At 44.0% G+C, this 144,179-nt stretch overlaps 3 protein-coding genes across 10 annotated transcripts in view; 2 read left to right on the top strand and 1 right to left on the bottom strand.

Moving 5' to 3' along the window:
- The window catches only part of IRAK1 (interleukin 1 receptor associated kinase 1), a 169,444-nt gene extending 143,321 nt beyond the window's left edge, over positions 1-26,123 (top strand). Inside the window, exons 11-13 of the mRNA XM_077479075.1 lie at positions 12,001-12,559; positions 22,042-22,167; positions 25,611-26,123. Coding sequence (XP_077335201.1) covers positions 12,001-12,559; positions 22,042-22,167; positions 25,611-25,666 — 741 coding nt within the window. The 3' untranslated portion in view covers positions 25,667-26,123. The remainder of the gene's footprint in view (positions 1-12,000; positions 12,560-22,041; positions 22,168-25,610) is intronic.
- A 20,180-nt stretch (positions 26,124-46,303) lies between these two features.
- TMEM187 (transmembrane protein 187) lies at positions 46,304-47,874 on the bottom strand. Its single transcript, XM_077479070.1, has one exon. It carries the CDS (start codon positions 47,249-47,251, stop codon positions 46,454-46,456), a length of 798 nt encoding a protein of 265 aa, XP_077335196.1. The 5' UTR covers positions 47,252-47,874; the 3' UTR covers positions 46,304-46,453.
- A 31,941-nt stretch (positions 47,875-79,815) lies between these two features.
- HCFC1 (host cell factor C1) lies at positions 79,816-140,391 on the top strand. 8 transcript variants are annotated; one of them, XM_077479069.1, is made up of 26 exons: positions 79,816-80,791; positions 100,287-100,435; positions 100,523-100,683; positions 100,932-101,140; positions 103,264-103,348; positions 103,483-103,589; positions 103,677-103,856; positions 104,614-104,961; positions 105,121-105,281; positions 105,413-105,610; positions 105,802-106,023; positions 106,111-106,215; positions 106,599-106,818; positions 107,839-107,978; positions 108,187-108,325; positions 116,263-116,480; positions 118,470-120,096; positions 122,665-122,882; positions 123,701-124,148; positions 129,608-129,976; positions 130,060-130,169; positions 130,955-131,089; positions 132,833-133,018; positions 134,339-134,636; positions 136,787-136,850; positions 137,498-140,391. In XM_077479069.1, exons 1-26 carry the CDS (start codon positions 80,602-80,604, stop codon positions 137,535-137,537), a joined length of 6,327 nt encoding a protein of 2,108 aa, XP_077335195.1. In that variant the 5' UTR covers positions 79,816-80,601; the 3' UTR covers positions 137,538-140,391. The 8 variants fall into 8 exon arrangements, with proteins under 8 accessions (XP_077335195.1, XP_077335190.1, XP_077335189.1 ...); XM_077479064.1 differs by having other exon boundaries at positions 129,605-129,976; XM_077479063.1 differs by having other exon boundaries at positions 107,836-107,978.
- Positions 140,392-144,179: the final 3,788 nt, after the last annotated feature.

Below are 144,179 nucleotides of genomic sequence, written 5' to 3'. Positions count from 1 at the left end.
GACAGTACCTCACCTATTGACATCATCCCCACAAAACTACTGAAAGAATGCTCCGACATCGTTGCTCCAACCATAACCCACCTCATAAACCAATCATTCCACGAAGGGTTTGTTCCCAGCATCCTCAAACAAGGCATCGTCAAACCTCTACTCAAGAAACCAAACCTGGGGGGCGTGTCCGGATGTAAGTAAGAGCGGACGTGTGTTTGGGGAGCTCCGGCCGTCCGATTCATAATCCTGTGCCATCCTGCTAATCTATCGGCCCAAACGGAGAAATTTCTCGGCCAGAGGGACTACTGCCCTGCTGCACTGTATCCTGAGGGGAAATTGTGGAGTGGGGGACCGTGGAGCCCAGGATACGGCCGCTCATCCTCCCCGTGCCGGACGCCATCTTCCCGGCTTGTGCGGGGCAATCGGGGCTGATCCGGGGCCTGTGGGAGAGGTAAGAGGCTCCTCTCCATCCATCCACTGCCCCCTTGCACCCCTGGGCTGTCCCGTTGTTCCGCGGACCGCCGGCGCTGAATTTCGGGCCTGAGGCCTAGCGCGGCCTAGTGAAGCCTGCCGCTGACCGGACTTTCCTGGCCGGCCGGCGGGGGAGCGCCGCGATCGGCCAGCGGAGCGGCGGAGGCGGCTGTCGGCCGGTGGGGGCCTGTCTCCTACATAACCATCCTGGCGGGAGCTGGTGGGGGGGCTGTGGAGCCATCATAATTGCCCCGGCCTAGTCCGGCCTAACGCAGCCTGGGAGTCACTTGCAGCCTTTACCCAGTGGCTGGGGGGGATGTGATGTGGTCGGCCTGACCCCTGTAATTTTGTAACTGCTCCTTTCATCTATTGCTGGACACTGCTACCCCTTTTAGGGGGGGCTGTTCTGGTGCACTGACTGAGGGCCCTGGCAATCCTCCCTTTCTGACGGACATTGCATCCATCCATCCAGCTCCCTGGGCCCTGCCATATAGAGTCACTGCCTGAGCCTTGCTGCCAAAGGATTGCAACTGTGAGGAGCGGAGGCTCCCGGACGCCTACAGCCCACATCCCTTCATGGGCCCTAAACACCGGCCTAAGAGCTCTTCTGCACTGAGCTGTCCTGCTCCTGATCCGCCCGCTCAACCAGATCCCTCTCTTATTGGGAGGGTGCAGTCGCTGCTTGCGGAATTAGCCAAAGAGTCCGGTTCTCCCTCCGGGGTGGCTTTGCCTACCCCTCCCTCCCAGGACAGTACTGCGGTGATACTAGCTGCTATTGAACAAAGTAAAACCTCTATGCTGGTACGAATAGACCGCCTTGCAGAAGAATGTAATCTTATTAGGAATGACCTGGACAAGATCAGGGGCAGGCTGACTGAATCAGAATCACGAATCTCTGCAGCTGAGGACCTCACCGCTACCCACACCAACAACATAGCGGACCTGCAACGCACGGTGCAACTGCTCGTCGCTAAGGCTGATGATGCGGAGAATAGAGCAAGACGCAACAATATCCGTGTCTTAGGTCTGCCGGAGGGAGAGGAGGGTGACCGACCAGCGGAGTTTGCTGAGGACTTTTTCAAGAAGCTGTTGAGCCTCCCTGAAGTCTCCCCGACATATGTTGTTGAGCGTGCTCATCGTGTTCCTACAGGACGTTACATCCCAGGGGCAAATCCCCGACCCTTCCTGGTCCGCTTTTTGAATTTCAGGGACCGGGATAGGATCCTTTCCGCGGCTCGTAAGCTCCCTTCTCTACCATATGGCAACTCCTCAATCCTACTGTTCCCGGACTTCTCGGCAGACTTGCAGCGCAAGAGAAGGTCCTTTAATGATGTCCGCAGGCGCCTACGGGACAAGGATATTAAATACAGCATGTTATACCCCAGCCGCCTTCGGGTGCCTTATAACGGATCGGTGAAATTCTTTGACACCCCTGAGGAAGCAAATGACTGGCTGATCACTCTACGTTAATCTTCTACAGCTATCCCTCCGTTGATGGGGGGTACTACTTGCCTGAATTATTATCCTGTTATGGGCTCCCGGCCTTTTTGTTTTTGATTTTTGTTTTTGCTGGCGGGTTGTTGATACGGCTGCTGCGGAACTCACGGGATACTACTTACCCGCTGGATGGGTGGGCGCTTTTTCATCCTTCCTGCCAGCGGATGGCGTACTGACCTCCACCTCTCCTAGGACATCTGCGGTGCTTTGCCATTGCTCAAGTTGATCCTTCCTGACTCCGCTTTGTTTTTTTGTTATAGGTCTTGTCCTTTTAGCTACTTCCTTTTAGCTCGGAGCTCCCCGGACGCGGGACACTTAAGGACTTATCAGTTCTTCCCCCTCACTACAGGGTTTTTTGACCTGACAAGGAGTAAGCGGCTTAGAGCGGCCGCTGCTTCGGAACTTTTTTTGTTTAAAAGTCTGGAGGTTTAAGTTTTGGTTAGGTTTTGGGTATCAAACTGGCCATGATTTTTAGTGCCCAATTGTTTTTTGTTTTTCCCCAATTGGGGCACTCTTGGCCGGTAGGGAGTTGTGGGTTTTCTTTTTTTCTTCTCTTTTGTTATTTTAATTCCCTTTTTTTTCTCTTTTTTTCAATGTGCACTCTGAATCCACTGTTTATCGCATCTGTTCTGTATGCTATACTTCCATGTGTCATTCTCACTGGCGGGATAAGGGGTTATTGTGTAGGTATTGCTATGTTATAACATGTTACCAGCTGTTTCAATGGATTTGAGACTGGTGTCTTGGAATGTTCGGGGTCTTAATGGTTAAGACCCCGAAGGTTAAGAGGGCCTTGATGTTTAAATACCTGAATAGTCATAGACCCCATGTCCTTTTTCTCCAGGAGACTCACCTTCTGGGGAATAAAATACTAGCACTGCGCAGGCCCTGGGTGAGACAAGCGTTCCATGCTACGTATTCTAGCTATGCGAGGGGTGTGGCCATCTTGCTAAGTAAGTCTTTGGCTTATAAAGTTGTTCACCTGCACACTGATCAAGGAGGCAGATTCCTTATCCTGTTATTAGAGATTGGCCAGGTGGTTTATGCCTTCGTTAATGTATACCTGCCCCCCCCTTCCATCCGCAGATCTTGTATAAGATTAGTGAACTGCTGGCTCCCCTCCAATTCTCCAGGTTGTATATAGCAGGGGATTTTAATTCCATCTTGGATCCTTCCCTGGATTCGTCCAACCCAAATAGGGTATTTTCGCCAGAGCTACTGCAATGGGCTCAAACTTTTAACTATACTGAGATCTGGAGATGGAAGCATGCGGGTGCTAGGGCCTACTCTTTCCACTCTTTCACACATAAATCGGGCTCCAGGATAGACATGGCCTTCGGCAACTCTGGGGCCCTGACGTCGGTGAGGGGGGCACTGTATTTGCCTGCAGGTCTCTCTGATCATGTGCCTTTGGAGGTTACCTTACAGTTGTCGAACACCAGAGGTAATGCTTGTTGGCGCCTGGCGCCCAAATGGTTGCAGGATTTGCGGGTGGGGGAGGAGGTCACTCCTAAACTGAAACAATACTGGGAGTTGAACGAAGGTTCTACCTCGGCACAGATGGTTTGGGATGCCTTTAAGGCCAACACCAGAGGAGAATATATTTAGTCTATTAAGGCGATCCGCTCTGAGCTGTCGTCCCAGCTGCGGACGCTCGAGGGGGGCGAGGCCGAGGCGGCTGAGGCGTTTTCCGACTCGCCGACCTTGGAGCGCTTTACTCGATTGGCTGAGTCACGGCGGGCCTTGTCCCTTCACCTTGCTGAGGCTACTCACTTAGATTTGAAGTCCCTGGCGGGGAAAATCTTTGAATCTGGGGACAAAAACAGTAAGCTTCTTGCGAATTTAGTGGCTGACTCTAAATTTCAGACAGTGGTTTCGGAGATCCGAGGGTCTGATGGTCAGTTAGTGTCCGCACCTGATCAGATACTTACTGAATTTAGAACCTTTTATGAAAAACTGTATGCTGAAGTCCCAGGGGGATCGGTGGAAGAGCAGAGGGAGTTTCTCTCCTCTCTGGATTTGCCCACTCTATCACAAGAGGATTGTGCATTTCTAGACCAGGATTTTACTTTGGAGGAAATAGAAGAGGCAATTTGCTCGTTCCCTGGCGGGAAGACACCTGGACCCGATGGCCTACCTGGCGAGTGGTACAGGTTGTACGCCCCGCTGGTCGCTCCCAAATTGTTGAAAGTGTTCTCTGACAGTAAAACTCAGATGGCACTCCCTCCGTCCATGTATCAAGCACACATAGTGCTTATCCCCAAGCCTGGCAAGGACATCTCCCTCTGTGCTTCCTATAGACCGATTTCCCTGCTAAATTTTGACCTGAAGATTTTGACGAAAATGCTGGCCACCAGGTTACGAACGGTCCTGCCATCCCTGATTGATATAGACCAGACCGGATTTATGCCAGGGAAGTCCACAGATATAAATTTGCGAAGAGTTTTTACTCATTTGCAGTTGCCAACCACTGAGTCTTCCACGAGGGTAATAGTGTCATTGGATATCGAAAAAGCTTTCGATTCTGTGGCATGGCAGTTTATGTCCCTGGTGCTGGAGGTTATGGGTTTTGGAGAGGAATTTCGTAAATGGATTCACGTTTTATATAAGGAGCCCTTGGCACAGATTAAGATAGGTGGCGCCTTGTCAGCGCCTTTCGCTGTCCGGAGGGGAACGTGGCAGGGTTGCCCATTGTCACCGGCTCTTTTTGCCCTGGCGGTGGAGCCGCTTGCGTTGGCCCTCAGGAGGGCGGAGGGGGTTCGTGGGATACGGGTGGGTTCCATACAAGAAAAGGTAGCTTTATATGCAGACGATCTCATACTTTTTTTAAGTGACCCTGCCCAGTCTCTCCGGGAGACACTACTCATTCTTTCCCACTTCACTGAGTGTTCGGGGTTGAAGGTAAATTGGGACAAGTCTCAAATCATGCCCATAGACAGGGGGGCTAAAGCGGCAGCGGATCCTGACCTACCATTAGTGTGGACGGACACAATCAAATACTTGGGGATTTATATCTCCTCCTCTACCTCTGATTTTTGTGCCCTTAATCTGGATCCATTGGTGCAGAAGATGAGGACTAGACTGAAGGCGTTGGTCACATCTCCCTCTCACCTTGATTGGGAGGATTAATTTATTCAAGATGAAGCTTTTGCCTGCTTTCCTCTATGTTCTCAGACATGCCCCAATCTGGATTCCTAAAAATATATTCCGCATGATCAACTCTCTCCTGGTGTCGTTTCTCTGGGGCGCTGGTCAGCCGAGGTTTCGGCTGACGGTGTTGCAGAGGCCTTGGGGGGAGGGTGGTTTGGCGTGCCCGGACCTACACTCCTATTATGTGGCGGCCCTTCTGTCCCATGCCCACAATTGGCTGTTTCGGATGAGTCCAATGCGGCGGTGGTTCTGGAGGCGGCGTGGTTGGGGTCATATGAAGCACTGAGAAACTTAATGTATCGCGGTCTTCGGGCCCCGTTCCCTCTTACTGCCGCAATGCGGGCGGTTGTGAGGGCATGGAACATAGCTAGCTCGATGCGCCCCGTACCTTCGGGGCACATCTCTCCGCATAGTCCTCTTTGGTTTAACCCAAATTTACTGGAATTTGGTTCTATTCCTGATCCTAGTGTGTGGGCCAACAGGGGTATCAAATATATCGAGCAACTTTGTTTTGAGGGTAAAATACAGACCTTTGACAGGCTGAAGCAACAGTATGCTTTGCCTAACTCACATTTATTCAGATTCTTGCAACTTAACCATGCCTTTCGAACACAGTTTGGAAATGCCCCAGTGGCGTTCTACACTTCGAGGCTAGAGACTCTGCTCAGGGACGATGATCTGTCTAAACCTCTGTCGGCCATATACAAGGTTTTGCTCCCGAATGTTCATACCGGTCTCGAAATCCTGAGGGCAAAGTGGGAGGCGGATTCCTCCTCTTTGGACACAGAGGACTGGGAGGACATCTGGGAGTATCCTTTCTTACAGTTAGTGTCAGCCAGGGATAGATTAGTGCAATTTAAAATAGTGCATAGGGTATATTATACTCCGCAACGTCTCCATAGAATCTACCCATCTGTCCCTACCTCCTGTTGGAGATGCAACTCACTCTCAGCGGATTTTATACATGTATTCTGGGGCTGTCCTCAAATAGCTATTTTTTGGGTGGAGGTGACTAACTTTATTCGGTCGGTTACCACCGTAACGGTACCGTTGTCTGTTGAAATATGTCTTTTGGGTTTGGTCGGATCGCTGGCCCCACGCCGAGCGATCAGAACACTCCTGGGATTATTGTTATACTATGCCCGTAAGTCTATTGTTCTTAAGTGGAAGGCTCCGTTGGCCCCCTCTATTAATTTTTGGAAGAGTTTAGTGAACACGGCTCTTCCACTATACAAGGCCACCTATCTTTCGCGTGGCTGCGGAGCTAAATTTCATAAAGTATGGGACATTTGGACGGAGTCACGAGACACCAATGCTGACTCGAGTGCTGACTGACAATGTTTCATTAGGTCTTAGTGGTGGCGTTCTAGGGTATTAACACATCTGTAGCCCTGGGTCCTCCTTACAGGGGCAGTGGGGGGTTGGTTGGGGGGGGCGAAGGCTTGCATGCTTCATCCTGGGATGGCCTACAGCCTGCAGTAGAGCATGAGCGAACTTAAAGATTGTCCTGAGCAGTGAGCAGTGGTGCTAGAGTGTACGGTGGGTTTTTTCTTTGGTTGTACACGCCGGTGGCGGTATCTTGGGGGGGGGGGGGGGGGGGGTTTTGTTGTTATTGTTGACTCAGGGGGTTGTAGTAGTAATCAGCCTGGGTATGCCAAATAGGCTGTAAGTTGTTTTATGTTTTATTTGCAAACTCAATAAAAAGAATAAAAAAAAAAAAGAAACCAAACCTGGACCCTCAGGATCCAAACAACCGTAGGCCAATTACAAGCCTCAACACCATTTCTAAGATCATGGAAAAAGCTGTAGTACATCAGCTACAACTCCACCTGGATACTCACAAACTCCTGGACCCGCTGCAATCAGGCTTCCGCCCGGGTCATGGAGCAGAAACAGCTCTCCTCAAGATTTGGGATGACGCCCTCGAAGCAGCAGATGATGGAGAGCCATGTCTCCTCGTACTGCTAGACTTAAAGTGGTTGTATGCTCACTTTTTTAACTTTTACCTACAGGAAAGCCTATAATAAGGCTTACCTGTAGGTAAAAAAATATCTCCTAAACCTGTACGGTTTAGGAGATATTCCCCTCGGTATGCGCCGCTGACTGCAGCGGCGCATGCGCACAAGGGGGTTCTCTCCGTGAAAATCCGGCAGCAGCCGACCGGCCGGACTGAAATCTCCCGCGCGCATGCGCGGGAGTGACGATATCGCGGCTCCGGCCACTCACAGCGCCGGAGCCGCGATACCCGGAAGAAACGCCGAGGGAGCATGTCAGCTCCCTCGGCGTGGATCGGGCCAGATGTCGGGGCCTCGTTCTAAGGTAAGTATTTCATAATGAGCTAGTATGCGGTGCATACTAGCTCATTATGCCTTTTGCTTTGCAGGTTTAAAAAAAAGAAAAAAAAATTTGCGGGTTTACTACCGCTTTAAGTGCAGCGTTTGATACAGTAGATCACAATACTCTACTCGTCCGCCTCACAGAAGTAGCCGGAGTCCAAGACATAGATCTCCAATGGTTCGCGTCCTTCCTAGGAAATCGGTCACAGACAGTGAAACTAGGAAAATTCCTCTCTGAATCTCGGGAAGTCACCTGCGGAGTCCCTCAAGGCTCTCCTTTGTCACCCGTTCTCGTCAACATTTACATTTGCTCACTCCTTCAAATCATCAGATGCTCAGATCTCTGCTTCCACTCTTACGTTGACCACACGCAACTTTATTTCCGGATCAATGGAAAAAAAGATCACCAACAACAACTTGAAAACTGCCTCAAATCAATAGCGGACTGGATGACCACTAACTCCCTCCAGCTGAACGAATCAAAGACAGAGCTTCTTATCTTACACCCAAATCATAAGCCCGCAACCAAAACCTCCTGGTCTCCACCAACCGTCTTTAGGCAGACTATCTCCCCAAAGACCAAAGCCAAGAGTCTCTGAGTTATTTTAGACGCACAAATGTCAATGGATGCGCAAATAGGGGCAGTAGTCAGTGGATCTCACCATCTGCTGCGCATGCTTCTCAGACTCATCCCTTTTATCCCAAAGAATGACAAAGCAGTGGTAGTTGGAACAATCATTAATTCACGACTGGACTACGCAAATTCGCTTTACATAGGATTACCACAATATCAACTTGCTGATAACAGGAAACAAAAAACCTGGGAATCCATCTCTCCTTCGCTGAGGAGCTTACATTGGCTAACCGTAAAAAATCGGATCACGTTCAAGACCCTTTGCCTCACCCACAAATGTGTGCATAGAGAAGCTCCGCAATACCTAATGGAGAAAATAAATCATTACACACCAAACCGCAGTCTTCGATCAGCCAACTAAAACCTTCTCCTCATGCCCAAAGCTCGGTATAAATCCAAGGGGGATCGGAGATTCGCTGTCCAAGGGCCTCGGCTATGGAATGCTCTACCAATCAACATCCGCTTGGAAGACAATCACCTGGCTTTTAGGAAAAACTCAAGACCTTCCTCTTTTAGCAGATGATCAAAGCTCGCCACAGCGCCTAGAGGCGATTCAGTTCGCATTGTGCGCTATACAAGTATTTCATTCATTCATTTATTCATTCATAATGGAAAATAAAGTCCAATAAGATCCAAGAATTTTGAATGGAAACTGTAGTTAAACAGACACCACCAACACGTGATCCACCACCAACACGTGCTCCACCACCACATGAATTGCACGCTTACCAGAGGCAAGCTTAATTGAAAGCCTGTATGTATCCAAACATCAACTTCATACTAGTGCTTCCACAGACCACCTGGATAATATTCGTGCAGTGGGAGAGGCTTTCAGATTCACATCGCTGTCATCACCCTTCCTTGTACGAATGTAAATGATAGACAAAAGAAGGCAACAACCGATCGGAGCTCACCTCCGTCACAAATTCTTGGATATGAAAGACTGGCCATAGTGTGAATCCGAAAAACTATTTGTTTAATAAAGAATAAAAGTTACACTTACATAAGTACCATAAAATAAAGCAGATAAAAAAAACTGTTTGCCGGCCGGCAGCATACACCCGTTCGGATATGGTCGCGATGACGTCAGCGCGTCAACCTCCCTACTGTTTATATTTGTACATATCTCACAATTTAGAGCTGCTGCTGTGGGTGGTGCTTGGGTATTGGTTTATTTGATTTTTAATTTTTTGTATTATTTATTTTTTAGCACAGTATTTTCTTGTTTTTTTCTTTTTTTTCTTTTTCCCATTGAAAATATCCTTGATTTTCATTATTTGAGTAAAGGAGCTACAGTACCAGATTTCACCACAAGGTGGAGCCATAGTCCTATAAAATCTGTCACTCCAGTGAGTATACAATTATATTACTTGATTTGCTAGAATACTTGGATGTACATTGGTTTGATCTCAGGAGAATTGATTTACTAAACCTAGAGTGTAAATCTGGTGCAGCTCTGCATGGTAGCCAGCTTCTAACTGCTTGTTCAATTAAGCTTTGACAAATAAAAACCTGGATGCTAATTGATTTTTGGCTGCACCAGAATTTGCACTCTCCAGTATGGCACTGGCCATATATTATACTATTTTCTTGTACAATTTACCAAAACCATATAATATGAGGTCAAACCTAAACACTTTCAATTTGTATGCAATCAGGCAGGCTCATAGTTGAAGGGAAGTCTAAGGCCGCGTACACACGGGCGGACTGTTCGCCCAACTTTGTCCGCTGAACAGTGTTTCAGCGGACAATCCGCTCGTGTGTGGGCTTCAGCGGACAGTCTGACGAACAAAGTTTTTCGGAATTCCCGTAAGACAGTCCGCTGAAACTTGGTTTCGGCGGACAGTCCGCTCGTGTGTAGGCTTGTTCGACAAACTAAGTTTCGCGCATGCTCAGAAAGGATTTACACGGCGAAGGTTGCATTGCAGTGTATTGGACGTCGAATTTCTCGTCCCGTCGTACGTGCCGTTCACGTCATCGCGCACGCTTTCAGCGGACTGTTCGTTCATCGTGTGTGGTCAAGTCCGTCCATGCAAATTTTGAGCGGACTGTTTGTCGTATTGTTTGACGAACAAAGTTGGGCGAACAGTCCGCCCGTGTGTACGCGGCCTAAGACCCCTTTCACACCAGGGTGTTTTGCAGGTGCTATAACTTTAGAAATAGCGCCTTCAATCCGCCCTAAAGAAGCTGCACCGTTGTATGTAGTGTGAAAGCCCAGAGGGCTTTCACACTACAGCAGTGCGCTGGCAGGACATCAGGGAAAAGTCCTGCCAGCAGCTTCTTTGGAGCGGTGAAGGAGAGGTGTGTTTACCGCTCCTCCACCGCTGCTCCCCATTGAAATCAATGGGGCAGCGCTGTAATACTGTCGCCAAAACGCCGCTATTGCGGCGTATTGCCGGCGGTTTTAACCCTTTCTCGGCCAATAGCGGGGGGTAAAAGTGCCCTGCTAGCGGCCCAAATGCACCGCAAATCCGGCGGTAAAGCACTGCTAAAAATAGCGGCGTTTTACCGCCCACGCTATGGGTGGTGTGGTGTGAAAGGGGTCTAAAGGAAATTGAATATAAATTAAATATGGTATAGTGTACAGTGCCTTGAAAAAGTATTCATACCTCTTGAAATTTTCCACATTTTGTGATGTTACAACCAAAAACATAAATGTATTTTATTGAGATTTTATGTGATGGACCAACACAAAGTGGCACATAGCTGGGAAGTGGAAGGAAAATTATAAATGGTTTTCAAAATGTCTTACAAATAAATATGTGAAAAGTATGGGGTGCATTTGTATTCAGCCCCCTTTACTCTGATACCCCTAACTAAAATCTAGTGGAACCAATTGCCTTCAGAAGTCGCCTAATTAGTAAATAGAATCCACCTGTGTGTAATTTAATCTCAGTATAAATGCAGCTGTTCTGTGAAGCCCTCGGAGGTTTGTTAGAGAAGCTTAGTGAACAAACCGCATCATGGAGGCCAGGGAACACATCAGACATGTCAGGGATAAAGTTGTGGAGAGGTTTAAAGCAGGGTTAGGTTATAAAAAATATCTCAAGCTTTGAACGCAGCAGGTGACGGTGGCTGCAGCACTGGGAACATATTACAAGCCATTGGCTATGATTAAGGCTACAAGCCAAAACATGTAAGGCTTGGTATCTGCTGTACTCGATCTGCATTAATAAATTAACCATTTCTGGATGAACAAGCTACCGGCTTTCCACCACCTACTACTTCTGTGAAATGGATGTAAAGAGAATATTACGTAGGTAAGGGATAGAATTGGTATCAGCACCGATACCAGTATCGGTGCAACCCTGAGTATTTGCACAAGTATCAGTACTAGTGCAAATGCACCGATAACCTGAAACCAATACTTTCAGGCTTTAATTCTTTGAGCTGTCAGTGGGGATGAACAAATGTTCCTCTGTTTAACCCCTTATTAACCCTTAATTTACTCTAGTCAGTATTAATTAACTCCCTAGTCTCCTCCATTTAATTATTTTCCTCCTTTTATTTTTTTATTTTTTCACATCTATTTTATAAGCGATAAACAATTAAAACTTTTTTTTTTTTTTTTGCTTTGTTAGTGAATATTTTCGCACAAATATATTAACATATATTTACACAATTTGCATTAAAGTGCAAAATTAAAAAACAAAATCAATTTATTTAATTTGTAAATAATGTGTCGTACTAGTGCTGACAGCTGAAAAGTAAACAAAACCATTGCGGTAGGTATCGGTAATTGGTATCGGCGAGTACTAAAAAAAAAAAAGTATGGGTACTCGTAAAAAAAAAAAAAATGTTGTTGGTGCATCCCTAGATAGAATGTTGTCTGTATTGCAAAAATCAATAAAAAATAAATTTTCCTTTTAAGAAGTAACCATAATAGTACATCTAAAAGCTGTTCATGCTCTTTGTTTGCAGGTGTTTAATGAAATTAAAAGGCTTCAGGAGCTCTTGTCCTCAATAGAGCTTGTTGGACGTGACGACAGCGATCTCTGTGCTGGTGCTTTTGCAAGATCGGGCTCCTTTCCGCCAATGTTGGACCTCCTTTCCAGTTTGCAGGACTCAATCCTCAGCCCCCAGGAAAACACAGACAAATTTACCGCTTGTGGCTTTCATGTGAATAACCCGGTGTTGGGCAGTGTGCGGCCTTACAGCTCCAGTGTCTCCCAGAGCGAGGTGGACAAGCCAAGCAGTCTCTGTAGTTTACCTTCTTGTGAAAGTCACAGGACTTTTCAGAGGACTCCGAATGAGCCTGTGGAGAGTGATGAGAGTATTCCTGAGTGTTGTCAGTCCGCTTTCTCTGAGGAACATATATGTGAACTGAGGAGACCGCAGTGTAATCCGGTGCACCGGGGATTACAGTGCCGGAGCACAACAGGTGCAGCACCAAACCAATCTCAAGGCCTTAACCCTGTGACTGGACAATGCCATGGCTCTGTGCAAGAGGGGAGCAGCTTGTCGTCATCTGGCTCACAGGGTAGGTTCAGCTGTGTGGAAGATGTACAATGGTATTTATACATAGCGTTCGTGAAATCACAAGTTGTTCAAATAGTGTACCTATTTTGTATTTTCATACAAGGCAAAGCAACAGGCTCACTTGGTACAGTGTCGCATGACTGCGCAATTGTAAGTTAAAGTGCCGTATCGCAAAAAATGCCTGGCCATGAAGGGGGTATATCTTCCAGAGGACATGTGGTTAACTGGTAATTGCGCCGTCATTCAACACTGTAGCATATTTATATCATTTAAAAAATGTTCACGCAAATGGATCTTTCTTTTGGTGGTATTTGATCACCACTGTGTTATTTTTTAGTTTTGTTTTTTGTGTTTTTTTTTGTTGTTGTTTTTTTGTGCTATAACAAAAGAGAATGAAAATTTGTGTTTTTGCTTGCGATTTTAGCACCATTTTACTTTGTTTATAGCGTGTTTTTCTTAGGTCATGTGACTCAAAAACATAACGCGGGTACGTTATTGGTGTGTTGTTGCTGCAATTTCAATGGGGAGGTGCGTTTATTGGTGCATTTTTTTTTTTTTTAACTGACCAGATTTACAGCAAGCTGGATTTTTTAACACTGTAACGGACCAGTGTGAAGACATACATAGAATTTTTTTTTTTAATATTTATCCTTTATCAAAAATAGTAGGAGAGAATATTTGTCACATGCATAGAATTTAAAGGGATGCACTTTTCTAGAGTTTTTCCTGTGCTAACGGTGCTAATAATGGTCAACAATAAATTCATATTCATCTAAATTGATGATAATTAACCACTTCACCCAATCGCCGTACTTGTACAACAATAAATACCGTTCTTATGGTAGCAGCTAGCTGCCATAACCCTGGTATTTTCAGGAATGGCGTGTTTCTCTTTCAGATAAAAGTGGCAGGAGAGGCCCCCCCCCCACCGCTTACCAGAGCCGCCGGAAGTGGCGGACACAATTGCGTCCGCTGCCCACTCTGCCTGGATGCTGGCTGAGGCAAAGATGGCCCCGACTCGGCTCCATAGCATTTTTTCTTATTGCATTTTAGTGTAAATATGAGAGCTGAGGTCTTTTTGACCCCAGATCTCACATTTAAGAGGTCATGCCATGCTTTTTTTCTGTTATAAGGGATGTTTACATTCCTTCTAATAGGAATTAAAAGTGACCCAATTATTTTTTTTAAAAGGACAGTGTAAGTAAATTTAATAATAAGTTAAAATAAGAAAAAAACATTTTTTTTTAAAGCGCCCCGTCCTGCCGAGCTCATGCTCAGGAGCGAGTAGCGCCCGCATATGAAAACTGTGTTCAAACCACACATGTGAGATATCACCGCGATCGGTAGAGCGAGAGCAATAATTCTAGCACTAGACATTCTGTCATTTAAAAATAGTAACCTGTAGAAATAGTTAAACGTCGCCAATGGAGTTTTGTCATCATTCCACAAGCGGTCACAATTTTAAAGTGTGACATGTTGGTTATGAGTTTACTCAGTGTAGCATTATCTTTCACAATATAGAAAAAAATCGTGCTAACTTTTACTTTTGTCTTATTTTTTAAGTCAAAGTGTTTTTTTTTTAAATAAAATTGTGTTTGAAAGACTGCTGCACAAATACTGTGTGACATAAAGTATTGCAGCGACCCCCGCTTTATTCTCTGGAGAAAAAAAAACATATACAATGTTTGGGGGTTCTAAATAATTTTCTAGCAAAAAAACCCTGATTTTAACTTGTAAACAACAAATCTCAAAACGAGGCTCGGGCTGAAGTGGTTAAAAAGTTGAATATAATACAATACAATTATTTATATAGATAGAGAGAGAGAGAGAGAAAAATTTTAACCGCTTCAGCCCGGGAAGATTTTACCCCGTTCCTGAACAGAGCACATTTTGTGATTTGGTACTGCGTCGCTTTAACTGACAATTGCGCGGTCGTGCGATGTGGCTCCCAAACAAAATTGATGTCCTTTTTTTTTTTTTTTTTTCACCACAAATGTGAGGTCAGGCACTGATGTGGATGAGAAGGTCTGGGTCAAGTCTCCGCTCCAATTCATCCCTAAGGTGTTCATGTGCGTGCAATGGCAGACATTATTATTATACAGGATTTATATAGCACCAACAGTTTGCGCAGCTCTTTACAACATGAGGGCAGACTTACAATACAAATCAATACTCTTGACAATATAGTTTATATATTCTACTCCACTTTAACCACTTCAGCCCCGGAAGAATTTACCCCCTTCCTGACCAGAGCACTTTTTTGCCATTCGGCACTGCGTCATTTTAACTGACAATTGCGCGGACGTGTGACGTGGCTCCCAAACAAAATTGGCGTCCTTTTTTTTCCCACAAATAGAGCGTTCTTTTGGCGGTATTTCATCACCGCTGCAGTTTTTATTTTTTGCGCTATGAACAAAAAAAACGAGCAACAATTTGGAAAAAAAACGCATTCTTTTTTTGCATTTTGCTATAATAAATATCCCCCAAAAAAAAAAAAAAAAAAAATATATATATATATATATATATATATATATATATATATATATATAAAACATTTTTTTTCCACAGTTTAGGCCGATACGTATTCTTCTGCATATTTTTGTTTTAAAAAAACAAAAAAACGCAATAAGCGTTTATTGATTGGTTTGTGCAAAAGTTATAGCGTTTACAATATAGGGGATAGTTTTATGGAATTTCTATTCATATTGTTTTTGTTTTTTTTACTAGTAATGGTGATCAGCGATTTTTATCGTGACTGCGACATTATGGTGGACACATCGGACATTTTTGACACATTTTGGGACCATTGTCATTTATACAGGGATCAGTGCTATACAAATGCACTGATTCCTGTGTAACTGACACTGGCAGAGAAGGGGTTAAACACTAGAGGACAGGGTAAGGGTTAAGTTTTAACTGGAGGGGCGTGGCTACATGTGACACGTCACTGATCTCTGCTCCCAATCACAAGGAGCAGAGATCAGTGACACTGTCACTAGGCAGAACGGGGAGATGCTTGTTTACATTACCTTACCTGGTCACCGCCTCATTTAAAGTCCCAACGTTTTCTTTTTTCTTCTACATTAGCATCTCCCTGTTCTTCTTCCCCATGAGACAATCGCGGGTATCCCCCCAGCGATAGAGTCCGTGGGACCCGCGACCCGACTCATGAAGGTCCCGGCTGGCGCTCGCACACGATGGCACAGCGGCAAATTTAAAGGGACGTACAGGTACGCCCATTTGCTCAGCTGTGCCATTCTGCTGACGTACATCAGCATGCGCCAGTCAGGAACCGGTTAAACTGTCATTTTCGATTTTTGACCAAGTCCATCCTGCTTTTTCGGTTTTGGCACCACAATTTCCATTCGGTGTACCTCTCTTAATTGGTTTGTGTGAAAGTTATAGCGTCTACAAACTCTGGTGTATATATACTGGATTTTTTTTTATACTCTGTCAGCGACTTATAATGGGACTGCAATAGTACGTCAGGCAATTTGACACTGAATGAGAACGAATTGTCACTGACCTCACCAGTAACACCAACACGGTGATTATATTATACACTGTCACTGTACTAATGACATTGGTTGTGAAGAGGTTAACATCTCAAGTGATCAGGGGGGTTAAATGTGTGCCTAACAATGTGTAATATGTGCTGCTTTTTACTAAATATCCGTTTCCTATCCCTGCAAAACGGAGAGATTGTTCCCTGTGTACAGAGCTCTGTGTTGATTATGAAAAAAGGGCTCTTAACTTTTATTGGACACAGCCGATCAGCAGGTCCCGGCCATGAATCATTGGCCATGGCGTGCTAAGTCTCGCTGTGTTCAGTCACAGCAGAGCTGGTAAGGGAGGTTTAAACCCCTTCCCGACCTTTTAAAAAGTTCTGAACCCTGGGGGGGGGGGGGGGGGGGAGAATCAGCAATCATGTGATCTTTGTAATTGGCTGTCAGTTTTCACATGATCAGGTGTCCTGTCTTTGAGAACTCCTCCTTTATGTCTTGGGAACATGCAGTGAGCGCACTTTCAGCAAAGAAACATTGGCCGCCCATTGACACATATTTGACGTCAAATCAACGCTCAACCGCAGTAATGAGAACATTTGATGGAGCGGGAAGGAAACAATCCACTTCTAACAGTGAATGTTTGTTTTGTTTTGTTTTGGGGATATTTAGACCCCTTTCACACTGGGGCGTTTTTCAGGCGCTTTAAACAAAGCGCATGTAAAACACCTGAAAGAAGCCTCATCTGCAATCCCAATGTGAAAGCCCAAGTGCTTTCACACTGAGACCCCTTTCACACTGGCTTTTTTCAGGCGCTTTAGCGTTAAAATAAGCGCTTGTAAATCACCTGAAAGAAGCCTCAACTGCAATCTCAATGTAAAAGCCCGAGTGCTTTCACACTGAGGCGCTGCGCTGGCAGGGCGTCAAAAAAAAAGTCCTGCAAGCAGCTTCTTTGCATCACTTTTGGAGCAGTGAATACACCGCTCCTAACGCGCCCCCTTCCCATTGAAATCAGCGCCTGCAAAATGCCTGAAAAGCGCTTTTGGCAGCAGCGCTTTGTGGGTGCTTTTAACACTTTATTTGTCCACTAGCAGGGGTTAAAAGCGCTCCAATATCGTTTGAAAAACGCTGGTAAAGCGCTGCTAGTTTAAGCGTTTAGGAGCGTTTTTTCAGGCGCTGACATTGTGAAAGGGCTCTTAAAGCACTTGGGCTTTCACATTGGGACTGCAGATGAGGCTTCTTTCAAGCGCTTTACAGGCGTTTTTTTTTTTAAACGCTTGAAAAACGTCCCAGTGTGAAAGGGGTCTTAGTCATTCTAAAATTAAATGTTCAAAGCAAACTGTTTTATTAAGTCATTTTAAACTACATTTTTATGTAATCATTGAATTTTTTGTCATTATTTAGTCATTGAATGTACTGGTGAGAATTTTCCTACAAACGTTCTTTCAGATATCTACTAGTGTAATGTCAGCTTTAGTATATAGGAGAGTTCTAAATCATTAGAACCACAGCTGTTGTGATATCAGTGCTATCGTAAGGATTCTCATGATTTAAAGGAGAAGTATGGCCAAAACAATTCTGAACTGCACTCATTGTGGATCACAGGAGTGCATTTCATTCTGCAGTCGTGTGACTCGTTTTCAGCTGACAGCGGGATGAGGCTCTGAAAAGATTTCCAACCATATGGTTGGGATCCACCCACATGCCTGCACTGGTGGCTGGTTCAGCCTCTCACCCCCTTCTGCCATCTCCACAGCCTGGCGCTCCAGTAGGCGCTGGAGGGGAAGAGTAGAGAGCTCTCTACAAGCTGAAGACTGAGAGCTGAGTGATCAGCGGTGTTTGATTGCTTAGTTCTCAGTCTTAGTGGCGACTGGGGACCGCTGCAGCTCAGATCGGTGCTGCAGCCATCTAGGTAAGTATGATTGTTGTTTTCTAATCCCATTCTTCTCTTTTAAGCACTGAGGCAGGGTGCTATGATGTCTTTAGGAAGCCACGTTCAGCATCCTAATCCCTCCCACCAGCCACGATCTGCCTGCATTGCATAGAGAAGCATGACCCAGCGATGTTGTAACTGGGTCTAAAGTCTGCTGATCAGTATATTCTGACAGCTCTGGGTTCAGCTGTCAGAATACAATGTCCCAGCGGTGATGATTCTTTCATCCACATCATTTGTGTGGATGGAGGAAGCTCTTTGTTACTCATCTATGGCCAGCTTTAAGGGGTTTAGTTCATCTTTACATAAAAAGTTTCAATGTAAAAGTGACCTAACATTGGACACCCTCCCCACCACCCCAGTCCTCGCTGTACTTAACTCTGGGGTTGCTGAGCTGTTGGTACTACCGTAGCCACTCCAGAGGTCCGGGGTTTTAAAATCCCCACTCTTCTCTGTCGGAATCCATCTGGTCCATCCTGGAAGCATTGACAGAGAAGAGTGGAGATCTCAAATTACTGGATCGCTGGAGGGGTGTTAACAGCTCGAAAACCCGGAAGGTAAGTACAGCAGGGGTTGGGGGGGGGGTTTGTCCGGTGTATGCTCACCCCTTTTTTCTGTAAAGGTGAACTAACACTTTAACCACTTCCCGCCCGGCCTATAGCAGAATGACGGCCAGGCGGTGGTTAAGTTATCCTGACTAGGAGTTAAATTACGTCCTGCAGGATAACAGCCACCGCAGTGCAGTTTGTCACCAATCACCGATGGAGGCTCTTTACCATGTGATCAGCCGTGTCCAATCACAGCTGATCACGATGTAAACAGGAAGAGCCGTTGATCTGCTTTTCCCCACTCGCGACAGACTCGAGTAGATGAGAGCCGCTCGGCGGCTCTCCTGACGGGGGGGGGGGGGGGGGGGGAGTCTGTGCTGATTGTTTAACAGCACAGCCCCCCCTCGAATGCCCACCCAGGACCATAAAGGAAGCTGCCAGGACCACCAGGGAAGTGCATAACATGTGGATGGCCAGGTATGTACCTCATGGACATCCACATGTTCAAATTAATGCCCAATCTATGCCAATTGGTGCCCACAAATGGGCACTGACTGGCACCATTATGGAACAAATTAATTCAGTGATGCCCAGCAATACCACCCATAAGTGCCACCTATCAGTGCCCATCTGTGCCACCCATAAGTACCCATCAATGCTGCCTATCAGTGCCACTTATGAGTGCCCATCAGTGCCACATACCAGTGCCGCCTTATCAGTGCAGCCATATCAGTGCCTGTCTTTGCAGAAGAAAACATTCTTATTTACAATTTTTTTTTTTAACAGAAACAAAGAAAATCTTTTTTTTCTTTTTTCAAAATTTCTGGTCTTTTTTTATTTGTTGCGCAAAAAATAAAAATCGCAGAGGTGATCAAATACCACCAAAAGAAAGCTCTGTCTGTGGGAACAAAATGATAAAAATGTAGTTTGGGTACAATGTAGCATGACCGCGCAATTGTCATTCAAATTGTGGCAGCGCTGAAAATTGGCTTGGGCAGGAAGGTGTATAAGGGCCTGGTATTGAACTGGTTAAAGATGCCCTGAACAAATGCAGAATGCTGCAAAGTTCTCACAGATTTTCTTAGTTTGGTTAATTAAAAATAAAATAGTGTGTTTTTTTTATATATATAAAATAGAAATATATATATATATATATACACACACAAACGCTGTGTACTGTGCAAAACTCTTAGGCAAGTGTCAGAAAATAGAATTGTTAATAGATCATTTTTATCAAACAACAAAACGTAAATGAACAGAAGAGAAATCCAAATCAAATCAGTATTTGGTGTGACCACCGTTTGTCTTCAAGGCAGCATCAGTTCTCCTAGGTACACTTGCACACCGTTTTTAAAGAAACTCTGCGGGTAGGTTGTTCCGAACATCTTGGAGAACTAACCACAGATCTTCTGTGGATGTAGGCTATCTCAGAATCTTTTGTCTCTTCATGTAATCCAATATTGAGATCAGGACTCTGTGGGGACCAAACCATCACTTACAGGACTCCGTGTTCTTCTTTACACTGAAGATAGTTCCTAAAGTGGAACTTTAGTCAGAAAATTAAGTCCTGATAGATCACGTCAGACTGGCTCCTTTTGGAGGTATATCTATGTAAAACAATAAAAATAAGTGTCTATACTGTTTAAAATCCAGTAATACATTGCCTCACCCAATAATTATGCTACCAAAATTACTGTGTGCTGTAAACTGCCTCCGGCGTTGCTCCTGTTTCTTCTCGTGGGAGGCTGCCATTTTGTTGAAGCCCCGAGCCCCCAAACAGCAGTTAAACTTTAGGCTGTCAGCAGATCAGCCTCTGAAAATGGCACTGTCTATAAAATGGACAACAGAGCATGTGCAGAACAGGGTGAGATAATGTCTTAGGATACTTCCACACTGAGGCGCTTTACAGGCGTTTTAAAGCTAAAAATAGTGCATGTAGAGCGCCACTCCAGTGTGAGAGCCCGAGTGCTTTCACACTGGAGTGGTGCGCTTGTAGCAGCAGCTTTGAGGCAGTTTAGGAGCGGTGTATACACCACTTCCAAAACGCCCCTGCCTTTGAAATCAATGGCCAGTGCTGTCAAAGCACCTACGAAGACCTTTGGCTGCGGCGCTTTTAACCCCTTTTCACCCACTAGTGGGGGTTAAAAGAAACACGCTCGCGGCCGAAAAGTGCTGCTAAAACGACAGTTAGAGCACCGCTAAAACTAGCTAACGCGGCCACCACTTCAGTGTGAAAGTGGCCTTACTGGATTTTAAGGCTGGACATCTTCCAATGTGGAAGGGAAGTGAGCATAATGTGACTTTCATCTGCTGCATTAAAGTGGTTGTAAACCCTTACAAACCACTTTGACCTACAGGTAAGCCTAGATTAAGGTTTACTTGTAGGTCCCAGAAACACGGTTTAGGAGATATTTAGTAAAAGACAGTGACAGCTGTCTACGGCACATGCGCCGTAGACAGCGGCATGCAGGCGCACTATCGCCGTTAGCAGCATGCCGCTGCTAACGGCGATATGCCGTTAGTGGCGGCTCCCATGCGAGTGAGTGGCTGGAGCAGCGCCACCCGGAAGAAGATGGATGCTCCGGACTACAAGGGACAGTGGTGACTTCGCTGGCTCCTGTGTCAGGTAAGTGACACATAACGGGCTACTATGCAATGCATAGTAGCCCATTTTGCTTTACCTTTGCAAGTAGACAAAGAGGAAGTAAACCCATCAGGGTTTACTTCCTCTTTAAGGCCCCTTTGACACTGGGGCAGGAGTGGCGTCTGCGGAAAAATGGTGCTATTTTTATCTCCCCTTTACCGCTGTTTTAGCGGCGGTATTCGGCCGCTAGCGGGCAGTTTTACCCCCCTGCTAGCGGCCGAGAAAGGGTTAAAACCACTGCAAAGTGCTGCTGCTGCTGCTGCTGCAGCAACGCTTTCCTGGCGGTATAGCCGCACTGCCCCATTGATTTCAATGGGCAGGAGCGGTGTATACACCGCTCCAAAGATGCTGCTAGCAGGACTTTTGTTACCGACCTGCCAGCGAACCCCCCAGTGTGAAAAACCCTTGGGGCTTTCACACTGGAGACACAGCAGCGGCTGTTTCAGGTCGGTTTGCAGGTACTATTTTTAGCACCTGCAAAACAACCCAGTGTGAAAGCGGTCTTACGCTGGCCATACACCTATAGATTATCTGCAGATTTTCTATGGTTAGATGGAATTGTCATTCAAAGTGTGAGAGCACCGAAACCTGAAAATTGGTCTGGGCAGAAGGGGGGTTTAAGTGCCCAGTAGGCAAATGGTTACATCACAGCATTTCTTCACATCTGCCTAAAACTTTTGCACAGTAGTATAAATGTTTGTTTGTTTTTTTCCTACTAGACAGTACATAGCTACTCTGACATTGAAGATCCCCGTGTGTGAAGTCTTCATAAATTGCTTAGTTCAGGAGTGTATTTTTACTGTAAAGTAGAATGTCAGTGCTGTATGATTGTAAATGGCATCATTCTCCTTCCAGCTATCTCAATGCCACATCACCAGATCGTCATGAATCCAGCCAAACAGAGATTTGTGGAGCAGCTGGCGCTATATGACCAGGGGAAAATAAACAGCCTAGAACTGTTGTACTCTGGAAACAGTCCAGGTAACCAGCTTTGCAGAGGTCTTCTGGCACACACAGCTCTTCTCAGATGTTACTCTGATCAAATCTTTTCTTGCTGCACAGTATTACTTGATATAACATTGACATATGATACCCACTATATTATCTAGGTCATTTAAATGCAATCTGTCTAGCTATAACCAGTATTCTTAAAATATTAGTGTGTAGAATATCTCTTTTTTTTTTTTTAGGGAATTTTTGACATTTTATTTATATTTCTTATGCAGTGTATGTTCCTTTTTATAATAAATTTACAGTGCTTTCACACTGAGGCACTGGGGGGCGTCGGCAGGAGAGCGCTGCTATTTTTAGCGGCACTTAACCATCATTTTAGTGCTGCTATTTGTACACTTTTAACACCCACTAGCGGCCGGAAAAAAGGGTTAAAACTGATGGCAAAGCGCCGCTGCAGTGGTGCTTTGCCAGCGGTTCCACAGCGATGCCCACTGATTTCAATGTGCAGGGGCACTTTAGGAGCGGTGTATACACCGCTCCTACAGCGCTGAAAAGATACTGCTTGCAGGACTTTTTTTTTGCTGTCCTGCAAGCGCACCGCTCCCGTATGAAAGCACACGGGCTCTCACACTGAAGTGAGAGGAGAGGCTCTTTACAGGCGCTTTGCAGGTGCTATTTTTAGCACTATATCGCCTGTAAAGCGCCTCAGTGTGAAATCAGCCTTAGACCCCTTTCACACCACACCGGCCTTTGCGTTGGCGGTAAAACGTTGCTATTTTTAGCAGCGTTTTACGGCTGGATTTGCGGCGCATTTCGGCCGCTAGCGGGGTGCTTTTACCCCTGCTAGCGGCCGCGAAACGGTTAAAACCACCGGCAATACGCCGCAATAGCAGCGTTTTGCCAGCGGCATTACAGCGCTGCCCCATTGATTTCAATGGGGAGCAGCGGTGGAGGAGCGGTAAACACAGCGCTCCTTCACCGCTCCAAAGAAGCTGCTGGCAGGACTTTTTTCTGCCAGTGCACCGCTGTAGTGTGAAAGCCCTCTGGGCTTTCACACTACAAACAATGGTGCAGCTTCTTTAGGGCAGATTGCAGGCGCTATTTCTAACGCTATAGCGCCTGCAAAACGCCCTGGTGTGAAAGGGGTGTTAGAGGCAATGTTTCCTGAGATCACTTATAGCTGATGAGCAGTACAGTGCATCCGGAAATTGTTCACAGCGCTTCACTTTTTCCACATTTTGTTATGTTACAGCCTTATTCCAAAATAGATTAAATTCATTCTTTTCCTCAAAATTCTACAAACAATATCCCATAATGACAATGTGAAAAAGTTTTGTTTAAAATCTTTGCTAACGTATTAAAAATAAAAATCCCATGTACATAAGTATTCACAGCCTTTGCCATGACACTCAAATTTGAGCTCAGGTGCATCCTGTTTCCACTGATCATCATTGAGATGTTTCTACAGATTGGAGGCCACCTGTGGTAAATTCAGTTGATTGGACATGATATGGAAAGGCAAACATCTGTCTATAAAGGTCCCATAGTTAAAATGGGTTATAATGCTCCATGCACACTGAAGCTCAAAAAAGCTTTTTCTGGATGCCAGATTGCTGGCAGAAAAACCTGGTTGAAAAACTTGCTTTTAACAGCGTTTTGTACTAGCGTTTATGAGCGTTTATTAGCGTTAGCATTTATGGGCGTTTTCAATAAAAACACACAGAGGACAGTCCAAAAATCCCACAGTGCATTGAAAAAATAAAATGCCAAACACTAATTAAGGCGTGTTTATGAGCGTTTATTGGCGTTTGTCGTTTTTTTTGGCCGTGAAAAACGGCACTTTGAGTGCGACTTTCTGGCGTTCAGAAAAAAGCCCATAAACTCCACTGCTCATTAAAGCTAAAAAACGTCCATGTGTGCATGGACACATAGGCTAACATAGAGTGGAGTTTATGGGCTTTTAAAAAAAACGCCCAAACTCCAATAAACTGCAGTTTGAGCTCCAGTGTGCATGGAGCCTAAAGGTCCCGTTTAAAAAAAACAAACCTATCATACTTGCCTCCTCTGTGCAGTTGGTTATGCACAGAATGGCCCCGCTCCTCCTCTTCTGGGGTCCCTCCGTGGCGCTCCTGGCTCCTCCTCTTCCTGAGTGTCCCGTTGGAGAAGTGCTCTCCTTTGGGCGTCTATTTGGCCCGTGCGTCTAGTTGGTAAACATTGCAACAGATTCACAAAAATAATTTAAAGTGGTTATAAAGTCAGAAATGTTAGTTTTTTTTAATCTTAATGCATTCTATGCATTAAGATAAAAAAAAACCTTCTGTGTGCAGCCCCCCTAATATTTACCTGAGCAAGATCTTGTAAGATTGTCTTGGCTGCCCAGGACTCTTCCTCCTCATTGACTGAGACGGCAGTGCGGCGCCATTGGCTCCCGCTGCTGTCAGTCAAAGTCAGTGATCCAATGAGAAGAGGGAGGGGGCACACAGAGCTGCAGTTTGACTCGGGTGCCTCCATAGCAAGTTGCTGGCTGTGGGTGCATTATACGGGAGACAAAAGCGCCAGCAAGGGACCCGAAAGGAGGGGGATCTGGGTTGCTCTGTGCAAAACCACCGCACAGAGGAGGTAAGTATGACATGTTTGTTACTTTTAAAGAAAAAAAAAACTGAGACTAGTATTACTTTAGGAGAACACTATAGAATAAAGCATGATACTTAAAGCGGGAGTTCCTCTCTTTTTTTTTTTTTTTTTTTTTTTAAAGTCAGCAGCTACAAATACTGCAGCTGCTGACTTTTAAAATATGGACACCTACTTGTCCATCGCACCCGCGATGTCAGCACCCGAAGCCGATCTGTCGATCGGCTCTTGGATGCTGCCGCCGCCACCTTCGGTATGGGAATCAGGAAGTGAAGCCTTCCGGCTTCACTTCCCAGTTCCCTACTGCACATGCGCGAGTCATGCTGCGCAATACAGATGGTCCCTGCTGTCTCTGAGATCCGTGTGTTTCCCAGCAGACAGCGGGGGGTTGACAGGAAGTGGCGTAGCTAGCCGCAGAATCTGCAGATATCTATGCCCGGAAGTGGGTGCAGATACCTGTACACCCCCCTCCCCCCTGAAAGGTGCCAATTGTGGCACCGGAGGGGTGGGTTTCTGATGAGCCCTCCACTTTAAGGTGGAGCTCCGCTTTAAGGTAATCAAAATAGATTTTGGGTTTACATGCACAGATCTTCTCCTTGAAGGCTTCAGTAGATTTATTTTGCCAGCAAAGTGCACAAGCCTTGTGCATTGGGTCTTTGTGGGTTTACCTTTTCATTGGAAATTTTCAGCCTTTATCTCCTGGAGATTCCTAATCGTCTGCATTATTATGTTCACCAGCATACACACACATTGTAGGCTCAGGTTACTCTTTTTTTTCTCTAACAAACAAGTTAGGAGTCAGTATTGTATTAATGATACAACTTTTTGTCTTTCTCTAGGAAACTGTTTGGAGCCCCGAGGGCATCCGGAAGAAAGTGATGACTTTCCAAGTTAGCTTCTTGGCAAGCCTGCTATAGGGGAAAGATATACTACTTGGCACAAAGTTCTCGTTCTACATGCAGAACCTTCAGCTTGCTGTTGGTGTTTATCTACAGGAAACCAGAATGGACATGGAAGATCAAATGAAAAGGAATGACGTTTACTCACCAGTAAAAACGTTCTGTTGTGTGGTTGGACCAGTAAAAAAACAGTATTCTATGCCCAGGCGAAGCAGGAAGGGCTTTCTGTGTGTGTGTTATGTAAAGCTATGTTCCTAATGACATTTCCTGTACACAAGACGGGGTGAGCTTACCGCTACGTATCGCTGGCTTGTGTGTTTAATAATGGGAGAGCATTTGTTAATATTTATTATATCTGTTTTTAATAGATTATTGTGCTTTAATATAGTCTGCTTTTGATATTTTTTATTGGTTATTAGCTCATAATAAAAGACAACTGTACTTTTGGTGCAATTGTCCTTTTGAAATATGTCCCCACCCAGTAGCATCTAACACTCTAACAGTCCTAACACTCCCGGCCAAGCGATCTCAGGAGCCGCCTCCCAATTGACCAAGAGGAGAAGCAGGAAGACATTAGCCAATATTAATTTGCTAATGTTACACAAGTGGGTGGGCTCTAATTGGCTTCAAAAGGGGTGGGCTCGGGGGTCAGAGCACTGCGCCTCAAGCCCACCCTTTTTTAAGTCAATTAGAGCCTCAGACTCTAATCTCTTGCTTCAAAAAAACCCACATTGAAATCCTTGCGTCCACTGCCTCTAATAGGCGGGCCGCCACTGTCCCCACTCCCTGAGTGAACCACCACCTGGAAAAATACCTCCTCAGTCCCGTCCCTTTTTTCACCAATCTTTACTATGGGGCCCTGCCTGGAGCCGCACAGCTTTTCTCTACTGAAAGTGTTCTTGTCAGTTCCTCTTCATTCTGTGCTACTGCTCTTATTAATTCCTATGGGCAGAGGCCTACTCTGCAGAAGCACAGGAGGCCACCAGAAGTACAGCTCCCCTAAGGAATGAATGGAGAAGGCATGGCACACTTGTGCAAGATGAAGAGGAAAGAGCAGGGTTGCTTTCAGAAGAAAGGTGCTGTGGAAGAATAAAGGTAAGTATTGGACCAGATTAGATATGGGAATAAACTGATTGGCCATAACTTTGACCACAGACAGGTTACATTAATAATGTTGATTATCTCATTACAATGGCATCTGAAAGTGGGTAAGATATATTAGGCAGCGAGTAAACATGTCGTCCCTGAAGTTTGATCTGTTGAAATCAGAATAAATGGGCTTCACAGTTTATGTATAGAGCTGCATAGCCACAGAAAAGTCAGAGTGCTCATGCTAACCCATGTCCAAAAGCCAAAAGTGCCTACAATGGACACGTGAGCATCTGAACTGGACCACAGAGCAATGGAAAAAGGTGGTCTGGTCTGATGAATCACATTTTCTTTTACATCATGTGGATGACTGGATGTGTGTGTGCGTCTCTTAACTGGGGAGGAGATGGCACCAGGATGCAGTATGGGAAGAAGACAAGCCGGGGAGGCGGTGTGATGTTTTGGACAATGTTCTCCTGGGAAATCTTGTGTACCTGCCATTCATATGGATGTTACTTGCTACATATCACCTACTTAAGCATTGTTGCTGACCAAGTACACCCCTTCATGGAAAAAGTATTCCCTAATGGCAGTGGCCTCTTTCAGCAGGATAATGTGCCCTGCCACACTGCAAAAATGGCTCAAGAATGGTTTGAGGAACATGACGAGTATGAGGTGTTGGCTTAAAATTTCTTCAGCTCTCAATCCAATCTGTGGGATGTAACATGCTGCAAAAACAAGTCCGATCTGTGGGGGCCCCACTTTTCAACTTTTAGGACTTAAAGGGTCTGCTTCTGACAGCTTGGTGCCAGATACCACAGAATACCTTCAGAGGTCTAGTGGAGTCCATACCTAGTTGGGTCGGGCTATTTTGGTGGCAAAAGGGGCACCTACTCAATATTAGGTGGGTGATCATAAAGTTACGACTGATCGGTGTATAAAGAAAATACATAAATATCACAACCAGAGTTTTTTGCTACCATTTTCTTACCTACAATGACACTGACAGCTGGAATATAGGTTCTTTGTAAATGGATAATTTCAGGTTTTTGCTGAACCATGTTATGCTTTGACTCTGACCAGCACACAGGAACAAAGCTGAGGCTGTCAACCAGTCTGTGATGAAGCTCCCTCCTCCGTCACCTTTTTAGCTTTTAGTGTCATTGAAAACTGGAACGAGGCAGCAGAGACAAATGACACTTAGGCCTCATGTACACTGAGCTGCTAAACGGACATTTAGGAACAGTTGGAGGTTTTTACCAGTACATGTACACATGGATGTTTATAGCTGTCTCTAGGCAGTTGAGTTTAGGCATTTTTTGGAACGCAAATGCATTAAAAAGCTGTGTTTACAGCCATTTCAAGCACTAAACGCAGTAACTCGTATCTAGCCGCGTTTCGTCTACAGGCGTTTTTTTTTTTGGGCTATTTGGGGAAAAAAAATTAAATACATTTTTAAAAAGCAAACACGGAAAAATGCCACTATATGCGGCATGTAAACGCGGCAAAACTAACATTTTAAACATGGGTTACTATCTGTCAAGTTAAATTGTTCAGGAGAGGTTGTAAAAACGTCCCGTGTACATAAAGCTTAGTGCTCGGGATTGAAACAAGCACACACTATAGAGGGATATTTTAAGTAAAACTTTTATAACCACTTTAATTAAAAGATAACTGTTCTAAAGGTGCTGTTGTCTTTCAAAGGAAAGCTTTCACGACTGTTCTGAAAATGCCAGTTGCATGCCTGTCCTGCCTCTAAGTGTTTGAGCTGCCAACTTCAAAATTGTGCAGATAAGAACATCTGGTATTTTTCTAATCTGTGTACATGTTCTGGATTAGTGACTTAGGCTGGCTATAGACGGGTCTAATCATGTATGGGCAGACTGAATGTACCCAAGTGGATTGATCAATCGACTATTGTACAACCAGCCTGTCAGATTTTAAATGCAATTATCACAAGTGGCTGTTATAACACTAGTAATAATCACTGTGTTCTCACAGGGAGGACGGTTCTCTGAGGGAGGGATTCCCCTGTCAACACTGACTGTGTTGATGGGGAAATCAGACCTATGGTTGCAGGAAAGAAATTCGCTCCATCTATGGCCGGCCTTGGAACATATTGAAGCCACTGGGTTAGGATAACGGCCAGTCGGAGTTTTGGACGTCAGCCCTGGCAACCCCTATATTTTTACATCTTACAGGATCAGCCACTTCATGTTCGCCACTCTGATCTAGGTGCTGCTGCCCAAAAATATGGTTCCTTTTTTAGTAAGCATTCACTGCACACCTGTCACTTCTGTACCTTGACATTAACTAGGTTTATCATTTATTGGATACTAGAGAAAAGAATGTAAATGCTTCTAGACTGCCGAAGTTTTATAAAGAGGCCATTTATCCATGTTGTAAAGCGCTGCGCAAACTGTTGGCGCAATATAAATCCTGTATAATAATAATAATTTAGGAAATGATCATTTTATGGTAATGTTGGGGGCCTGTATAATACCAATTCTGACCACTAAAGTAAAGAGGGAGATCCACTACTAAGGCTCCAAACTTCAAGGCTGATACTCCAAATATGATCCTAATTGCATATTTACATTGGTCTAACTTGAATGTAAGTATGCATCATACTTGAGAAGAGCAGAACTCCATCTCTTCCACGGCCTCACAAATCTTTACAGGACTTCAACTCCCACCAGCCCTTGAAGCTTGTCATACTGCATAGGTGGAGGACGAAGGATCACGAACATCACCACCCACCCTCGTGGTCTGCTGAGGTGCCGCTGAGGACAATCCGACAACACTTATGCCGCGTACACACGAACGGACTTTCCGTCAGAAAAGGTCTGACGGTCATCCCGACGGAGTTACAACAGACTTCCAAACAAATGGACTTGCCCACACACGAACGGACTAAAGTCTGCCCGTTTTGAACTTGATGACATACGACGGGACTAGAAAAGGAAGTTCAATAGCCAGTAGCCAATAGCTGCCCTTGCTTTGTATTTGGTCCGTCGGACCAGCATACAGACAAACAGTTTTCCCGATAGGAATTGAGTCTGTCGGACAGATTTGAAACGTTCTATTTCTAGGTCCGTCAGGTCGGATTTTTTTAAAAGAAAAACTATCGGACTATACCACACAAGATCCGACTATCCGACAGACTGATTCCTTCGGACCTAGTCTGCCGGAAAGTCCGGTCATGTGTACGTGACATTAGTGAGATTCAAAAGGCCCATTACAGCATTGTCACCCTATATCAAAAAGAAGCCTAAAGAATGAAACTGGCAGGATGAAAAGGTATGTTGGGCATCAAAAAAAAAAAAGGAGAAAGTGGAAAGCCCTTCACTTGAATAAAGGTAAACCACTTTGTACTTTAAATAGTGAAGTTTTATATATGTTATATGTTGTTTTACATACCCTTTAACCACTTGAGATCCGCGCTATTGCCAAATGACGGCATTAGCGCGGATCTACTTTTCCGGGACTACGTCTATTGACGTCGTCCCGGTTACGAGCGGCCTGCGCGCCCCCTGAGGGGCGCGCGCGGCGCGCTCTGTGATCGGCGAGTCCACGAGACTCGCCTGATCACCGATCCGTGCAAGGGGTCGATCCCGACCCCTTATCACGTGATCAGCTGTCAGCCAATGACAGCTGATCATGTGACAGAACGGAGCCGGTAATCGGCTATTATTCCTCCTCGCGCTGACAGCGCGAGGAGAGAAAAAAAAAGCCGATCACCGGCGGCCGTGATCGGGACATCAGTCCCGATCACGGCCAGCAATACAGCTGCCTCCTGCCAGTGCCCACCTGCCCACCGCAGTGCCATCCTGAATGAAAGTAAGTGCCCCCCATCAGTGCCACCCAGCAGTGCCCATAGTGCCCACAGCGCCACCCACAGTGCCACCCACAGTGCCATCCAGCAGTGCAACCAACAGTGCCACCCACAGCGCCCACAATCTTCCTTAAAGGTGCTGCACCCCAGTGCCGCCCATTAGTGCCCAGCAGTGCCGCCCATCAGTGCCCAGCAGTGCCACCTATCAGAGCCACCTATCAGTGCCAACTATCAGTGCCCATCAGTCCCATCTATCAGTGGTACCTATCAGTGCCCATCCGTGCCACCCATCCGTGCCACTTATCCGTGCCACCCATCCATGCCATCTTATCTGTGCCCATCAGTGCCGCCTTATCTGTGCCGATCGGTGCCGCCTTATCTGTGCCTATTAGTGCCGCCTTAACTATGCCTATCAGTGCCCACCAGTGCAGCCTATCAGTGCCCACCAATGCAGCCCATCAGTGCCCACCAATGCAGCCCATCAGTGCCCACCAATGCAGCCATCAGTGCCGCCTAATCAGCGCACTTCAATGAAGGAGAAAAATGACCCGTTTGCAAAATTGTATAACAAACTATTAAAACATGATTTTTTTTTTTTTTGCATCTTTTTTTGTTTGTTTAGCAAAAAATAAAACTCCGAGCTGTAACTAAATACCACCAAAAGAAAGCTCTATTTGTGGGAAAAAAATGATAAAAATTTCATTTGGGTACAGTGTTGTATGACCGCGCAATTGTCATTCAAAGTGCATCAGCGCTGAAAGCTGAAAATTGGTCTGGGACTGAGGGGGGTTTAAGTGCCCAGTAAGCAAGTGGTTAAGGATCCCTCTGTTTTTTTTTTTTTTTTTTTTTTTTTTTTTTTTTTTTTTTTTTTTTTTTTTTTCTTACCTGCAAAGTAAAGTCATAATGTGCTAGTATGCATCGCAATCTAGCACATTATGTGAAACTTACATGCAAATGAAGCCATCGTTGTCTTCGCTTGAGGCCACATCCATCTTCGCCCCTTTTCTTCTGGGTCTGTGGACTCTGACTGGCCAGAGCCACAGGAGGTCACTCCCGGTCATGGCACGGGTGGCCGTTCCTTCAAAGGGCATGCAGCAGTGACGTAATCGGCAGTGTATACAGTAAATATCTCCTAAACGGTGCAAGTATGGGAGATATTTACATATCTAAAAGTAAGCCTTGTTATAAGCTTACCTGTAGGTACAAACAAACCAGGGGAAGATTACTTCCTCTTTAAGGTCCTTTGTTTATTAGGTTGCTCATCCAATTAGGGAGTAGTATTGTTTCATGTTTAGTACTGAAAAGCTGGCTACTGATTTGGGGTGTTTCATTATTGTGCAATGGCAGTATAATATATTAATAATAAATCTGTGTCTGCATAACACCAGTAATTTTCTAGTCATATGAACAATGCAGAACTGTTAATGACCTGTCATTTCATTCTCAGCACCACTATGACAAATATCAATGGAAGAACAAATCTTTTTTTGTAAGTTTATTCTGATCTGTCTCCTCCTTTCTGAGAAGGGGAAGAACTTATACAATCCATCCAGAACTACCGTAATTAGTCCTAGGTTAACAGGTATTCATAACACATATTCATTGTTCCATCAAGCTAGAGTTTGGTAGTTTTAGGCCCCATTCACATCTGAGCATCTTGTGTTTCAAAACTCCAAAAAAAATCTATTTTCCCTATGAAGGTGGTTCACCTCTCCACTCCAAAATGCCCAAAGCCAAATGCCTGAAACTCCAAAAAGTTTTACCGTTACTTTGGGCAGATTGATTTAGCTGTAGCTTGATTTGGGCAGATTGATGTGTTTTTGAAGCACCTGAAAGCAGAAGCATGTAGCAGCAACTGATGTAACAGGTGATAGTTTTCTCTATTGGCGAATCCAAAAACGCCTGGGCTCCAAAACGCTGTACAAAAACTTGAATTAAGACGCTCCAAAAAAATTTGATACTTAGATGTGAATGCCGCCTTAATGCTAGATTTGCAAACGCTGCCCTTTTGGATAAGCAGCGCTTGGCTGTGGCAACACTTCACTCCATCCCATTTGGTTTTTGTAATTACTGTGAAAAGTCTCTCCAAATAATGAGAGGAATTTTAAGTAATGTCTTATATCTAGGCCTGGTTCGCAGTCTCTGCTCTAATCTCTAATTCATAAAAAAAAGGTGTTCTTTCGGGTTGAGGTCAGGATTCTGTGCAGGCCGGTCAAGTTCCTCCACCCCAAACTTGCTCATCCATGTCTTTTATGGACCTTGCTTTGTGTACTGGCCCAAATCTTTTGTCGGAAGGGGGATTATGGCGTGAGGTTGTTTGTCAGGTTTCCCTTCAATGGAACTAAGGGGCCAGGCCTGACCCCTGAAAAACATCCCCCCCCCCCCCCCACCACCAAATGATTTGGACCAGTGCACAAAGCAAGGTTTTCTTAACAAGAGCCTGGAAGGGCTGAAGTTACCGAAAGAATCCAATCTTGTGGATATCGCCAAGCAGGCTGAGAGATCCAGGTATCCAGTATCAAGTGTTCTACAGCTTAGTTTCCCTATATGTTCTGCAACAACGTCTGTGACAAAGACTTTTTTCCCTAGTAAGCACCTTGTTGGCTTCTAGGCCTTGTGACAGAGGGACTGTCCAACCTGAGTGTTCATCCAGCTGTGAATGGCTATTCTCTGGATGCAGTCAAAGTAAGCAAGCTCTTCAACGTTTATAGACTTTGATATTGAGAGTACTTGAACCTCCTTCCCAACGCTCTGATCCCAAGTTGAAAGACTGTTCAATGGTTCGAGTTTTTGCAAATAAAATCCATTCAAGTTGATCTATTGTCAGTCTCAAGTTACTGTGCCATCTACCACAGGACATCCCCTAGACGTGAAACAAGGAGAACGGAAGGTAATGGTAAGCCCAAAAATAACCAGCAGCTCCTTCGGGGGTTAGTGCTACACTCCTTATAGACCATAAAGCGGAGTTCCACCCAGGAAGTGACTCCCTGACATGCCACATTTGGCATGTCTTTTTTTGGGGGGGGGCGGGTACCCTCTTTTTAAAGGGTTCCAGCTCCCACTTCCTCCTGGCGCACCCGGGGCACCGGGGGGTCACCTCTCCACCCTCCCTCTCGTCAATCATCTGGGACACGTCACAGGTCCCAGATGATTGCCCGACCAGTCGCAGCCCAGCCCGAGCATGCGCCGAGCGTGTCCGGCTGTGAAGTCACAGCCGGGCGCCCAGAGTGACAATGCCAGCATCGCAGAGAGGAGGGGGGGACGAGCGGGGCTTTGTTCCCCCGCATCGCAAGGACCCTGGGATGGGTAAGTTTCTGGTTATTAAAAGTCAGCAGCTGCAGCATTTGTAGCTGCTGACGTTTTACTTTTTTTTTTTTATTGGAACTCCGGTTTAAATACTAAATTTTATATATATTTTTTATTTAACAGCAGTGCGTGCATCACATCATTTGTACTGCTGGAGTTGTGTTTGGTGAATCACTCCTGATTGCAGACCTCCATGTTTTCATAAACCTCCCACCAAAAACAGCAGGTTTCAGAGTGGCAGTCAGCACCCCTTTCTCATTGTTTCAGAGTATATATATATATATATATATATATGTGTGTGTATAGATTTCTCTGTATGTCACTGACTTTTCTACACCAGCTTCTGATTTGCTGCAAGCCCTGACCAGTAAGAAGTCAACATCAAGTAGCCATACCCTGCAGAAAAATATGTACAGTGCACACAACTCTGAAGCTGGAAAGATCAAAAAATTGTCCACTGAATCAGAATCTGCCATGCATAAGGGGACAGCTTCTAAAAAGTAAGCGTAGCTAAGACGATCTGTGTTTTTTATTCTTATTTAGCTATTTGGGGGGTAAAGAGAAAATGGGCCATACTGGGAGTGCTGTGCTTTACAATAAGTATATTCTTATAGGAGGTTCAGGGATTGACATGCCATCTCTAGTATGTATGCAAATATTAATTTAGCCATATCCAACTCTTTGGGCCAGTACCCCTGGCCTGTCTGAGGTGCATGAAAACCAATTCCATAGCATTTTTTGGCAATCTGGTTTTTACATGGTAGGTCATCAGGTCTTTCCTTAACCCTCACCACATGCACTGGCTTAGGATTGGCATGTTGAATGTTTTAGCACAAGTGCTTAGTCAATTTGGACACGCATACTAGGGCTAATTTAAACAGGAGCCAATTACCCACCAACCTGTAAAAAAAGACATCACAATCTCACATTTGGAAAATCCCGTAGAGCATATGTCATATTTGCATTTATTTTCTGGACAGCATTAACAATTCACTGATTCGTGTTGTTTATAGCCTGAAACTACTTTTAGTAGGGCAATAGAGATAGAAATAGTTGTCACTCTAAATCAGCCTTTACCAACAAGTGTTCTGCCATAGGACTCCTCAAGAAGTTGGTGGGGGTTCCATAAGCAGTGAGTTATATCGGCCTCTCAAATAAGTTGCCACCAATACTAATGCCTTTTTTTGGCAGTGGACATTCTCCTCACAATGCAAAAAAAGGAGAAAAGCTGGTGGTGTGGAAGTCGGCTAAAACTTTGTTTTATTATTGTGAACATCAGTCAAATAAAAATCCATCGCATTTCGGCCGTCGGGCCTTAACCACTTTCAGACCGGACCAATTTGCTGGTCAAAGACCAGACCACTTTTTGCGATTCGGCACTGCGTCGCTTTAACTGACAATTGCGCGGTCGTGCGACGTGGCTCCCAAACAAAATTGACGTCCTTTTTTTCCCACAAATAGAGCTTTCTTTTGGTGGTATTTGATCACCCCTGCGGTTTTTATTTTTTGTGCTATAAACAAAAATAGAGCGACAATTTTGAAAAAAACGCATTATTTTTTACTTTTTGTTATAATAAATATCCCCCAAAAATATATAAAAAAACATTTTTTTCCCTCAATTTAGGCCGATACGTATTCTTCTACATATTTTTGGTAAAAAAAATCGCAATAAGCGATTATTGATTGGTTTGCGCAAAAGTTATAGCGTTTACAAAATAGGGATAGTTTTATAGCATTTTTATTAATAATTTTTTACTATTTTTTTTTTTTTTACTAGTAATGGCGGCGATCTGCGATTTTTATTGTGACTGCGACATTGTCGGGGACCCATCGGACATTTTTGACACATTTTTGGGACCATTGTCATTTATACAGTAATCACTGCTATATAAATGCAGTGATTCCTGTGTAAATGACACTGGCAGTGAAAGGGTTAACCAGTGGGTGGCAGTGTAGGGGTTAAGTGTTCCTAGGGGTGTGTTACTAACTGTGGGGGGGTTGGGCTTTCATTTAGTGTACACTGATCTCTGCTCCAATCACATGGAGCAGAGATCAGCGTCACTAGTTGCTAGGCAGAATGGAAAAATGTTGTTTATACAGCATTTTCTCCATTCGGCCGCTCCGTGAGACGATCGCGGGGATGCCCGCGGCGATCGAGTCCGCGGGGTCCCGCGACCGGACTCACGGGGGTCCCGACCAGCGCGGGAGCGCGCCGCCGGCGGCGCGCTCCCGATGGCAGGGCGGCATCGAATATTGGACGTACATGTACGCCAATATGCCTGCCCGTGCCATTCTGTCGACGTACATCGTCGTGCGCTGGTCGGGAAGTGGTTAATCATGGCTTATCATGAGCCATGATTATGGCTTGATGGCTGAAATGCATTGGTTTCTTTTTGACTGTTGTTCACATAGTAAAACAATGTTGTAGCTGACTTCCATGGCACCAGCCTTTCTCCTTTTTTGCATGGACTATATGGAGGTTTACAGAGACTTCCTAGGCTGAGTGCTGTGTTCTTGAGGCTCACCAGGCATTGCACAGGAGGTAGAAGCTCGGATGCACCTGTTTCAATTCTCCTCATAATGATCATCTGTGTAATAGGGCCTTTCACCCAATGACCACTAATGTAACGTGGTCCTTCTCCCATTGACCACCAATCTACGGAGGCACTGCTCCCACTGACCACCAATGTAAAGGGGTAACCTTTATACAGACCATTTGTGTAAGGGGACATTTTTCCACTGACCACCAGTTGAGCAGTACAGTTTTTACTGACCGCATTCCTTTTCTGGCCACCATTAGGCCAGGTTCACACTATACTACACAACAGTAGTACAACTTTCATCCTACTTTGCTCTGCGACATCAGTCTTACATTGGTCCTACATCCATCCAACTTTCATGAACAGGATACTACTTTGATCCGACTTTTCACATAGTATGACTTGTTCTTTGACCAATCACAGCTAACGCACAATGGGAGGGGCTACAGCAGGGGGCAGGAAATAAAACAATGATGGATCAAAGTCTGATGGTTAGGACAAGGATCCAACTTTGATCCTACTTCAATGATAGTCAATGGGCTGAAGTAGGATCAAAGTTGGACCAAAGTAGTACAGGGAGCATTTTCAAAGTCGGACCGACTTGTGTTGGACCAGTTAAGACGGCTCCCATAGGGAAACATTGATTTTCATATGTCATGCAACATGAGCTCCCAAAGTCAGAGAGGTTGTTGTACCAGTGTGAACCCCGCCTTACTGCATATTTAATGTCAATGTTATTACTAAAAAGATTTTTGTCATATATGGGTTGATTTGCTAAAACTGGAGAGTGCAAAATCTGGTGCAGCTGTGCATGGTAGCCAATCGGCTTCTAACTTCAGATTGTTCAATTAAGGTTTGACAAAAACAACCTGGAAGCTGATTGGTTTCTATGCAGAGCTGCACCAAATTTTGCATTCTCCAGTTTTAGTAAATCAATCCCATAGAGTGGTTGGCAAATACTAAGAATGCGACATTCCTTATCCTTTTATTTATTCTTATATCTCAGCTTATAGTTCACGCTAATGTACCATGAGCTGTAGATATTGTAAATATAAGAAGGGGTTCCCCGAGACCGGAAAGTTATTTCAATGATTCTTCTGGGTTAAAAATTTTTGAGAAAGGCTACTCTAAATAATGGTACAAGTTATTTCAAAAGATGAGAATCTGGGACACTGACCAGTATATGTGCTTTATAGGACTTTCAAAATCTATTAATGACGAGAGAACATGACATCATAAACCACACAGCATGTTTTTTTTTTTTTTTTTGTTTTGTTCTTGTTTTTTAGGATACAGCAATTTATTATTGCCACATGTGAATATATTTTACATTACTTAATTCAGTTTCATTAAATCTTGATAAACTATAAAATTAAAGGAGCAAGAACCTACTACCTATCAAAGCTGACAGAGATGAGACTGTCACCTTAAAAGAAACATATACTGGAAAAAGGGAAAGCAGTATGTCCCATATTAAAAACATGGCAGTTGTTTATGATGTAAAGTTTATTAAACCAAATGTCATCTAGTTAGCGTATAAATCTACTTAACTGGAAATAAAAGGAAGTCCACTGACCAGTGTTTAAAGAACACTGAGCATTCAGTGAGAGAAATGTTCTACAAAAGTCATTATACTCCAAACAGGTACAATTTGTGGACCCCTTCCTGGTCTTCAGAATATTTTTGATGACTGTTGAACTATAGAAAGTTTCTCATTTTGCTTTAACAGAATCCTCCCTAATTAAATATTTCATGCACAGTTGGGCTAAAAGGGGAAGGTCCAGAAATCCATGCACATCATTTCTGGAAAGTAGGGATGCGCCAATAACAAGCATTTTCACGAATATGTGTACTTGTGTGAATGCCCCCGATACTGAAACCGATAATTTGCAATGAGATTTGCGTCAATGTAAAAAAAATGGGGGCAAAACACACTGCAAAGAAACAAATGCTATTTGAACAGGTATGCGGTGTGATTCCTGTCCAAACTGCAAACTATTTCCCCCACCACTCCTGTGTGTGTGTATGGAAAGGGAAATGTCATCTAGTGGGTAGTTTATTAAAAATGTTTTAATTCACATTAATTACATATCTGGTCAAATGCAAGATCTGCATAGTGTCCTGGTCCTGCAGATGATAGCAAATCATGGGCGCTGGAGATGTGTAGGCGATCCGACCCCAAGCTGACACCCTATACCCACAGGGGTCCTGGAACTTCTCCAGCGGCCAGGCTTTTCTATCATCGGCAGGACCGGGACACTATGCAGATTTTGCATTTGATCCGATATGTACTTATAGCGGAGTTCCACCCATTTAAAAGTCAGCAGCTAAAAAAAGTGTAGTTGCTGACTTTTAACAGATACTCGCCCGTCTCACGATCCAGCGATGTGGCCACCCCAAGCCTCGCTCCTCTCTCCCTCCTCTCCACGGCGCCAGCATTGCAAGTGTGGGCGACCAGCTGTGACAGCTTGCGGCCTCACAGCTGGGCATGCACGTGTTGTGCTGCATTATCTTGAATGGCCGGGCAATCCCTGTGGACTTGTGACGTGTCCCAGAAAATTGCAGTGAGGGAAGGGGAGAGGTGAACTTCCACTCGGCGGCACCAGGAGAGGAAGTGGGAGCAAGGTAACTGTCAAAACCAGGTACCCGCTCCAACCCCCCCAAAAAAAAAGTCATGCCAAATCTGTCAGGGGGTCATGAGTACTTAAAGTGGAAGTTCCATTTTTGCGGGGAACTCCGCTTTAATGTGAGTTATAACATTTTTAATAAACTTGCCACTAGATGGTGCTTTCCTTTCTATTTACACACACACACACACACACACACACACACACACACACACACACACACACACGAGCGGTGGGTGAAATCGCAGCGCATTCCTGTTCAAATCACATTTGATTCTTTGCAGTGCCATTTGTGGGAATTTATTTTGTATTGACGCAAATCGTACTATAAAGTATCGGTGAGTACTTGACCGGAAAAAAAAATTGTATTGGTGCAACCCTACTGGAAACAAATCCCAATAGAACCCTAATTGTTGTTCCTTGAGCCTATGTGGTTTGTCAAATGCCACACAACTTGAAGTTTGACCACAGATAATGATTGTTTGAGAACATTCATTGTGGTCTAGGAAGTGTTGACTGTCTGCCAAGAGATTCTAGAATCCAGAACATAGACTGAAACTTTTTCCATGTGTGTCTTGAAAAGATCTCTGTTGCATCCTGCTGGGAAAGGTTTTACACTGGATGTGGCTCTGAAGGAGATGGCTTCATTGTGCTGTTTGTTCTGATGTTGGAAGGCGAATAGGATTTTTTTCCGACGGATTTTGTCCCAAACTTGTCTTGCATACACACGGTCGCACAAAGTTGTCGGAAAATCCGATCGTTCAGAACGAGGTGACGTATATCACGTACGATGGGACTATAAATGGGCCAGTAGCCAATAGCTTTTGTCTCATAATTTATTCTGAGCATGTGTGGCACTTTGACCATTTTTGTTGTCGGAAAATTTAAGATCCAGCTCTCAAACTTTGTGTGTCGGAAATTCTGATGGAAAAAGTCAGATGGAGCCTACACAAAATCGCAATTTTCGACAACACAATCCGATCGCACATTTTCCGTCTGAAAGTCGGACCGTGTGTATAGGGCATTAGTCTGAGTATATGCTGAATGACTTGGTTGACTGGAGAGGACTACCTCCCCTGTTCTTGCTGATCACTCCAGACAAACTGGTATTTAAACTTGAACATTCTCCTGACTTCATATACCCGACTTTGTGGATCTAATGAATTCATTGGCTTTCTCCAAAGGGAACTCTGTCTAAATGCAGTAAACCCAGTGAAAGCTGATTCATTTTGATACATTTCTTTAGAGTCAGCCACACAAACGCTTTCTTTAGATTTGACTGTAATCTTTAATAATATTAGTGTTTTGTTAGAATCTGACAGCCACAATTATTTTTTTCTTTATGTAATTCAGTCTAAAGTATTACAGTAAAACCTTGGTTTGAGAGCGATTTGCAAAACAAGCAAAATTTTATAATCAATACTAGGGATGAGCCGAACACCCCCCGGTTCGGTTCGCACCAGAACTTGCGAACGACCCCCGCGTTCGGTACGAACGTTAGAACCCTATTGAAGTCTATGGGACTCGAACGTTCGAATTGAAAAGTGCTAATTTTAACGGCTAATATGCAAGATAGTGTCCTAAAAAGGGTTTGTGGACCTGCCTCCTGCCTCAGGGGACATGGGTCACTGCAAAAAAAAGTTTTAAAAACTGCCGTTTTGGCGGGAGCACTGATTTTAATGACGATTAAAGTGAAAAAAAAAAAGTGAAATATTCCTTTAAATATGGTGCCTGGGGGGTGTCTGTAGTATGCCTGTGAAGTGCCACGTGTTTCCCGTGTTTAGAACAGTCCCTGCACAAAATGACATTAAACGGAAATAACACCATTTAAAACTGCTTGCGGTTTTAATGTTATATCTGGTTCCTGCAATATGGTTGAAAATCATTGAGAAACATGGCATGGGTAGCCCTCCCTGCCCATTACCAGCCTATTTGGGTCTTGTACGCATATTAAGGGGAACCCCGTACCCATATTAAAAAAAGGAAATGCGTGTGGCCCCCAGGCCCTATATACTCAGAACAGCAGTATACAGGCGGTGCAAACAAGACAGGGACTGTGTAGGTTTGTTGTGTTAAGTTGAATCTGTTTGTCATTTTCAACCGGTACATTTTTAAAGTGTAGCTCCAGTCAAAAAAACTATCTTTAAGCTTTTTGGAAAACATAGGGAAGGGTTATCACCCCTGTATAATTTGTTTTGTCGTCCATCTTTTTTCATCTCACTTGCTGCTGTCTCCTTGCGTTTGCAAGTAGGAGATGTTTGTAAGTTGGATGTTTGAAAGTAGGGGCCTGCCCTATATTATAGCGGTATGTACTGGGTACAGAGCACGCAGACAGCACGCACTATCTCCTAACACTACTGACTGCAAGCTCTATTATTAACCACTTGTTAGCCCAATGTTTGCATAAAGTGAAAGATGAAGTTATGCTGAGTAAATAGATATCAAACATGTCACTCTTCAAAATTGCACATGCCCGTGGAATGGCGCCAAACGTTGCTACTTAAAAAATCCCCATAGGCGACGCTTTAATTTTTTTTTTACTGGTTACATGTTTTGAGTTGCAGAGGAGGTCTAGGACTAGAATTATTGCTCTCGCTCTAACATTCTCGGCGATACCTCACATGTGTGGCACATGCGAGCACATGGGGACATGGGCGCTTTAATTTTTATTTTATTTTTTTATTGTTCATTTTACTTTATTTATGTTAGTTTGACATTTTTTTCCCCAAAAATATATTTTTGATCACTTTTATTCCTATTACAAGAAATGTAAACATCCCTTGTAATAGGAATATGGGGTGACAGGTCCTCTTTACAGTGAAATCTGGGGGGTCAATATGACCCCACATCTCACCTCTAGGCTGGGAAGCCTGAAATAAAAAATAAAAAAAAGATTCTGGCTTTGATCGTACTGGCGAGTTGGTAGAAGCACCGGAGGGCGGTGAGGGGTGGGGGGCGTCTATGGCTGGGTATTTCAGGGTATCACCGAGTATGGCTGGGTATCTCTGAGTATGGCTGGGTATGGCAATTTATGGCAGGGTATTACAGAGTATTGGCGGGGTACTACAGAGTAATAGCAGGGTACTGCAGAGTAATGGCAGGGTACTGCAGAGTAATGGCGGGTACTGCAGAGTAATGGGGGGTACTGCAGAGTAATGGGGGGTACTGCAGAGTAATGGCAGGGTACTGCACTGCAGAGTAATGGCAGGGTACTGCACTGCAGAGTAATGGCAGGGTACTGCACTGCAGAGTAATGGCAGGGTACTGCACTGCAGAGTAATGGCGGGGCACTGCAGAGTAATGGCAGGGTACTGCAGAGTATGCACTGGTATTGCAGAGTATTGGCAGGGAATTGAGGGGTTAAATTCGGTGAGCAGCGATGTGGGCACTGCAGATGCAGCCCACATCGCTGCTGACACCGATCTCTTTCCCCTCCGCTGTACCGATCGGTACAGAGAGGGGAGGGAGGAACAGGCGTCATAACATGACGCCGGTTTGTTTCCAAGTGATCACTCCGTCATTTGACGGAGCAATCACGTGGTAAACGGCCGCTATGAGCGGCCGTTTACCGTGATCCGTGATGCGACCCGGCGGTCACGGATGCTCTCGAGTGCGCACACTTCGGGGCACGCGAGAGCAGAATTCTGGGAGGCCGTTAATTAACGGCCTCTCAGAGTTAAACAACCCCCCTGAAGCCGTTAATCGGCAATGGGCAGTTGTTAAGTGGTTAAAGCTAGATCACTAGCTATATAGGTGAGGTGAATATAGTGGTGTATACTGCAGTCAGGGCACAGACAACAACCACTACACAGCAGCAAGATAGGAAATCAGCCAAAAACGATTGGTGTGTACTGTGTTGAAGGTACACAGAACACCCACTGCTTCAGATGCTAAGTAACACACTACACGAAGCCGCCTCAAAGGCGGCCTTATATAGTGTGGGGCGTGCACTACACAGCCTGAGCTATGATTGGCCACAGGCAGGATGCCTGTGGCCAATCATGGCTCTCCTCGCTGCCGGCGCTGCGATTGGCCAAGCATGCGGGGTCACAGTGCATGCTTGGCCAATCATGGGGCAGCAATGCACTGCGCCACCGCAGTGCATTGTGGTCCGCGCGCGCGTCACTCGAATTTTGACGCGAACGGCCCAAACGTTCGGAATTCGCCGAACGGCCGAACAGCCAATGTTCGAGTCGAACGTACGTTCGACTCGAACACGAAGCTCATCCCTAATCAATACATGTCTTGATATAAAAGAGAAGAGAGTCGCCTCTAAGTGTAGCAGTAAGTTTACATTTAATGAAGGTACAACATTTAGCAACTCACATAGTTGATGATTACAACAGGCACATCTAATTATGCAGGCATCCGGGGTAAAGCTGTCCATATAGACCATCCTCTGTACCACCATCAACGTCGTCCCTTCAACGCTGTGCTCCACGAGTGGTTCAATCGCTCTACTGAAGGGTAATCTTCCCCGACACGATTGCAGACTGTCAGCGGCGAGAGCCAGAGGTGCGGGGGATTGTCTATATGGACAGCTTTACCCCAGATGCCTGCATACTTAGATGTGACCGTTTTAATCATCAACCATGTGAGTTGCTAAATGTTGTACCTTCATTAAAATGTAACCATATTGCTATACTTAGAGGCGCCTCGCTTCTCTTTTATACTCTGTAGCGCCTGCTGGATTTTGCTTCTAATGCCCTTGTGGAGGCTTCCATTTGTGGATAGGCATTGTATGGTTACACAACCTGGTCACATTGCTATAATCTTTTTATATGGACTATAAACTGAAGGACTTATGAATAAATGGTTGTGGAAGGAATCATTCGAGTTTCCATTATTTCTTATGGGGACATTTGCTTTGATATACAAGTGCTTTGGATTACAAGCATGTTTCTGGAACAAATTATGCTCGCAATCTAAGGTTTTACTGTATTATGTTTATGACCACCATGATTTATTTTTTATCTTTGTGTGGATAAGCTGTATTTAATGATCGGTCTTGTGCAACAGTGTATCTTTTCCTTTACTCTCATCACTCAACATTGGCGAGCACTGTTCCTAATCAGTTCACTGCTTTAATTTATCTATTTTTTTTTTAGGGGTGCCATGTGCAAAGAACATAGCAGCTGCCTAGTTAAGATTGTTACAGTATTTTATTTTCTTACACTCTGAACGCCACATTTTTTAATAATTTCAATCTTTCTTTAGGGCCCGTTCTTTCTTTAGATCATTACAGAGGAGAAGGGGGCACTCTTTTTATGTCTGGAGGAAAAGAGATTTAACCTTCACATACGGAAAGGCATCTTCACAGTAAGAGCTTTGAAAATGTGGATTAGCTTCCCTTCAGCACTAGTTTTGGATATCTCAGTAGATTGTTTTAAAAAAGAGCTGGATGCATTCCTAAAGGCAAAAAATATAACTGGACGCTAGTTTATAGAGTTATTGATGCCAGTGGTAGTTGATCAAGGGAATATCCGATTTGCCTCCTGGGGGATCAGGGAGGTTTTTTTTCGCTTTCCTCTGGATCAACTATGGATATAGGACAGTATATGTGAAGGTTTTCTGTTTGTGTGTTTGTGTGTGTGTGTGTGTTTTTTTTTTTTTAATTAGTTGAACTAGATGGACTTGTGTTTTTTATTATTTTTTTTTCAACCATCTTATGTAACTATTTTCAGAACATTCCATGTACGTTTCCCACACCGTGTTTAAAACACACTGAGGTTGCAATCTGCAGTGTGTGTCAACGTTGAGCTAACTACACCCCCGAAATGCAGGTCGCCAATGCAGTGTGTCTGCCTGCACCGGATCTCATGGTACAGAATAGAAATCACAACTATAAAGCCCCATACGCATCAGTTTTTCCTTCAGATTTACCAAAACCATATAATATGAGGTGAAACCTTAGGAGTTTCAATTTGCATGCAATCAGGCAGGCCCTTGCACTATGTGGTTTTGGAAAAACTCAGCAGAAAAACTGATAGTGTGTATGGGGCTTTACTGACCATCTGTAAATGGCTAGATAAACGTAAGTGGTGTGTTGGCATAAGTTAACATTCAGCATGTGTTAAACATCATAGGTAACATACATTTCAGGCAGACAGAGGTCCCCTTTACTGCAGAATTTGAACAGAAAAATTTCCCTGGGCATTTGGATACCCAGATCTTTCACTGATCTATGGAAAAGGATGCTAGATTAGATTAGATTGTTTGATGATGGTTTTACAATTGTTAAAACATAGCCTAAAGAGATCTGCAATTTGGTTACTACAGTGTATTTAAAAACACAGCCTTTTTTTCCCGTTTTGTATAGTGTAGGAAAAGATTAGAACCAGGCCAGTGCCACCAATTAGACAAACCGGGAATCACACACAGATGCCCTGGGGTTTATTTACTCTAGCTACCGAGTGCCAAATCAGACTCACTTCTGAAAAGAAACCAAATGGCTTCTAACCCTAGCTTGTTCAATTGAGCTTTGGCAATAAAACCTGGAAGCTAATTGGTTTCTATGCAGAAGTGAGCCTGATTTTGCATTCTCCACCTTTAGTAAAACACTGTCCTTCGTGCATGTTCATCCCCTTGTATGTTTAACCCCCTGGGCCAAATGGCCTCATCAGTCGTTATGGTGCAGACAGCTGCCTGCTCCATAACAACCAATGACACTGTGTGCACCAGCAAGCTTCATCCTACCAACCAATGACACTGTCACCCGGGTGCTAACATACTACCAATGAATGATGCTGCCACAGAGCATCTTTTGTTTCTAAGATGCGGGTGGCCCCTGCCACACAGCATCTTTTGTTGGTAGGATGCAGACAGCCCCTGCCACATGGTGTTATCGGTTGTTATGGTGCAGGCGGCTGCCTGCATCCTGGCAACCGGTGAAGGGGTGGCATCTGCCCTAGCATGGCCCCAGTTAGAACCCCTGTCAGGTTTTCAATGCTGTCTGTGTCCCAATTAGGGAGATTCTCTCCCTACCGGGGCTCACTGTCACTGGGGACTGAAAGTGAGGGAAAATCCTAACGTATGAGATGTCACCAGAAGAGGCTTCTAATGGGGACAACTGTTCCAAAGACAACTGTCTGGGAGGCAATTTCCCCCCTTTTGTAGAACTTTACAATCAATGGCTATCATGTAAGTGCAGGGACCTTTTTCTCAATGGGACAAATCTCTTAAGTGCCTCTTTTTTTAACATTAGATTAAAAAAATGAAACTCTTTATGGCTCACTATTCGGATCCAGATCTGTATTATAATTGAGTTGTGAAGATAAGCATCAAAGACAGCATGCCATTCAACGACACTTTAAGTCAGAGTTGCCATTTGCAGGCTTGAGAAGAACATCCAGTGGTTACAATCCCTTAAAACTTTCTTCGATTTTTCTATCCTTTGATCTTGGAGAATCGATGACGGTCTAGATGAAGTAAAAAGCAGAAGGAATAATGGAACTGTAGAATGTCACAAACTTTGGACCAGAAATGACCAGTTAGTCTCTGAAACAGGAAATATTGGGCTAACCAATGGTCAAGAAGCTTTAATCCAACAAAACCAAGGCAAGAGATTAGAGCAAAGATCAAGTACTTCTTTGAAGAAGAGTCTCCATGCCTGTTCTGTAATTTGATGCCGGAAACCACTGCCCATAGGATATGCACAGCCAGGGCAAATTCAAATCCTTGTGGGTGAAATATACTGAAAAAATAACTGCCCAATGACAGGACCTCTATTAGTAAGAACTGCCACCTGTTCCAGTGTCTCAGTATGGAGTTGCACCAAATGATTGCCCATGCGAAAATTGGTAAGGTAAACCACTGATCGAGAACTGCAGACTTGTGTGTCTGAGTAGATATCCGCGCCCACTGGACTGGACCATAGGCCAGTGCCATCCAGGAAAAGACATTCTTCAGATAACTACCAGTCCGGTCTTTAACTCCAGTAGCTTTCTCATCTTGAACAAGCCAGTATATGCCCAAAAATATGTATCCGAGATTGACGAGGGAGTTGAAAGGCATTGATAGAAAAACAGGAAGTGCAGAACTTGGCTTCTCAGCATAATGACTAAATCCTAGTTCTGTTGTGACAGTATCCAACATACCTAGGCTCACAGTCACCAAACACAGTGTAAAACCTCCTGCCACATGCCAGAAAGAGCTGCCTTGCTCTAGAATATGTGCTACTTTCATGTCTCGAAATGATACTCTTTGTTTCACAGTAGTGCTGCTGAATTGCTGAAGAATGCAGAACCTGCTCACAAGCCGCAAGTAGGCAGTCTTTAACGTATTAACCTCCACTCCCCTTTTCAGTTGCTAAAGCTCTTCCTGAATGTGGATATGCAGAGAGGCGTCCCAGTGCTGCAGAGGTTACCATTGGCTGCTTGCTTGTTTCATACATTCCCTTGCACTTTGCACAGTCCCCAGCCAATAAGGCTGTGAGTTTAACCCAGAGGCAACAAACCAGGAAAGGTGTTTTTTTTTTTTTTTCTTTTAGAATGCATTTTTGTTTGAGCTGTCTAATTTGTTTTTGTTTTAACTTGTGTACATAACATGTGAGAATAACATTAGTAACCATTATTAATTTACTTTAGATCACTGTAAAGAAATGGATATTAACCGCTTCAGCCCCGGAAGATTTTATCCTCTTCCTGACCAGAGCACTTTTTGCGATTCGGCACTGCGTCATTTTAACTGACAATTGCGTGGTCGTGCGATGCTGCACCCAAATAAAATGTACATACTTTTTATTCCCCACCAATAGAGCTTTCTTTTGGTGGTATTTGATCACCTCTGCAGTTGTTATTTTTTGCACTATTAACAAAAAAATAGCAACAATTTTGAAAAAAAGGTAATTTTTTTTTACTTTTTGCTATAATAAATATCCCCCAATATATATAAAAAAAAACATTTTTTTTCCTCGGTTTAGGCCAATATGTATTCTTCTACATATTTTTAGTAAAAAAAATTGCAATAAGCTTATATTGATTGGTTTGTGCAAAAGTTATAGCGTCTACAAAATAGGGGATAGTTTTATGGAATATTTATTATTATTATTTTTTTTATTAGTAATGGCAGCTGATGCACTGATTACTGTGTAAATGACGCTGGCAAGGAAGGGGTTATACAGTAGGGGGCAATCAAGGGGTTAAGTGTGTCCTAGGGAGTGATTCTAACTGTAGGGGGGATGGACTTCCGCTCACATGACAGCGATCACTGCTCCCAATAATAGGGAGCAGTGATCTGTCATGTCACTGGGAAGAATGGGGAAATGCCTTGTTTACATAGGCATTTCCCCGTTCTTCGGCTCTGTGACACGATCGCTGGGTCCCGCGGGCACGGTCACGTTGTACAGGCACGTGTCCGTGAGCCCCGCCAATTAAAGGGGACGTACAGGTATGCCCATTTGCCCATCGCTGCCGTTGTGCCGGCGTATATTAGCGTGCAGTGGTCTGCAAGTGGTTAAGAGTACATGTTTTATATAGGGTGCAGGGAGAGAGAGATCCTCCTTCAGCAAGAACTGGCTGAAATTTGTTCCGATGGTTGCCTTGGCAGCATCAAAAGTCGAAAAAAAATCTCCTTTTGTCGAAGGAGCTGGTGGAAAATTCTCAGCAGAACACTGACTGCATCCAATCAGATGTTGGTGCTGTTTGAAAAGTCGGATATCCGGGCGGAAAATTTTACTGTATCCAATCAGGTGTGTTTTTGCTTGCAGCAGGTTGGATGATGGAAGCCAGAAGAGCTTCATCTCATTCACTAAACTAAAGGAAAATCCTCTTGCAAGATGAACAACCTACAGTGAAGGAAAAAAGTATTTTAATGGTTGGTTTATTTTAACAGTGAGAGACAGAATAACAGCAGAAAAAAAAAAAATCTAGAAAAACACATTTCAAAAGTTATAAATTGATTTGCATTTTAATGAGGAAAATAAGTATTTGATCCCCTATCAATCAGCAGGATTTCTGGGTCCCAGGTGTCTTCTATACAGGTAATGAGCTGAGATTAGGAGCACTTTCCTAATACCGTATATACTCGAGTATAAGCCGAGATTTTCAGCCTCTTTTTTGAGGCTGAAAGTGCCCCCCTCGGCTTATACTCGAGTCATCGCTGTCTGCCCGCTCGATCAGCGTGTCGAGCAGACAGACAGCGGCCATTCTATAATTCAAAAGCCGCGCCTCCGGCTCCGCCTTCGCCTGTGATAGGCGGAACACTGAATTTCCCAGCAGCCTGTGTTCCGCCTATCACGGACATCGTATCATCCTCGTACTACGGACGAGGATGATACGATGTCCGTGATAGGCGGAACACAGGCTGCTGGGAAATTCAGTGTTCCGCCTATCACAGGCGAAGGCGGCGGCGCAGCTTTTGAATTTTACAATGGCCGCCGAGGCGCCGACGAAGAGGGCACGGGACGGAGGCAAGGCAAGGCACGGCACGGGACGGGACGGGACGGGACGGGACGGAGGCAAGGCACGGCGGCAAGGCACGGCACGGGACGGAGGCAAGGAGGCACGGGACGGAGGCTCGGGACAAAGGCTCGGGACACAGGTAGGCTGGACACACACACACACACACACACACACACACACACACACACACACACACACACACACAGACACACACACACAGGGATGGATGGATGGATGGAGACACACACACACAGGGATGGATGGATGGAGACACACACACACAGGGATGGATGGATGGATGGATGGAGACACACACACACAGGGATGGATGGATGGATGGACACACACACACACAGGGATGGATGGACGGACACACAGGGATGGACGGACACACAGGGATGGACGGACACACAGGGATGGACGGACACACACACAGGGATGGACAGGCATGTCTCACCCTCGGCTTATACACGAGTCAATAAGTTTGCCAGTTTTTTTGGGGGTAAATTGGGGGCCTCGGCTTATATTCGGGTCGGCCTATACTCGAGTATATACGGTAAGCCCTTTCACACTGAGCTGCCCTGGGTGTCAGCTGTAAAGAGGCACTATTTTTAGCTGCATCTCTCTGGCACTCTCTTCCTCCCCTCCAGACTGATGTCAGCGGGGAATCTCAGCCCTTCCCGCTGCATCTATCAGACAGGGAGAGGAGAGATGTGGCGCATCAAGTGACTGCTGATCTGCGCTCACAGAAAAGGTGTATATACAATAATTTTTTTTTTTCTCATACAACACACACACAGGGGGAACATATCGTTATAAGGCAGGGCAGATTATGTAAAGTATGTGTGGGTTAACAAACCCTTTAAATCAAACCTGCCACTATGTTTTAAAGCAGCGTTCCACCCAAAAGTGGAACTTCCGCTTATCTGATTCCCCCTCTCCTTCGGAGCCACATTTTGGTACCTTTCGGGTGGGAGGGGGGAGCAGGTCCTGTTTTTTACATGTACCCTATCCCAACTTCTGGGAGACCGGGCCGCATCGAAATACGTCAGCAGCTTGGCCCCCCTCCTACCGGGCCAGTGAAAGAGCGCGACGCGTTTCACGCATGTGCAATAGGGACCCGGCCAGGAAGGTGAAAGGCTACACTGCCGGGTTCCCTTACCAGCAATGGTGGCGGCAGCACCCGAAGTAAACATGGGCTGCGGTGCAGATATCTCTAAACTCCAGAACAGGTAAGTGTCCTAATGTTAAAAGTCAGCAGCTACTGTATGTATAGCTGCTGACGTTTAATTTTTAAAGAAGCGGGCAGAACTCCGCTTTAAGTAAATCAATTCTCCCTATAGGTCAATCTGAATTTATAATTGTTCCAATTACATATAGTGCTGATAAATTAAAAAAAAAATTACAAAATACATAACTCTTTATATTGGTCTCCCAAAAGTTGAAGCTGCCCCTAAGCCCTTGTACACACGGTCGGAGAATCCGTCGGAATGTGTCCTATCGGACCGTGTCGTCGGATAATCCGACTGTGTGTGGTATGCATCGGACTGATTCCGTCCGAATATCCGTCGGACCCAATTTTCCAACATGTTGGAAATATTTCCCGACCAACTGGTTCGATCGGACATACTCCGATCATGTGTAGAGAATTTTGATCGGACCAAGTGCCACGCATGCTCAGATCAAATTCCTACATCAAAGCTATTGGCTACTAGCCTGAATGTAGTTCCATCGTAACGAAATTACGTCATCACGTTCTGAAAGATCGGATTTTTCGACAACTTAGTCCGACCGTGTGTATGCAACATTTTCGGACACAATCCATCAGACTAAATCCGACGGACAAAATCCGATGGATTTGGTTGGCAGAATCTCCGACCGTGTGTACAGGGGCTAAGACCTCTGCAATTCTCAACTCTAGTTCTAGGGTGCTCACTCCTCTGGGGACCAATTCTACATACAGTAGATACATTTCAGAAAAGTTCTGGAGCTGCACACCTTTGCCGAGAGGTTAGTATATCTTTAATCGCTTGCCGACCACCTCACGATGATCTGCATCAGCAGAAGGGCTCGTACAGTCAGAATCACGTACCTGTACATTGTCCTTTAAGAGGCGGCCAGCGGGCGGCCAGCGGGCGTGCGCGCCCACACCAAGCTTTGTGAGCCGGGCCACAGGTCCCGCGGACTCTATCGCCGCAGGGATACCTGCAATCGCCTCACGGGGAGGAAGAACGGGGAGATGCTAATGTAAACCAGCATCCCCCCGTTCTGCCTCGTGACAGTGTCAGTATCACTGATCTCTGCTCCCTGTCATCGGGAGCAGTGCTCAGTGACGTGTCACACACAGCCACGCTCCAGGACACACTTAACCCCTACACTGCCGCCTAGTGGTTAACCCCTTCATTGCCAGTGTCATTTACACAGGAATCAGTGCATTTGTATAGCACTGATTGCTGTATAAATGACAACAGTCCCAAAAATGTCCGATTGTGTCCGCCATAATGTTGCAGTCATAATAAAAATTGTCGAATACTACAATTTTAAAAAAAATTATAAAAATGGCATAAAACTATCCCCTATTTTGTAAACGCTATAACTTTTGCACAAACTAATCAATAATCGCTTATTGCGTTTTTTTTTTTATTTTTTTTTTACCAAAAATATATAGAAGAATACGTATCGGCCTAAACTGAAGGAAAAAACATTTTTTTATATATTTTTGGGGGATATTTATTATAGCAAAAAGTAAAAAATAATGCATTTTTTTTTCAAAATTTACGCTCTTTTTTTGTTTATAGTGCAAAAAATAAAAACCGCAGGGGTGATCAAATACCACCAAAATAAAGCTCTATTTGTGGGGGGGGGGGTGTCAATTTTGCTTGGAAGCCACGTCGCATGACCGCGCAATTGTCAGATAAAGCGACGCAGTGCCAAATCGCAAAAAGTTCTCTGGTCAGGAAGGGGGTAAATTTGTTCCGGGCTGAAGTGGTTAAACAATGAATGCAGGCCATAGATGCTGCGAATTTCCTTTCCTGCAACCACACAGGAAAGAAATTTGCACAATGTTTCCATCAACACATACAGTGCTGACAGGGGAATCCCTCCTGCTATTGTCTTCTCCCGGCAGGGGACCAGGCGGGGGAAGCCATCCCCAAACAGGAGAAGTCAATGATTATTGCTAGTGGCTGTAGCAGATTGATCAACTTGGTACATTCAGCCTGCCCACACACGGTTTGAATCTCGGCCAGTTCAGTAGAAACCGGTTGAGAGTCGAACTGTCTATGGCCATTTTATATATATATATATATATATATATATATATATATATATATATATATATATATATATATGCATTAGGATAAAAAGCCTTCTGTGTGCTGCAGCCCCCCTAATACTTAACTGAGCCCCCTCTCTGTCCAGCAATGTCCACGAGTGCCTCGGCCATCAGGGACTCTACCTCCTGATTGGCTGTGACACAGCAGCGGCACCATTGGCTCAGTTAGCCAATCGGGAGAGGGGGGTGAGGCGGTACTGCAGCTCTGTGTCCGAATGGACACACATAGTCAGGTGCCCCACCAATAGCTAGCTGCTTGCTGTAGGGGCACTCAACAGGAGGGAGGGGCCAAGAGAGTGGAAGAGTCACCCAAGAAGTGGAGGAATGGGGGTGCTCTGTGTAAAACAAACTGAAATAGAGCAGGTAAGTATAAGATGTTTGTTATTCTTATATAAAAAAAAAAATGAGACTTTACAATCCCTTTTAAAGAAATTTTCCTTTCCTGACATGTGGTAGTATGCTGCCATGTTGGCGGCAAGTAAACTGAAAATTGTTAAAAATACTTGTAATTTTTCCTTTCCCGGCACCAATTCATGGCTGCCATCTTAGTGCCAGGAAATATATATTTTCCTCCCTCTTCTCCGGAGTGGAGTTTCTATGCTTGTGATGAAAAATAAAGTTGATTTTACCCTTTTGGAAGTGGTGTGCAGCTCCAGAACATTGCCGAATAATTCATATTATTCGTTGCCCCACAAGGAGCTTAGAGTGGCCCTGCCACAATCGCACACATACTACAGACAATTTTGGATGGATGCTGAGTAACCTAAAATCTGGATAACCCAAACCCCCACAAATATAAAGCATATGAACCCCATGCATGTTTCTGTTGGGAACAAAAATGTAAGTGATAGAAAGCTACAGTCTTAAATTTTTAATTTTTTTTGTTGTTGCCCAAAATAGTTTTTCCTTTCAACACTTAATTACATTAAAGTGTCAGTTTCCATGGAAACACAGCAGGTACAGGTAATGCTAGGTGTGAGGAGTCTCATTCAGCGTCTTAGAACAAAGTGACACCAAATGTTTTCACAAACTCATTTATTCATAGTAACCATATGCACAATGGATGGGGCTTGGCTAGTACAAGTGAACTGAGCTTAGCCAGGAAGGGTGGCGAGCTGCAACATTACTTTTCCAAAATAGCAGATGTAAACAGGGCATTTTCCCTGTTTTGCCTAGTGATAAGCAAGATCTACTGCCCCCTGTCATCGGGAGCAATGATCGCTGTCATGTCCTAGGTAGCCCATTCCCCCCACAGTTAGAACCAGTGCCTACGACACACTCAACCTCTTGATCACCCCCTAGTGTTTAACCTCTTCCCTGCCAGTGTAATTTATACAGTAATCAGTGCATTTTATAGCACTGATCGCTGTATAAATGACAGTGTCCCAGAACAGTGTCAAAAGTGTCTGATGTGTCTGCCATAATGTCGCAGTCCTGATAAAAATCGCAGATCACCACCATTGTTAATAAAAAAATATATAATAAAAATGCTACAAATCTATCCCCTATTTTGAAGACGCTATAACTTTTGCGCAAACCAATCAACATACGCTTATTGCGATTCATTCATTTTTAAAAAAAATTTTTACCCAAAATATGTAGAAGAATACATATCGTCCTAAACTGAGGAAAAAAGGTGTTTATATATTTTTGGGGGATATTTATTATAGCAAAAAGTAGAAAATATAGCTTTTTTTCAAAATTGGTTTATAGCGCAAAAAATAAAAAACACAGCTGATCAAATACCACCAAAATAAAGCTCTCTTTGTGGGAGAAAAAAAGGATGTAAATTTTGTTTGGTTGCAACATTGCACAACCGCGCAATTGTCAGTTAAAACGACGCAGTGCCGTATCGCAAAAAGTGCTCTGGTCAGGAAGGGGGTAAATTCTTTTGTGGCTGAAGTGGTTAATGAATCTCAACAAGTCAGCCATACACCAGTAGCATTCATATGAAAATTCAGCAAAATTTGTAATTTGTCACTGCATTCTGTGGTACCATGAGGATACCAAATGTATGATACAGTACTGTGCAAAAGTTTAAGGCAGGTGTGAAAAAAATGCTGTAAATAAAGAACTCTTTCAGAAATTGTTTATTTTAACTAATTAGAAATATTAGTAAATGAGGAGAAGAGAAATCCAAATCAAATCAATATTTGATGCGACCGCTCTTTGCCTTCAAACCAGTGTCTATTCTTCTTGGTAGACTTGCACAAAAGAAATCAGCAGGTTGGTTGCTACAAACATCTTGGAGAACTAAGCACAGATCTTCTGTGGATGTTGGCTGCCTCAAATGCTTCTTGTAATCCCAGACAGACTCCATGATGAGATCAGGGTTCTGTGGGGGCCAAACCATCACTTCCATGACTCCTTGTTCTTCTTTACACTGAAGATAGTTCCTAAACACATTGGCTGTATGTTTGGGGTGGTTGTCCTGCTGCAGAACAAAGGTGAGGCCAATCACACTCCTCCATGATGGTATGGCATGATGGATAAAGTATCTCCCTGTATTTCTCAGCATTAGGGACACCATTGATCCTGACCAAATCTCCAACTACATTTTCAGAAATGCAGCCCCAAACTTGTAAGGAACCTCCACCATGCTTCACTGTTGCCCATACTCATACCCTTCACCAACAAACTGCCTCCTGCTACAGCCAAATACTTCACATTTTGACTCCTCAGTCTGGAGCACCTGCTGCCATTTTTGTGCACCCCAGTTCCTATGTTTTTGTGCATAGAATTTTGTTTACTCAGATAAGACTTCATAAAAATGTTCCATCTTTCTCCTTTCTTAAAAAATAATTGTTAATTTGTCTCCAATAATTCTTAGAAAATCAAAGGCTCCAAAAACAAATGTCTGCCAACGTAATGCTGCTGATTTTTGATTAGCTTTGAAGTGGCTTTAGAGACTTAGAGCTTTTGGCATTTGGCTTTCTTCACAAAAGAATAAAACACAACAGTAGCTATATAAACAATATTTTTCTGCACACACTGTATAAATAGTCGTACAACCCAAATAGAGAGAGTGCTGGCAGATGTAGTGTACACTTCCCTGCTTTCTCCCCTAAGTATTATCTCACTGACATGTTGACAATTTAATTTGCTGTTTCATTAGGCCAGGAAAATATACATTACTGAAGATACACAATGCCTAAGCCTTTCCTCTGTATAAAACTACCCAACGTTAAAGTAGAGCTAAATTCAAAAAATGAAGATGTGCTATCCTTTAGGGAACATCTAGAAATTGTATTTAAAAGCACCCTGAGAGATTTTCCTTAAACACAGCAGTGCACTTCCTATATCAAGGCACTCCACAACGCTCAAAGCCTTGTTCTGTCTGAGCAGTCCCCAATAACATTTCTTGTGTATGATAACAGCAGTATGTGACCCTCCTTTTCAGACTTGCGTCTCCCACCTCCCTCTATTGCACTCGCCAAGTGCAGAAGAAGGTCCTGATTTCTGCCCCGCGAGGGGTGCTTGGTCTTGAAGAGTTGTGAGCGTGATAGCCGCTTTCCTGATGCTGTTTAACAATCGGCTAATCCTCTTCGAGTTCCTGGGACTGTGAGTCTCTGATGGGGGGGTAGGGGCATTTGAGCTTTCTGCTCCTCTTTGGTTAGGGTCCTGTCTCTTTCTCCTGGCGACCTGGCCATTGCCTGTCCCCAGCAGCATTGAGAAGCGCATCTGAATTCTGGTTCAGTGTCCTGTTAAGCCTCAGCCCCGTGTTGGAAATCCTCATAAGTGGGCAATGATTCATTTTCACCACTCTGCCCTAGGCTCTGATAGTCTTCTCCCAGCAGACAGTTAACAGTTCTGTACCCAACCTATACCTGCATCTGACAAGCTATGGACAGTGGTGTCGCTAGGGGGGGTAGTGGGCCAGCCGGGTGACACATGTGGGCAGCGGCATTGCACGGTCCGCACACCCCTACGCTGATCTGTGTCTCTCCGGTGGATTCCCTCAGCGGAGTGGACCGAAGCCGCTGCCTCCCTCCTCTCTGTTTACATGTACATGTAGGAGGGAGTCCAAGGAGGGACACACCGCTGTGCATTTGCCATGCTGTTTTGAGGTCTGAACAGTTTATTTTATTTATAGGTGGACAGGTGCTGGGGGCCCTATGAGAGGGGGGAGGGGTCTGCACGCACTGAGGGGGTCTATGCTGATGGTGGGGTCTGCACTGAGGGTGTCTATGCTGATGGGGGTCCTGCACTGAGGGGGGTCTCTGCTGATGGGGGGGGTCTTCACTGAGAAGGGTCTATGCTGATGGAGGTCTATGCTGAGAGAAGGAGGTCTGCACTGGAGGGAGTCTATGCTGATTGAGGGGGGTGTCTGCAATGAGGGGGGTCTATACTGATGGAGGGAGGTCTGTACTGAAGGGGGACTATAGTTGGTGGAGGGGGGGGGGTCACACCAACCCTAATGACGCCACTGGCTATGGAAGGGATAGTGGGCTTTAAAGAACCAACATTTCCTTTTGCAGTTCTGAGTAGTAAGAGCCTGACAACCAGGGCCGGATTAACATAGGGGCTATTGGAGCTGCAGCTCCAGGCCCCTTTCTCAAGATAGGCCCATTTGCCCAAAAAAAAAAAAAAATCAAAAAAAAAAACGACTTCTAGGATTGTAGCCCACATTTGGGGGGGGGGGGGGGGTAGGTAGCTAAAGACCCACTCCAGCACTGGTTAAAATATGGGGCTGCTATCATCTATGGTTCCAGAGATACAGGGCTCCTTGCGCAGCCTGTCAGAAGCTACATACAGACCTGCCAGTTTAAATACAAGCTGGAACACTCTGCAGCAGACTGAGAGGATGAACTCACAGTGCTTATAATAATTATTTGTATATTACTTATGATAATTAACCCCTTGCCACCCAGGCCCATTCTGAGACTTCTCTCCTACATGTAAAAATCATCTTTTTTTTATGCTAGAAAATTACTTAGAACCCTCAAACATTATATATTGTTTTAGCAGACACCCTATGGAAATGGTGGTCTTTGCAACTTTTTATGTTACACGATATTTGCGCAGCAATTTTCAAACTTTTTTTTGGAAAGAAACTGTTTCATTCATTTAAAAAAAACCCACTAAAGTTAGCACGATTTTGCTTTACATTTTTTTACAGGTTACATGTTTAGAGTTACAGAGGAGGTCTAGTGCTAGAATTATTGTTCTCGCTTTAACGATCGTGGCGTATGTAACCTTTGTGTATCTGGCTCTGATACTAACCAGTGCCTACCCAGGGACTGACTAGTATCTCTCCCCAGCCTGTCCCCACACACCCTCTCGCCTGCTGACCTGTGAATGGGGCAATCACTCCCGCAGTGTTATTGTGTTCTGCCAGTCAATACAATGATTAGTGTTGCTAACTATAGCTGGCAGCACTGATTGTTTTGGGGAAAACCTGACAGGCTGGCTGTACTCAAGTCGGTTAATAGGTTGACTTGTGTAAAACCAGCTAGCCCATACATAGATCGACTATGGCTGGTCTCTGCTTAATTGGTGTAATTTCAATCCATGTATGGCCCGCTTAACCACTATGCAGTCCCTAAACATCCTTCCACAAACCTTTACATTTTTCCTTCCCAGATTACTTCATCCTCCTCTCCTATACATAGTGCCCACTATCATACTCTCCACACTTCTCTCCTATACATAGTGCCCACTGTCATACTCTCCACACTTCTCTCCTATACATAGTGCCCACTGTCATACTCTCCACACTTCTCTCCTATACATAGTGCCCGCTGTCATACTCTCCACACTTCTCTCCTGTACATACTGCTCACTGTCATACCCGCCACACTTCTCTCCTATACATAACGCCCGCTGTCATATCCTACACACTCCTCCTCTCTTGTACATAGTGCCCGCTGTCATACATTTCTCTCCTATACATAGTGCCCACTGTCATACCGCCAACACTCCTCTCCTATACATAGTGCCCACCGTCATACCCTCCACACTCCTCTCCTGTACATACTACTCACTGTCATACCCTCCATACTCCTCTCCTATACATAGTGCCCACTGTCATACTCTCCACACTCCTCTCCTGTACATACTACTCACTGTCATACACTCCACACTCCTCTCCTATACATAGTGCCCACTGGCATACCCTCCCTCCACACTCTTCTCCTGTAATTACTGCTTACTGTCCTACTCTCCACACTTCTCTCCTATACATAGTGCCTACTGTCATGCCCTCCACACTCCTGTACATATTGTTCACTGTCATACCCTCCACACTCTTCTCTTATACATAGTGCCCAATGTCATACCATCTACACTCCTCTGCTGTGCATACTGCCCACTGTCATACCCTTCACACTCCTCTCCTGTACATAGTGCCCACTGTTAGACCCTCCACATTCCTCTCCCTCATCTGCACATACTTCCCACTTTTATACCATCCATACTCCTCCCCTATGCCTCTTACCCACAAAAACTGTTCTTTAAAATTATACTGAATATCCTCAATGTTACCAGCTCTAGAATGGGCACACATTTGTCAGTCCACCTAAAGGAAATCTCGCAGTCCTCATATTTGTTCTGCCCCATTATTAGTACTTCTTTTGTTTTGTAATTACTATTGTGATGTATAGAGGAACACGGGGGATGTCAGCTACTCTAAATATAGCACTTGTAAAAAAAAGCGTCCCTGAAAATATTTTTGAAATGTTGACAACTATGCACTTAGGCACTGCCCAAGGGCCACAGGGTCAATAGGGGGCCCCATGAGAGGCTCCTGTGATATTAAAGCGGTAGTAAACTTTTCTAACATTACTACTTTTTAGAGGCCCTGGGGTAGGTTATGCCATAATGTAAAAGTATGCCCAGCATATTAGCACATTAGGGTACACTTAAATTGTCAGACTGAGCCCTCCAGTGCTGTGCTGTGATCAATCCGGCGGGGCCCGGGCACTTCCATCTTCATCCGGTCTTCCTTCTGGGTTCTGTGCCTTCGGTCACTTGCCTTGGCCAGGCTGCGTTGATGTCATTCCCACACATGCTCATGTGCATCATCTCTCCCATCCCCCCTTTCTCTCTCATCCTCCCTCCCTTACCCCTCACACCTCTTTCATCCCCTTTCTCTGTCTCTTTTGTCTCTTTTTTCTCTCTCTCTCTCTCATCCTCCCTCTCTCTCTTTAATTTAATTTGTTATCACAAAAAATAGTTAGCATTTTTATTTATTTATTGTTTATAAAAGGCCCCACCAAAATCCTCAGCACCAGGCCCATGAAGTTCTTAATCTGGCCCTGCTGACAACCCAGCAGCAGCATGTAGAATTGATTGTGGGTGTGGTTAAGGCATAGAGGGGGGGGGGGCAGATTGTAGGTAGCTTCATTACCATCATTGAGACTCCAACTACTGTACCATTGGGTGTAATAGTACAATCTGTTTATGTTGGAAGTGTTGTCAGAATCCATGTGTGGGTCATAGAATATTTTTTTATTTTTATTATTTGTTATCTATTAATCTTTTTTACCCAATTTTTCTATAAATAAAATACCCTAATTATTTTACACGGTGTACCCGTGTGTCTTAAAAGTCCACTTTTCTAGTCTTTATATATATTTCTTAAACTGCCCAGGATCAAAGCATTGATTTACTTTTGGTAATAGCTGCCTTCTGTGACTTCTTCGGTGACCAGGAGGTGAGGTGAGCAGGGGAGAGATGCCCCAGGACCTGAAATTAAACAGACAAAGCCAGCAGAAAGATTCTGTACCTTTTATTGTGCAAATTCAATTAAAGTTGTGAACCATGCAGGAAGGAAAGGAGGGGTTGGCTGTAGCGGGTGACAAGTTGCATGGGGACACTTAGTTAGCCCCGCGTCCCTAGCATCATCTGCTGTAGGTGTGGGAGTGGACTCTGCTGGTCTGCACTACCTCCCCTTTACAGCGTAAAGCTGAATTCCCACTGTTAATTTATTTTTTATGAACCATATCTTTTGTTATTAAGCCTAATGTAAAGAACTCACGTTTTTGTGCTGAATCGGCCCTGGATTGAAGATTTCGTAGAGGAATATAATTGATATTCCTCTTTGTGGGCAGTTTCCATAGGGCTTGTGGGCATGTGAAGCCCACAAGCACTATCTTCCGAGCTATGGTGCAGCTGAGCGACCAGCATGCAACCGCCCGTTTTCGCGCATTCGTCGTACACTTCTGACGTTGCCATCACAACAGGTGGCTTCATTTTCGGAAGTGCCCACCCCATTGTGATGGCGCTGAAGCCCTTGGCACTGCCCAGTGACTCCTGGGAAATGATCACAAGCATCTCCCAGGAGTACTAACGAGCACAGGCGCCAAGGGAAATGATGTCAGGTGCCTTGGAGAGGAAGAGGCAGATTATGAGGAACCCCCTAGCAACAGACCTGAAAAGGTGAGTATAAAAAAAAAAAATGTTTTCCACAGGTTGTTCTTTATATTTAATGCTGCTAAATACTTTAAAAAAATAAAAATAAGACAAACTCTGCTTTAAGTTGTTACTAAAACCAATAATAATAGAATGCAGATTTAATATGATGAAGATTAGATACATTTAAATAGCCTTACAGACATGACTGGCCTTCTGAGGGCAAACATACTGCTGATGTGGCCTGCAATTAAATTGAGTTTGACACTCTTGCACTAGCTGATTTCTGTTCTCTTTGCTGGAGAGTAAGCTGTACAGAAGGATCAGTGGTGCAAACATCTTCTTGCTGCTTCACTAATTTTGTAGATAAGGGCTTCCTCCACCAGTCTTCTCCTCTACCAAGATGACCTCTAGCCAGGTGCACAGGGTGGAACAAATGTGGAAAAGTTGCGGGGAGACCACAGGCAATACTAGGGACTAGTCCTTTGTCATCTGCTTGCCTTTTCTGAGCACATTTTTTGATGAGGATATCTTGAGGCAGATGTCATCCTGTTATGATTTGATTTATTTCCTACCTTATTGCCTTAATTTCCCCCCTCATTCCTTTGTTACTTGACTCTCCTTCTCCCTTTCTAAGTCGTCACTAGGAAGCTACACATCTGTTTTTCATTTTTGTCCTGTTTCATGTTCAGCCATAAGAATAGGAAAACCCCTTTACCATTTTATTTATGTCCTCTAGGGACCCCTAATTGATTGATTAATACTCAGGACTCTGAGGTCACTTGTCACATGTTAACGTATTGTGGCTCAGCAGAAAGCCAACGTACAGAACCTGCCATAAAAGTGCTTTCTGACGCAAAGACTATGTAGTATATGGTTATACAGGGTTCACCATCAATATTACCCAGGTACAAAATAAGGGCCCTTTCACACTGCTCTGTAGCAAAATTGTGGTAAAAATGCATTTTTTTTACAGTGATTTTGCTGTGTTTCAGATGCGTTCCCTATGCATTTCTGGTGCATTTGGGTTGCCTGCACCTGTTAAAAATGGACTTATGACTCAAAAACACACCAAAACACAAATTGAACTACCGTATATACTCGAGTATAGGCCGACCCGAATATAAGCCGAGGCCCCCAATTTACCCCCAAAAAAACTGGCAAACTTATTGACTCGTGTATAAGCCGAGGGTGAGACATGCCTGTCCATCCCTGTGTGTGTGTCCGTCCATCCCTGTGTGTCCGTCCATCCCTGTGTGTCCGTCCATCCCTGTGTGTCCGTCCATCCCTGTGTGTCCGTCCATCCATCCCTGTGTGTGTGTGTGTCCATCCATCCATCCATCCCTGTGTGTGTGTGTCTCCATCCATCCATCCATCCATCCCTGTGTGTGTGTGTCTCCATCCATCCATCCATCCATCCCTGTGTGTGTGTGTCTCCATCCATCCATCCATCCATCCCTGTGTGTGTCTCCATCCCTGTGTGTGTCTCCATCCATGTGTGTGTGTGTGTGTGTGTGTGTGTGTGTGTGTCCAGCCTACCTTTGTCCCGAGCCTCCGTCCCGTGCCTTGCCTCCTTGCCTCCGTCCCGTGCCGTGCCTTGCCTCCTTGCATCCGTCCCGTGTCGTGCCTTGCCTTGCCCCCGTCCCGTCCCGTCCCGTGCCGTGCCGTCCCGTGCCCTCTTCGTCGGCGGCCATTGTAAAGTTCAAAAGCTGCGCCGCCGCCTTCGCCTGTGATAGGCGGAACACTGAATTTCCCAGCAGCCTGTGTTCCGCCTATCACAGACGTCGTATCATCCTCGTCCGTAGTACGAGGATGATACGATGTCCGTGATAGGCGGAACACAGGCTGCTGGGAAATTCAGTGTTCCGCCTATCACAGGCGAAGGCGGAGCCGGAGGCGCGGCTTTTGAATAGAATGGCCGCTGTCTGTCTGCTCGACACGCTGATCGAGCGGGCAGACAGCGATGACTTGAGTATAAGCCGAGGGGGGCACTTTCAGCCTCAAAAAAGAGGCTGAAAATCTCGGCTTATACTCGAGTATATACGGTATGTTTTTACTGCGATTTCTATTCATTTCAATGGGAAGCTGCATTTTTGGTGCAGTTTTGAAAACCACACCAAAAGTGCAGCATGCAAGACTTTTCAAAACACACTGCAACTGTAACGCAGTGGTGGAAAGAGTTCCAAAGAATTTAAAGGGAAACATTTTTCTTGCGATTTTCTAACAAAGTAAAAATGCAGGAAAAACATAGGGGTTGAATTACTAAAGGCAAATCCACTTTGCACTACAAGTGCACTTGTAAGTGCAGGCGTTGTAGATCGCTGTAGATCTGAGGGGAATCTCTGAAATGAGGTGAAGCTCTGCTGATTTTATCATCCAATCATGTGCAAGCTATAATGCTGTTTTTTTATTTTCCTTGCATGTCCCCCTAGGATCTACAGCAACTTTACTTCCAAGTGCACTTTCAAGTAGTGCAAAGTGGATTTGCCTTTAGTAAATAACCCCCATATTGTGAAAGGGCCCTTAGGATGCTTTCACACTGATCTGCTGCAAAAATGCACAGGACATGTGACTCAACTGCACCAAAAAACGCATTGCGGTGCGTTTTTACCACAATTTCCATTGCTTTCAATGGGAAGGTGCGTTTTTGGTGCGGTTCTCAAACTCCCCAAACATGGTCCAAAAATGCTGCAAGCAGGATTTTTTTTCACATTTATTGATTTTAAAGGGAAGCATTTTTCTTGAGCTTTTCAGGTGCTTTTTTAAGACAAAAGTGCTTGAAAAACTCCTTAACATGAAAGCAACCTTAGACAGAGCAGATGATATACATGATTGAAAAGTACAGGCAAAGGAAAGTAAAACTATTGATGACAGCAAACAGATTCTGGTTTAATTTCTTTCCTGTGCATGTTATAAAATAGAATATAAATCACTTTGGTTTTATAAATTACCCCATAAAGAACTAAACTTCCACAGACAAAATTTCATATTTAGACCCCTTTCACACTGAGCTGCCACCGGCGTCAGCAGTAAAGCTCTTTTTATTTTGCGCCGCTTTACCTAGCAGGCAAAAAGGAGTTAAATCCACCTGCATAATGCTGCGCTGCCCCATTGATTTCAATGGGGAGCAGCGGTGGAAGAGCGGTGAGTTCACCACTCCAAAGAAGCTGCTTGCAGGACTTTTTCTGACGCCCTGCCTGCGCACTGCTCCAGTGTGAAATCCCTCGTTTTGCAGGCGCTATTTTTTATGCTATAGCGCCTGCAAAACGCTCCAGTGTGAAAACGGTATTACAACCACATCCCATAGTGGGAGGACATTTCCGCTGGAAGGTATGGTGTGGTGTGGACCAAAGTTTATACTGATCATAGTTCACTCTGGAATTTCACTACAGTGGTGGACAACAATTTGAGGGCTTCATATTGTGCCTAGCATATTTCTTAAAACATTTTTAATTTCACTTACCAATAAAAAAAATAAGTATGTTGTCTTGGCAGTAAACAGATTTCTGTCCTCTTTTAACCACTTACAGACCGTAAGATTTTCCCCCTTACTGACCAGGCCATTTTTGCGATTCGGCACTGCGTTGCTTTACCTGACAATTGCGCGGTCGTGCGACGCTGTACCCAAACAAAACTGACGTCCCCCCCCCAAAAAAAATAGAGCTTTCTTTTGGTGGTATTTGATTACCTCTGCGTTTTATTTTTTATTTTAGTTTTCTGCTCTATAAAAACAAACAAAGAGAGAGCGACCATGTTGAGAAAAAAAAAATAGTTTTTGCTAGAATCAAATATCCACAAAAAAAAAAATATTAAAAAATTTAAGAATTTCTTCATCAGTTTAGGCCAATATGTATTCTTCTGCATACTTGTAGTAAAAAAAAAAAATCACAATAAGCGTATATTGATTGGTTATAGCGTCTATAAAATTGATTTATGGCATTTTTATTATTATTTGTTTTTTTTACTAGTAATGGCAGCAATCTGCGATTTTAAGTGGGACAGCGATATTGCGGCAAACAGATCGGACTATTTTTTGGGTCTATTGACATTTATACAGAGATCAGTGCTATAAAAATGCAATGATTACTGTGTAAATGTCACTGGCAGTGAAGAAGTTAACACTAAGGGGCGATCAAGGGGTTAAATGTGTTCCCTGGGAGGTGTTTCTAACTGTGGGGGATGGGACTGACTGGAGGAGGAGAGAGATCGTTGTTCCTGATCACTGGGAACAGCAGATCTTTCTCTCATCCCCTGTCAGAAGGGGATCTGTCTGTTTACATTTACAGATCCCCGTCTGGCTCTCTTTCCTGCGATTTTCGGGTGGTCGACGGAAATCATGCATCGGGCCCCCCACCGTGCGGCTGCTATGGCTCTTAAAGGAGCAGATGTTCAGCCCAAAATTGTCCCCAAATGATGTACAAGTCAGCAGGTGAATCAAGCCTGTATTTTTGTTACAGAAAGCCACTGGTTTTATTGTGTAGCATTACAACCTTGGTCATTGTGTGTGCCAGCTGCCAGCAGCCTTGCAATCTCTCTGTCAGGACTGGGGTCACATTAGCTGAGTAAGGGAGAGAAACTGAGGGGAAAAAAGAAACATTGGAGTACTAGTCAGTACCAGTGCATTTTCTTTGTAAGAATAAATCACCTCTAATGTTGGGTGTCCCCAGGGGCTGACTGACCATTCGGCCACTCAGCACTGCCCGAGGGCCCCGGGCCACTAGGGGGCTCCATCAGGGTTGCCAGCCTCATTAAAACCAGGGACAGTATGTAAAAATCTGTGTTTTTTTTACATCTGTCTCTGAAATGTCCCTTACCAACATCCTTTTGGTCTAAAAATCCTGAGATTATAGCTGCCCCACCTCCCCAGTACCTTCTCAGCCAATAGAACCATGTCTGTGTGTGCGTGTGTGTGTGTGTATATACTGTGTGGCCCCATAATCTCTGATTGCCTGGGGGCCCCATAATCTCCTATTGCCCGGGGGGGGGGGGGGGGCATGAGTTGTCAGTCCACCCCTGGGTGTCCCATGTATGTGAATGTTGCTCAGATATGTAAAGCTATGCCTTTAGATTTTAGTTTTTTTTTTTTACATTAGGTTGCCTTGGGATTGTGCAGAATTGTAAAGGGTGCCTCCACTGATAAAAAGCTGACAAACATTGCTCTGGAGCAGCTTCCTGAAGGTGAAAAAGGTGGATGGTGCCTGGGCAATGTCAGCACGGCTGCTGGTAATCTCCTCTATAGGCACATGTGACAAAGCAGGAGCTATAGCAGCTGGCAGTAATCGCTTGTAGAAAAATCGAACAGGCTACTGTACCAAAGTCATTTGATCGACTGACTTTTGTACAAATCAGCCCGCCCATGGATTGAAATCGGGCTGGCCGCTGCTGAATTGGCCAAATTTTGATGTTTTCATGTATGGCAGGCTTATAAGGCTACATGCCTCCTTTTGATACTTATTATGCAACCTCCAGGTCCCAGCAGCCAGAAGTCCTTACTTTCCCTGCCTAGAGGATTATTCAGACCTGATAAGCAAGTGACCTGGAATGGTATGAGGAGATGTTTTCCTGCAGTGACGCCTCCCCTCACTGTGTCCAGCCTCATACAAATGAGGAGGTCCGAGAAATCACTCTCTGTAGCATCACACTAATGCTGCGTACGCACGATCAGAATTTCCGTTGGGAAATATTCGATGTGAGCTTGTTGTTGGAAATTCCGATGCACACACTGCAATGACTACTGCACTATACCATGGTACCCGCACTGCCAGAACTCCGGTGAATGAAAGATATTTCAGACTAACCAGGACAATCTAAAACTAGAAAGGGTACATACTCCTTGTCCAATACATCAGAGAAAATTAAAGTACAATTCCAGCTTACACCTAACTAGCCTTAAAAACTTCCCCAGCCCCCTTCCACCGTCTATGCTGACAAAACTTTGTCAAGAAAAAAAGATGTATATACTTACCTATTTTCAGCCTACTCTGGTCTGGTTATCTGATCCGTCTCCACTTTGTCAGCTAGCAGCGGCTGCAGGGGAGAGGAGGCATGGCTGACAATGGATGCACATAGGAACCAATGGTAGAGAATCACGTGCCCAGACCAGAATGGGCTGAAAATAGGTATGTACACCTTTTTGCTGTTTTTTTTTTATATAGGTTAGTCAGCATAGGCGTTAAGAGGGGGAGGGGACAGTTGTAAGGCTAGTTAGGTGTAAGCTGGAATTGTACTTTCCACTGGTTCACATCGCACATGATCTGCACAGGAATCGCACAGCATTCCTGTGCAAATCACATGCGATACTGTGTGGTGAGATTTGAACCCATTCATTTTGGATGGCTCAAATTGCACTGCATCTGCGTGAAGGCAGCTTTTTGTTGTTTGCGCTGGAAACTGATTCGGCAAGCTTGCTGCATTTTAGCGACCTGCTTTTGGGGTGTTGTTAACTTTATTGACACTTGCAGCAGATCGCATTAACACGCGGTTCGTTAAATGCACAGGAATCGCTGCATTTTGCATCAGTGTGAACCAGGGCTAAGTGTTAGAGCCGGTTCACACTGCGAGGCGACACCGACTTGCCTCGCCGCGACCTGCTGCGACCTCAGCGGCAACTTGCAGATGACTTCTGTATAGAAGTCAATGCAAGTCGCCCCGAGGTCGCCCGAAAGTATTACAGGAACCTTTTTTCTAAGTCGGAGCGACTCGAGTCGCTCCTCTCAGAACGGTTCCATTGTACAGAACGGGGGCGACTTGTAAGATGGCGGCGAGGCGAGTCGTGTCGCCTCGCATCGCCCGCAGTGTGAACCGGCCCTTAGGGTGCAGGTCAGCGTTCCCCTGTTCTGTGTTACAACAGCAGTGAGGTGAGGTCTTCTTAAGCTGGTCATACATTATACAATTTTCTTGTTCAATTTCCTTCAGCTTTACATTATTTTGTACCAAAAATATGCAGCAGAATACATATTGACCTAAATAGATGAAGAAATTCGATTTTTTTTTTTTTTTACATTTTTTTTATTGGATATGTTTTATAGCGGAAAGTAAATTTTATTTATTTATTTTCAAAATTGATGGTCTTTTTTTGTTGTTTATAGCACAAAAAAAAACAGCTGATCAAATACCACCAAAAGCTCTACCTGTGGGAAAAAAATTACAAAAATTGTATTTGGGTACAATGTCGCACAACTGCGCACTTGTCAGTTAATCTAACGCAGTGCCGTAGCGCAAAAAATGGCCTGGTCATTGAGGGGGTAGACCTTCTGGAGGTGAAGTGGTTAAAAAACTCATTGTATAGAAGTGCGGTTTGGTTTGCAATGCTATCCGGTGGATTCAAGCACAGTTTGCAACCTGTGTTTGGTGCGTCATTAACCACTTGACAACAGGGCACTGCTCCTCGTGACCAGACCAAATTTCAGCTTTCAGTGCTCACACACTTTGAATGACAATTACTCAGTCATGTAATACTGTACCCAAATGAATGAATTGTCCTTTTTTCATATAAATAAAGCTTTCTTTTGGTGATATTTTATCATCTCCAGGTTTTTTATTTTTTGTGCTATAAATGAAAAAAAGTCTGAAAATGTTGGAAAAAAATGTTTCTTTGTTTCTGTGACAACATTTTGCAAACTATTCATTTTTCTTTATAAATTTTGGCCAAAATATATACTGCTACATATCTTTGATAAAAATAACCCAAATTAGTGTATATTATTTGGTCTTTGTGAAAATTAGAAAGTCTACAAGCTGTGGTGCCAATCATAAAAAAATTGATCACACCTGATGTTCTGATGGCCTATCTCATTTCTTGCGACCCTAACAAGCCAGTAAAGTACAAATAACCCCCAAATGACCCCTTTTTTTCAAAGTAGACATTCCAAGGTATTTAGTAAGATGCATGGTGAGGTTTTTGATGTTGTCATTTTTTCCCACAATTCTTTGCAAAATTAAGTTTTGTTTTTCCACAAAATTGCCATTGTAATAGGTAATTTCTCTCACATGGCATGTGTATACCACAAATAATACCCCAAAATACATTCTGCTACTACTCCTGAGTATGGCGATACCACGTGTGATACTTTTTCACAGCCTGGGCACATAGAGAGGCCCAACATGCAGGGAGTACCTTCAGATGTTCTAGGAGCATAAATTACACATCTAACTTATTGACTACTAGGGGTGCACCGAATGGGTTTTTTGGTGCCGAAACGTATACCGAAAATGAAAAATACACTAGACCGAAAACCAAAACCGATACCGAAACAGCACTGATACCGAAAATGACTCTTTTAAAAAAATATTTTCATATAGGAGATGGTCAGAGAATGCAGACATGGTACAGGAGATGGTCAGAGAATGCAGACATGGTACAGGAGATGGTCAGAGAATGCAGACATGGTACAGGAGATGGTCAGAGAATGCAGACATGGTACAGGAGATGGTCAGAGAATGCAGACATGGTACAGGAGATGGTCAGAGAATGCAGACATGGTACAGGAGATGGTCAGAGAATGCAGACATGGTACAGGAGATGGTCAGAGACTGCAGACATGGTACAGGAGATGGTCAGAGACTGCAGAACATGGTGCAGGAGATGGTCAGAGACTGCAGACATGGTACAGGAGATCAATGCAGCCTCACCAGTTCCCCTCAGATGCAGCCTGCCTGATAAAAATACATGCAAAGTGTTTTCCATGTATTCCAATGGTTTTTCCGGTGCGGATACTGACTGCATGGTGTGAACTAGAGCCATTGGAATACATGGAAAACACTGTGATGCATTTTGTGCAAAAAAAAAGCACTGCATCTGGTGTGAACTGGCCCCAAGCAAGCTACCTGGTTCCGTTACAATAGACTTCTATTGGGAATGATCATATCGTTACCTCTACTATCAAATGGCGATAAAAACCTAGCTGGGTCAAAATCAAGATTATTATTATTTTTTTTTTAATATGGCCAATAAAGGGAGCACAGCCTTTGTCCTGTGACCTGGTTTTATATAGCATGGCTACGTTCACACAAGTGGCCAGAGGTGGATGGTTTCAGAGGCAAACAAATGACTCTTTTGGATGCAGCAGCACTGTGGGCACAAAAAACTTGTGATTTAGCTGCGGACAAAACTCTGCTGTAATGCTTGCCCTGGGCACACTCTTTTCCCCTCATGCAGCTTGCTAGTGTCTGAATGCAGCTTCACCCATGCCCGGATCAGAATGGTGATCTCCGTGTGTCATTGAATTGCCTGGGCGGCTGCAGTAACAATGTTTCGCCTGTCGGGGGGAGGAAAGGAGGGAGGATGGAAGACTGGGGACGAGTCAGGAAAACACCCAGGCCCCGCCCCCATTATCGGCAAGATTTTCCTTTTTGGCAATTTGCCGAAAACACAATTTTCGGCCGATATGTTTTGGCGGCCGAAATTTCGGTTATCCCTATTGACTACCTATTACACTTTTGAAGGCCCTGGAGCACTAGGACAATGACACGTGTCACTAATGACAGATGGCACTGATGCATGTGACACGGATGACAGATGGCAATAATACGTGGCACTGATGACAGATGGCACTGTGTGTTAGTGTAACTGTTTTTTTCACTCCTGCTGCAGCACGGAAGCTCTCCCTCCTCACATGCTGTCTCGTGAGTAGGGAGAGCCAGCGATGAGAGATGATCTCATATGTTTATATATGAGATCATCTCTCATTGGACACTCCGATCGAGTGCTAAATGGCCACTGTGATTGGCCATTTAGCACGATCTGTGATTGGCTATGTCCAAGGGACACTCCCAACACAGATTTCCCCCGCCACGCATAGGGGCAATGTAAACAGGAGGACGTCCACAGACACCCTCCCGGCAATTGAGCGCCGTGCTGTAGCTGTCTTTCTGCTTTAGCACAGACGGTTAATATTGTATTGACACCTGCTGCAGATCGCAAGATAGATATATATATATATATATATATTTTTTTTTTTTTTTTTAACCACTTCAATGTAGCAGGCTGTCATGTGACGTCCTGGACTTTCGGTGGCAATATTTGAATGAGCTACAGGCTCGCCCGTGCAATTAGCGAACCGCAGAAGCAATCCACCGCCGGTGGAAATCAGCCATAGAGATTCCTGAGGGATCTTATAAACCCCTCATCTCTCTATAAAGAGGACCTGTCACGCCATATTCCTATTACAAGGGTGCTTCTCTGGCCTCTCCCGTGCCATCGGGGCCCTGAAGAAAGAATCACCCGGTGCCGCGATCGTGGCTGTCAACATGAGACCGGTGAATTTTGTTTTCACAATCTCATGCTTCCTAGCCTGGAGGAGAGATGTGGGGTCTTAAAGAGGAAGTAAACCCTGATGAATTTACTTCCGCTTTCATTCCCTGCAAAGGTAAAGCACAATGGACTACTATGCATCGCATAGTAGTCCATTATGTGTCACTTACCTGACACAGGAGCTAGCGAAGTCACCGCTGTCCCCTGTAATACGGCGCATCCATCTTCTCGGTGGGTCTTGCTGCTCCGCTGCTGTCATTTGGCGAAGCCGCGATGACGTCACTCACGCGCATGCGCACGGGAGCCGACGTGTGCGGCATATCGCCGCTGACGGTGGCGCGCTCAGTGCGCCGCTGTCTAAGGCACATGCGCCGCAGACAGCGGTGCCTGTCTTTCGGCAAATATCTCCTAAACCGTGTAGGTTTAGGAGATATTTATTGGACCTACAGGTAAGCCTTAATCTAGGCTTACCTGTAGGTCAAAGTGTGTTGTAAGGGTTTACAACCACTTTAATGACCCCGCATTTCTGCATAAAGAGGACCTATCACACACCATTCCTATTACAAGGGATGTTTACATTCCTTGTAATAGGAATAAAAGTGATCAAAAAAAGTGCAAAAAAAAAAAAAAAAATTAAGTAAAATAATAATAAAAATTTTAAACGCCCCTGTCCCTGGTAGCTCGCGTTCAGAAGCGAACGCACGCGTTAGTTCCACCCACAGATGCAAAGGCCGCTCAAACCACACAGGTATTGCCCCATGCATTAGAGCATCTGCAACAATTCTAGCGCTAGAACTCCTTTGTAACTCTAAACTAGTAACCTGTAAAAAAAAATAAAAAATCAAAGCCTCACCTATGGAGATTTTTAAGTACTGAAGTTTGGTGCCATTCCATGAGCGTGCGCAATTTTAAAGCGTGACATGTTAGGTATCTATTTACTCGGCGTAACATCATCTTTCACATTATACAAAAAAATTGGGCTAACTTTACTGTTTTGTTTTTTAATTCATGAAATTGCTTTTTTTTTTTTCAAAAACAAAGGCGTTGAGAAAAATTATTGAGCAAATACCGTGCAAGTTAAAAAGTTGCAATGACCGCCATTTTATTTCCTAGGGTGTCTGCTAAAAAAAATAACGTTTGGGGGTTCTGAGTAATTTTCTAGCAAAAAAAAAATATATATATGATTTTTATATTTAGGAGAGAAGTGCCAGAATAAGCCCGGTATTGAAGTGGTTAACATCATATGATTAGAAATGTTATTTTATAGCAAAATATTTGTATAGTTTACACTAAACAGAAATATGGCCGTGCGCTGCTAAAGTGTTCAGGTTTGACTTGAAGAAAATGTGGTGAAGGTGAATTCTGATTTATTACCTCAGGTATCAGTAATGTATGTCAGTATAGGACTGAGAAGCAGGGACATGTTTCGTTATCACCCAGCAATGTATGGAACATTCTAACATAAAACTTTCCTCATCTCCCTCATTCCACTTGTGTTTCTAGAAGCCTCGATTTCCATCTCTCCTCTTCTTACGTATTTATGTAAATGAGGCCGCCATGTTTCCCGCCTCTCGCAAAACAAACGTGGGAGGGAGGAGTAAACACACCAAAATGGCGACACCCTTTACCTCGTGCCAGCAGCCTTAGCAACAGTTGCTGGGAACTGAATTGTAAGATGGCGGCCGCTCCTGCCGAGGAGGCGCCATGACAGTTACTGGGAGAAAGGTGTCGCGGTGGCAAAATAAAGCCGAACCTTCTGTGTCATGGCTGTATGGGGCTGAGGAATGCCATAAAAGTGTGAGCTGGCGGGTTTTTACAGCCCAAATATCACTAATCTGACTAGGCTTTGGTCGCGCCGAGCACCTCTCCCTTTGTAGTCCAATCAACATCCGGGCACGCAGGAAGAAGCGGCCGCCATTACTGTGTCTTCCTCCTGCGAGGGGGAGGAGTGGTCGACAAGATGGCGGCCGGCGCCCGTTAACGTGACATGGTGCCTGTTATAAACAATAAAATAACAGAGCACCGCTTTCGTGGTATTGTAAACAGGGGGCCACGGGGCGCCGCACAACTGGCATAGCCGTATGAGCCGCCTGCACCGGTTGCTGGCCATGCTTTTGGTTTATAAGCGGCTATGGAGTCGTCTTCCTTCTACTTCTTGTGTTTGTGTTCCAGACGTGGAGGGTGCGGCTACGTTCCAACATGGCGGCTCCCACATAGGCAGGAAAGCTTCTTCGGCGTCTCCCTGCCAACGTCCCGTCATGAAACAGCCAATGAGAGAACGCAAATAGCGGCTCAGTGCTGAGACCACTGAGCGTGTGCAGACTGAGGTGGAGGAGTACAATGCTCCATACACCACAAGTGTACAAATCACCTCATAAGACGGAGAAATACACCACACAGTACACAAATCACCTCACAATTCTATATTAGCAGAGGAATACAATAATTCATACGCCCCAAAGTATCCAAATCACCTCAAAATCCCACATTATGGCAGACTGAGGTGGATGAAGTACAATACTCCATATACCACACCATATAAAGTTTGCCGCACACTTCTATACTATCACAGACTGAGGTGGAGGAGTACAATGCTCCATACACCACACCGTGTACAATTCACTGCAGTATTCTATACTATCACAGACTGAGGTGTAGGCGTACAATGCTCCATACACCACACCGTGTACAATTCGCTGCACACTTCTAAACCATCACTGACTGAGGTGGAGGAGTACAATGCTCCATACACCACACCGTGTACAATTCACTGCATTATTCTATACTATCACAGACTGAGGTGGGGGAGTACAATGTTCGTCCATACACCACACCATATGCAATTTACTGCACACTTCTATACTATCACAGACTGAGGTGGACGAGTACAATGCTCCATACACCACACCGTGTACAATTCACTGCAGTATTCTATACTATCAAAGACTGAGGTGGGGGAGTACAATGTTCATCCATACACCACATCATATGCAATTCACCGCACACTTCTATACTATCACAGACTGAGGTGGAGGCGTACAATACTCCATACACCACACCATGTACAATTCGCAGCACACTTCTATACCATCACAGACTGAGGTGGAGAAGTACAATGCTCCATACACCACAATGTGTACAATTCGCTGCACACTTCTATACTTTCACAGACTGAGGTGGGGGAGTACAATGCTCCATACACCACACTGTGTACAATTCACCACAGTATTCTATAGTATCACAGACTGAGGTGGAGGAGTACAATGCTCCATACACCACACCACGTATACATTCAACCTGGTAATCTTTTACCTAAAAGTCACATATAATACAAAACAGATTGGCTGCAATATATGTCAACGTGCAAAAAAAACCCCACATATTAACCTGCAAAATAGTATGGATGGGGTCCTAAAGAGACTTTGTCACTTTACCCATTCAGGACAAAATAGCAGTCTTTTTAAAAGCCCCCCATTGTCACTTATTCTCACCTTCATCCTGTATAAACTCCAGGTGGTGTTGGAGCTTACACAAGGTTGATGATATGGTAGCCCTGCTCATAGGACGGAGTTTGGTTCTGACTAGAAGTCGACCGATATGGGTTTTTCTCTGGCCGATGCCGATATTTAGAAATCGCTGCAGCCGATGGCCGATATACGATACGATTTTTTTTATTTTTTCCCCTTCTCCTTTTTCCCCTTCATCTCATAATCATAATCGCAATGTGATTTGTAGCGGCGCTTCACGGGCACATTTAACCCCTTCCTTGGCCGCTAGCTGGATTATAAGTGGCCCGCTAGCAGCCGAATAGCGCCGCTAAAATGACGGTAAAACGCCGCTAAAACTGGCAGCGTTTTACCGTCAACGCCCGCCTGCTCCAGTGTGAAAGTAGCCTTAAGTAATACAGAAAATTTCTTACATTTAGACATTTACAAAACAAACTTCCAATCAGTTCACTTGTATGTATAATTTAGATAAAAAAAAAAAAAAAATTAAATACACAAAAACAGGTGATCAAAACTTTTGGGTGAAAAAAAATGGGCTAACTTTACTGTTTTAGTTTTTTTTAAAAAAAACATTAGTGTATATTTTCCAAAAAAAATGCGATTGAAAGACCGCTGCGCAAATACCATGTGACATAAAATATTGCAACAACCGCTATTTTATTCCCTAGGATCTCTGCTTAAAATATATATATATATATATATATATATATATATATATATATATATATATATATACACGTTTTGGGGGTTCTAAGTGATTTTCTAGCAGAAAATATAGGATTTTTATGTGTAAGCATCAAGTGTCAGAAAAGATTTAGGCCGGGTTCACACCGCTGCGATGCGGGAACGCCGCGAATCCGCGGCGTTTTCCCGCATTGCATTACTCCCGCCGGCAGTTCACACTGCCCTATGCGGATGGCTGGGAGTGTCAATGATATGTTAATGACACCCCCAGATCCGTCCGCATATCGCAGTGCGATCTGCCGACTCGCACAGGAATCGGATCGCATGGTGTGAACCCCCATGCGATCCGATTCTGTTGCGGACCAAAAAAAGGGTCCCGTGCGAGTTTGCTGCGGGAGTGATGCGAATTCAGCCATACTATCTGTATGGCTGAACTCGCATCGCTACGGAGATCGGATGTGATTTGCGGTGCGAATCACATCCGGATCTCCCCCCGCAGCAGTGTGAACCCAGCCTTAGTCTTTAAATGGTTAAACTGAGAACTCTACACACAGAGTTGAGTTCATTCATAAGTGTAAACATTGTATCTCTTTACTCTTCTCTTGGCAGACTGCCCAGAGAGGAAAAAAGTCTCTTCACTGATGTCTTCAGGCAACTGGCATTGACTTCTATTACTGAAGTAATTTGCAAGTCGCGCTGAAGATATCATCGGCTTTTTTTTAACAGCACAATCGGCCGATGCTGATTAATTAAAAAACGCCAAATATCGGCCGATATATCGGTCGACCTCTAGTTCTGACGATTGCCCACTAGGCCTGAGAAATGCATTGCATAGGGACCATTCACACTTGTCTGTTTTCATGCGGCAAATCACATACATTTTCTTCTGAAGTTGAAATCCTATTCTGTTCTATGTGGCTGGTTTACATTTATACCTCTTTTGCATGGGTACTTACACCTGTAGTCTATCATTATTATACAGGATTTATATATCGCTAACCGTTTGCGCAGCACTTTACAACAGTGTAAATTTTCTGTCCCCTTAAAATAACACAACACACAGCCATTAATATCTAAACCGCTGGAAACAAAAGTGAGTACACCCCTGAGTGAAAATTTCCAAATTGGGCGCAAAGTGTCAATATTTTGTGTGGCCACCATTATTTTCCAGCACTGCCTTAATCCTCTTGGGCATGGAGTTCACCAGAGCTTCACAGGTTGCCACTGGAGTCCTCTTCCACTCCTCCATGAGGACATCACAGAGCTGGTGGATGTTAGAGACCTTGCGCTGCTCTACCTTCCGTTTGAGGATCCCCCACAGATGCTCAATAGGGTTTAGGTCTGGAGACATGCTTGGCCAACCCATCACCTTTACCCCCAGCTTCTTTACCAAGGCTGTGGTCATCTTGGAGGTTTGCTTTGAGTTGTTATGTTGGAATACTGCCCTGCGGCCCAGTCTCCGAAGGGAGGGGATCATGCCCCGCTTCAGTATGTCACAGTACATGTTGACATTCATGGTTCCCTCAATGAACTGTAGCTCCTCAGTGCTGGCAGCACTCATGCAGCCCCAGACCATGACACTCCCACCACCATGCTTGACTGTAGGCAAGACACACTTGTCTTTGTACTCCTCACCTGGTTACTGCCACACACGCTTGACACCATCTGAACCAAATAAGTTTATCTTGGTCTCATCAGACCACAGGGTATGGTTCCAGTAATCCATGACCGTAGTCTGCTTGTTTTCAGCAAACTGTTTCCGGGCTTTCTTGTGCATCATCTTTAGAAAAGGCTTCCTTCTGGGACGACAACCATGCAGATCAGTTTGATGCAGTGTGCGGCGTATGGTCTGAGCACTGACCGGCTGACCCCCCCCCCCCAACCTCTACAGCAATCATACATCTATTTCCCAAAGACAATCTCTGGATATGATATGACGCTGAGCATGTGCATTCAACTTCTTTGGTCGACCATTGCAAGGCCTGTTCTGAGTGTAACTTGTCCTGTTAAACCGCTTTATGGTCTGCAGCTCAGTTTCGGGGTCTTGGCAATCTTATTATAGCCTAGGCCATCTTTATGTAGAGCATCAATTCTTTTTTTTCAGATTCTCAGACAGTTCTTTGCCATGAGGTGTCATGTTGAACTTCCATAAATATACAGTATCTCACAAAAGTGAGTACACCACTCACATTTTTGTAAATATTTTATTATAGTTTTCATGTGACAACACTGAAGAAATGACACTTTGCTACAATGTAAAGTAGTGAGTGTACAGCTTGTCTAACAGTGTGAATTTGCTGTCCCCTCACAAATAACTCAACACACAGCCATTAATGTCTTGAGACATGCTTGGCCAGTCCATCACCTTTACCCTCAGCTTCTTTAGCAAGGCAGTGGTCATCTTAGAGGTGTGTTTGGGGTCGCTATCATGTTGGAATACTGCCCTGTGGTCCAGTCTCCAAAGGGAGGGAATCATGCTCTGCTTCAGTATGTCACAGTACATGTTGACATTCATGGTTCCCTCATTGAACTGTAGCTCCCCAGTGCTGGCAGCACTCATGCAGTCCCAGACCATGACACTCCCACCACCATGCTTGCCTGTAGGCAAGACACACTTGTCTTTGTACTCCTCACCTTGTTGCCGCCACACACGCTTGACACCATCTGAACCAAATACTTTTATCTTGGTCTCATCAGACCACAGGATATGGTTCCAGTAATTCATATCCCTAGTCTGCTTGTCTTCAACAAACTGTTTGCGGGTTTTTTTTGTGCATCATCTTTAGAAGTTGCTTCCTTCTGGGATGACAGCCATGCAGACCAATTTAATGCAGTGTGCGGCGTATGGTCTGAGCACTGACAGGCTGACCCCCCACCCCTTCAACCTCTGCAGCAATGCTGGCAGCACACATACGTCTATTTTCCAAAAACAACCTCTGGATATGACGCTGAGCACGTGCACTCAACTTCTTTGGTCGACCATGGCAAGGCCTGTTCTGAGTGGAACCTGTCCTGTTAAACTGCTGTATGGTCTTGGTCAACGTGCTGCAGCTCAGTTTCAGGGTCTTGGCAATATTCTTCTAGCCTTGGCCATTCTTTATGTAGAATATAGAACAATTCTTTTTTTTGTTTTGTTTTTTCAGATCCCCAGAGAGTTCTTTGCCATGAGGTGCCATGTTGAACTTCCAGTGACCAGTATGAGAGAGTGAAAACACCAAATTTAACACACCTGCTCCCCATTCACACCTGAAACCTTGTAACCTTAATGAGTCACATGACATCGGGGAGGGAAAATGCCTAATTGGGCCCAATTTGGACATCTTCTCTTAGAGGTGTACTCATTTTTGTTGTTAGCGATTTAGACAGTAATGGCTGTGTGTTGAGTTACTTTGAGGGGGCAGCAAATTTACACTGTTACACAAGCTGTACACTCACTACTTTGTAGCAAAGTGTCACTTTTTCAGTGCTGTCACATGAAAAGATAAAATATTAACAAAAATGTGAGGAGTGTACTCACTTTTGTGAGATACCGTATATGTATATTATATAAATAATTAGCATTATGTTTGATATTTTATTCCTTTATTGGGTCATTTTGTGTCACAATTTGGTTGTTTTGTTTTTGGGGGGGTTGCCTTTCTTCTCTTAGCAGTTCTGCATACTGCGTATATTAGAGGTCGACCGATATGGGTTTTTCTTTGGCCGATGCCGATATTTAGAAATCGCCCCCGCCGATATATGATGCCAATTTTTTTTGGGCCAATATTTTTTATTCTTTTCCCCTTCATCTCATAAAATCTAACAGTTAGACACCTTTCATCTGCCTTTTTTAACAGCACAATCGGCCGATACCCATTAATTAAAAAACGCCAAATATCGGCCGATATATCGGTCGACCTCTAGCGTATGTATATATATATATGTATATATTCAGATCTATATAAGATTTTGTTTTATGATTTAGTGTTTTATTTTATTAATGCAACAAAGTTTTTTTTGATTTTGCACAAGCTTACGTATGACTGTATATCAAAATCTATATTTTATTTTCTCTTTATTATATTTAGTTGTGTACCATTTTTTGGGAGATTTTCTGTCAGCTCCGTTGTATAGAAGGTGATTTTTGCACACAGGCCGCAGTCCGTCTTTCCGCCACGCCCCCTCCCTCTCTCCTCAGCACACCGCGCGGCGCATTCCCCGCCTCCATCTTATTGTCTCCGGAGGAGGAGGAAGACAGGAGGCGGTCGCTGACAAGATGGCGGCTCCCAGGGAGGCGTGAAAAGAGGCTCCGGTGCCCTATCCCGTGTTCGCTCGCCGATTTCCCCCGGCGGCTCACTGGTTTTGAATCGCCCTCACCCTGGTGCTCCTCGGCTTCGGCCCGTTTGGCCGGTTTTCCTCTCAGATCCGCCCGATTCAGGGAGATAAGCGGTGGCGGCGGGGGTGGAGCCTTCACTTTCCTCCTCCATCACCGGCGGGCCAGCCGCTTTCTCGGTCCCGGCGCTCCCCCTCCCCTTCACGTAACTACTCCCCCTCTCCTCCCGGTTTTGTTGGCGGCCCGTGTCCCCTCCCGGCGGCTTGGTGTCGGTGTGTTGTCGCCCCGCTCGCCGCCATCTTTGATTCTCCCTTTATTGGTTTGTTTGGACGGCACAAGATGGCGGCTCCCATGGACTCCCTCAGCTCCGCGGCTCCCGGGTGGCTTTGAGAGAAAAGAGCGGAGCGGAGAGGACAGAGAAGCAAGCGAGGAGGAGCGGGGGGCTGTCGGGGTTCCACAAGCCGGAGTGAGGGGTGGGAGAGACTCCATAGGCGGATCGTTTTCTCTCTCCGGCCGCCGTCATAAAATGGCGGCTCCCATGGAGGGATCAGCGCCTCAGTGAGAGCCGGCTAGGCCGCAGCCCGCCTTTCTCCTTTTATCACCCCCCAGCTTTTATTTTATATCCGGCCCGGAGGCCTCAAACCCCCCCCCCCCCTTTCTACAAATTACCCACTAAATCCTACAACCCGCCAGCATGGCTTCCACCCAGGCCGTTACTCCCGCCTCGGCCGCCCTGCAACCCCGCTGGAAGCGAGTGGTGGGCTGGTCGGGCCCGGTCCCTAGGCCCCGGCATGGACACCGGGCTGTCGCCATCAAGGAGCTGATCGTGGTTTTCGGTGGAGGCAACGAAGGCATTGTGGACGAGCTCCATGTCTACAACACCGGTGAGTGCGGAAGGGAGGGGAACTACAAGTCCCGGCAGGCTCTGCGGCCTACACACTGCTTTACGGCTACAGTCCGGACAGACCGTTATTGTACAGATTAGGAGACTACATGTCCCAGCATGCTCTGCTTAATGAGGCTGGGAACCGGCGGCCCTGACAGCTGGAGGGAAAGCAGGAGACTACAGATCCCAGCATGGGCTGTGCTGGTGAACTACACATCCCAGCATTTGTTAGAGCCTGGAACCGCGGCTCTGATAGCCGGGGGTTATTGGGGAGAAGGCGGGAACTGCAAGTCCCAGCATGCCTTGCTAGTCTAATAGCTGATTGTGCTGGTGAACTACAGATCCCAGCATGCATTGTTAGCCTGGCACCTAGACACTGGAACTGATAGCAGGGGGTGGTGATTGGGGAGAAGGCGGGAACTACAAGTCCCAGCATGCCTTGCTAGTCTAATAATGAGCAGAGTGAGTTCGTGAGCTACAAGCCCCAGCATGCATTGTTAGCCTGGCATTGAGCTGATTGTGCTGGTGAACTACAGATCCCAGCATGGGCGGTGCTGGTGAACTACAGATCCCAGCATGTATTGTTAGCCTGACACAGACACTGGAACTGATAGCAGGGGGGTGATCATTGGGGAGAAGGTGGGAACTACAAGTCCCAGCATGCCTTACTAGTCTAATAATGAGCTGAGTGAGTTCGTGAGCTACAAGCCCCAGCAGGCATTGTTAGCCTGGCACTGAGTAAGAACATGGAGCCAGCGGCCCTGACAGCAGGGAGGGGGTGATTGGGGAGAAAGTAGGAACTTCAAGTCCCAGTATGCCTTGCTAGTCTAACAGTGAGCTGATGGGGGTAGGTTGGTTGTTGAACTAAAAGTCCCAGCATGCATCGCTGGGTTTTCACTGATCTGGTTGTGTTTCCTGTTAGGTGAACATTGCTTTGCTAGCCTAGTACGTAAGTGACGTGATTGTGAAGAGGCCTTTAGGTGAACCACAAGTCCCAGCATGCTTTCCTAGTATAGAACTGAGCTGATTGGGTGGGTTGATTGGCGAACTACAGGCCCCAGCATGTATTGTTAGCCAGCTTGAAAGAAGGCATCTTCTGGTGCACTACAACTCCCAGCATGCATTGCTGGCCTGGTACATAACTGGGAGGTGATGGTTGGAAAGGTGGGGTGGGTTTTTTGTGTAAACTAAAATTCCCAGCGTGCCTTGCTAGCCAGCTGGCAAAGTTTCCCAGTTTAACTAAAAGTCCCAGCCAGCATGCATTGATTGCTTAGCCGGGTTCTGTCTTGATGGAGCCTGGAAGCAGTGGTCCGGACAGTTGGCCTTTGAACTGTGGGGTTCCCAGCATGCATTGTTGGGTAAGAAACAGGCATTTCCGGTGAACTACTGGTCCCAGCATGCACTGCTGGTCTGGCTCTTGGCTGGTTTGACAGTTGGAAAGATTAGAATCTCTAGACTAGAAGTCCCAACATGCATTGATGGTCTAAGATAGATGATTCTGTAAAAGGATCTTTGTTGGACTAAAAGTCCCAGCAGTAGCGGGTGCAGCGCACACTCCAGGGCATGTTTATTTGTAAATGTTGGGTGTGGAGGGAAGAGCAGTGTACAGGGGATAGGCGAGATGTAGCCGCCGCCGCCCCCTCCCCGCCAGCCAGCGATGCACTTCGGCGCTTTTTAAAATCCACAAAGAAAAATGGCGGGTTTACCCAGCAGGAGGATCCGAGACAGACGGGAGGGGGCGGGGCGCCGAGACACAGTGGGCGGTGCTCGGATGGGAGGACGTAAACGTTGATCGGGCAGGCGAGGATGTGGGCGTGGTCAGCGCTGTGGGAGCTCATGATCTCCCCCTCCCCTAGTGGCAGCACACGCTGCATGTCTCATCGACTGCACACAGCCAGTGTTCAGGCAGATGTAATGGACAGGCTGACTGTAGCTGTGCACAAATCACGTGGTTTTATCCTCGTATGGTATTTTTTACAGAATGCTATGAGGGGCGTACTTGTCAGGCTTGGAAGTATAGTGAAAATGGACAACGGGGTTTATTTGCTAAGGGCAATTCCTACTTTGCACTACAAGTGCACTTGGAAGTGCAGTCGCTGTAGATAGGAGGGAGACATGCAAGGAAAAAAAAAACAGAATTTATTCTTGTACGTGATTGGATGAAAAAAACAGCAGAGCTTCCCCTCATTTCAGATCGAAAGCGACTGCACTTGTAGTGCAAAGAGGATTTGCCTTTAGTAGTAAATAAACCCAATGTCTGCTAATCCAAAAGGAAGGAAGTCTAATGCGTACACACCATCGGACGTTCCGTCAAAAAAAATCCATTGGATTTTTTCGGACAGATGTTGGCTGAAAATACACATGGTCTCACAATGTTGTTGCAGATTCCGTATGTCAAGAACGCCGAGGCGTGCGATGAGCCGAGGAAATTGAAGTTTAATAGCCAGTGCGGCTCTTCTGCTTGATTCTGAGCATACGTAGAACTTTGTGTGTCGGAATTGTGTACACACGATCGGAATTTCCAACAACGGATTTCGTTTGGAAAATTTTGAGATCCAGATCTCAAATTTTGTGTGGTGGAAAATGTCCAATGCAGCCTACACACCGTCAGAATTTCCGACAAAAAGCTCCCATCGAACATTTTCCACTGGAAAATCCGACCGCGTGTACAGGGTAAAAAAGTATTAATAGTGAATAGAGCTGCACCCCCTCTGACGATCTCTCCAGCTGAGTAGGCAATTCTTTCATATAAACAAGTGGAGACATTATCTGCTCACTCAGCTGTCAAAAGAAAGCATCCTGGGCAATCTGCCATGTTTAGAACTTGAAACATTGTAACTTCTTAGACCAAAGGGAAAGAACTTGTGTAAACAAATAATCTGGGCAGTCTGCCAAGCTTTCAACCACATGTAAATGCAGGAAGTTTAACCACTTAAAGTCTAAATCTTTTTCTGACACTTCTTTCTTAAGTTAAAATCAATATTTTTTGCTAGAAAATTACTTGGAACCCCAAACTTATATATATATATATATATATATATATATATATATATATATATATATATATATATATTACACACACACACTTTTTTTTTTTTATTCTCTATCTATTACAGAGACGCTAGGGGGAATAAAATGGCAATTGCTGCAATATTTTATGTCACACTGTGTTTGCCCAGCAGTCTTTCAAATGCAGTTTGGGGGGGAAAAAAACGAAACAGTAAAGTTAGTTTGTTTTTAATGTGAAAGATGTTGCGCTGCGAGAATCGTGATCTATCTTCTAAGCAAAAAATCGTGATTCTCATTTTAGCCAGAATCGTGCAGCTCTAGTAGTGAATACTTAGAACAGCCAGGTAGTGAGCCAATCAACAGAGGGGGGGGGTGAATGTAAACACGTTTCAGATAAATGTGGATCCATCCTCAAAAGAATTTGACACATTGAAAACGCTGTCCTTTTCTGCTGTCATATTTCTATGTATTTAGTACAATCTAATCATGTCCAGAGCTTGGCACCCCTTTCTAGTCTCTAGGGAAGCTGTGCAAATTCCATCCCCTGTCTGATCTTTATTTTTATTTTTTTCCAGCGTCTGATTCCTCAGCTTGTATGATTTTGATCACTAATTGATCACTAATTTCTCATATAATAACATTTTGGTGTCCGTTTAGGAAGCAGTGTGTGTATATATATATATATATATATATATATATATATATATATTTTTTTTTTTTTTTTTTTCCACTGCTTCATTCTTCCGGCATTCTCAGAGGAGATCGTTCTTCTCTGGATGCCAGTTTATTAAGCTTTGTAGATCACTTCTCCTTTTTGGAGGAGCAAAGTGATATACAAACGCTTTGAACCGTGGAGAACGCCCCCCGATACTGGAATCTGTCGAGACAGAACAAGATTACAGTATCAGAAATTCACTGAAATGCCGAGATGTCCATTATAATTAAGCAGTGATACATATTTAGTGCTCAGTACATGGACATTCCTGGGGGAGACTGCCCACCTAGTAACAATATTCGGCCCCCTACATTATGGAGATATCTATCATAGTAGTGGCTTGGGGGGGTGGGGTCTGAAGGAAGAAGTCTAAAATCCCCCCCCCCCCCCCCCCCAGGATTCTTCTCCTCACTCTTCAATTCTCCACCTCTGAGCTGTAGAATCTGGGATCGCAGCTTCATAAACTGCCTGTTTCTGTGTCAGTCAGTGACAGCTTCTCTGTGTTTGGAGAACATTCCCCCCCCCCCCGATCAACCCTGTTTAATCGTTTATGGACTGTGATCAGCGGCAATCTTTGATCACCGCTGTTCAGTTTCATAAACGGGCACTCTTACTTTTTTTGTCATTTTATAATTGCTCTATGGATTCTGGATGTTTGTTTAGTATTTTGTTTTTCCTATATTTTATTTTTGGTTTGTGTAGAAGCTTATCTCTAAAATGTAATCAAATTAGCAAATGTTTATTTGAAAAGTTACACTTTAAACATGATTCGATATCAGTAGTGCAGACAGTCGCTTCCTTTTGTTACATTTGTGTTTTAATGTTTCTTGGGACTCTACAATTTTTCCTCTGGTCACCTCCAGTATTGGCCTCTACAATTTTTCCCATCATGGTGCTGATAGTCAGCATTGGCCTGTTTTGCATGGAGATATTTGTCTATATAAAACAGTTTTTTTGTGAACAGTCTGTCTTCAGATTTGCTTCTGCTCCATAGTTGAGCTGTCAAAATGTCCTTCCTGGAATTTGTATACATTCTCCTCCCCCGATGTATATAGCTGAGGCATCGGCTAATGAGTTCTCATGTGACCAATCTGCTCGAAGCTGCTGATGACGTCGCTCTAGCTAGCTGAGGATCTAGGCGCCAATTTTAACTTTGAAAAAAAAAAAGTGCATTGGTGGTTTGTTCTGGGTTCCCTCTCTAACAGAAATCTGCTTTCTTAATAATGCCGTTTGAGGCCTCTGCATTTTCATTACTGCAGTTGCAGAGTATCTGTATTGATTTAGTATTTCCTAACAATTGATAGACCTTGCTCTATGCATTTATAGATTGGTCACATCAAGGCCCTATTGGAGCACATTTTGGGGAATGAAATATTTATGCACAGAAAGTAATGCATGAAGAATGAAGTATATCACTTTTATTAGTGAAAAATGCTACGCAACGCTTTTGCCAATTTTTATACTCGTATTTCTATTTTTATTAATAAAAAAAAAAAAAAACATACCTTTTTAATATCTTGCTTTCTTAATATCCGGATTATTATTTATGTGGCACCAGCATTCTGCACAGCGTCAGTAGTTAGAATACAATTCAATACTGGAGGTAACCAGAGGGCCCTGCTAATTGGTGTACAATCAAAAATTACCAATGTTATGTTTGTGGTGTTGCACCAAATCAAAATTGCTATACGGTTTCTATAAATGCCATTTTTTGCGTGGCAGAACAATTAAGCACTTGCACCAGTGTTCTCATTTAAAAAAAACAAAAAACTAAAGCCTTTACTAGAGTGGTGTAAGAATGTAGTGAGGAGTACCAGACAATGACATTGAGTTGTATGTAGGGGTTGTGAGGAGCAGGAAAAAGGAGTCATTTTAAGATGGTCCCACGGGAAGAATAATTAAGATTTCCGCCCAAATTGGCGCATGCTGGAATATAGTATGACACCGTGTGGAGGCAAATTCACTGTAGTATGGCGGTCTTAATTTGAAGTATTAGGCACGCATGTAGCAATTAGCACACTTCTCATCATGCGTATGTGCTGCTGATTGGCAAAAGGCCTCTGGTGAACCACAAGTCCCAGCATGCTTTCCCCATAGAACACTAAGCTGACATGGATTGAATGAATGAGTGACTTGTATAGCGCTACTTATGCGACCTCAATTGCCTCAGGGCGATTTTTGCCACCAGTGTCCGTTTGCGGTATAGTGCAGTCCTTTACACTGTAGGGTCCCGACGTGCTTACATACACATAATCGGTCCAATTTTTTAGACCAGATCTAATTAACCTACCAGCATGTCTTTGAACCACAGATCCCAGTATGCGTTTGTTAGCCATCTGGGAATTGGCCATTTCTGGTGAACTAGAAGTCCCAGCATGTATTTCTAGCCTAGCGCTTAACTTGTTTGGTAGCTAGGGAGGAGGCGGGGTGGTGATTGGAAAGGAGGTGGGTTTTGGTCTGTGAAATAAATAAAAGTCCCAGCATACCTTGTGAGCCAGCTGGTAAGGAGTCTCTGGTGAACTACAAGGCCCAGCATGCATTGTTTAGCCAGATACAGAGTTAATAGAGCCTGGAACTTGTGGGGTGGGCAGCTGAGGGAAGGCGGTTTGGCCTTTGAACTGTAGTTCCCAGCATGCATTGTTGGGTAAAAAGCAGACATTTCTGGTAAACTGCAAGTCCCAGCATGCCGTGTTTTGTCCTAGAACTGAGCTGATTTGACAGCTGAGGAGATGGCAGAGCTGGTCAAATACAGTTGGCACACTTTATTTGTGTGTAGGCCACAGAAATAAAATGTATACAATTTGTGTAAGCATGTTTTATTTGGATTAAGCTGGAAATCATTATTTTAAATTGTTGCATAGTGGTGATTTCCTCTCTATCCTGCAGTGCTCTCCCTTGGTTTTAGGTTCTCAAGCTTCCGGCATGATCTGAGCTGACAGGTCCTGATATAACCAGGACCTGGCAGTCCTATGGGCTTAACAGACCTAGCCAAAAGATTTAAAACTGAAATTCTATTAAAATGTGTTCCCATAACAGCAAGATTGCCCCAGAGGACTCGCAGCGGACACTCGGGACCTATACCTTACATTGTAGTGGAAGTTTTCCATAAGGTGTAAAATACTGATAGGAAATATAACAGACTCCGGCATCACCAATCTATCCTGAGGCGTTTGTACCTTTTTAGTTCTGGGGGAATTCTAATAACCTGTTTGGTTGTAATAAACCTTGATGCTTGAAGACTCATTTTAATTTAATTGAACAAAGGTAAATGGCTGCTAGCAGAGATCCATGTACTTAGAAGCACCTGTGGACATCATTTAGATTTTTATAATGCATATACATTGCATGTTCTGTCGTGAGCCCTAAAGGGCCAATAAATCTAAGGCAATGCTGGCTTTTGCATAGCTTAATAATCATGTTAAATCAGTGTGGTAATGGTTCAGAATCATTAGGCCCTGTCATACAGGTGAGCTTGTAGCAGCCATTAAATCGTGCTACAAATCATGAATGCAAGTGATTAAATGCAAATTGCACCTTGTGATAATTGCTATAGTCTCTTGTAATTTGTTACATTTTTTTAAAATATATTTTTCCCCTTTCAACAGGTCTAGAATAGTTGTCTCTTGCACCTAAAGCGGACTTCCAGCTGTTTTAGTCTTCTATTAAAAAGTCAGCAGCTACAAAAAGTATAGCTACTGACCTTTTTAATTAACATTCACCTGTCCCAGGATCCAGCGATGTGGCTGCCTGAACCCTCGGTTCTCTCTCTCGCCTCTCCTTGGCACCGGCATTACAAGTGTGGACACCTGGCAGTGACAGCTTGCAGCTTCACAGCCGGGTGCACATACACGAGTTGCGTTTTGCCGCCTCAAAGGTCGGGCAATTTCTGTGACGTCTCCCAGAGGATTGCAGGAAGGGGGAGTTGGGAACTTCTGCTTCAATTGCCTAGGTGGCCCGAGTGGGCGCGGGTATCTGCCAAAACTAGGAGGAGGTGGGCTTAAATTGGAACGTCTCCTTTTGGTTGGAGCTCCGCTTTAAGTATAACTAAAGCCAAAATGTGTGTACCTGTGGAGATTATTTTGAACATCTGTCAGATTTTATTGCGGTCTGTGCTTGTTTGGATTTACCATTATCGACTAAAGAAAAAAACAAATTTGTGGGTTGTTCGCAGTACAAAAGAGGATAAATCTTCTAATTGGGACACTAGTTCTGGTAACAAACAGGGATTCCCTCACTTGAGTGATTGTCTCACTTCTTCCTGTTTTTGGCTATGGGATAGGAAGTGAAGGAAAATCTCCACTGTGGGAAACGGATGGCAATAATCTTCTTTTTATAGGGGTTTATAACCCTCCCTTACTCTATCCTTTTACTTCTACTTTTAAAGCGGATGTTCAACCTAACTTAACAATCTCTAAGCCAAATTGTTGCCCCCTTCTTCAATACGTACTAAGAGCGATCTCCAAGCACAGATCATGTGACAGTCAATCTTTTGTCACATGAGAAGCCAGTCTTTACTGCCCCTAATAATTTCTATTATATCTTTCCTTACTATCTTGTTCACCGAATTAATCTTTCCCGCCTAGGTGAGAATTGACGTTGCATGCACTGCCCACAGTCTGGGATATTTGTTGAATGCACAGCTCGAGATGCTCCGTTGCACCATGGGGGGGGGGGGGGGGGGGTGTTACATCGTTCCAGGAAAGGAGAGCGAGAATATCTTGCCCTACTGTAAGGCTGGCCATAGATTATACAATTTTATTTGGTGGAAAGAGAATTTGCTTGATTGGGGGGGGGGGGGGGATTCCTCCAGTGGAGCTAATGTGTTCTCCCTGCGTACACAGTAAAAAACACAGTAATAATTGCTAGTGGCTAGAACTGCTGAGAATTGCATGTAAAAAATCTGACATGCTGGTTGTATCCAAATCCATTGATGGATCAACTTGTGTACAACCAGCCTGTCCATACATGGTTTGAATCTTGGCTGGAACAGCCAAGATTCAAACAATTCATGCCCCCCACACTGTGTGCGGCATGGCCCGAAGTAGGGGGTTAGGTGTGTTCCCCAAATACCCCCCCCTCCAAATTTTTGGCCGAATTAGGACCAGAAACGGAGCCAAAGACGCACGGGACTTTTCTGCAGTTCACTCCGTGGCCGCCCCGGAGCTGTGTAAATCGGCTCCATTGAGAACCAGTCAGTTTCCTGTCATGCAAATTGGATGCGACTAATTACACATCCAGTTTGCATAAGTTTGAACCCAGCCTAGGGGAGAGTTACCTCACATACTCGGCTTTGACAAGTAATCCTCTTTAATGATCCTATTTATGTCTCTTGCCAAGTTTGGTTGATAATAATATAATTGGCCAATACGCGTCTAAACGTACAACCGCTAGTGTGAAATATCGCCTTTGCCATGGCGTTGGCAATATTCTACAAGCAGAATTACCCGAATGACTTGAATCCACGTATGTCCTAGTGGTTATATGGTTGTGGTGTGTTACTAGTGGTTGTTTGCATACGGTAAAAGCTAAATGGCGCAAAAAACACATTATGTACTAAGGTTTATAAAGGCTGATATATAAGACATCTTGGAGAAAGGCTACTGGTCTGACAACTAGTTTTTAAGTGCTTATTATGCAAATCATTTGTAAGTCCCCTTTTCACACTTGTGCTACTTGGGACTGCCAAGTCGCATTGGAAAGTCATACCCCATGATTTCCAATGAGTAGTATTCATATCTGCGGCTTCAAAATAGTCCCTGCATTACTTTGTTTCGACTTTGAGGTTCATAGACCTCGATAACAGGCATTGCTTCAAATCGCGTCAGTCATTCGATTTTCTGGTCGTACAAGTGTGAAAAGGGGCCTCAGTGTTTTATTTTATTTTTTCACTTAACCACTTCAGCCCCGGACCATTTTGCTGGCCAAAGACCAGACCACTTTTTGTGATTCGGCACTGCGTCGCTTTAACTGACAATTGCGCGGTAATGCGACGTGTCTCCCAAACACAATTGACGTCCTTTTGTTTTTTCCCCCCACAAATAGAGCTTTCTTTTGGTGGTATTTGATCACCCCTGCAGTTTTTATTTTTGCGCTATAAACAAAAATAGAGCGACAATTTTGAAGAAAACGCATCATTTTTTACTTTGTTATAATATCCCCCAAAAATATATAAAAAAACATTTTTTCCCCTCCGTTTAGGCCGATGCGTATTCTACATATTTTTGGTAAAATCGCAATAAGCGATTGCTTTGCGCAAAAGTTATAGCGCTTACAAAATAGGGGATAGTTTTATGACATTTTTATTCAATTTTATTTTTTTATTTTGACTGCGACATTGGCGGACACATCAGACATTTTTGGGACCATTGTCATTTATATAGCAATCGCTGCTATACAAATGCACGGATTCCTGTGTAAATGACACTGGCAGTTAAGGGGTTAACCCGTGAGTGGCAGTGTAGGGGTTAAGTGTTCCTAGGGGTGTGTTACTAACTGTGGGGGGCTGGGCTTTCATTTAGTGAACACTGATCTCTGCTCCAATCACATGGAGCAGAGATCAGCGTCACTTGTTGCTAGGCAGAACGGGGAGATGCTGTTTACAACGGGTTCTCCTTGTTGACCATTGGCTCCCACTGCTGTTAATCAAAGTAAGCTATCCAATTGGGTGAGAGAGGGTATGGGGCCAGGTCAGGACCCAGTGTCTGAATGGACTCGGAGCTGTGACTTGGCTCCAGTGCCCCTATAGCAGTCTGCTGGCTGTGGGGGCACTGAACAGGAGGTAGGGGTCAGGAGCACAGAAGAGGAACCTGGCAAGAGGAGGAATGTAAATGTGCAAATCCACTGCAACAGAGCAGTTAAATATAACCTGTTTGTTTTTTATTTATTTTTTTAGGGGTGGGAAAAAAACTCTTACAATTTAAAAGGAAAGTGGACAGTGTAGGCTTCAGCCAGTCTGTTGGTTTGAAAAAGGGAAGGGGAGGAGCAGAAGTGTCTTGCCCTCCTAGTCCGAGGCTGTGTGTTTCTATTGATGCATGCAGTATAGGTACTCTAGTCCTTGCATGCAAGACTATAATGCTGTGCTATGTAGCTTATTTTGGGCTTCATCTTGTATAGGTTGTTTGGGGTTTTTAGGTATATCAGATTTCACATGCTTTGTAATATTAGTAATTAGTCTCGCAATTTTTTTTTAAGTCAGCAGCTACAAATACTGCAGCTGCTGACTTTTAAAATAAGGGCACTCACCTGTCCCAGGATCCAGTGATGTCGGCATCCAAGGCTGAACCATCCCCCGGTCCTCGGATCCATCTTCAGTAAGGGAAGCCTTGCGGCTTAATTTCCCAGTTCCCTACTGCGCATACGCGAGTCGTACTGCGTAATCTGAATGGTCCCTGCTGTCTCTGGGACCCTTGTGTCCCAGCAGACAGCGCGGTGGGATGGGAAGAGGCGTAGACTCCCCGTGGGAGTCTATTCCCGGAAGTGGGTGCAAATACCTGTCTTAGACAGGTATCTGCACCCCCTCTCCCCTGAAAGGGGCCAAATGTGACACCGGGGGGGGGGGGGGGGCCGGAAAAGCGGAGGTTCAATTTGTGTGTGAACCTCCGCTTGAAGATTAGGGCCTGTTTTAGGCAGGCGCTGTCACCCATACTGTATACAGGCTACTTTTTTATTTTGTTTTGGCATCTGTACTGAGCTGTCTGCAGGTAGCCTATGGAGGTGGATGCAGCAGCTGCATGTCAAAATTTGACATCCATACAGGAGCGGCTGCACTGCCTTGAACACACTCTGCGTTTGGGCTACTGCAGCTGTTCTGCCCATGCAGTCGCTGTCTCTTGCATACCCCTTTGGCGGCTAACTTTTACTCCAACCCCCTCCCCAAGTCAGTCTATGAACTTATGGTGTCAGAAACTTGTCCACAGATTTACAATCGGCATGCCTTTTGAAAATCTGTGGGCCTGAGAATGGGGTGGAATAGAAGGGACATGTACTGTGAATTGTTTAATGGGCTGAAGAACACGGACGTGGGCACTGGAGTGTAACAGTATTTCTGAGCCCAGTTACCTCTTCAGTATATGTGTGCTGTGCTTTTACACACTTTCATCCCTTCACCTAATAATCCAGTGCAGTTGGTTGCTAGAATGCAGATGGTTGATCCATACAGCATTGTAGGACTCCATAGTGCAGGCAGGACAGCTGCAAGCACCACAACAACCTATGATGCTGTGCAGCCTGACTGCCTGTGTTTCAGCAACCAGTGACGCTAGGTGGCGCCATTCCTGAAAATGTCTTCTGTATCCCTAAATATCCTGGATTCTCCAATATTGGGAACCATTGCTCTAAAGCTCGCAAGAAGTGCTAGCTTAGGTGTCATTAACTTTAAGTGATTACAGTGGGCTCTTTTGGCTTAAAGTGTGATTTATAATGTATTTCATGAGCACTAGTTATCTTAATTTCATCAAAGGCAGATTCCCATGCTTTAGCACTTTTTCTGAAGTGTTGAGTTGATGGCGCAGTTTGATAAGTTACACAAAGTTGTGTAATTGACCCTCTAGACGGACGCTTGTGGTCAGTTTGTACTTATAGGTCATGTGAGCCAATGGATGACACATGACCACAACTAGTCATATTTGACAAGTTTACGTGCAAACACAGATTTTCAATAAATTCTAGACACAGAAATGTCATTGGTTGACCACTCTCTGAGAAATGCTGGTTTGCTGGCTGTGGTTTTGACCTGGAATAAGAACACAGCTCATGAAAGTCTGAGAGAAGTGAGGAGTCCTAAACTTTATTTTTGTGTGGTAGAAGCCTGCTTGGGAAGGAGTAAGGCTCGGTTCACACCTAAGACGGAGCCGTCTCGATGCTGGGGTCTGGGGCGTGCTGGTTCATTGTTTCAGGTCAGATTTCAGCCCGAATTGTGGGCTGCATTCGCACCTGAAACGGACCAAAACGCAGTGGACCCGCTGCGGAGATATGTGAAGCGGCTCCATAGAGAGCAGGTCAAAATCTCCTGCTATTGCGGATTGGATGAGGCGATCTCGCATCCAATTTGCAGTGGTGTGAACCCAGCCTAAAGCCTCAAACATTTTCAGCAGGGAATATTGTGGTGATGTGGAATGGATGATGTCCAACTTTCTGCCAACAAACGGCTAGTTGGCTAGTAAACAGACCGTTGTCCGCAGAAAATGATCAGATTTTTGTATTGTGTGTACACAAGTCCAAAGTACAAATGCGCCTGCTTAGAATCTATGCTCTCCAAATGCGACATTAGCAGAAGGCGCCCAAAGGGTGGCACTCAAGAGCTGAAATTCCTCATAGTACGTCACTACATTCTTGTGTGTGTTTGGCGGATAACTGTGTACCATTAGTATGCAAGACAAGTTCTTGGCACATGCAAAAGTCTGCTCGCGTGTGTGTACACGAGGCTTAAGGCTGCGTTTATGCAATGCAAGTGCAACAGAATGTGTGCCGTTCCTGCACTTGACCCTGTAAACTAGCCCATTTATTTCATTGTGTTGTCCTACGCATGGAAAATGTGGAACAGAAGCCCCTGATAATAGATAATTAGGGTGAGGTGTATATGGTTACCCGAGATGGTAGAAGCAAAACTTTCCCATTGCCTTCATATTTTCATTTTTTTTTTTTTTCCATTCCTAAAAGATGTGAGAAAAAGAAAACGAGAGAGCAGCGCCACTTAAGTGCAGCAATAGTAGTACATTATTCCAAAGATAAATAAAACTCACAAGATAACAAGGATGTTGGTGCATGTAATTACTGGATTCATTGGCTGAGAGTGCTGACCGTTAGCCAGTTGGTGGCTGATCTTCCAGCATGCTCATCCGTCAGAAGCTGGTTGTTTGGACCAGTTGCCAGCCACATGAGCTGAATGTTGGCTGGTTTTTATTAAACTGGCCGATGTCACCCAGCTTTTGGCCCGTGTGTACTAGGCTTGAGATCCATTGCATGCACCCCCTGAATCACAGCAACGGGCATTCTCCCTCTTTCAAACAAGTGCAGTGTGCACTCCCTCCCTGTGTTTAAGCGTTTGTCACCATGATAAAGGGAAGGAGAAGAGGACTGTTTGTATGAAAAAGGAAAAGGCTTGTTCCTGTGATGCCGTTGGGCATGCCCAGTGGACCTCACTTCCTGGCTTCTATGCAGGACTGGGCAATGCAATAGCTCCTCCCCCCTGACATCACTGTGATGAGGGAGGGAAGAGCACACTGTGCTTACAGTTGTGTGAAAAAGCGAAAGCGCTCTGTGGTGCTGGTAGGTTCAGTCCCCACATTCCAACCTCCATGCAAGATGGGGCAGATGTCTGAATAGAAGTTATATTGAGGCTTCCCTGGTCTACAGGTATAGCCTCTAAATAAAGTTCACACGTATTGTTCACACCGGGTGTAGGAACGCATGCAAAGCTGTGCTTTTTCCCACACTGAGCAAAACCCTCTGTCTTTGGAAAACCATTGAACAGCTCAGACCTCGTTCAGCTACGGGGGGCCCCTTGACTCCACTGTAAACTTATTAGAAAGGTGAACTTGGCCTTTTAATCAATTGCAGAAGTATACATTCCATGATCTACTCATAGGATATGTGCCTGCAGAATAACTGGTTTTATGTGTTGGAAATCTATTTAACCACTTCCCGACCAGCGCACGACTATGTACGTCGACAGAATGGCACGGGCAAGCATATTGGCGTACATGTACGTCCAATCTTCAATGCCGCCCTGCTGGTCGGGACCCCCGTGAGTGCAGTCGTGGGACCCACGGACTCGATCGCCGCGGGCATACCCGCGATTGTCTCACGGGACGGCTGAATGGAGGAAATGCTGTGTAAACAGCATTTCTCCATTCTGCCTAGCAACTAGTGACGCTGATCTCTGCTCCATGTGATTGGAGCAGAGATCAGTGTTCACTAAATGAAAGCCCAACCCCCCCCCCCCCCCCCCCCCCCAGTTAGTAACACACCCCTAGGAACACTTAACCCCTACACTGCCACCCACTGGTTAACCCCTTCACTGCCAGTGTCATTTACACAGGAATCACTGCATTTATATAGCAGTGATTACTGTATAAATGACAATGGTCCCAAAAATGTGTCAAAAATGTCCGATGTGTCCGCCACAATGTCGCAGTCGCAATAAAAATCGCTGATCGCCGCCATTACTAGTAAAAAAAATAATAAAAAATTATTAATAAAAATGCTATAAAACTATCCCTATTTTGTAAACGCTATAACTTTTGCGCAAACCAATCAATATTCGCTTATTGCGATTTTACCAAAAATATGTAGAAGAATACGTATCGGCCTAAACTGAGGGAAAAAATGTTTTTTTATATATTTTTGGGGGATATTTATTATAACAAAGTAAAAAATAATGCGTTTTTTCAAAATTGTCGCTCTATTTTTGTTTATAGCGCGAAAAATAAAAACCTCAGGGGTAATCAAATACCACCAAAAGAAAGCTCTATTTGTGGGAAAAAAAGACGTAAATTTTGTTTGGGAGCCACGTCGCACGACCGCGCAATTGTCAGTTAAAGCGACGCAGTGCCGAATCGCAAAAAGTAGTCTGGTCTTTGACCAGCAAAATGGTCCAGTCTGAAAGTGGTTAAAGATAAAGAGATTCACTTGCTGACCGTGTTGGAGGTTTGCTAAGTGATTGCTTGGAGGGAAAATTTATTTCCTTCAGTGTAACTTTATCAGACATCTATCACGTTTTTAGGCTGGTCATATATAGTAGTGAATGGTGGGAGGTGCCGGCACTCGTATAGTATAGTTAAGGGGATATTTAGAGAATTTCGGCCTGTGCTATCCAATTTCTTGTGAATTTTTTTTTTCCAACCTTGACTAGAGAAATGACAATTGGAAGTGGAGTGGTTGCTTTAGGTAACAAGAAATATTAGGGTCTACAAAAAATAAAGTATGTGTGTATACATACATTTCTTATGCAGGCCCATGTACTGCATAGTTGCAGCTATTCTCTGCACAACCAGCGATTTATTCCCCCCCCCCCTTGGCGTGATCAGTGTGCAAGTAATCGCTGCCTGAGCAGAGAGCCAAGAATGGCCAAGGCCGCTGGCAACCTGTCTTTATAGCGAACGGGGCCGCCGTCTGCACCCTAATTTGACCGCCTTCTATAGAGCGGCGCATCTCAACAGACATGTCCATTGACACCTGCAGACATCCGATCCTGTCTAAAAACAGATGGAAGGGGGATTTGTTCCCCATCTGTCTGCCTGATGGGATGGTCAGTTTCCTTCCTACCACCCATAGAAGAAGGCAGGCTGTGTATGCTCGGTATAAGTGGAGCAGACATGGAATGGTCATCTGCGGTATCGGCAGACAGATTTTTAATTTTTTTTTTTTTTCCCCCCACTGAGCAGGCAGTTCTGCTGCCTGAGTCGGCCCATCTGAAAGAGCACTAAGGCAGGCCATACACGGTGCAAATTTCTTTCCTGCAACCATGGGCGGTCCTCACCTGGAGTAGACAGTGATAATTGCAAGACAATCTGGCAGGCTGGTTGTACCCAAGTTGATCAACTTGGTACATTCAGCCCGCCCGTTTAATGGTTTGAATCTCGAACCGTGTATGGCCGGCCTTAAAAGAGTTGTAAAGGCAAAAGGTTTTTATCTTAATGCATTAAGATAAAAAAAAAAAAATTTGTAGGAGCCCCGAGCACCCTCCAACACTTACTCAGAGCCTCTTCTCCAGCGATGTCCACCATTCCCTCAGCTGTCTGGGACTCTCCTGATTGGCTGAGCCACAGCCACGGCGCCATTGGCTCCCGCAGCTGTTTATAAAAGTCAATTAGCCAATCAGGGGAGAGGGAAGTGGGGCCAAATGGCAGCTGCGTGTCTGAATGTACACACGGGGCTTCAGCTGGGGTACCCCCATATCAAGCTACTGGTCAGTGGGGTGTCACTCGGAGGAACCAGGAGCTCTTACCACTATTTATTATTAATAATAATAATTATATTTTAAAGCAAGACTTTACAATCCCTTTAACAAAAGATTTCTGCTGCTACAATTCACTCCAGCCCTAATTGTCAATTATGAATGTAGCTTTATCGAACAGAGATGGCAAAATGCTTTCAGTTGGATATTTTAACAGACCAAAAGGTGGTTTTATAAATCATGTATAATAATTGTTGAGGTTTACATACATTTTAGTTTCAGTAGTACAGTTGGCACTTAAAACAGATCTTGAGATGGTGATATGCAGCTGGTATACAAACTGGTCCAAAGTACAGGCAACTTTAGCCTAAAATATTACCTGGAATATTGCAATGAATTGTGAGCATGATTGATGTTGACTATTGAAGACATTGAGTGACCTTATCAGTGTATATCACAAATTGGGTAGGAGAACTTTATAATCACTATTGTATGTAGAGGTGCACTGAATGGAAATTTTCGTGGTGAAACCAAACATGTGGGAAGCACTTGGCCGTAAATTCGTTTTTAAAAAATATTTATATTTTTAGATATAATTTATAGTCAACTTTTTAACGTCTATTTTAAATGCATATGAATTCATCGTTGCCCATTATTGCCACCTTTAGCGCAAGTAAAACTCAAGACAAATGTATCCTCCTTTTTCTTTTTTTTTTTTTTTTTTTTTGTGTCTTCTATTGTGGGATTCCTATGTGGTGTTAAATATCTTGCTTGCTGCATTTTTGGTCACTTAAAAAAAAAATTAAATGCATTGAAAACGCAGCAAGAATACATAATTAATGCACCTGTTACGTTTTTGATGCAGTTTTTTGAGTTAATGACCGATGAAAAACACACCATAAGCGCAGTAAAATCCACAGTGAATTTGCTGCAAAATCACGTGTTTTCTTTGCCATTATCTGCACCTCTTTTTCCTCTAAAGCCTAGGTCAGTGATGGCAAACTTCGGCACCCCAGGTCTTTTGGAACTACATTTCCCATGAGGCTCATGTACTCTGCAGTGTAGTCGCGCATCGTGGGACATGTAGTTCCATAACATCTGGGGTGCCAAGGTTTGCCATCACTGGCCTAGGTTCACACTAGATGCGGTCCGAATTCACACGTTCGTCATCGCATCTACGTTGTAACCTGTCCGTGAGAACTGATTGCGGTGTTTGTTCACGACACCCCCAGTAATCAGTTTCCAAAACACAGAGCTATTTGCAGAATTGGATCGCTTGTGTGTGTGCACACCCATGCAATCCAATTCTGGTGCATACAAAAGACGGTCCAGCACCAGTTTAGTGCGACTGCAGTGCAATTTAAGCCATACAAATCCACAGTTTATATCGCACCCCAGAGACATTGCCTGTAATCCGCACAGGCATGTGCTCCAATTCCAGTGTGAATTCTATAAAGTAAAATTTAATCCAGATGGCAGCACTCCAACGATAATCTTTATTGGTAAAAATCCAGTGTGGATTACATGCGGTATGAATTTTAAACCTGCCCCGTCCCGCCAAGCTCACGTGCAGAAGGTAATGCATATGAAAACAGTGTTCAAACCACACATGTGAGGTATCTCCACGATTGGTAGAGTGAGAGCAATAATTCTAGTGCTATACCTCCTCTGTAACTCCAAAACATGCAACCTGTAGAAACTTTTTAAATGTCGCCTATGGAGATTTCTAAGTGTAAAAGTTTGTCGCAATTCCACGAGCGGGCACAATTTTGAAGCATGACATGTTGGGTATCAATTTACTTGGCATAACATTATCTTTCACAATATGAAAAAAAATTGGATTAACTTTAATGTTGACTTAATTTTTTTATTTATTATTATTTCCCCCCAAAAAGTGTGCTTGTAAGACCCCGCTTTGCAAATACGGTGTTTAAAGTATTGCAACAATCGCCATTTTATTCTCTAAGGTGTTAGAACCCCCAAACATATGTTTTTTCTAAGTAATTTTCTCGCAAAAAAAAGTTTAACTTGTGGTCACCTAATCTCAGAGGCTCAGTCCTTAAAGCGGTTCTTCACCCTAAAGGGGAAGTTCCGCTAATCTTATCCCTCCCCCCTCCGGTGCCACAATCGGCACCTTTCGGGGGGGTGCAGTTACCTGGATAATCCAGGTAACTGCACCCACTTCCGGCCAGACTGCCGCAGATGCTACGCATACCCCCCCCCCCCCCCCCCCCCCCCGTTGTGTTCTGGGAAACGCACAGTTCCCAGAGAGACAACGGGGGAACATAAGAGACGCGCAGCGCGACTCGCGCATGCGCAGTAGGGAACCGGGCAGTGAAGCCGTCATGCTTCACTTTCCGATTCCCTGACAGAGGATGGCGGCGGTGGCAGCAGCGAGACGAGCGATCGCTCGTCATCTGCCGCCGACATCGCTGGAACCTGGGACAGGTAAGTGTGATTTTATTAAAAGTCAGTAGCTGCAATATTAGTAGCTGCTGGCTTTTAATTTTTTTTTTATTTTTTTTTTATTTTTTTTTGGTGCAGCTCCTCTTTAAGTGGCTAACATGTACTTCCTGTTATGGTGATGACTGTAAAATTTGGATTTTCCCATCCATCTATTTTAGTGACGGTGCCCACCAGGATAAGTAGAGAGGGCAAATCAAATGCAATAAAAACTGATCCTGCTTCCTTTTTGCCATCTCTTCTGCTCTTTGCCAGATTTTTTAATTAACTGGATGCTGAAACGTGCATTCCAATTACACTCAATGCCAACTGCTACATGAATTGATCCTGAATGTATTAAACTTTTTTTTTTTTTTTTTTTATTCAATCTTAACACTGTGTAATGAGATTTTTCTATCTGCTTCCTTACAGCTACAAACCAGTGGTTCATTCCAGCGGTCAGAGGGGACATTCCTCCAGGTTGTGCCGCTTATGGATTTGTCTGTGATGGGACTCGGCTGCTTGTCTTTGGCGGAATGGTGGAATATGGCAAATACAGCAATGATCTGTATGAGCTACAGGTGTGTAAAGCTGTAGGTTTTTTTATTTTATTTTTTTATTTTTTGATAAAATTGCAACATTTAAACCACAAATGAATTTGTCTCCAGGCTAGCAGATGGGAATGGAAGAGGTTGAAAGCCAAAGCGCCAAAAAATGGTCCACCTCCATGTCCTCGACTAGGACATAGCTTTTCATTGGTTGGAAACAAATGCTACCTGTTTGGTGGATTGGCTAATGACAGTGAGGACCCAAAGAACAATATTCCCAGGTAAACCGTTGCATTTCTTCTGTACTGGTTCAAGAGCCTATGATCTGTTTTTAATGTGCAGAAATATATTGAAGAATTTACTAAATCTGGAACAGCTACTCTTGGCAACCAATCGACTTCTAGTTTTTATTTTCAAAGCCTAACTGAACCAGCTGAAACTAGAAGCTGATTGGTTGCTGTGCACAGCTGCTCCAGATTGTCTGCTCCAGTTTTAGTAATTTTGTTCCCCAATATTTCTTTCTTTTAAGGTACCTTAATGATCTCTACATCTTGGAGTTGCGTCCTGGTTCTGGGGTTGTAGCTTGGGACATACCCATAACTTATGGTATATTGCCCCCACCTCGGGAGTCCCACACTGCTGTGGTTTACACAGAAAAAGAATCCAAGAAGTCTCGATTGGTGATCTATGGTGGTATGAGTGGGTGCCGACTTGGGGATCTCTGGATTTTAGATATAGGTAAGCTGCTTTAACCAACTTTGTTTTAAAGCACACCTTCACCCAGAATTTGACTTTCCACAGCTGTATTGTACCCCCCTCTAATCTAAAATTAAATATACACACACACATTTTCCCTCCTTTTAAAAAGGACTTGGTGTAAGCAAATTCCCCTTATTATTTTCAGCCAAGGAAGCTGCCATCTTGGCCTCTGTTTAATCTACAACTGCCATGATGCTGCACATGTGAGCAGTTAGGACACCAGCCATTGGATGGTTTGACAGTTTGGTTGAGAGCACAACCAATGGGAATGTTACGTTTCCGGCACGTGCCAGAAATGAAACTGTTTTATGGATGGGTTTACTTCCGCTTTACGTAACCTGAGAGTAGGGAAGTTGTCTGCAGTCTGTGTTGTGCTTGGGAGATTTCCCTTTATTTCCTGTCCAGGCGACACAACAGCAAATGAAAGGAATTCTCTTAAGTGATTTTTTTATTTTTTATTTTTTTTTCCATTTTTGAAAGTTGTCAAAAGAACAGACTTCCTACAGGCCTCTGATGAAGCTCAACATTTTTGGATTCCCCTCTCCATTTTTGTCTGGTTGGCAAAGGTCATCAGGACAAGTAGAGGGGTGAATATTCCCAGTGGGAGAGCTGACAGTAATAAAAACTTGGCAAATGGTCTATAACTCTTCCACCCTAGCCAAAAATACTTTTTACCTTCATGCATTCTGAGCCTGATCTTTCTCCAGCAATGCGCATGAGCGCCTTGGCTTTCCAGGGACTCTCCTTCATTGGCTTCCACTGCTGTCCATCACCGGCATTGAGCCAATGAGGAAAGGGGGGGATGGGCCGAGGTGTGTGTGTGTGCGCACGCGTGCATGGACATGCAGAGCACCTGCTCAGGTGCCTCCACAGCAAGATGCATAGTAATGTCTAATGTGCTCACTGTCCACCTGTAACATTCTGAGCAACAGTCCACTATATTGTGCTTGGGTTGAGTGCCAGTGTCTAAATCGGATTAATGTAATTATTTTTATAAAAAAAAAAAAAAAAAAAAAAAAAATCCTTTTGTGTGTTTAAAGCTGAGAAGGATGTTTAATTGCTTTATGGTACTTTGGTCCCCCATTGTGGACCATACCGCTCACTACTTTCTTGGTTACCACTGTCTGGGGAACAAGGGTGGTTGTTCCAAGCAGGGATGTAGGTGGCAATTAAAACAAAAGTTTTAATGCGTCTCTGTGGTGTTCCATTGAATAAGTACCCACTCCAACTTGTTTCTCGCATACCCAACAATCATAGTTCTGAGTTTTCCACAATTGATCTAGAATGAAGTGTTTGAATTCTGCTTTAAGCCTAGGTTCACACTAAATGTGGTAATCGTGTGAGTTGAGCTGGTTTCGCACAACTTCATTGTCAGTCACGACTTCGAGGGCGATTTTCATAGACATCTGTGTGGGTTTCTGCAGAGATGTCAATTGAAATTGCACCCCAAAATTACCAAAGTAGTACAGAGACTACTTGGATGTGCAGATTTGCCACCTATTTTGGCATGTCATATCGAATCAATTGTGAGCCAGGGCTAAAGGGAATTTGTCAGGAGCAACTTGGACTGGCATTTGTGAACTGGGGGGGAGGAAGAAGAAAAGTAAGGTTGTCTCAGTAAAGGGACTCCAGATATGGATAAAATGTTGCTGTCACAGATTCTATTTAGGATGAAAGCGCAAACACCTGAAAAATCTGTACGAATAGCAGCATTTAGTCTACCTTTGCTAACCACAATCTAAAAAAAAAGAAAATTACGGCTGCCTGGCTCTACTATATATTTTATTTTTTTTTTCTTCATTAGATTCATTAGACTCATTGAGCAAGTGACTTTGGACCAAATGTAGACCGTCTTAGCCGCATGGTTCATGCTGGCGATTTTGGAATGTATTGAAACCAAAAGACCAGCATGCTAGCCAGGCAACCATTTTTTTTTTTTTTTTTTTTTTTTAACCACCAGGGTCAACAATGGCGATCTACATAATTTTATTTTCCTTTCTGTACATAGTCATAAACCACTTATTACTTGCTCTAACACTTTCTGAATGATTACCTTTCTGGTATACAGAGATCTTATCTAAGGCATGTACATATTGTTTTAGACTCGCTGACCTGGAGTAAGCCTAGTCTGAATGGTGTTGCACCTCTTCCTAGAAGTCTTCATTCTGCCACAACCATAAGCAACAAGTAAGCCCTTGTTACATCTTTCATCCTTTTTCACTGAAATTAAAGCGTGCTTTTTAATATATTTATAGTATATTCATACATTTGGATCTTTTGCTGGGTGTTTACTTTTTTTTTTTTTTTCTCCCACTTTTTAGAATGTATGTCTTTGGAGGCTGGGTGCCCTTGGTAATGGATGATGTTAAAGTAGCCACCCACGAGAAGGAATGGAAATGTACAAACACCCTGGCTTGTCTTAACCTTGGTAAGCGATGTGGTATTTTAAAGAACAAAAAATGTGGCTGTATGGTTACTAGATGCTTGTGCTTGACAGATCTACTTTAAATCGCAGACTCCATGGCTTGGGAACATATTGTCATGGATACCCTGGAAGATAATATTCCACGGGCTCGTGCTGGCCACTGCGCTGTGGCAATCAATACACGTTTGTACATATGGAGTGGTCGCGATGGCTACCGAAAGGCCTGGAACAACCAAGTGTGCTGTAAGGACCTATGGTACCTGGAAACAGGTGGGTAGCAGGCAATTGTGTACCTGGATACTTTATTCAGAAATGAAAATGCCAACTATTATGCCCAGGAGGCAGAGTGTACGGTAGCGAGACAGATGGGTTTAATTTAAGAGATGTCAAATGTCAGGCCATTATTCTCCTAAATTTTTTTTATTTTCCTTTTTTTTTTTTTTTTTCTTATACGGTTTGGCCATAACCAAACAGAGCATGTAGAGAATCTACATTCATGGGATGTCACAAATGATAAAATGGTTACTAGTTTTAACCCAGGGTTCTTCATTGTGGTTCCATTTCTTTAGACATCACATCTATTCCCTAGTTATTGTGCACTAAGTTGGCAATGTCTTAAAGTATGATTGGGTGGTCAGCCAATGCTTAAAACCCTGGAGCCTTTTGATGCCTGCCATACAGCCCTTGAATGCCAGCAGTGGAACTGTTCCCAGTCTGTTTTCTACAGCATTTGTACCATGTCCACAGTTTGACCATTTGCTTCAATTAAATTCTGCAGTCTTTCAAGCTTCTGTAGTATTGCAGCAAAGGCCTCCTCCCCCCGCTTAAAGTAAACCCATTTTATTAAGTAGTTGTCCATAAACTTATGCTGCCAAAATATCTGTCAGGGTGGTAAATTACAATACATAGTTATATGTACATAAGGGGATGTTATTGGCCAAGCCTGTCTTTGCAGTCCCTGACATAAGTGATTAGTCTTCTATTACATTTTGTGGGCCCTAATGCATTTATTTATTGTTTCCTTCAGAAAAACCACCAGCACCTGCACGTGTCCAGCTAGTCAGAGCAAATACCAATTCTTTGGAGGTGAGCTGGGGATCAGTGTCCACTGCAGACAGTTATCTGTTGCAACTTCAGAAGTATGATATACCCGCTGCTGCTGCAGCCATGTCTCCAGCCAATCCTGTTCCGTCTGTGCCAGTAAATCCGCCCAAGAGCCCAGCTCCTGCAGCAGCTGCTCCTGCAGTCCACCCTGTTGGCCACACAGGCATCACCCTGGTTCCACAGGCAGCTTCTATGCCTCCAACATCTATACAGGTCTTGCCTTCGATCCCTGGGAGTCCAATTGCAGTTTCTGCTGCTCAACGTCCACAAAGTATGTTTCCTACTGAAGTTTATTTTTGCTTTTTGTGGTTGTCGTTTTTTTCTTTTTCCTTCTCCTTTTTTCTTTTCTTTTCTTTTTTTTTTAATTTATTTTTGTTTTGTTTCCCCCTCTGCATCTGATTTGGATTTTGACCGAATGCCAATTTTTCAGCTGTCCCAGCTCTCCTGAAAGTTCAAGCACCTCAGTCTGCAGTAAGCTCGCCACTGGTTACCGTTCGGCCAGCTACACAAATTGGAAAATCTCCAGTTACTGTTACATCGCTTCCTCCTGGTGTGCGCATGGTAATGCCTGCCCAAAGCACTCAAGGCGCTGTAAGTATTTTTATTTTACCGTCCATTAATTTCCATCAAGCAGCTCCCCTTTAAACTGAGAGCTCTGTACATCGTCGGTTAAATCTTTTCCTACATAGGTGTATTTTGATTGAGTGGTATCTGCCTTGCAGGCTATTGGCAGCAGTCAGCCAATGAGTGGCATGGCTGCTCTTGCTGCAGCTGCTGCTGCTACACAGAAGATCCCTCCTTCCTCTGCACCCACAGTACTGAGTGTGCCTGCTGGAGCCAGCTTGGTGAAATCTGTTGCTATGTCATCCGCTGCTACCACTCTTCCCACATCTGTGAAAGTGGCAACCTCTCCAATAATGGTAGGGCTCTAGCTTTTGTTTTGCTTGTGGGTTTACAGAGCAGGAGTATAAAATTTCCTGGATTTGAAATCCTGCACTTGATAGTATGGTTGGTTTGTTTTTATGGTCTTCTAAAGAGATGTTGGGCTAACAGAATTTATAAGATGCAAGGTATTCTAACTTGACTTCATGCTTGCTTTTCTGTTTTGCAGGTCAGTAACCCAGCCACACGCATGCTGAAAACTGCTGCAGCACAAGTGGGCACTTCAGTGTCTTCTGCCAACACACCTAATCGTCCTATTATCACTGTGCATAAATCTGGAACGGTCACCGTTGCCCAACAAGCCCAGGTTGTAACCACAGTAGTTGGAGGCGTCACAAAGACAATCACACTGGTGAAAAGTCCCATTTCTGTCCCTGGTGGAGGCCATTTGGTAAGTAGGCCTTTTGGCGTTTAGGGGGTTTACTGGCTATTTATTGCTGTTGGCTGTTTGTTCTTAACATTTTTGTTTTTATTTCAGATTTCAAATCTTGGTAAAATGGTGTCTGTCGTACAGACTAAGCCAGTGCAGACATCTGCAATAACAGGACAAGCTTCTTCGGGGCCCCTAACACAGATCCTACAGGTGAATTGCAGGATTCAATTTTTTAAACAATAGAATATTGGCAACTTAAGAAATGTTTGTTTCTATTGCTGACTTGATGAAAATGCTAATTGGCTCTTTGCCAGGCTTGTGGCGTCAATGCTAGTCTGACCTGGAGAAAAATAGGTAGACCAGAAGTTTTTAATTTGCTGTTCAGTGTCTCACCTATTCAGGATTGCCAGGCAAATGTCATTTTCAGAAAGACATGGCAATTTTTTTTCTCTTGGTACAAGTTCCTTTCTACTAATTGTCTTTGACAGTTTTTGTGTTTAAGAATTTTGTGATAGAACTGTAAGCCATATAGCTTTTTATTCCCTTTGCTGATTTGTACCTGATCATAATCTGTTTCCTTAATTCATGTGCAGACCAAGGGACCTCTTCCTGCTGGAACTATATTGAAGTTGGTGACTTCAGCAGATGGTAAACCCACAACTATAATCACCACAACACAGGCTGGAGGCACGGGAACCAAGCCTACCATTCTAGGCATCAGCAGCGTGTCTCCAAATACCACCAAGCCAGGGACCACCACCATTATCAAAACTATCCCTATGTCTGCCATCATCACTCAGGCAGGGGCTACAGGTACTACCCTTTCCTTGCATACAAAATGTGTGCTCTGTATTACATTTCATAGCTTACAGGGGAAAAATGTAAAGGATTTTCTTTGCTGCCCATGATAGAAGTAGCAAATGGGTGCAACTTCCCAGCAGCTTTAACACTTCAGCTCCGGAAGATTAAACGCAACTATTTTTAACTTTCTGCTATAAAACTATCCAATATAAAAAAAAAAAATAAAATTCCAGCCTAATTTATTCATAAATTTAGGCCAATATGTATTTTGCCACATATTTTTGATGATAAAAAAATCCCAATAAGCGTATACTGAACTGATAGGTTTGCGCCAAAGTTATAGCCTCTACAGACTATGGGATATTTTTTTATTTTTGGTCATTTTTTATTTTACAAGTAAGGGTGGCGATTTAGCGACTTATAGCAGAACTGTGATATTGCAAGGGACTGAGACACTTTTTGGGCACTAGTGACACTAATACAGTGGTCAGTGCTAAAAAAAAAATATACTTTACAAATGACACTGGCTGGGAAGGGGTTAAACATCATGAGCATTAAAAGGATTAACTGTGCCTAGCCAGTGTTTGTGTACTGTGTGGGAGGTGCTTTTACTATGGGAAGATATGGATCCATGTCTCCCCTACTGACGGCAGAGGCAGATCGCTGTTCTGAATGATCGTTGGGTGCCAGCGGACATCAAGTCCACGTTGCCCACAGATCAGCTCCCGCTGTGTATAATTCTAGGCAGTGGGTCACCGGAGAGGTACGTGATCCAGGTCAGTAGTGCCACTTTGCTGCCATAGAAGTTATTTGGGTGGCAAGTGGATTAAAGGCCCCTTGGCTTCATTTTCCTTAGTATGTGTGTTTTCTTGGGGATGCCAGTATGAATCAGTTTGATCTTTTGGTGTTTTTGGCTCATAAAGGAAGGCATTTCTTTGCAGTTGTAGAGCTTGTATTAGAGATGTATATGTGTATGTAATATAAATTTTTTGTTTATTACATTTTGACATGCTTCTGTGCTTCTTATAGCAGGTGTTACAAGTACCGCTGGGATGAAGTCACCAATTACTATCTTCACAACTAAAATGGTAACTTCAGGCACAGGAACACCAGCCAAAATAATAACTGCAGTTCCCAAGCTCACAAGTCATGGTCAGCAGGGGTTAACCCAGGTAGGCACATTGGCAAACAAGTGGCCCAATTGTGTACATTTTCTCTAGTCAGTGAAGGACACAGCTTAAATTCTATGGGATGAAGGTGGCGGCATCAAATCCATCTGTGAGATATTTAAGCTGTGTCCTTTCAATGAGGATTTTATGGTGAGTGAAGAAATCCAAATTTAGTTTAAATATTTTTTTTTTTAATCTCGCTTTCCACTAGGTGGTGCTAAAAGGTGCTCCTGGACAGCCTGGCACAATACTCCGAACTGTTCCCATGGGTGGGATGAGACTAGTCACTCCTGTAACCGTTTCTGCTGTTAAACCAACAGTCACTACTCTTGTGGTGAAAGGTACCACAGGTAAGTGGTATATGCACAATATGATGGCGGTGTAGATTCCTTAGAGATTACGAAAGGCTTTTAAAAGACTGTAATTTATGCTAAAGTGGTTAACCACTTAAGGACCGAGCCTCTTTCTGAGATTTGGTGTTTACAAGTTAAAATCTTTTTGTTTTGTTTTTTTGCTAGAAAATTATTTGGAACCCCCAAACATTCTATATTGTTTAACGCCCTAGAGAATAAAATGGCGGTCGTGCAATACTTTGTCACACTGTATTTGTGCAGCGGTCTTACAAGCGCGTTTTAAAAAAAAAAAATTTATTATAAGGAAACCAATTTTATTGTGAAAGAATATGAGTAAATTGATACCCAACATGTCACGCTTCAAAATTGCGCCCGCTTGTGGAATGGCGACAAATTTTTACCTTTACTCTCCATAGGCAATGTTTAAAATTTTTTACAGGTTGCATGTTTGAGTTAGAGGAGATCTAGTGCTAAAATTATTTCGCTCTCTCTCCCTCTCTCCGATTGCAGCAATACCTCATGCGTCGTTTGAACACAGTTTTGTGGGCGCTACTCATGTATGCGTTCTAGAGCTGCAACTAACGATTAATTTGTCTGTCTAATCTATCAATTTATTTTTTCGATTAGTCAATCACTATACAATTTTTTTTTTTGATAATCTAGTGGTGTTATTTTTATGATTAGATAATTTAATCCTTTGGATAACTTTACAAAAAATAAGTACAACTTGTAATAAAAGTTGAAATATTAGATTTTTTTTTCTTTCCAAAAAGTACTTCAATGTGGTAAAGTTTTTACAGTATAAAAAAGTGGCAAAAATAAAATGTAAACACTTTAGCATCAGGCACAAATAATGGCATTGCCATTAATTCAGAGCCAGAAGCATTAAAAAATGCCATATAAGAATGCAACAAAAGCACTGCTGCTCAACACTGTGTACAAAAACACATGAAAGACACACACATACAAAAATAAAGTGCCCAAAAATAAAAGGTAACACTTTAGGGCATGCCATATAAATTCTGTCTAACGCTTTGGAAAAGATGCATTCAGAAGGCATTATGTGGTAACCTTATTCCGCGTACACACGATCAAACTATCCGGTGGAAAAGTCTGGCAAACTCAAGTCCGCCAAACAATCCCCCCGTGTGTAGCCTCCGGCATATTTTTTTGACCCGACAGTACGGCTGACTTAGAATTTCGGTTTGCACAACAATCTGCCCGGCGTACTCGCGTTTCGGCGGACAATCCGGCCGTGTGTATGCCAGTCCGCCGTACTTTTGAAATGAGCGGACTTTTCCCGCCCGGAGAAAAGTACGCTCATTTCGAGCGGGTCTCCAGGTAGGCGGGGCCCGCGAAGGAGACGTCGCTGGCCCCGCCGCCTGGTATGGACTTAAAGGGGAACCCCAACGCTGAAAAAAATCGGCGTGGGGTTCCCCCCCAAGTCCACAACAGACCCTTGTCCGAGCACGCTACCCGGCCGGCCAGGAAAGGGGGGCGAGCGCCCCCCCCCCCCCCTCAGCCGTACCAGGCCGCGTGCCCTCAACATGGGGGGTGCCTTGGGGAAGGGGGGGCGCGCGGCCCCCCCACCCCAAAGCACCTTGTCCCCATGTTGATGAGGACAAGGGCCTCTTCCCGACAACCCTGGCCTTTGGTTGTCGGGGTCTGCGGGCGGGGGGCTTATCGGAATCCGGGAGCCCCCTTTAATAAGGGGGCCCCCGGAATCCGGCCCCCCACCCTATGTGAATGAGTATGGGGTACAATGTACCCCTACACATTCACCTGTAAAATAAAAGTACAAAAACAAAACACACGAGATAAAATACTTTATTGCACAGCTCCGGGGGTCTTCCGTCTTCGGGGGTCTTCTCGCCGGACTCCTCCGCTATCTTCTTGTAGCTCTTTTGCTAGCGGAGGAGTCCGGCTTTCTTCCTCGCCGCCGGCCTCTTCTCCCGACTTCGGGGGTCTTGTCCCCCCTCTTCGGTTCTTCTGCCGGGCCACCGCGCCTTCTTATAGCTTTTACAGGCGGTGGCCCGGTCTTCTGTCGCCGCTGCCGGAAGAACGGAAGGCGGCAGCGGCGACAGAAGACCGGGCCACCGCCTGTAAAAGAGCTATAAGAAGGCGCGGTGGCCCGGCAGAAGAACCGAAGAGGGGGACAAGACCCCCGAAGTCGGGAGAAGAGGCCGGCGGCGAGGAAGAAAGCCGGACTCCTCCGCTAGCAAAAGAGCTACAAGAAGATGGCGGAGGAGTCCGGCGAGAAGACCCCCGAAGACGGAAGACCCCCGGAGCTGTGCAATAAAGTATTTTATCTCGTGTTGTTTTTTTTTTTTTTTTTTTTTTTTTTTTGTACTTTTATTTTACAGGTGAATGGGTAGGGGTACATTGTACCCCATACTCATTCACATAGGGTGGGGGGCCGATATCCGGGGGCCCCCTTATTAAAGGGGGCTCCCGGATTCCGATAAGCCCCCCCCCGCAGACCCCGACAACCAAAGGCCAGGGTTGTCGGGAAGAGGCCCTTGTCCTCATCAACATGGGGACAAGGTGCGTTGGGGTGGGGGGCCCCCCCTTCCCCAAGGCACCCCCCATGTTGAGGGCACGTGGCCTGGTACGGCTAAGGAGGGGGGGAGGCGCTCGCCCCCTTTCCTGGCCGGCCGGGTAGTGTGCTCGGACAAGGGGGGGGCCACGCCGATTTTTTTTTTCGGCGTTGGGGTTCCCCTTTAAGTCCATACCAGGCAGCGGGGCCAGCCACGTCTCCTTCGCGGGCCCCGCCTACCTGGAGACGCGCTCGAAATGAGCGGACTTTCTCCGCGTGTGTGGGCGAGTCCGTTCATTTCGAAAGTACGGCGGACTTAGTACGCCGTATTAGTCCGCTGAAAAAGTGCCGTGTATGGGCAAGTAGCCCGTTCGAAAATTCAGACGGACAGTTTGGCGGACGTCCGCCAGACTAAGTACGTCGGACAGACGGCTACGTGTGTACGTGGCTTTACTACTCAACCACATAATGCCTTCAGAATGCATCTTTTGCAAAGTGTTAGGCAGAATTTATATGGCATTATGCCTTTTGACCTAAAGTGTTGTTTATAAAGTAACACCACAAAAATGCTGGTCAACATAAAATTTAATCATTACTTGCATAGTGTTGTACAGTCGATTGAGCAGTATTTTTGTGGCGTGTTACTTGTTAGTTGTAATTGTAATGTAAAACATACCTGAGGAGGTAACAGTTTTCAAGGAAGGAAGGAACCAAGCCCAACAAAAGCACTGCTCAACACTCCAAAATAATGGCCAATACACTGAAGGCAGCCATGAGCCATCTCAACATAAATACACTAATACAGCCCAACAAGAACACTGCATGAGTGCAAAAGATTGGGGGCCTGTGTTACTTATTCCATTGCAATGCAGGAAGGTTAGCATATCGACATGCTCGGAAGTTAAGCTTGTGTTTTTTTTTTTTGTCACAATGTTGCCAGCAACTGTAAAAAAGCCTTTCAGATGGGGTTGATGTTGCAGGCACAGACAAGTAACTTTGCCAGCATGGCCAAGACGGGAAACTTCTTTTTCCTTGCACCATTTCAGCAGATTTTCTTCCTTTGGAATAAGCCTGCTCACTGAAATACATGTGTATCTCATTCCTCACAACTTCACTGTGGGTTTCTTGATCTTGGATGTGACCAGTCATGTCATCCTCGCCATTACTGTGGTGGTCATCTGAAGAACCGAGCAAAGTGTCTAACAGAGACACTTGCCTCTTCTCAGAAAATTTCATGTTTGCACTGGATGACTGCTCCTCACATTGATGTTGCGTTTGCTCTTCCTCATCATCTTTTCACTTCAAGAGCAAGAGCTTGGACCTTGAGGTGAACTTTTAAACTGTCCTCTGACAGGAATTTTAGTTTGCGGAATCTGAGGTCCAGGGCTGCTGCAATAAGACAAATTTTCTCCTCAATCATCTCTGTATTTAGTTTCCCGCTCCCATCTTGATGTCCTCTCCTGTGCAGCAACACTTTGGAAAGCCTTGACTGCTGCTGTCTCGCAAATTGTGCTCTGTATGGATTTCTGGAGGCCCTTTACCAGAGGAGGTAGAGCGGAAGCAGTCACATAGGACTCTCCACTCAAAACAGTAGCACACTCAAAGGGCTTCAGGCCTTGTTCCACTTCCTCTGTTCAAGCAGGTGGCTGATCATGTGTAAACTACTGTTACATCTTACGGATACATCATTAGTGCATGCTCAGGGGTACCCATGTGTTGCTGCTTTGCTTTAAGCTTTGTAGTGGCCAGTTCACTTTTTTTAAAATGCTCCACAAGGCACTTTGCAGCCCTCAGTATCATGCTGATCTGGGGTTCCCTCAAGGCATGGTTGACAACTAACTGCAATGTATGACCAGCACACCTGAGAGAAGAGATGCCATGCTTTTCTTCCATAATACTCGGAGCAGCAACATTTGCAGCGTTATCATGAACAACTACATTTTATATTGGCCATGGATATCTCAAACTTTTCGGCTGCTTTTTCCACCCAGTTAGCAATGTTTTCAGCGGTGTGCTGATCTTCAAGTGGCATAGTGGTCAGATTGTAAGATTCCAGTCTTCATCGATGAAGTGGCATGTGACACCCAAGTATGCCTCTGTGGCAATACTGGTCCATGCGTCTGGTGAGAGCTATTTTTGATTTCACATCTTTGAGTGATGCTTTCAATCTTCTCCTATTTCTTCTCCATCAGCTTAGTGAAATGGGACCTGGAGGGAAGTGTGTATCCTGGGTAAAACGTGTTGATCATCTCACAAAATCCTTGACCGTCTACAATAGAAAGAGGTCTCATATCTTTTACAATCATGTTGAGAATGCTATTAGTATATGCAACGGACATTTGGGGTGTGCAAACTGTGACATTCTTTTTATGAAAGAAGAACTCCTATACACAGCTTTGCCTCTTCCTGAGAAAAAAACACCACACCCAATAATAAACATTTAGGAACCTGAACCAAGTTTAACCAACATGAAATTAATCTACCGTATATACTCGAGTATAAGCTGAGATTTTCAGCCTCTTTTTTTGAGGCTGAAAGTGTCCCCCTCGGCTTATACTCGAGTCATCGCCGTCTGCCTGCCCGATCAGCGTGTCGAGCAGACAGACGGCGGCCATTCTACTATTCAAAAGCCGCGCCTCCCTGTCTGTGATAGGCGCAACACTCAATTTCCCAGCAGTCAGTGTTCCGCCTATCACGGACATCCGCTCATTCTCATACTACGGACGAGGATGAGAGGATGTCCGTGATAGGCGGAACACTGACTGCTGGGAAATTGAGTGTTCCGCCTATCACAGACAGGGAGGCGTGGCTTTTGAACAGAGGAATGGCCGCCGTCTGTCAGATGAGGAGAGCATGGCACACAGAGGCTGCAGATTGGCACAGGTAGGCACGGAGGGACACGGGGACGGACGGAGGGACACGGGGACGGACGGAGGGAGGGACACAGGGACATCTCACCCTCGGCTTATACACGAGTCAATAAGTTTCCCAGTTTTTTTGTGGTAAATTGGGGGCCTCGGCTTATATTCGGGTCGGGCTATACTCGAGTATATACGGTATGAATGCTCAATGCTAATAATGTACTTGTACTGTGTATTTCAAAGAGGGTACGGGTAGGGTAGTAAATCTCTGCAATAAATATTGTTGCTGCTCTGCGTATTTTGGAAGAAAAGCATGGCATCTCTTCTCAGGTGTGCTGGTCATAGATTGCAGTTGTCCATGTCAACCATGCCCTGAGAGATCCCCAGATCAGCAAGACACTGAGGGCTGCAGTGCAAAGTGCTTTGTGAAACATTTAAAAAAATGAGATGGTCGCTACAAAAATCAATTGGCAAGGCACAGCAACAAATATGGGTACCCCTGAGCATGCACTAATAATGTATCATCCGTAATATTATATTATTTACTAGCAGCATATATTTGACCACAATACAACTTGTTACTCCCATTGTCTCCCAAAACGAAAAAAATACTACTTACAAAGATGGCTCATCTGTTTGAGGTCGTAGGGAGGATGTTTTCTTCTGAGGTGCACGTGTATCGCAGTAGTGCTGCCGTGGTACGCCATTTCGGTTTTGCAGAGGGAACAAAGGACCATTTTTATCTGGCCTCTGTTTAAAGAATTCCCATACCTTTTTTGAAAGTCGTGGTCTGGCTTTTCGTGCTGCACCGAACCTTCCCCGGGAGCAGGAGGAGCAGCAGCCGCCATTACCGCCATTTACCCACGAGATGAGACGAGCATGACGCGTCAACGTATTTTCGTAGTCTTACGCCGAGGCATCGTGGCAGCACTAATGCATTTGCTTCTGCACGTTTTAAAAAAGTCACTTTTATTCCTATTATTGTAATAGGAAAAAAAAAGCATGACAGGACCTCCTTAAACATGAGATCTGGGGTCAAAGACCTTAAATCTCATATTTACACTAAAATGCATTAAAGTAATTTGTGTATAAAAATAAATATCCCTTTTTATTAAGAGCTGTGGGCAGAAGTGACGTTTTGACGTCAGTTTCACCCTGCAATGGTATGGAGCTGGGTGGGAGCCATCTTTCCCTCGGCTCCATGTCGAGCAGGAAGAAGGATCTGATCGCCGATGGGAGAGGCCCCAGTGATCTCACTGAGAATCTTTTATCTGAAACCGGACCGCTCACTGAAGAGGATACCGGGGTTATGGTAGCTGCTGCCATAACTATATCCCTCTTCAAAGTGCCGACGTATATCGTCGTGATTTGGTCCGGAAGTGGTTAAGCGCACTCGGAATTGGAATATAGGACAAATCTATAGTCAGGGTTTTCTCAATTTCACTGTAAAAGTGGAAATACGCTTTTTAAAGTAATTTTATTAGTTTTGCTTGCCCAAATCCCCCCCCCATAGCATTGTTTTGCATCATATTTAGAAGCCCTTGATGTCATGGTGTAATTGCCATGTCTTATTGCTATTGGCTTCATAAGCAGTGCATTTGAGAGTGCAAACCCATAGGCTAGTCATACACTTTTATGTTTGTCATTCAGCCTGTGGATGAAGGGGAAACTTCCCTGCTGGTTATTGTATTATGAAAGGTGACATGCAGGTATGCTGCCTTTTTTTTTTTTTTTTTTTTTTTTTTTTAACCCTGACTCCTTTGACAAATAGTTGTTTGAAAAATCAACTTTTGCCAAACCGAATAGTGCCTACAGGGCCAAACTGGCCAAATTAGCTGAAATTCGAGCCACATTATGACAGGCTATACATTTCCCTTGTGAGAGGGAACAGGAAAGCACAACCACCGGTTAGTGCTTCAAGCATCCTGAGCCCGCAAGCACCGCTCCAGACCTGTTCTCTAACCTGTACAAAGATAAACCAGGTGCTGGCTCACCATTATATAGAATAGATGAATAAGAGCCTGACTCTGATATCCAGTCTTGCATCTGCTCTGCTTTTAATCATGTATCAACAGTAAAGTTGCAATCGTGGTGTCTGCACTAAGGATGAGCTGCCTCATGTTCGAACACTCCACATGCAGAACCTGCCAAGAAGTTAGCGCTGCGCTAATCACACGCAGTGAGACATTGCCCCGATGCGCGGCTGCAGAGAGTGGGAAATATCTCACTGCCTGTGATTAGTGCTGCGCTGACTTCCTGGTGGGCTCTGCACGTGGAGTATGCGAACACCCCAGAGCTCATTCCTAGTCTGCCCAAAAGAAAGCACAATTGCATCTATACTGTTGGAAGATTGACACTTCGGAGTACGTCTCTTATTCATCTATTCTCCTATAAGTTGGTAGTGCTGGAAAGGTTGAAGTATAACCTGCATATGTAATGAGCATGTGGGGGGGAGGGTGTATGTATTTAAATATATTTGATAATATATCATTTATGTAATCATGTATCATTTCTTTTTATTTTCCCTTTGCACTTAGGAGTGACTACTCTTGGCACAGTCACTGGTACAGTTTCCACAAGTCTTGCAGGAGCTGGCGTACACAACACGGCTTCACTTGCTACTCCAATTAATACCTTGGGTACCATAGCCACCCTCTCTAGTCAAGTGATCAATCCTGGTGCCATTACCATGTCTGCCGCACAAACCTCTCTTACGGCTGCTTCAGGACTGAGCACTCCCACAATTACTATGCAGGTATGTGTAGCATTTGATTTGTCAAACTGCACCAGACAAGCTGTGAGGCTAGGTTCACAGCTATGTGGATTGCAGTTGTGTGTTCCTGGTGCATTTTGCTTTTTTGAGAAACCAAAACTGCAGCAGAAACGCAAGCACTGTTTTTGAAGATATATATTTTATTTATTTTTTCCATTTTAAGTCTGTGGAACCAAAAAGGCAACCTACTACGGGCAAAAAGTCCCTGACCCTTTCGTTTTAAAATTAAAGTGGTTGTATACCCACATTTTTAACTTTTACCTACAGGAAAGCCTATAATAAGGCTTACCTGTAGGTAAAAAAATTATCTCCTAAACCTGTACGGTTTAGGAGATATTCCCCTCGGTATGCGCCGCTGACTGCAGCGGCGCATGCGCACAAGGGGTTTCTCGCCGTCAAGATCCGGCAGCAGCCGAGCGGCCGGACTGAAATCTCCCGCGCGCATGCGCGGGAGTGACGATATCGCGGCTCCGGCCACTCACAGCGCCGGAGCCGCGATACCCGGAAGAAACGCCGAGGGAGCATGTCAGCTCCCTCGGCGTGGATCGGGCCAGATGTCGGGGCCTCGTTCTAAGGTAAGTATTTCATAATGAGCTAGTATGCGGTGCATACTAGCTCATTATGCCTTTTTGCTTTGCAGGTTTAAAAAAAAAAAAATGTGCGGGTTTACTGCCGCTTTAATTGGTCTGCAGTGCACTTCTGCAAAATGCATAGGTGTGAACCTAGCCTTAAACACACAATTCGGTTGCATATACACTGTATTGTCAGAAGTATTGGGACACCTATCTTTAAACCATGGGTGCTGAACCTGTGGCCCTCCAGCTGCTGCAGAACTAGAAGGGCCAGTTCACACAATTGGCAACAGTCCAAAATGCGTTCTACATGCTTTTCTGCATGCACGCTTTTGATACTGTCCAGTGTATTTTTTTTTTTTCCTCCTCCGTTGCGGTGCATTTTTTTTTTTTTTTTTTTTTTTTTACAGCGTTCAGTACAGGAAAAATGCAGCATGTCCTACTTTTTTAATTCTTTTTTTTTTTTATTTTTTTATTTTTTTTTTTATTATTATTCATATCTTTATGGACCTTGCTTTTGTGCAGGGGCGATTATGGTGTAAGGTTGTTTTTCAGGGGTTGGGCATGGCCCCTTAGTTCAAGTCAAGGGAATTCTTAAGGCATCAGCATACCAAGATATTTTGGACAATTTCGTGCGTAGAAAAACCTGGGCCCCCTTTGCAGTTAGCACAGCTTGGTTGAGGACATGCCTTACAGATGGTGAAATTAGCATAGATTCCTGGTCATACTTCCTGCTGATTGCATTGCTATTGACCAAATGTGAGACGGCCGGCCGTCTTTCTTTTTTGTGTTTTTACCGTATTTTTCGGACTATAAGGCGCACGTAAAAGCCTAAATTTTCTCCCAAAAACGACCGTGCGCCTTATAATCCGGTGCGCCTTATATATGACCTGTTGACATCGCTGGAGTTCTTTGTTAACAGTATCTGTCAGATGGGCGCGCATGGAGTCACAGATCAATAGGGATGGAGATTCGTGGAAAAAGCCACCCGGTCTCTTGACGTAAACCTTCGGACTATAAGGCGCACGTAAAAGCCTAAATTTTCTCACAAAATCGACCGTGCGCCTTATAGTCCGATGCGCCTTATATATATGGAAATATCCATTTTATCAGCCGGTCGTTGCTAGTGCGCCTTATAATCCGGTGCGCCTTATAGTCCGATGCGCCTTATATATGGAAATATCCATTTTATCAGCTGGTCGTTGCTAGTGCGCCTTATAATCCGGTGCGCCTTATAGTCCGAAAAATACGGTAAGTAGCTGTAATTCAATTACTGGAGAAAAATTCTGTAGTATGTTTCTTCACCTTGCAGGGGGTCAGGCATGCTTTCTATGTAGTGAATTGTGCTATTGGTGCCAGAACTACAGTTGACATTTTGTGTTTTTTGTTTTTTCCTTAGCCAATATCACAGCCCACACAAGTGACATTGATCACAACTCCCAGTGGTGTGGAGGCTCAGCCAGTCCATGACCTTCCTGTCTCCATTTTGGCTTCACCAACATCAGATCAACCCACAGCAACTGTTACTATAGCTGATTCTGGCCAAGGAGATCAGCCTCCAGGCACAGTAACCCTTGTATGTTCCAATCCTCCTTGTGAGACTCATGAGACAGGAACCACAAATACACCCACCACCACCCTTGTGAATCTTGTTCGGCAGCCTGGAGGAACGCTTCAGTTTGTGTGCGAAGGACAGGAGCCTGGAACCTTTGTAGCCACAGCCTTGGGTCAGGCGAACGGTAATGTGGTCAGAGTTTGCTCTAACCCTCCATGTGAGACTCATGAGACCGGAACTACACAGACTGCAACGACTGCAATGTCAAATATTGGTCAGAATGGTTCCGTAACAAGAGTTTGCTCAAACCCTCCTTGTGAGACCCATGAAACTGGAACTACACAGACATCAACCACCGCAAAGGCAAATATTAATAGTGAGCAGACCGGAAATGTTAGAGTATGTTCTAATCCACCATGTGAGACGCACGATACCGGGACAACTCCAACTTGCACCACAGCCAGAGGTAACCTTGCCAATGAGCAACATGAGAACTTGCAAAGGCCAGGAAATCCACCCTGTGAAACATTACAAACTATATCCACACGTACAGTTATGTCTGTTCCTGGCATTACCAGCGGGCAATCTGAAAAGGCACCACAGGTTTGTAGCAATCCCCCCTGTGAAATGCACGAAACTTCCACAACCAATACACCAACTGTGGCGACCTCGAATCTTGCAACAGAACAGCCAGGTAGTGCTGCGCAGGTTTGCCCTAATCCCCAGTCTGAAACTCGTGAAACTAGCACTACCCACACGCCAACCACTGCAAGACAAAACAATGCCCCATGTGAGACCCATCAAACTGTTTCTACAAAAACTACCATGTCCCTAAATACAGAGTTCAGCTCTGATTCTAAACGCCTTTTGGAGGTAGAAAATAGTTCTGGAACGAACAAGAAAATCAAACCATCCACCCCTGAAGAAACGCAGTCAGCGTGCAATAAAAGTCCCTTTGAAATCACTGGCACTACTCAAACGGCAACTACAGCCAGGTCCAATATCCACTGTGGTCCATCTGAGAATGGACAGAGATCTGAAGGTGACTCTTGTGAGACCCATCAAGCAAGTTCCACTCATACTACCATGTCTGTGTCAGAAGACAATCAGGTTGGAAATCCATCATGTTCTAATCCACCATGTGAGACTCATGAAACTGGTACAACCAACACTGCAACCACAAGTAGTTCAAATATCGGAACGCAGCAGGGTGAAAGTTCCCAGCAGTCCTCCAGTGAAGCTGGCCAGACATCTACAACACCCAACACTTTAGAGCAGCGGGTGTGTTCCAACCCACCTTGTGAAACTCATGAGACCAATACTACCAATACATCTACCACGTCTACATCTAACATGGGAGGTAATCAACCTCCTGCACAACAAGTCTGTTCAAACCCACCATGTGAAACACACGAAACAGGAACTACCCACACAGCAACCACCGTCACAGCCAACATGGGGGATAATCAAGGTGAGAATCAGTCTTGTTTTTGTGTGTTTTTTTGTTTTGTGTCCTTGGATTTGTCTAAGGCCCCATTCAAAAGGGCTGGATCTGGTTTTGCTCAACGGGGAATCTGTTTGTGATTTCACTGCTGGATAACATGACCCGGACAACAGCCCGATCTGCTTTTATAGGCAGTCTGTTTCGAACAGGCTGTCTGTTTACACCCGACTGCGCTCCAATCTGGTCTGACAGGGGAACAGATCCCCTTCCATATGTTTTGATCGGGCTGGAGGTAGCCTGTTGTAAATGGACACAAGTCCAGTTTTTACATCCAACCGCCATTGAGGATAATGGAGGGTCTGTTGCAGGCGGACTTGATCGGGCGACCCATGTGAAGGGGCCTAATGGTTCCAAAAAAAAAAAAAACAGCATAGATATAGCGTGACATCTTGCTTTTGGATTAAAAAGTTTTTTATTTTTTTGGGGGGGGGGACAGAAAAGGGCTAGCAAGTACTGGTATGCTGGTTTTCCTTTAACATTTTCATTATTTCATATCCCCGTGTGTGTGTGTGTGTATATATGTATATGTATAGGTGTGTGTGTGTGTGTGTGTGTGTGTGTATGTGTGTATGTATATGTATATATATATATATATATATATATATATATATATATATATATATATATATATATATATATATATATATATATATATATATATATATATTGCCTTGCGAAAGTATTCGGCCCCCCTGAACTTTTTCAGGCTTCAAACATAAAGATATAAAATTTAAATTTTTTTGTGAAGAATCGCCAACAAGTGGGACACAATTGTGAAGTGGAACGAAATCTATTGGATATTTTAAACTTTTTTAGCAAATAAAAAACTGAAAAGTGGTGCGTGCAAAATTATTCGGCCCCTTTACTTTCAGTGCAGCAAACTCACTCCAGAAGTTCAGCGAGGATCTCTGAATGATCCAATGTTGTCCTAAATGACTGATGGTGATAAATAGAATCCACCTGTGTGTAATCAAGTCTCTGTATAAATGCACCTGCTCTGTGATAGTCTCAGGGTTCTGTTGAAAGCGCAGAGAGCATCATGAAGACCAAGGAACACGCCAGGCAGGTCCGTAATACTGTTGTGGAGAAGTTTAAAGCCGGATTTGGATACAAAAAGATTTCCCAAGCTTTAAACATCACAAGGAGCACTGTGCAAGCGATCATTTTGAAATGGAAGGAGTATCGGACCACTGCAAATCTACCAAGACCTGGCCGTCCCTCTAAACTTTCAGCTCAGACAAGGAGAAGACTGATCAGAGATGCAGCCAAGAGGCCCATGATCACTCTGGATGAACTGCAGAGAACTACAACTGAGGTGGGAGAGTCTGTCCATAGAACAACAATCAGTCGTACACTGCACAAATCTGGCCTTTATGGAAGAGTGGCAAGAAGAAAGCCATTTCTCAAAGATATCCATAAACAAGCCACCTGGGAGACACACCAAACATGTGAAAGAAGGTGCTCTGGTCAAATGAAACCAAAATCGAACTTTTTGCCCACAATGCAGAACGATATGTTTAGCGTAAAAGCAACACAGCTCATCACCCTCAACACACCATCCCCACTGTCATACATGGTGGTGACAGCATCATGGTTTTGGACCTGCTTTTCTTCAGCAGGGACAGGGAAGATGGTTAAAATTGAGGGGAAGATGGATGCAGCCAAATACAGGACCATTCTGGATGAAAACCTGTTGGAGTCTGCAAAAGACCTGAAACTGGGACGGAGATTTATCTTCCAACAAGACAATGATCCCAAACATACATCAAAATCTACAAAGGAATGGTTCACAAATAAACGTATCCAGGTGTTAGAATGGCCAAGTCAAAGTCCAGACCTGAATCCAATTGAGAATCTGTGGAAAGAGCTGAAAACTGCTGTTCACAAACGCTCTCCATCCAACCTCACTGAGCTCGAGCTGTTTTGCAAGGAAGAATGGGCAAGAATTTCAGTCTCTCTATGTGCAAAACTGATAGAGACATACCCCAAGCGACTTGCAGCTGTAATCGCAGCAAAAGGTGGCTCTACAAAGTATTAACGCAAGGGGGCCAAATAATTTTGCACGCCCCACTTAAAATTTTTTTTTATTAGTTAAAAAAAGTTTAAAAAAATCCAATAGATTTCGTTCCACTTCACAATGATTCTTCACAAAAAATAATTTTTTTTTTATATCTGTGTGTATAGGTATGTGTGTGTGTGTGTATGTGTGTGTATATGTATGTATGTATGTATGTATGTATGTATATATATATATATATATATATATATATATATATATATATATATATATATATATATATATATATATATATATATATATATATAAAAAAAATTTTGACCATAGATGGTAAACCTGTGATGGTCAGGTATTGGTTTCAAAGTAAAATTCAGTTTATTTTATTCTACTTTATTGTCCTGCTATATATAGACTGACTCATGGCAGGGTGCATAGGGTAAATTGCTCTCCAAGTCTTGTATCATTTTCGTTCATAGCTTGTGTGCCTGATGCAAATAAACTGCTTATCTGTTTTGTAGACCCGCCAGCCGCGAATGGCCAAGGAGAGCAGGAGCCCGTCCCCACAGAGGAAGCAGCCTCAGGCAACAATGCCGATTCTACAGCTGCTGCATCCCCAGTGACCATTGTAGCCGTGGCAGCTTCAGCCTCATCTCCGGCACATACCGCTCAGCCTATAGTTTCTAGGGCCGTAACTACTGTGACTCAGTCCACTCATCTGCCTGGACCTTCTGTTCCGGTAAGCAAATTGTATTCTATATTTTTTAACTTGAGTCACAATTCAAATGGTGGTGTGTGTGTTGGTCCTGAGGAGCTGTGGTCAGGAGTTTTTAGGCAAGGCCGCGGCATCGGCCTAGTCCATGAGGCTGGGCGCCGTGGACTAGGCCAAAGCTGCGGCCTCGCCTAAAAACTCCTGCCTGCAGCTCCTCGGGGTCAGCGCTGGTCCTGGTGAAAAAAAAACAAAAGATTTGTTAAATTTGAATCGATTTGACCTCTCAACCCGATTCAAATCAAATTTTTTTTCCCCAGCCCTATTCTATATTGGTATCCTTTTCTAGGCACTAAAATGTTTTATACTATATAAACCTGTTTTGTAAAGGTTAAACTGAACTAAATCTGCATGATTCATTTGTTAAAAAGTAGTCACAATCTCGATTTAACCCCCCCCCCCCTCAGGATCTTAATCCGGCATTACCATTCCATTTTTTTTTCCCACAGCATTGCTTAGTGCTGAGAGATAAAAGGAAACCTTTGTATCTATTTTTTTTTTTTTGAGCAAAGGGATGAACTTCGGTCTGCAAGTGAGGGCAGTTTGACCACTTAGACTAAACATTTTTATGACACTTGTTGCTTACAGGTTAAAATCTGTCTTTTTTTTTTTTTTTTGCTACAAAATGATTTAAACCCCCCCCCCCCCCTTTTTTTTTTTCTCTCTCTCTAACATGAAGGATTTTACGCCAAGAATCGTGTTCTAGATCTAAGCCAAAAAAAGTGATTCTCATTTTATCCAGATTTGTGCAGCTCTAAACTGAACTAAGTGTTTTTTTTTTTTTGCAGAATATTTCATCTATGACTGAACCAGCCCCAGAGGATGCAACACAGAGTTCAGAGGCTGTCCCTTGCAATGAACAATCTGGCGCTCACTTGTCCTCGGATATGCTCCAGCCTCCTGAAGATGCTCAGGCTGAGCCTGAAACGCAAGCTATGGACACTGCAGTGCCGGCACATACTGAGGCACAGCTACAAGCAGCAATTGAAGCAAACCAGGTTCAAGAGGCAGCTGCTGCTGCTGCCGCTGCCGAGCAGCAAGGAGTGGAACAGCTTTCCCTTCCCCAAGAACTTATGGCAGAGGGTCAAACAACCACCCTAATGGTCACAGGGTTAACACCTGAAGAATTGGCAGTAACTGCCGCAGCTGAGGCAGCTGCACAAGCTGCTGCCACAGAAGAAGCCCAGGCATTGGCTATACAAGCAGTTTTACAAGCTGCACAACAGGCAGTGATGGGTAAGTTTTTATAGTGTGGAGGAGCGATGTTGTAAATGAAAGATGTGTAATGGGTAAATGTTTTGCCCAGCAGGCACTGATGTCTTGGTTTTAAATGAATGCTCCTGGATTGTAGAGTGCAGCAGATAGCCCTTTACTCCTTGGCTTCTTAATGGCAGCTAAATGTTAAAACCGTTAGGACTTTTTTGGAGCTTTGCACAAACATCAATCACAAAATTCAAAAATACAGGATGTATTCATGAATAAAAGTGTACAAATTTAACATTTACAAAAGTAGATTATTTCCTTGACATATATACAATGTACATCAATTTACTGTTCCGTTCATTGAAGGCCATACTTCATGATGGATGGGTTTGATGTTTTGCTCCTGTAGGTGACAACCTCAAACCCATGAAATATGACTTTGTCCTTCAATGATCTCAAGAAAAGGATTTTACAGAGCGTACAAAAATCCCAGTTTTTCAAATATAGCTACCAAATCGCGAATTCTCAATATAGCCGCACACTGTTCTTACTAGTAGATGTTGACACATTTCACGTAGCAATGCCTCAGAACTTTAGTGTATGCAATTTTCAAGCCAGAAGATTTGACCTCATGAGGATAGAATTGCCCTAATAAAGGGACACTAAAGGTTCCCTTTGTTATTTTAACCACCTTCAGACCGGACCATTTTGCTGGTAAATGACCAGAGGTCTTTTTACAATTTGGCACTGCGCTGCTTTAACTGGTAATTGCGCGGTCATGCAATGTTGTACCCAAACAAAATTTGCGTCCTTTTCTTCCCACAAATAGAGCTTTCTTTTGATGGTATTTGATTGCCTCTGCGATTTTTATTTTTTGCGATATAAACGTAAAAAGACCGCAAATTTTGAAAAAAAATGATATTTTCTACTTTTTGTTATTAGAAAAATCCAATAAACTCAATTTTAGTCATACATTTAGGCCAAAATGTATTCAGCCACATGTCTTTGGTAAAAAAAAAAGTCAATAATTGTATATTTATTGGTTTGCGCAAAAGTTGTCACATCTACAAACTAAGGTACGTTTTCTGGAATTTACGCAGCTTTTAGTTTACGACTGCCTATCTCATTTCTTGAGGTGCTAAAATGGCAGGGCAGTACAAAACCCCCCCAAATGACCCCATTTTGGAAAGTAGACCCCCTAAGGAAATTGATAAGTGGCATGTTGAGCCCATTGAATATTTTATTTTTTTGCCTCAAGCGATTGAATAATGACAAAAAAAAAATTTTTTTATTTTTTTTTTCACAAAGTTGTCACTAAATGATATATTGCTCACACATGCTATGGGCATATGTGAAATGACACCCCAAAATAAATTCTGCTGCTTCTCCTGAGTACGGGGATACCACATATGTGGGACTTTTTGGGAGCCTAGCCGCGTACGGGGCCCCGAAAGCCAAGAACCGCCTTCAGGTTTTCTAAGGGCGTAAATATTTGACTTCACTCCTCACTACCTATTACAGTTTTGAAGGCCATAAAATGCCAAGATGGCACAAAACCCCCACAAATGACCCCATTTTAGAAAGTAGACACCCCAAGCTATTTGCTGAGAGGCATGTTGAGTCCATGGAATATTTTATATTTTGCCACAAGTTGCGGGAAAATTACAAACTTTTTTTTTTTTTTTTTTCACAAAGTTGTCACTAAATGATATATTGCTCACGCATGCCATGGGCATATGTGAAATGACACCCCAAAATAAATTCTGCTGCTTCTTCTGAGTACGGGGATACCACATATGTGGGACTTTTTGGGAGCCTAGCCGCGTACGGGGCCCCGAAAACCAAGCACCGCCTTCAGGCTTTCTAAGGGCGTTACAGTTTTGAAGGCCATAAAATGCCAAGATGGCACAAACCCCCCCCCAAATGACCCCATTTTGGAAAGTAGACACCCCTAAATTTAGGGGTACACTAGTGAGACTAGGTAATAAATGGCGGGTGCCCTGAAACTATAAAAAAAATAACTAACCAATCAGCGTCACCTGTAACAGTTATATGGTGATCACTGGTGAAAGGGTTAACTAGGGGGCAATCAGAGGGCTTTATGCGGTAGTATATGGGGGTCCCTGGCGCTATAAAAAGCTGCGGCGAACCTAAATACCTACCTGCCTAACTAGCGTCACCTGTGACACTAATACAGCGATCAGAAAAACGATCGCTTATTAGGCTGGGTTCACACTGGAGCGATGCGGGAACGCCACGAATGCGCGGCGGGTTCCCGCATCGCATGCCTCCCGGCGGCAGTTCACACTGCCCTATGCGAACTGCTGGGAGTGTCAGTGAAATGTTAATGACACCCCCAGATCAGTTCGCATATCGCAGTGCGATCTGCAAACTCGGATCGCATGGTGTGAACACCCATGCGATCCGATTCTGCTGCGGACCAAAAAAAGGGTCCCGTGCGAGTTTGCGGCGGGTGCGACACGAATTCAGCCATACTATCTGTATGGCTGAACTCGAATCGCACAGAGATCGGATGTGATTTACACTGCAGTGCGGTGCGAATCACATTCGTTCTCATAAACCGCTGCAATGTGAACCCTGCCTTAGTGACACTGGCGACGGGGGGTGATCACGGGGTTAAACCTTTATTGGGGGGGTTAGGGGGGCACATTAGAACTAAAGGGGGCTAACCCTAACTGCCCTAACAGTTATTACAGTCACAAATGACACCAATGCAAAAAAAAAAAAAAAAGCAATTGGTGTCACTGTGACTGGGGGGGGCAGGGGTAATTGGGGGGTGATCGGGGGGTGAAGGGGGGGTGTGAGTGTGCCTGGCATGTTCTACTGTGTAGTGTAGTGCTTGTGCAACTCACCGATGCTCTCTCCTCGGTGCCGGAATGAAAACTACCGACACGGAGGAGAGAATACATCACTTCCTCTCCTGTGTTTACATTACATGAGAGGAAGTGATGTTACCGGACAATTTCATTCGCCGGGAGCGATCGCGAGGGGGTGGCCATGAATGAATGGCCGTCCCCTCGTCTGGGATCGCTCCCGAACGAATACCGACCGCCACAGGCACCGGGCGGGGGCCCGATCGGGCCCCCGACCCGCGGGAGGCAAGGGACGTACATGTAAGCCCTTATGCCTGCCCGTGCCATTCTGCCGACGTACATCGGCGTGCGGCGGTCGGCAAGTGGTTAAAATATAAAAAGTCATACTTGCCCCCTCTGTGCAGGTGGGTTTTCAGTGTGGCCTCGATCCTCATCCTTCTGGGACCTGTCCGACGCGTGCCCCGAAGGAGAGCACTTCACCAGGTCCTGCTGCTACATCCATGGACACAGAGAGCAGGACTTGGCGCCCATGTCATTGGATTTGATTGACAGCAGTGGGTGCCAATGGCTACATTGCTATTAACCACTCAAGGACCGAGCCTCTTTCTGAGATTTGTTTACATGTTAAAAACTGGGTTTTTTGTTTGTTTTTCTTGGAAATTACTTGGAACCCCCCAATCATTATACATTTAATTTTCTAACACCCTAGAGCATAAAATGGCGGTTGTTGCAATACTTTCTGTCACACTGTATTTGCACAGCTGTCTTACAAGTGCACTTTTTTTTGGAAAAATGCACAATTTTTAATTAAAAAATAAGACAACAGTAACGTTGGCCCAATTTATTTTATTTTTTATTGTGATAATATGCAGAGTAAATTGATACCCAATGTGTCACTCATTTAAAACATGCAACCTGTAGAATGAATTTATTTTTTTAGTTGGAAGTCTAGGCTGAATTATTGCTCTCTACCGATCACAGCTATGCCTCATGTGTGGTCTGAACACCGTTTTCATATGCGGGCACTACTCACGTATGCGTTTGCTTCTGCACGCAAGCTTTTCATATGGAGTGCGTTAAAAAAATATATATATATATATTAATTTTTTATTTTTTTTGTTACACTGGTTTTAAAATGCATTGAGGTGGAAAAACTGGGAAGGGGTTACAACCCCTTTAATGTATACCCATATTCAAGGAGAGATGGAGGCTTCTTAATGTGAGCTAGTGGAAGGTTTCCAGCATTACACAGGCCCTGTCATACAGTGGATCAGAGTGAGCTCACATTTCTCTACCCTGCCATCTCTCAGAAATAAAGACCTCATAGTATTCATAGATTGAAGACTGATGGCTGTCTAGAGCAGGGTTCCTCCAATGGTTGCTAGGGGTTCCTTAAGCCACGACCATTTTTTGCCTCTCGTATAACTTCCCAGTAACGGCGATGATCATTTTATCTATCTGTAGGGGGAAATTCCCCAAGACCACAGATGTAAGGTACACTCTTCCAATGCTGTACATAAAGTTTCAAATAAAAGCATTTATGGCTGAATCTGGAAGAAAACCAGGATTTTTTTTTTCTATCCACTCTGTTCTCCAATATGACACCTCCTCTTGGTAGTGTAAACTCTGGTGCGGTGTGTGTATATATAAATAGGGGGATATCTAGTGCTCTCTGTATTAACATTTATTGCCAGGTATAAAAAGATCTGCTTCACAGCCGTTGTCCCTCCTGCACACAGCTTCCACTGCTGGAAACCAGCCTGGCTGCAGAATAAGTACAGCTATTTATGCTTTACAGAGATAGATTAGGTTTAGAATGTGGCAGAGAGCAGGTTTAGTTCCTTTTTGCCTGGATTTATACTTCAATTATGTTCTGACATTTGACAGATGTTACAAAACTGACACATTCTAGTCAGCCAGGATATGTCCACCCAAATCTGAAATAATAGCTTGCTGTACTGAACAATCCCATTTCGATTTTCCACATTTTGCCTTTCAGAGGGCTGTAAAATTTTGGCTTGCTCTGTATTGGTAAGCCCATCAATCTTTGATGTAGAACTATAGGCAAACTTCTTTTATTTTTATTTTTTTATTTTTTTTATTTTTTTACCCTTTTTGGCTGGAATAAGGGAGCGTTTTAACCCCTGTAAGGTTTTTTTGCCGTCTTTTGTCCCGTTGGGGAAATTTTACCTCAACTTCCTGTCCCATAGCTAATCAGAAAATGAGAGGGAATCTATTCGGAACCCCCAGGTCATCAGAGCTAATGTCCCCATTGGAGATTTCCCCTCTCTCTCTCCCGGGGACAACCCAAAATTAGATTTTCTTTTACGTTCAATGATGATGGCAAACAGGACAAATAGAGGGTGAATCTCCCTAATGGGAACACAGACCGCAATAAATGCTGACAAGTGTTGTAATCCCTTTCCACCCAAAATGTAAAAAAAAAAAAAAAAAAAGTTTTGCCTTAGTTCTACTTTAATACCTTTAACTGCCCAACCCTGGCTACAGTGGGCTCATTCCATATGATAGAACAATCCATTAAAGGATAGGTTATAGCCTTGCAGTGTGTGTGCAGAACATGCGTTTAAAGCTCTGTAACTAATTTAATTCTTGTGTGTTCGTTTTTTTTTTCCCCCATCACTGGTTTCCGATTAGCAGCTGGAGAGCCAATGGATACCTCTGATATGGCTCATGCTGAGCTTCGTCACCTGACCTCTGAAGGCCCTACCACAACCATCCCAATAGTTCTCACCCAGCAGGAACTGGCAGCTCTGGTTCAACAACAGCAGCAACTGCAAGAAGCGCAGCATCAGCAACATTTACAACAGCAGCTTCAGCACCAGCATCAACTTCATCAACAGCAGTTGCAGCAACTTCAACAACTGCAGCAGCTCCACCATGTGCCTACAGAAGCCCTTGCACCCGCTGACAGCCTCAATGATCCTGCCAGTGAAAGTAATGGACTCAATGAATTAACAAATGCAGTGACTAGTTCAGTGGCTCTGTTACCTTCTACAGCCACAGATAGTGAGTGCTAGAACTAAACTTGCTTTGTGTAGGTGCTTTGCATCTTTAATCGTTATTAATAAAACACTGCTTTTCTTTACCAGGTTTGGCTCCAATAAATACCTTCACAACACCTCAGCCAGTGGTAATTGCCAGTCCAGCTAAATTGCAAGCTGCAGCAGCCCTTGCTGAAGTAGCAAACGGCATTGAATCGGTATGTCATTTTAAAGTGGACATGTTAATCAGTGATGTGTTTGGATTTTATTTTTTTGCGGTTTGTGTTAACCAGGACAGTGTGGAGAAATGCTTGCAAAATGGACAAATAGCAAGAACACTTTGGGCCCCTTTCACACAGGGCAGGCTCCTCTAGGAGTCTGGTTTCCTAGTGGGGAATCTGTCCACTGAGCAGGCTGGTCCATGTCTGCTTATGCAAAGCAGACACCGCCTGCTCTCCTCTAATCAGCTGTCAGACGTAAACCTGACCGCCTGTCTGTTTACGCCCATATGCCATCCGATTCCTTAGACCAGTGATCATCAACCCTGTCCTCAGGGCCCACTAACTGGCCAGGTTTTATGTATTACCTTGGGGAGATGCAGACTAGAATACTGCAATCACTGAGAAGCATATTATATCACCTGTGATGCATTTCAGTTATCTTGCAAACTTGGCCTGTTAGTGGGCTCTGAGGACAGGGTTGATGACCACTGCCTTAGACAGAGAAGGGTAATGTCCTTTTTTTTTTTTTTTTTTTTTTTTTTTAGCAGGTTGTATGTCAGAGGGTGTACATGGACATGGATTAGGGGCTGATCTGATTGGGCTGTAAAAACTGACAGGTGGACCCAATTGGTCCGCACATGCAAAATAGGTCTAAGATGGGTGTTTAAAATATATAAGCTTTTCTTTCTAAAGCACCAAAGTGAAATGTTCATAATTTGTAAAATGTGTTGATGCTCTGTAAAATTAAATTGAAGATCTACATGCTTTTTGCTCATGTACAGAAACCGGACTTGCCCCCTCAGCAGCCCAAGACCCCGTTGAAGAAAGAGAACCAATGGTTTGATGTCGGTGTAATAAAGGCTACAAACATGATGGTGACACATTACTACTTGCCTGCAGATGACGCTACCAACGATGTAAGTATTGTAGTAAGACGCTCGCGCTTTGGTCATTAAATAACAAATGTGTTTAAGCCGCTGCTGTCTAGTATGGGCAAGGTAAATATAGACCACGTCTGCTCCTCAACATTAATTCCCCTTATAAATGTACCCAGTTGGTATACTTACCGTATTTATCAGCATATAACACGCACAGGTGTATAACATGCATATTCATTTTAAGAGGGAAGTTTCAGGGAAAAAAATGAAATTTGAAATAAGGCAGCTAAAATTTAAGTATTGGCGTATAACACGCACACTATATTTGCACCCGATTTTCATGGTGAAAAGGTGAGTGTTATATGCCAATAAATACAGTATATGTAATATGTAACCTAGGCTAATTGGACACAACAATGATCATTTATCAAACATAACTGATCCATTACTAACATGAATGCATGATTTGTGTGAACCAAATAACCATTATTAAAAAAAAATCTACATTTTTTGATTAGAAATTACAATAATACAATTAAAGTGCATTAAGTGATGCAAGTGCAAAATAGTCCTTTTCTTTGTGAAAGAAAGTGCTATAGCGATCCGTGTCCCAATGGAGTTGGTGATCCTCCTCCTCCTGGGGATGGTGCTAAATTCCAAACTCACCAGATGGGTTGGACTCCTTTGCCTCACAGCAAAAAAGTGTCAGGCGTGCCTGTAGGTCATTTGTTGGGGACCAAACCCAATGCTGTAACCTTTGGTTGCTTCCGGTATGTCCTCCAATTGTGGCACCGGAACTTCAGAGCTAAATCATTTGCAGCCCGTAATAAAGGAAAGGGAGAGCTCCTCAGAGGAAAATCCTCTGGTTTGTTTTAAAAACAGCTTACGAAATATCAATACAGACAGTGTTTTTTTTTTTTTTTTATAAAACCGGCATCACTATTAGAACCCTCATCCCGCGCAATTGTGGAGATATCTAGCGCTGTGCATGTGTTCCCCTCTCCTGGCTGGAAGTGACCTTTAAAACAGTGGTTCTCAACCTGAGGGTCGAATGATTTGCCAGGGGTCACCAAATCCTGAGCGGTTCCTGAAGCCCCCACTGCACTCCCAGCCGTTTTTCGGCCACCCAGCTTAGCTGTTCCTGGAGCCAGCTAATACCCACTTCGCAGCCACCTATTCAGTTCACAGCATGGCTGAGGGCAGAGACTAGATGACTGGTGAGGAATTTGAAGTGGGAGGGGCTGGAGGAGACCCTATCTCCTGATTTCGGTATGTGTTGCTGCTACGAGACGCCACAAAGCTGGAGACAGTGCGTAATACTATTGCCATTGAAAGTCCCCACTACAGTTCTCAGATCAGTAGATGACCTTCATCAAGAGCACCTAAGTTGGCTGATCGGAACTTCCCCCCAGCACTGCCATCCCTTTTCTCAAGTTGCCCCAACAGGTCATGGTTTCAGTATTTTCCTCATAAGAAACAACTAGTAATTACTAAGGCAGTGAAAATGATCAAATCACCTGTGCAAAATGATTGTAAACGACCTGTTGGAGGCACCTTGAGGACTGAAGTTGAAACGCTGATCTAGATTATCTCTTCATAGAAGGGCGGCTATCGGCTGTTGCAGTCTGAGTTGCTTACCCCTGCCAAATAGTGCATCAGTCCTTCAGTCCTGTTTTTGCGGATTGTGGAAAATATTTATTCAATGCTTTACTTATCTGGGGAGAGGGGTTTTGCTGAATTTGGAGCTTTATTGAATACATTTTCTGTGTGTTGTGCTTGCAGGATGACTCTGGTGTCCTACCAGATTACAGCCAATTAAAGAAGCATGAACTACAGCCAGGCACTGCCTATAAATTCCGTGTAGCAGGAATAAATGCTTGTGGTCGTGGACCCTTCAGTGAAATCTCTGCCTTCAAGACCTGTCTACCTGGTTTCCCAGGTGCACCGTGTGCCATAAAGATCAGCAAGGTACTAATGATTTAATAGTAAGAAGTTGTCTCTTGTTTCCAGCCTAGGAATTCATGTACCATCTGGAGCATATTAGAACAGATTATCTGCTTTCAGAGCACACATGCAGAATGTTTCATGGGAGCAAATGCAGCTGTAGTTTGTGTACTCAGTTCATAGCTGGATATGGCTACAAACGTCTCCCAATGTTCAGAGGGTTGATGTTTAGGATTTCCAGCTTGCATTTCCTAATAACTCTATCAATGGTAGGCTTTTTGTAAAAAAATAAAAAAATTTAAGTTTTGTAACATGCTGACCTTCTCTCTACTCTCCTTTTAGACCCCTTTCACACCACACCGCCCATGGCGTGGGCGGTAAAACGCCACTATTTTTTGCGGCGTTTTACCAGCGGATTTGCGGCGCATTTCGGCTGCTACCGGGGGCGCTTTTACCCCCCCGCTAGCTGTCGAGAGGGTTAAAACCGCCGGCAATATGCTGCAATAGCAGCGTTTTGCCAGCGGCATTACAGCACTGCCCCACTGATTTCAATGGGGAGCAGCGGTGGAGGAGCGGTAAACACACCGCTCCTTCACCGCTCCAAAGAAGCTGCCTGCGGGACTTTTTTCTGATGTCCTGCCAGCGCACCGCTGTAGTGTGAAAAGCCCTCGGGCTTTCACACTACAGACAATGGTACAGCTTCTTTAGGGCGGATTGCAGGTGCTATTTCTAACGCTATAGCGCCTGCAAAACGCCCTGGTGTGAAAGGGGTCTTGAAGCTGTTGTGTACTGCTGGACGACTGTATTAATTTACCTTGCAGGAAAGGGGGGAAAAAAAAGTGCTAGCATGCATCACATACTTACACATTATGTGAAACTTGCCTTAAAAGGAAGCTGTTCCAGCGCCGCGATGCAGCCATTTCCATCGTCGCTTATCTTGGCTGCGTGGTTCTCAGTCTCCGGTGCTGTGATTTGGCAATGTCACTCCCACACGCCATTCACAGCACGGCTCAGAAGGATCGGCATGGGTAGCCTTCCTTCAGAGCACATGCGCCAGTGATGACACTCGCTGCATGCAATGCAAATATCTCCTAAACAGTGCACGTTTAGGAGATATTTATACTACCTATAGGTAAGCCTTATTATAGTCTCGCCTATAGGTACATGTCAGCAGAGGAAGTTTATGTCAGGCACTTTAAGATTTTTGAGAGATGAACAGATTGGTTATATACAAAGTCTTGTTGATTTTCTTCCCAAGTACAGCTCCATTTGCTACACTGACATGCATTTTAAAGTGTTTTTTGCATATATAAACTGACTTTTGTACACTTTCTGTTCCTACAGAGTCCTGATGGTGCTCACCTCACATGGGAACCTCCCTCTGTCACATCCGGGAAGATCATAGAATATTCTGTTTACTTGGCTATCCAAAGCAGTACGAGCGGTGAACAGAAAGCCACAACACCTGCTCAGCTGGCTTTCATGCGGGTGTACTGTGGCCCAAATCCTTCCTGTCTGGTACAGACCTCTAGCCTGTCCAATGCTCACATAGACTACACCACAAAACCTGCAATCATCTTTCGGATTGCTGCACGGAACGAGAAGGGCTATGGACCCGCAACACAAGTCAGGTGGTTGCAAGGTGAGTACACAATCCTACAATATGACATGGTCTGTTTGAAGGCCTCAAAGCACCTGCTTTTTTCAGTCTTCGCAAGCTTTACTTAAGTGGCGTAACAGAACTTACTCTTGCATGTTAATGTGCTTGTTTGTAAACTCTAGAAATACCTGTCTGAAAGAAATGCTTGTGCACAAAAATCTACCTGAGCCTGGTTAAAATGCTGTACACTTGCACCAAAATATCTGGCACATTTTAGCTGTGTTTAAGTTTGTGCCTGAAAGTAATGGGTTGATTAACAACCAGCTGAGATCTGTGGGGTTCATTTACTAAGGCTGCTTTCACTCTGAAAGCATTGGCAGTTAGCGTTTTAGCTTTTGCGCCAAAAAGGGTTAAGAACTCCTGTGTTGTGGAGCTTCCAAAGCGCTTTTCAGGTGCATTGCAATGGGCATTTTGGGAGCGCTGTATATGGCGTGCCCAAACAACCCCAAAAAATGCTGCTTGTAGTACTTTTTCTAAAGTCCCGCAAGCGCACCGCCCGGGTGTGAAAGCGCCCATTGCAATGAATAGGAGGCCATTTTCAGGTGCCATTTCTGGTGCAAAAACTGCCTCGGTGTGCAAAAGGGTCTTAATCTGGAGAGTGAAAAATCTGGTGCAGCTGTGCAAATTGGCTTCCAACTTCAGCTTGTTTAAATTTTTAAGCTTTGACAAAAAAAAAAAACGAAGCCGATTTTGTTTCTATGTTAGAGCTGCACCAGATTTTGCACACTCCAGCTTTAGTAAATGAACCCCTGTGTGGTGTTAATAGTGGAATAAGCTGCGCCTCCACTTCACTAGCAATAGCAGCCACAAAAGGCAAAAATGCAAAGCATTGTCTTGGGTAACTTTTAAGTGTATTTGTGCTTACGGTAGTCCGATTTAGTACCAACACACAAGGTCTGGATGTAAAGTGAGCAACCATGGTGATCACTTGGTTTACTATATAGGCGTAATCCAATTTATTCAGACTTGCCATTGACAAGATAGGGAAGCTGAGCAGAACCTGTGAACAAGTCAGGCACTTTTTTCATATTGTGCTTTTACATATATCTTGGGGTTAACACTGCCTGCTGTGCACAATTTGACACAAAATGTCTAACAGCAGCATTATCCAGTGCACTGCAGCAAACTCGCATGCTCACGTTTTTATACACTTAATATCACATTGGTGCTATGGTGTAAATGGGACAAATAAAATATAATGTCTGTGCCTTTTGTGATAACGATATTTATCCAGTGTGGTGAACCTCCAGCCCACATATAGGGGGTTATTTACTAAAGCTGGAGAGTGAAAAATCTGTTCTGCTTCTGGATTTTATTGCCAAAGTTTACTTGAACAAGCTGAAGTTAGAAACTGATTGGTTACTGTGTACAGCTGCACCAGATTGAATGCACCAGTTTTAGTAAATCTCCCTTAGGCTAGGTTCACACTAGTGCGGGCTGTGGGTTCTGGTTGCGGGAATCTCATCGATACTTGCGAGCACCCGCAGCCCTATCACACTGCTCATGCAAGACGCACAGGGCTGCCATTTATTCTGAGTGGCACCCCCACACTCCTCAGCCCTGCAGCACCTACATGGGTGCAGGCAAATTGCATGGTCAAAAACACCATGCCTGAGCAAGCGCAGGACCTGTGGCCCACATTAGTGTGAGCCAAGCCTCAAAGAGGAACTGGAAGCTGTGTCAAAGGACTTGTCCATCGGCATTGCCTATGTACTACCTGAAGATGATCTTTCCCCTATTAGAGAATCCTCTTAGAAGAGGCATGGTGGTAAACAGTACATTCATGACCTTACTAAATCCCACACCAAATTTCCCAAAACTGACCGTGAGGCAGCAGTGCCATGGATGTTGTGCGTTTACAAGACTGTAGGCAGTCTTGCATATCGGGATGTGCACTGCTTATTTCAGAAGGGGATTGAAGACAGATGCATCACTCGGGGTGCTGCCAAGGCACAATTAACATTACTAGATGTTCCCTATAACATAGCAAATCTCTATTTTCAAGTTCAGGTGCACTTTATTGTCCGGCATGTTTCCATATTCTTGTGAGAATGTTATTACATTGGTTTCTGATGAGGGCACAACTTTAAATGTATATCATGGGTTCCTAACTAGTGTTGCTTGTCTTTTAGAATCCAGCAAAGATGGCACAGTTGGCAAGCCTGGAAGTAAGCGCCCAGTATCCTCACCAGACATGTAAGTATTTGTGTTTTGACTATTTCTTTAAATGCGTACATGGATTTTGTCTCTAGCTCACCAAGGCCTTTTTATTATGGGGTAAAAACATGATTCAGCTGTGTTTTTACTACCCACTTTTAAAGAAACACGTTGGTTGGAAGTGTACTTTTCCATAGCTGCAATGCTGTGCAAGATATGCGTTGAGGTCAAAATGTTTAGGCTTTATAACCACTTAAAAAAAAAAAAAAGAGAGAAGTCTACCACTGCAGGCACATTTTAGTTCTCAATGGAGTACAAGCGTGCTTCTTCTGAAACTTGCAGCCTGTACCTCTGTATGGGTGCAGAGCAGGAGGAAGAGTGCTGGAGCCTGGCATTGTACATGCAATCCACTGTGGGTGCAGCCAGCAGGTTCCCAAGTAGTAGAATACATATTGGTCTAAGTTCATTTTTTTTTTTGGATATGTATTATAGCAGAAAGTAAAAAATAAATATACACTTTTTTTTTTTTTTTTTTTTTTTTTCCTGAGCTAATGTACACAAGAGCCATGCCTTCATTAAAAAATTACACAGAAAATTTGTATTTTTGATCAGGGGTGTGTTCTTGCCAATACAGTAACAATATATTTAAAATCTTTTTATTTCTTTTATTTTTTTTTCCCTTCTAGGAAAACTGCTCCAAAGAAGGCAAAGCCTGACCACCCCTGATTACAGAAGCTCCTGCACAGCCTTGAAGTACAGCTATCTCCTTGAACTTCCTCAAAATCCTCTATATCCCCAATCAACTTTTATCGCTTTTGCCCACCATTTGCTTGGGGTTGGATGAACTGATCCTTTTTCTTTCTCCTCCTCCTTTTATTTTGAAGAACATTGTGAAAAGCACATTTTACACCTTCCACCCCCTGCACACATTTATGGGAGAGTTGAATCTCTCCCAATAATCCTGATTTATTTCTTTGCTTCTGTCTTTCTGTGTGGGGGAGTATTACAGGAGCCTGGGGTATGCTGAACAATATGGACTCAGTTGACAAGCAGACAGGCCTGCAAACTCAAGCTTTGTAAATGAACTGCGTAGAAGATTCGTCCAGGTCTTTTTTGCTTGTTTGGCATTTTGTTTTTCTTTTTAAAAGATGAGGGAGAGTTTTTTTGGGGGGGGGGGGGGGGAACAAATTTTTGTTTTGACAACAGAAGCACTTGGACATCCGCGGTGTAAAGGTTTTAAGACTTAAAGCAATGGGGTGTTGTAAAAAAAATATATATATATTTACACTCTTCGCAGCTCCATCCTGATGCTTGTTTTGAAGCAAATCTCTTCTGGACAGCACAGCTGCACTGAAGATGGGCATTGCCACATCCAGATGTGATTCTAGGACTGACTTGGCCAACAACTTGCTCTTTGTGTTCAGTGGCGCAGATATTTCCACGCTGTTTGTGGGGGGGTGTAAACAGGTTTAGTGGTTCAGTAATGCATCAGATGGCTTAATATGTGTGTTTCCAGCATGGCTTTGCCAGGTCTTGGCTGGATGTGTGGTGATTCGTTTCCCATTGTGGAACTTTTTCACAATGTAAAATGGATCTTGGAAAGCAAACTCAGTTCAAGAGCACCGTCAAAAAAATTTCACATTTTATATATTATATATATATATATTGCAACAGAGTTTTTCTTGTTTTTTGAATGGATTTTTCAAACTTTTTTTTTTTTTTTTTTTTTTTTTTTCCCCATTTTGTACATCTAATTTTATTTAGTTTGTCCTGCTTCTTTTGAGATGACTTCTGAAGGCGAATGAACTACCTACCAGCTTTGTTCTAAGCTAAAGAGCCTCCCAGCTACTAACCCTTTTCACTTTAGGTCGGTGTTGCGAAGTTCAGTAGCCTTACCTATTTACTTAGGTGACCATCATATAGAATTGCTAACCTTCCTGGCAGTGAAATGCTTTTATATTTGAAACTCTGCTTACGTTATTTCTTTTTAAGGAGGTTTCCTTATTTAACCCCCTACTTTTTTTTTTTTTTTTTTTTTTTAATGGCTTAAGCAAGATTTTTGATTTTTCTGGCTGACTTCCAAAGCAATATATAGCTATAAAGCAGCACCTGTTGCTTTACTGCTGAAAGCAGTGTACATTGAACCACCTGCTTCATTCGAATCAACTTGGCGTGTTTAAAAACCTACCAGCCAATGATTTCGTTAACGGAGGTCACCAAACCACTTTTTCATTCTCCTGCCAAATGTAACCAGCGCCCAGTCTCGCTGGTCCACAGGGCAGGAATGCCTTGCGTCTGCATTGGCTATTTCTATTCAGCTCATATACTGAAGTATAAATATACATATATAAATATATACAAGCAGTTGAAGCTGTTTCATAGCAGATTTCAGAAACGTAATTTTTTTTTTTTTTTGTAAAAACTGAAAGAAAAAAAATTTATAAGAAAAAAAAAAAGCGAAAAGGCAAAAAAAATCTGCAGTAGCTTAAAGCATGAGGATTTTTTGTACAAAAGCAAAACCAGTAAAAAAAACTTGTTTAAATCACATAGGATTTACATTATCTCAAGTAATGTTTAATTTTAATGCAGCCCATCCTTGTGTTGATTGTACATATATATAAATATACACATATATACTTTTTGCTCTGTATTTTTATTATCTCTAGCTGGTTCCAAATGTTGTTTTTTTTATTTTATTTTTTTCCTGGTTCCTCGCTCATGGATCAACATTGGTTTCTTGTACAGAAGTTGCAAACGAGAAGTCTGCCCGCTGTTTGTTTTTTTTTTTTCTCCCCCCCCCACGCTCTCTCTCTCGTAATAGGGGTCTTCCATGTCTGATGACTTTGACTGCAGAGTACAGCTAGGGTTCCTAATATCCTTCTGTCATGAGAACATGGAGCACCTGAATAGCATTGGAGGCAGCATGTTTGAGGCAAACAAAGGAGGGAAGAATGCACAGTTATGAAAGGTTTCTGCCAATTCTATGAATTGCCAGCTTACTTTGTTCCGAGACTGAGTGTGTTTTCAAAATAAATGTAACTAGCATCCTATTATATGGGCAGCAAAGGCAGCAGTGTAATCCGACATCTAACATCTGAATAGTAGTTTTATGGTGGGAGTTAGGTCTTCAGGATAATGCATTTTTTTTCCCCCTTTTTACTATCTCACCCTCCCCCCCCCCCCCTTTTTTTTTTTTCTTAAACAGATTTATCTTAACCTAGTTTTTTTCGCCTCATGAAGCAATTGCAGCATTTGTTTAAACTGCTTTTTTTTTTTCTCCCTAATTGCCAGTTTGATGAAAGAGAGGGTGGCAAGAGTAGAGGGCACCCACCGCTCCCGCATAAAATGACTGCTGCCGCTTCTCATTTTGTATTATAGTGTTACTGTGTTACAGCCTAGAATCTCCTGCTAAAAAAAAAAAACAAAAAAAACAAAAAAAAAAAACCTCACCTGCCTTTTTTTCTTTGTGAAGAAAAGCTATTACTTCCATTGTAGAGGAGTTCTCAAAGTGAACCAATATTACTATAGTGCTATCTGTCGTTTTTGTGCTATTTTGAACAATTAAAGACCTTTTTTGAAATTGTGGTGGTTTGTGTGTTTTATTTATTTATTTTTTGTTCACCATCCACCCCCCCTTAAAAGCTTTTTCTAATGGTGAGCCATGTCTGACAAAAAAACAGTTGCTCTTTGGCCTGGAGCACTCCAGTGTGGTGGGCAGTGAATGAACACTCTTCTCTGTTAATGCTGGCATGGAGTCCACTCACTAATACAGTTAGGTTTGACCATCTTAATCGTAAAGGACACATGTATTCATAGACTCTGGGTTATAGGCTCATGCCATGAGGTGATGGGATACTTGCAAAGGTTTTGAGAACATGCCCCCTAGAGTGCCTTTACTATAATCCTGTCCTATTCCCACTGCACATATTCATGGAAACGGGGTTTATCAGTAGTGGGTGCTGTAGCCACTACCAGTGGGTTACTGGAAACATCACACAGATAAATGCACATGTTTGCCAGCACATGGCAATGACCTTTTAAATGCAGTCCAAAGGTTGTTAATGCAGAGATCACATCACATGAACAAGTGTAATGTTTCAGAGCCATGCAGGACCCCCCTCGTGAAGCTTGTAATTGCATGCCTGACAAATGGATCCTGCACAGCTCCAAAACGTTGCACTTGTTCTTATGATGTCGTCTTTCTGCAATAAAAGCCTTTTTGGCCTGCATTTGCCTGGGTGTACTGGCAAAAATGTGCCTTTTCCCTATAATCCTGACCCACTCGTCAAGTTGTCTGTTTTTTTTTTTGTTTTTTTCAAATTGCCTTTCAGGACAGCCTTGGAGAGAGCATAACTCTGCCCATTTTCCAGGAAACGCATATGCAGCCTTTTTAAACCCTCCTCTTCCACCATGGCTTCAGTTATTGTGTTTTTCTTCTGCCATGGTGAAAGCGCTGCTGTTTTCTTGCGCACCATCCAAGCTCCCCCAGTATGGGCAGGCGGTGCTCTGGAGTTCCTAGCCTCTCCAGCTAAGTGGAGCAATGGGATCCGCAGTACAGCTCAGGTGGGCATCTAAAAGTGTGTAGCTTTCCCCCGCATGTCGGTCCTGGCCTGTGGGTGATGTCATGTTTGGTGATGTGGCTTCCTGTAGGGGCGGGGCACATTATTTCCAGTTGCCTGGAACGCAGAGGTCAGCTGGTGTTTCCAGATCTGGCCCTTGTGGATGTTGCATAGTCAAAGCCAGATGGCTTCTGTCCGTTCCCTGCTGTGCTCGGCAAAAATGGATGGGAGACCAACAGCCCAGTTGGAAGCGGGCACCTCAAGCACTGGCTAGGCCCAGGTAAGAGGGGTTTTCTCCTTATGTGCCTCCCTGTGGGGAGGCCTGCAGGGCCAGAGATGACTCCGCTCGGACGCTGCAGCCTGCATGGGGTGGTTTTTATTTTATTTTTTTCCTGAGCTAAGCGTTTTTGGGGGCACATGGTTTTTTGGTGAGGACGCTCTGCTGAACCCTGTTTCTATTCCTGATTAAAGCATCAGCAATAGCTAAATATTCTTCACCAGCTCAAAGGAAATGTCCATCTTGCAAGAAGCCTCTGGCAAAAACCCATGTGCAGAACATGAGACATCCCAACAATGCAAAGATTTGTTTTCTCTGCTGGTCAATAGCCTGGCAAGCCAAGCAGAACCCCAGCAGCCTCTGTCCAGCCCTCAAGCATCCACCTCTAGGACAACAGATGCTGTTTACTCAGGGGTTGAGGGGACAGGTACTCTTCCCTCCCTCAAGGAGAATCTACATGACTCTAGAAATCCAGGAGGAAAGGGTACATTGGTAGGTACATGACAAGATGTACCAAAGCTTGGATGAAACCAAACTGTTTCCGGTCCACAGGGTCCTCTCTAATACAATTTAAGGAAGAGTGGAAGGACCCAGAGAGAGGTCTGTTCTTTTCCAAAACCCTCAGGAGAAGGTTCCCCTTTAAGGATACTGAGATCTGAAACAAGAAACCCAGGGTGGGTGCCGCGTTCTCACAAGTATCCAGTCGCACTGTTGTGAATTCATGAAGAAATACATTTAATATTCACTGTCAGATTTCTGTAGGCCTCAAAAAGTGGATGAACTATAATTTTGATATTATTGAACTGTTACCCTTTTGGAGACCCTTAAAACAAAATACATGCTCTCATACTTTTTGTTTTTCCAAATGTGCAGGGGATTAGTTATCTGTAACTTTTACAAACCCTGTGTTGAAACAAGAGACTGGAACAATGGTAGCTTTTGTCACCAAACAAAAACATGTTTACTTATTTTGTTGGTTAGATTGAGAAGACCAAACTTGCATAAGTATTTATCACATGGAAATAATCCTTAACTAGAAAACCCCATTGTGCGTAAGTGAAGACTGTTTGGACAATATACAACCATGAAGACAAAATTCAATAGCTGACACCTTGTCCAACAAAACCTATTGTGTGAATTGTAGGGACTTGAAGGGCACAGCTCAGCTATCTAAACAGTTATTGGACTGCTCAAAGTCCATCTCAAAACATGGTGTTAGAGGGATATGCAAGTCAGACATATTTTAAAAGTACTTCAAGTCATTCAAATGATATGTGTAGGTCACAAAAGAGATATTATAATTTTAGTATCTAATGATCTAAAGAACTTTGTCATAAAGAAATTATATATGAAAGTGTGATCATAAGTAAAGTGTTTTTAGCAACGAATTAGTATTATGAAAAACATATAATCGTGATTATAACTGTATAAGAATTTAACCTATGTCTAGATAAACAAATATTAATTGGATATATCAGAATGATCCAGTTATCCAGATAAATAATTTTATGGGATATTGATTGATAGATATCTAACCTGTGTCCTCCTGAAATGGACTAAAGATTTAATAGATATGCATTGATATACATATAACCATTTTATACAATGGGGATTATTCAAAATTATGTTAAGTTATTTTATGTTAAGTATATTTTATATTATATCGTTTACTATGGTTCCTGAACACTAGAGATATATTCGTTAGAACATATATAAAAACGAATGCATATTATAAAAATATTAATTAAAAGAGATAAAACACCAAACACATGTGAGACACCTGGTGGTTGAAGGTGCTATTACCTTTAAAATCATTAGACTCCTGGGAAGCTAACCATTACATGTTGCCTGCCAATGAGGAGGGAACACATACCGTATATACTTGAGTATAGGTCGATCCGAATATAAGCCGAGGCCCCCAATTTACCACAAAAAAAAAATGGGAAAACTTATTGACTCGTGTATAAGCCGAGGGTGAGACATGAGACCTGGCCACACAAACAAGTAGCCTACTTGCCCCAACATAAGATAATTCACGAGCTTCATTTCCTGATCTTCGGATTCGGGTCGAATGTTATTCATTCAAATATATTATATGTGTCGGAATCATAGCAAGACTTGATTATCAGACACTTTAGGCATATGAACCTCCCAATATATGTTTTTATACACTTTCTATTTACATTTTATTCTTTGAAGGTTAGAACATACTCTTTGATCTAAAATTTTTACAGCACGACCAAATGATTCAATTAAGAAATAGTTTTACCCTCAATTTGGGAGTAATAATAATCTAAAAGTCCCCCGGTTGGAACCAAACATATAGTCACAAGCACTATAATTACCTATATGATAACTTCAAATAGACCCTCCCTATACCTCTACATATACACAAAAAAATTTCTAAGGATTTTCAAAATAATTTTCCCGAGAAAATTTCTTCTAAAAAACTTGCCTCCAGAACAACTTCCTCTTTCTTAATAGACTTTTATATTCTTCTAACTCATATATTAGCACACAAAAAACCTTTTT

This window comes from Lithobates pipiens, unplaced genomic scaffold (assembly GCF_037356315.1).
Source record: "Lithobates pipiens isolate NorthernLeopardFrog02 unplaced genomic scaffold, aLitPip1_a1.2 Scaffold_1, whole genome shotgun sequence".
In the NCBI taxonomy this organism is placed as follows: Eukaryota; Metazoa; Chordata; class Amphibia; order Anura; family Ranidae; genus Lithobates; species Lithobates pipiens.
The sequence above is the reverse complement of the archived record's forward strand: the minus strand, read 5'-3'. Positions and strand labels throughout refer to the sequence as shown.

Coding starts and splice junctions, on each gene's coding strand:
- TMEM187 (XM_077479070.1), bottom strand. CDS start 47,251: ATGAAAGTAGCACATATTCTAGAGCAAGGCAGCTCTTTCTGGCATGTG.
- HCFC1 (XM_077479061.1), top strand. CDS start 80,602: ATGGCTTCCACCCAGGCCGTTACTCCCGCCTCGGCCGCCCTGCAACCC. Junction 108,326..116,262: donor TGTGGTGAAAGGTACCACAG/GTAAGTGGTATA, acceptor CTTTGCACTTAG/GAGTGACTACTCTTGGCACA. Junction 124,149..129,604: donor TGCACAACAGGCAGTGATGG/GTAAGTTTTTAT, acceptor GTTTCCGATTAG/CAGCTGGAGAGCCAATGGAT.